The 134,497-nt window shown below is 46.0% G+C and overlaps 25 non-coding genes across 25 annotated transcripts; 21 read left to right on the forward strand and 4 right to left on the reverse strand.

The window, feature by feature from the left end:
* Positions 1-5,232: 5,232 nt before the first annotated feature.
* Positions 5,233-5,301, reverse strand: trnas-uga (transfer RNA serine (anticodon UGA)). The gene has a single exon. It is a non-coding gene; the product is annotated as a tRNA-Ser (tRNA).
* Positions 5,302-6,143: 842 nt separating this feature from the next.
* On the forward strand, positions 6,144-6,216 carry trnak-cuu (transfer RNA lysine (anticodon CUU)). Its single transcript has one exon. It is a non-coding gene; the product is annotated as a tRNA-Lys (tRNA).
* A 9,964-nt stretch (positions 6,217-16,180) lies between these two features.
* trnam-cau (transfer RNA methionine (anticodon CAU)) lies at positions 16,181-16,252 on the forward strand. The gene has a single exon. It is a non-coding gene; the product is annotated as a tRNA-Met (tRNA).
* An 8,434-nt stretch (positions 16,253-24,686) lies between these two features.
* trnal-aag (transfer RNA leucine (anticodon AAG)) lies at positions 24,687-24,769 on the forward strand. Its single transcript has one exon. It is a non-coding gene; the product is annotated as a tRNA-Leu (tRNA).
* An 11,052-nt stretch (positions 24,770-35,821) lies between these two features.
* Positions 35,822-35,893, forward strand: trnag-ucc (transfer RNA glycine (anticodon UCC)). Its single transcript has one exon. It is a non-coding gene; the product is annotated as a tRNA-Gly (tRNA).
* A 1,160-nt stretch (positions 35,894-37,053) lies between these two features.
* Positions 37,054-37,136, forward strand: trnal-aag (transfer RNA leucine (anticodon AAG)). The gene has a single exon. It is a non-coding gene; the product is annotated as a tRNA-Leu (tRNA).
* Positions 37,137-37,811: 675 nt separating this feature from the next.
* On the forward strand, positions 37,812-37,883 carry trnag-ucc (transfer RNA glycine (anticodon UCC)). The gene has a single exon. It is a non-coding gene; the product is annotated as a tRNA-Gly (tRNA).
* Positions 37,884-39,043: 1,160 nt separating this feature from the next.
* On the forward strand, positions 39,044-39,126 carry trnal-aag (transfer RNA leucine (anticodon AAG)). Its single transcript has one exon. It is a non-coding gene; the product is annotated as a tRNA-Leu (tRNA).
* Positions 39,127-39,801: 675 nt separating this feature from the next.
* Positions 39,802-39,873, forward strand: trnag-ucc (transfer RNA glycine (anticodon UCC)). The gene has a single exon. It is a non-coding gene; the product is annotated as a tRNA-Gly (tRNA).
* Positions 39,874-41,033: 1,160 nt separating this feature from the next.
* On the forward strand, positions 41,034-41,116 carry trnal-aag (transfer RNA leucine (anticodon AAG)). The gene has a single exon. It is a non-coding gene; the product is annotated as a tRNA-Leu (tRNA).
* A 675-nt stretch (positions 41,117-41,791) lies between these two features.
* trnag-ucc (transfer RNA glycine (anticodon UCC)) lies at positions 41,792-41,863 on the forward strand. Its single transcript has one exon. It is a non-coding gene; the product is annotated as a tRNA-Gly (tRNA).
* Positions 41,864-43,023: 1,160 nt separating this feature from the next.
* trnal-aag (transfer RNA leucine (anticodon AAG)) lies at positions 43,024-43,106 on the forward strand. The gene has a single exon. It is a non-coding gene; the product is annotated as a tRNA-Leu (tRNA).
* Positions 43,107-43,781: 675 nt separating this feature from the next.
* trnag-ucc (transfer RNA glycine (anticodon UCC)) lies at positions 43,782-43,853 on the forward strand. The gene has a single exon. It is a non-coding gene; the product is annotated as a tRNA-Gly (tRNA).
* Positions 43,854-45,013: 1,160 nt separating this feature from the next.
* Positions 45,014-45,096, forward strand: trnal-aag (transfer RNA leucine (anticodon AAG)). The gene has a single exon. It is a non-coding gene; the product is annotated as a tRNA-Leu (tRNA).
* Positions 45,097-47,002: 1,906 nt separating this feature from the next.
* trnal-aag (transfer RNA leucine (anticodon AAG)) lies at positions 47,003-47,085 on the forward strand. Its single transcript has one exon. It is a non-coding gene; the product is annotated as a tRNA-Leu (tRNA).
* A 3,130-nt stretch (positions 47,086-50,215) lies between these two features.
* trnal-aag (transfer RNA leucine (anticodon AAG)) lies at positions 50,216-50,298 on the forward strand. Its single transcript has one exon. It is a non-coding gene; the product is annotated as a tRNA-Leu (tRNA).
* Positions 50,299-61,532: 11,234 nt separating this feature from the next.
* On the reverse strand, positions 61,533-61,604 carry trnag-ucc (transfer RNA glycine (anticodon UCC)). The gene has a single exon. It is a non-coding gene; the product is annotated as a tRNA-Gly (tRNA).
* An 11,536-nt stretch (positions 61,605-73,140) lies between these two features.
* Positions 73,141-73,222, forward strand: trnas-cga (transfer RNA serine (anticodon CGA)). The gene has a single exon. It is a non-coding gene; the product is annotated as a tRNA-Ser (tRNA).
* Positions 73,223-90,140: 16,918 nt separating this feature from the next.
* On the forward strand, positions 90,141-90,222 carry trnas-gcu (transfer RNA serine (anticodon GCU)). Its single transcript has one exon. It is a non-coding gene; the product is annotated as a tRNA-Ser (tRNA).
* Positions 90,223-92,242: 2,020 nt separating this feature from the next.
* Positions 92,243-92,332, forward strand: trnas-gcu (transfer RNA serine (anticodon GCU)). The gene has a single exon. It is a non-coding gene; the product is annotated as a tRNA-Ser (tRNA).
* Positions 92,333-113,708: 21,376 nt separating this feature from the next.
* On the reverse strand, positions 113,709-113,780 carry trnak-cuu (transfer RNA lysine (anticodon CUU)). The gene has a single exon. It is a non-coding gene; the product is annotated as a tRNA-Lys (tRNA).
* Positions 113,781-114,632: 852 nt separating this feature from the next.
* On the forward strand, positions 114,633-114,714 carry trnas-uga (transfer RNA serine (anticodon UGA)). Its single transcript has one exon. It is a non-coding gene; the product is annotated as a tRNA-Ser (tRNA).
* A 7,437-nt stretch (positions 114,715-122,151) lies between these two features.
* trnas-uga (transfer RNA serine (anticodon UGA)) lies at positions 122,152-122,233 on the forward strand. Its single transcript has one exon. It is a non-coding gene; the product is annotated as a tRNA-Ser (tRNA).
* A 4,181-nt stretch (positions 122,234-126,414) lies between these two features.
* trnap-agg (transfer RNA proline (anticodon AGG)) lies at positions 126,415-126,505 on the reverse strand. Its single transcript is given in 2 exon segments — positions 126,415-126,450; positions 126,470-126,505. It is a non-coding gene; the product is annotated as a tRNA-Pro (tRNA).
* A 2,866-nt stretch (positions 126,506-129,371) lies between these two features.
* Positions 129,372-129,453, forward strand: trnas-uga (transfer RNA serine (anticodon UGA)). The gene has a single exon. It is a non-coding gene; the product is annotated as a tRNA-Ser (tRNA).
* Positions 129,454-134,497: the final 5,044 nt, after the last annotated feature.

Genomic DNA, 134,497 nt, shown 5'->3' on the forward strand with positions numbered 1-134,497 from the left:
CTGATATGCAGACGTTTTAACGGAAACTGGCAAACAACATAATGATTTTATCCACTCAATAACAATATTAGAGATTGATCATTACAGATTTAGTTCCACCTTCACACAGATTTTCAGAGTATGAAAGATATTAAATGAATGACAGACTCTCATACAGTCCCAGAGACTCTCGCAAAGCGATTTCACTGAATCCCAAAGACAGATTGTTGCAGAAGATCTGTAACAAGCCGAAGAATGATTGGTATATTACAAATATGGAATGAATCTGACTCTGCCATATAGTGTCAGGGACTGAAATATGCAGCAATTGTATTTCAAAATTGATCGCACGTAGCAGGGTGGTAGTGTCAAATAACGGGATGGTGCGAATCCTCAATGTGCAAATGGGACCTTGTCGCCACAAGGACTGTGTAATGGTCACTCTGAACGTCAAGACTATGGGAGACAGAGCTCCACAGACTGACTCCTACTTTCCACAGACCACCACTGACTGAATCATGGTGAATACCAAGAGCTGAATTATGTTGTCAACACTCACATAGAAATGGCACACAGAATAAAATGGCGAGATCGTGGAAAATGTGGACCGTTTTCCATGACCGGAAGCCACCACTGGAAAAAAGCAGTTCCAGCAGATAGGATTCGCCCTCACCTCCAATGTGTCAGCTCAGCCTTCAGCAGATTGAGAAAGAGAATACTTGAAGAGCAGCTTCATGACAGAATCGTTCGGAGTGACCATTGCACAGTGCTTACTCAGCAACGGCAAAGACTGGTCCCGTATGTGTTTTATTCTGTTCGCAGTGGAGGCCAACAAACCAAAAATAACCCAATTTACCCAATGATCCCAGTACGAAAAGCAAGGGACAAAAATTGTTTCTTTTGATTTTATTTCAACAACGAAACAAAATTGAACAGGAATTAAAAAGCGCATTGAGCTGATACGATAGGCTTCGGGACGCAATGATAAGTTGGTTTGAGTGACGTTTGCCTGTCGGTTGGCTCGTTGGTCTTGGGGTATGATTCTCGCTTAGGGATTTCCGTTAACGGTAAAATGCGAGAGGTCCCGGGTTCAAATCCCGGACGAGTCCTGTTTATGTTTAATCAGTGCGATCCATGTGTTGTCATTGACTGAAATCGGGAGCAAGTTTGAGCTCCAGAGAATGTGTCAATACAGAACACGCGAAGAAACGAACGCGACATTTAAAGACCGTTTCACCATGGTGGAGGACTCTGAATTTATCCTCAGATATCAAGAAAAACAAACGAACGCTTGCGCATCCAGGTAGTTGGCTGAATGCAATGTTTGTATGTATCCCCAATAAACCTTTGATTTATTTGCTGAATCTCCGCCTTAAAAATAATCAATGTCCCGCTTCCGCCGCCTTCTGAGGCAGAGTTCCAAAGTCGCACAACTCTGGGAGTGAGAAATTTCCACATCTCCATCCGAAAAGGGCGACATCCTTGTTTTTAACTGCCCAGTAGTTAACCTCAAGCAGTGACATCCTTTCCACGTCCACCTTGCCAAGACCATTCAAGATCTGATGTACTTCAATCAAATCAACTGTCACTCTTCACATCTCCATTGGAAACAAGTGCAGTCTGTCTAACCTTTCCTCATTAGAAAACCCGCTCATTCCCGGACCAATCGAGGAAACCTCCTCTGAACCGTATTTACCTAAATAAGGAAACCAAAACTGCACAGAATTAGCGAAATGTGTAGCTCCTGGAATAAAAGGGACAGTAGCAATATGGATATAAATGTGGTTGAATAATCACAAACAGAATATAATGGCCATTAGAGAGTTTTCGGACTGGAAGAAGTTTTGTAGTGTTCGACATGGGTTCCTACTGGAATATTTGCTTTCCCTGGTATATAATAATGTGCTAGATCATGGTGTAGAGGGAACAGTTTCAAAGTTTGATGATGGTACAAACTTGGAAATGTTCTGAACTGATACGTGGACAGTCTAGAACTTCAAACGACGAAAGATGATTTTCAGTCTGGAGACGTGTGAGATGACTGGTTTAGACTAGAAACCAGACAAGGGCTGGTTTAGCACACTGGGGTAAATCGCTGGCTTTTAAAGCAGACCAAGGCAGCACGGTTCAATTCCCGTACCAGCCTCCCCGAACAGGCGCAGGAATGTAGCGACTAGGGGCTTTTCACAGTAACTTAATTTGAAGCCTACTTGTGACAATAAGCGATTTTCATTCATTCATTCATGATGCATTTTTTAAGGGAATATAGAATCATAGAATTTACAGTGCAGAGGTGGCCATTCGTACCATGGAATCTGCACAGGCTCTTCAAATAGCACCCCACTGAAGCCCACGCGTCCACCCTTTCCCCGTATCCCAGCAACCCCATCTAACCTAAGGGTAATTTAGCATGGCCAATCCACCTAAACTGCACATCTTTGGAGTGTGGTAGGAAACCGGAGACCCGGAGGGAACACACGCAGACACAGGGAGAACACAGACAGTGATCCAAGTGGGAATCGAACATGAGACCCGGCGCTGTGAAGCCACAGTGCTAACCACTATTCTACCGTGCTGTCCCTGAATCATGGTGAATACCAAGAGCTGAATTATGTTGTCAACACTCACATAGAAATGGCACACAGAATAAAATGGCGAGATCGTGGAAAATGTGGACCGTTTTCCATGACCGGAAGCCACCACTGGAAAAAGGCAGATCCAGCAGATAGGATTCGCCCTAACCTCCAATGTGTCAGCTCAGCCTTCAGCAGATTGAGAAAGAGAATACTTGAGGAGCAGCTTCATGACAGAATCGTTCATAGTGACCATTGCACAGTGCTTACTCAGCAACGGCAAAGACTGGTCCCGTATGTGTTTTATTCTGTTCGCAGTGGAGGCCAACAAACCAAAAATAACCCAATTTACCCAATGATCCCAGTACGAAAAGCAAGGGACAAAAATTGTTTCTTTTGATTTTATTTCAACAACGAAACTGCGAGGGCAGCATGGCGGCACAGTGGTCAGCACTACTGCCTCACGGCGCCGAGGTACCAGATTCGATCCCGGCTCTGGGTCACTGTCCGTGTGAAGTTTGCACATTCTCCCGTGTTTGCGTGGGTTTATCCCCCAGAATCCAAAGATGTGCAAGCTAGGTGGATTGGCCACGCTAAATTGCCCCTTAATTGGGAAAAATTAATTGGGTACTCTAAATTATTTTAAAACAAGGTGAAGACTGCGGATCCCGCTCCTGCTGTTTAATACAGATCACTATAACTGGCACAGTGAGCAGAAAGAAATTCGTGTTGTTTGTGTGCATTTCACTCCAATTTAAAACGCTCCTGAATGAAAGTGTCTGTGTCACACGGCTCCCGCTCAGCCAGGAGATGGCACCAGTCCACAATAAATGTATTTATGCAATATATTTATGATGTTCTGTGTGTCATTACATTGGACTCTTACTCTGGTCTGAGACATTACCTTGTCCTTGTGCCCTGATGCTGCCCTTTTCTTCCTGTTTCAGTAATAACTTTTTACTGGTATTAATTATGTAACTTACTTAGTGGTTAATTTATTCAGCCACTAGGAGTGTTTTAAGCTTATTTTGTAAACGGAACTTTGCGTGGCTCGTATTTTTGACCCGTTTAACCCACCTATTTACTATTGTTGCAGACTGAGAACTTAGTTATTAATGTTGAAGATTGTTCGTTTATTTAAACTAAGTTTCCACTCAAAACAAATTGATGCTGGTTATTACATAAGGAACCCATGGATGATGAAAACAATTGGTGAATTTTATTTGAGGAGTGTCCACTCCTTTTCTGTCCTGACCTGCGGTATCTAATTAAATAATTCACCACTGTGATGGGCAGGAACTGAATCTGGGTCAAATGCTGGGACAGTCACCACGATACCACCACCTGTCCCTGGGCAATGTTGCCCCCTCTGTATTTATAGAACGAATACACAAACAATGAAGCGGGTGAATGTATTAATTCAGGGATTCTATATTCTTGTAACCAATATGGCTGTAATGGGAATCTTTCATATTCCCATAGGTCGGGTAGAGCTGGGCAGCTCAGTCAGAAATCAGATATCTGGGGATTTCAAGATGATTACTACAATGATAATATTTAACCATGTTAATGTTCTTTTGCACCAATTGAAATGTGTTACGAATACAGCGTTACCGTGTTCTACAACTCGCGTTCAACCAGGAGATGGCAGCAGTGCGCAATAGTTTGGATATCCTGTTTGTGTCCACAGATCTCGACAGGAATGGAGCTGCTGTTGCACGGGCAGCTGGACAAGCAAGCGGCACAGATATTAACCAACTGCATCCGCTCCAAATAGATTCCCCAAATTATTGAACAAAACAAAAACAAGCACAAATCATATTTTAAGAAAGTATGACAGTGTCTCTGAAAACAATATACCAACACCTCATAAATAATCGGTTTGCCTAAACTAATTCAAGATCAACCGTTTCAATAACAGCCTTACTTCCTTGCCAGTTCTCAGACAGGCGCTGACTGGTTAGAAGATTGCATCACTTTTCAAGGTCCTGCTCAATAAAATCAATCACAGACCCATGATCTGCTTTCCTCCTGTTCTCAGACACATCCACTTTGTACAAGGGCGCACTAACTGGTTTTCAGAGTAAGAGTCAGACTGCAGTCACCTCTTTCTCTCTCGATCCCTTTATCTCAGAGCCACCTCACAACCAGGAATGGAACTTCTCACAGAGCCAAGAATGGAATAGTTTGTCGATTCTTCCACTGATTCAGGACCGTCCATCACCAGGACGTGTTGGTCCAAAAGAGTTGGAATGAGATGGGGCTGAGTTTCGCTGTATCCAATCAGTCCCCGGAGAAGCACAAAAACAATGAGTGAGGGAGAGAGAAAGAAACAAAGAAACAGATGGAGACAAAGGAAAGAGAACAAGAAAATATTTTTAAAAAATGTTCCATTTCTGCCACGATCTTTTTACCCAGAAATACATTCAGCTGAATGAAACCAAACCACGTTTCCATTCGCTGCCGTTGCTGCTTCTCCTTCCGAACGTTGAAGGACATATTATTATTTACTGATTGCTGTTTTGGGTGTGAGTTCCTTATTCATCTGAATATTCATCTGTTAATAACTGACTGAACTTGATTAACGTTCAAACAGCTTATTTACAAACCATCGGAAAACGTATGAATTTTCGAGTCAGCGGCTTGTGCGGCGAGTTGAACAAACATTTCGAAACACAGTCGCTGCGAGCAGGATTCGAAACCCCATTGGATTTCAAGTCCAACGCCTTAACCACTCGGCCATCGCAGCTGCGTTCAATGTGTCATTCATTAGTTATTTGGTCGATGGAATACATTCTAAAACCAGCCTGGAATCACTCCAGGAAGTTATTCCATTCAAGCGACCAATAGTCGGCCGGTGCAGACACGGTGGGCCGAATGGCCTCCTTCTGCACTGTATAATCTATGATTAATCTAGGAAAAAGGTTCGGCACAACATCGTGGGCCGAAGGGCCTGTTCTGTGCTGTATTTTCTATGTTCTAATAGTGTTTATGTGAGGAGGGGTTGATACTTCGTGGAAAATGGCCATTGGATTTGGAGAGAAGCCTTGAGAGACTCGAAAATCTCAACTCCCTAAACGCACAATTCCACTGATTTAATAGTTTGTGTAACAACATCAGTTACATTGGAAATATATTAGAAATTCAAATGGAACAGGACCACACTTCCCAGTCTGGAAGAAAATAAAAATGATGGAATCTAGAAATTACGGCACAGAAGGAGACCTGTACAGGCCGAATGGTCACGTGATGACCTGATGAGGCAACTAACATGATCACGTGTCTGGATTCGAGCAGTTCTCCCCGGATCGCGGTCAGAGCACAAGCCAGGAGGGGCTGCTCAATTATTAATTTAATTATTTTTTATTACAAGACCTTGGTCGCCAGTCATTGAGAGACCAGCATTTCTACATGGTGTCAGGAGTGGGCAGTATGGCAGAAGGACTCCACCGCATCAACCTCCTTGTATCATCGAATCGTAAAATGTCCAGCGCAGAAGGAGGCCATTCGACCCAACGAGTCAACACTGACCCTCCGAATGAGCACCTCCGCTACTCTGCAAGAAGAGGTTTAATAGATAATGCAGCACCATCCCGGCTAGCTCAGTCGGTAGAGCATGGTACTCTTAATTTCAGGGTCGTGGGTTCGAGCCCCATGTTGGGCGTTTCCATATTCGTATCTTAAAATATTCATGCTGAATTAACTGTCTTCATAACAAAAACACAAGGTTATGTCGCTTGACTGGGAATCCAGGGGTGTGAACTAACCTTTGGTGACAAGATTAAATAAATCTGGAATTGAAATTTCGTCTCCGTAATGGCGCAGAAAGGTTCTGCTTCAGACGGATCGATTTCCACAACCGGGAACACATTGACACAACAGGGAATGATTTGACACAACCAAAGAACAAAGAAATGTACAGCACAGGAACAGGCCCTTCGGCCCTCTGAACCCGTGCCGACCATGCTGCCCGATTAAACAACAGTCTTCTACACTTCTTGGGTCCGTATCCCTCTATTCCCATCCTATTCATGTATTTGTCAAGATGCCCCTTAAATGTCACTATCGTCCCTGCTTCCACCACCTCCTCCGGGAGCGAGTACCAGGCACCCACTACCCTCTGCGTAAAAAACTTGCCTCGTACATCTACTCTAAACCTTGCCCCTCTCACCTTAAACCCAGTAATTGACCCCTCGACACTGGGGAAAAGCCTCTGACTATCCACTCTGTCTGTGCCCCTCATAATTTTATAGACCTCTATCAGGTCTCCCCTCAACCTCCTTCGTTCCAGTGAGAACAAACCGAGTTTATTCAACCGCTCCTCATAGCTAATGCCCTCCACACCAGGCAACATTCTGGTAAATCTTTTCTGCACCATCACTAAAGCCTCCACATCCTTCTGGTAGTGTGGCGACCAGAATTGAACACTATACTCCAAGTGTGGCCTAACTAACGTTCTATGCAGCTGCAACATGACTTGCCAATTCTTATACTCAATGCCCCGGCCAATGAAGGCAAGCATGCCGTATGCCTTCTTGACTACCTTCTCCACCTGTGTTGCCCCTTTCAATGACCTGTAGACCTGTACTCCTAGATCTCTTTGACTTTCAATACTCTTGAGGGTTCTACCATTCACTGTATATTCCCTACCTGCATTAGACCTTCCAAAATGCATTACCTCACATTTGTCCGGATTAAACTCCATCTGCCATCTCTCCGTCCAAGTCTCCAAACAATCTAAATCCTGCTGTATCCTCTGACATTCTTCATCGCTATCCACAATTCCACCAACCATTGTGTCGTCTGCAAACTTACTAAACAGATCAGTTACATTTTCCTCCAAATCATTTATATATACTACAAAGAGCAAAGGTCCCAGCACTGATCCCTGTGGAACACCACTGGTCACAGCCCTCCAATTAGTGCAGTGCAGTGCAGATCTGTCACCGGCAGAGTCATTGTTCCACGACAGAGAGAACAGTCACATAGCAGAGAGCTCAGTTACACAGCTGAGAGCTCAGTTACACATCAGAGAGCACGGTTACACAGCAGGATATACATTTACAAACAGGGCCTCTCTGTGTGCAGCAGAAAACACATTTTCCTAAATACCCAATTTCTCCATCTCAGTATCTTGCTGGTTTGCACTGCACCTTTTCTGTGTGTCACTGTGTGTATCCTGATAGTCTCTTTCTGTGTGACTTTCTCTATCTGTTACAGCCATGCTGATGTTACGTATTCATCTCACGTTTCCCAAACAAGAATTGTGATTGATAAATACAGAAAGATTTCCACACTGACATTCAGTACCAATGTCTGATAGAGACTGAATCCCACCCTCAAATACAGTACCAGACATTGACTGAGAGGGAAACCGAGAATGGGAGGCAGTGTCATACTGGACTCGGAACTGTAACTTTCTCTCTCCACAGATTTTGCCAGACCAGCCGAGTTATCCAACATTTTATATTTCTCTTTCAGGATTTTATGAAGAATCTCCATAGCGGCATTGCCCTTGTGCTCGACGCTTCTATTTATAAAGATTGGTCCCGGATGTCTATTGTTCTGTTCGCAGCGGAGGCCAACAAACCAGAAAGAACCAAATTGACCCAATGACCCCGATAAGAAAAGCAAGGGACAAAAAAGAGTTTCTTTCGATTTTACTTTAACAACCAAACCAAATTGAACAGGAATTAAGAAGCCCATTGAGTTGATACAATGAATTTTGCTTGGGAGGTAATGGTAAAATGGTGTCAACGGCACGCTGACCACCGGCTGGCTCGTTGGTCTAGTGGTATGATTCTCGCTTAGGATCTTCTGCTGCCATAAAATGAGAGAGATCCCGGGTTCAGATTGCGGACTGTGCAAATAACTTTTTAAAATCTGTACGATCGATATGGTGCCATTGAATGAACTCGGGAGTAGTTTGGAGGAAAGGGAGGGAGGGAGCGAGGGTCATGTTTAGAGCTTAACCACTTCTTCACGCCAGTTCTTCGGCTGCCAACAGTCCAGTCGAGGTGACCCAGTTGACCTCGTCCAGAATCCTCCTCTGCCGCTTCCACTGGATGAATTTCCTCATGTTTGTCCACTGGAGGGATTCTTCGGTTACTTGTCTGTGAAAACAGCACCGGAACCAGCTGTGGAGACAGATTCCAATCTCCAGGATGCAACTCTCCAATTGGATACTTCAGTTTGATCAGATCTTACACTCTCGTTTAGAGAATCATTGAATAGTTACAGATCAGGCGAAATCCATTTTGCCCACCGTGTCCACGTTGGTCGCCGAGAGCTGGCGGTAGTCCCGTGATAAAAACAGAAAGTGCTGGAAAATCCCAGCAGGCCTGGCAGCATCTGTAGAGAGGGAAACAGAGTATGAGAAGCAGGGTCATACTTGACTCGGAACTGTAACTCTCTTTCTCTCTCCACAGATGTTGCCAGACCAGCCGAGTAATCCAACATTTTCCAATTCTCTTTCAGGATTTTATGAAGAATCTGCATTATGAAGAATGTGCTCGACGCTCCTATTTATAAAGATTGGTCCCGTGTGTCTATTGTTCTGTTCGCAGTGGAGGCCAACAAACCAGAAAGAACCAAATTGTCCCAACGATCCCAATTAGATAAGCAAGGGACAAAAAATAGTTTATTTGGATTTTACTTTAACAACCAAACCAAATTCAACAGGAATTAAGAAGCCCATTGACTTAATAAAATAAGCTTCGGTTGGGAAGTAATGGTAAGATTGTTTCAGCGGGACGTTGATCACCAGGTGGCTCGTTTGTCTAAGGGTATGATTCTCGCTTTGGCGATTCTCACGTAGGCAATTCTGCTGCGATAAAATGCCAGAGGTCCCGGGTTCCAATCCCGGACGAACCCTGCAAAGCACTTTTTAACATCTGTGCGATCGATATGGTGCCATTGACTGAACGCGGGAGCAGTTTTGAGGAAAAGTAGGGAGGGACGTGTTTGGCGCTTAACCGCTCCTTGACACCTGTTCTTCGGCTGCCCACAGTACAGTCGAGGTGACTCAGTTGACCTCTTCCAGAATCCTCCTCTGCTGCCTCCACTGAATGAAGTTCCTCCTGTTTGTCCACTGGAGGCGTTCTTCACTGAGTTCTGAATTTGGTGCATTTGCGTGCTATAGTGAGAGTTTCGTGACTGAGGGTGTATAAGGGTTAATTTTGATCTAAAGTCTAGTCTTTCTTTTATTTAGTTAATTAACTTAAAAGTTCCTGTTTGGTTGAGAAGGTGAATTTTCATCAAGCTTTAAACAAAGGTTCTACTTGTCGGTACTTGCAGCTGGAGCTTATTAATTAGCTAATTGGATTAGGCCAGTCTCCAGAGGCTAGATTCACAGTATAAAAGTGATCCAGCTACAGTGCACACTTTGTTTCCTCTGAGTGATGAATTTGGTGCATTTGACTGCTACAGTGAGTGTTTGGTGACTGAGGGAGTTAGGTGAGAAGTTAGTAAGGTGCTCCTTTAATTTCATTTCAGCAAAGAGCGAGAACGGAACCAGGAGTTTATAGAGTGTGCAGCTGACTGGGAGCAGAGTCAGAGGCCGGAAGTCCAGTTGATCCACAGGGCAGCTATATTCTGTAAGGTAAGAAGGGTTGGAGGCTAGGGCAGTTACATGCTCATCCTGTAGGATGTGGGTGGTGAGGGATACGGTGTCCACGCTGACTGTACCTGAGGGAAGTGCACCCAACTCTAGCTCCTCAGAGACCGTGTTAGGGAACTGGAGCTGGAGCTGGATGAACTTCGGATCATCCACGAGGCAGAGGGGGTTATAGAGAATAGTTACAGGGAGGTAAGCACACCCAAGGTACAGGACAAGAGTAGCTGGATTACAGTCAGGGGAACGAAAACAAACAGGCAGACAGTGCAGGGATCCCTCGTGGCCGTTCCTCTTCAAAACAAGTATACCGTTTTGGATGCTGTTGAGGGGGGGGGGGGGGGTGACCTACCGGGGGAAGGCCTTAGCGGCCAGCTCTCTGGCACTGAGTCTGGGTCTGGGGCTCAGAAGGGAAGGGGGAGAAGAGAAAAGTAATCGTAATAGGAGATTCAATGGTTAAGGGAATAGATAGGAGATTCTGTGGTCGCGAGCGAGACTCCCAGAAGGTATGCTGCCTTCCGGGTGCCTGTGCCAGGGATGTCTCGTATCGTGTCTTCAGGATCCTTAAGGGGGAGAGTGAGCAGCCAGAAGTCGTGGTGCACATTGCTATCAACGAGGTAGGTAGGAAAAAAGGTGTGGAGGTAATAAACGGAGTTAGGCTGGAAGTTAAAAGCCAGAACAGACAGAGTTGTCATCTCTGGTTTGTTGCCGGTGCCACGTGATAGCGAGGCTAGGAATAGGGAGAGAGTGCAGTTAAACACGTGGCTGCAGGGATGGTGTAGGAGGGAGGGCTTCAGGTATTTGGATAATTGGAGTGCATTCTGGGGGAGGTGGGACCTGTACAAGCAGGATGGGTTGCATCTGAACCAGAGGGGCACCAATATCCTGGGAGGGAGGTTTTCTAGTAATCTTCGGGAGGGTATAAACTAATTTGGCAGGGGAATGGGAACCGGATTTGTAGTCCAGCAACTGAGGTAGCCGATATTCAGAACGCCAAAGCGTGTAATGAGGCAGTGGGGAAGGTAACACTGACAAAGGAGAGTACTTGCAGGCACGGAGATGGGTTGAAGTGTGTATACCTCAACGCAAGAAGCATCAGGAATAAGGTGGGTGAACTTAAGGCATGGATCGGTACGTGGGACTACGATGTGGTGGCCATCACAGAAACTTCGATAGAAGAGGGGCAGAAATGGTTGTTGGAGGTCCCTGGTTATAGAAGTTTCAATACGATTAGGGAGGGTGGTAAAAGAGGTGGTGGGGGGGGGTGTCATTGCTAATTAGAGATAGTATAACAGCTGCAGACAGACATTTCGAGGAGGATCTGCCTACTGAGGTAGTATGGGTTGAAGTCAGAAATACGAAAGGAGCGGTCACCTTGTTGGGAGTTTTCTGTGGGCCCAAATATTAGCAGAGATGTGGAGGAACAGATTGGGAAACAGATTTTGGAAAGGTGCAGAAATCACAGGGTAGTAGTCATGGGTGACTTCAACTTCCCAAACATTGAGTGGAAACTCTTTACAAAGAACAAAGAGCAAAGAAAATTACAGCACAGGAACAGGCCCTTCGGCCCTCCCAGCCTGCGCCGATCCAGATCCTTCACCAAAACCTGTCGCCTATTTTCCAAGGATCTACTTCCCTCTGTTCCCCGCCCATTCATATATCTGTCTAGATGCATCTTAAATGACGCTATCGTGCCCGCCTCTACCAGCTCCGCTGGCAAAGCGTTCCAGGCACCCACCACCCTCTGCGTAAAATACTTTCCACGCACACCTCCCTTAAACTTTCCACCTCTCACCTTGAAATCGTGACCCCTTGTAATTGACACCCCCATTCTTGGAAAAAGCTTGTTGCTATCCACCCTGTATATACCTCTCATAATTTTGTAGACCTCAATCAGGTCCCCCTTCAACCTCCGTCTTTCCAATGAAAACAATCCTAATCTACTCAACCTTCCTTCATAGCTAGCACCCTCCATACCAGGCAACATCCTGGTGAACCTCCTCTGCACCATCTCTAAATCATCCACATCCTTCTGGTAATGTGGCGACCAGAACTGCACGCAGTATTCCAACTGTGGCCTGACCAAAGTTCTAGACAACTGTAACATGACCTGCCGACTCTTGTACTCAATACCCCGTCCGATGAAGGCAAGCATGCTGTATGCTTTTTTGACCACTCTATCGACCTGCGTTGCCACCTTCAGGGTACAATGGACCTGAACTCCCAGATCTCTCTGTACATCAATTTTCCCCAGGACTCTTCCATTGACCGTAAAGTCCGCTCTTGAATTAGATCTTCCAAAATGCATCACCTCGCATTTGCCTGGATTGAACTCCACCTGCCATTTCTCTGCCCAACTCTCCAATCTATTTATATTTCCCGGTATTCTCTGACAGTCCTCCACGGTATCTGCAACTCCACCAATCTTAATATCATCTGCAAACTTGCTAATCAAACCACCTATTCCTTCGTCCAGATCATTTCTGTATATCACAAACAACAGTGCTCCGAGCACGGATCCCTGTGGAACACCACTAGTCACCTTTCTCCGTTTTGAGACACTCCCTTCCACCACTACTCTCTGTCTGCTGTTGCCCAGCCAGTTCTTTATCCATCTAGCTAGTACAGCCTGAACCCCATACGACTTCACTTTTTCCAGCAACCTGCCATGGGAAACTTTATCAAACGCCTTACTGAAGTCCATGTATATGACATCTACAGCCCTTCCCTCATCAATTAACGTTGTCACTTCCTCAAAGAATTCTATTAGGTTTCTAAGTTATGACCTTCCCTGCACAAAACCATGCTGCCTATCACTGATAAGTCTATTTTCTTCCAAATGTGAATAGATCCTATCACGCAGTATCTTCTCCACAGTTTGTGCAGTGTGTCCAGGAAGCTTTTCCAACACAGTATGTAGATTGTCCGACCAGTGGGGAGGCCATATTGGATTTGGTACTTGGTAATGAACCAAGGCAAGCGATAGATTTGTTAGTGGGGGAGCATTTTGGAGATAGTGACCACAATTCTGTGACTTTCACTTTAGTAATGGAGAGGGTTAGGTGCGTGCAACAGGGCAAGGTTTACAATTGGGGGAAGGGTAAATACGATGTTGTCAGGCAAGCATTGAAGTGCATAAGTTGGGAACATAGGCTGGCAGGGAAGGACACAAGTGAAATGTGAAACTTGTTCAAGGAATAGGTACTACGTGTCCTTGATATGTATGTCCCTGTCAGGCAGGGAAGAGATGGTCGAGTGAGGGAACCATGGTTGACAAGAGAGGTTGAATGTCTTGTTAAGAGGAAGAAGGAGACATCTGTAAGGCTGAGGAAACAAGTTTCAATCAGGGCGCTGGAGGGATACAAGATAACCAGGAGGGAACTGAAGAAAGGGATTCGGAGAGCTAAGAGAGGGCAAGGAAAATCTTTGGCGGGTAGGATCCAGGTAAATCCCAAGGCCTTTTACACATATGTGAGAAATATGAGAATGACTAGAGCGAGGGTAGGTCCGATGAAGGACAGTAGCGGGAGATTGTGTATTGTGTCTGAAGAGATAGGAGAGGTCTTGAACGAGTTCTTTTCTTCAGTATTTACAAATGAGAGGGGCCACATTGTTGGAGAGGATAGTGTGAAACAGTAAGCTCGAGGAAATACTTGTTAGGAAGGAAGATGCGTTGGGCATTTTGTAAAAGTTGGGGATAGACAAGTCCTCCGGGCCTGACGGAATATATACAAGAATTCTATGGGAAGCAAGAGATGAAATTGCAGAGCCGTCGGCAATGATCTTTTCGTCCTTACTGTCAGCAGGGGTTGTACCAGGGGATTGGGGAGTGGCGAATGTCGTTCTCCTGTTCAAAAAAGGGAATAGGGATAACCCTGGAAATTACAGTCCAGTCAGTCTTACTTCGGTGGTAGGCAAAGTAATGGAAAGGGCACTGAGCGATAGGATTTCTGAGTATCTAGAAAGACACTGCTTGATTAGGGATAGTCAGCATGGATTTGTGAGAGGTAGGTCTTGCCTAACAAGTCTTATTGAATTCTTTGAGGAGGTGATGAAGCATGTGGATGAAGGTAAAGAAGTGGATGTAGTGTACATGGATTTTACTAAGGCATTTGATAATGATCCCCATGGTAGGCTTATGCAGAAAGTAAGGAGGCATGGGATAGTGGGACATTTGGCCTGTTAGGTAACGAACTGGCTAACCGATAGAAGTCAGAGAGTGGTGATGGATAGCAAATATTCAGCCTGGATCCCAGTTACCAGTGGCGTACCGCAGGGATCAGTTCTGGGTCCTCTGCTGTTTGTGATTTTCAATAATGACTTGGATGAGGGAATTGAAGGGTGGGTCAGTAAATTTGCAGACGATACGAAGATTGGTGGAGCTGTGGATAGTGAGGAGGGCTATTGTCGGTTGCAAAGAGACATAGATAGGATGCAGAGCTGGGCTGAGAAGTGGCAGATGGAGTTTAATCCTGAAAAGTGTGAGGTTGTCCATTTTGGAAGGACAAATATGAATGCGTAATAATGGGTTAACGGTAGGGTTCTTGGCAATTTGGAGGAGCAGAGAGATATTGGGGGCTATGTTCATAGATGTTTGAAAGTTGCCACTCAAGTGGATAGAGCTGTGGAGAAGGCCAATGGTGTGCTAGCGTTCATTAACAGAGGGGTTGCATTTAAGAGCCGTGTGGTGATGATGCAGCTGTACAAAACTTTGGTAAGGCCATATTTGGAGCACTCGGATACAGGACTCTGGCTGGGGTTCAAAAGGAGGAAACGCATGTCTTGTTTGAAATGAAACGACGATGAAGATTGAATTTAAGTCAATTTGTGCACGGAGCTTAGTTTTGACGACGACGCATCAGGATGGCCAGGCGGTCTAAGATGCTGCGTTCAGCTCGCTGTCTCTTTTGGAGACGTGGGTTAGAATCTCTCTCCTGATATTCACTTTTCCTGCACGAGATTTAATTTCTCCAGACAGATTTTCAACCTCAGGAAGATCATTGGACAAGCGTTGGCCTGAGGTCATGGGATTCCTGCTTAAATACGCACAGCAAGACCCCACAGGCAAAAGCCCAGTTAATGACTCGATAATCTGCTTCAGTGACTCTGGTTGAGGAATTCATATTGATCCCAGGACCCCGTGTAAAATTCGTCTTCTCAACTTATAAATAGTGTGGCTGGTTGGATTGTTCACATGCGTCCGAGAGGGGAAGTTGGGAACTCGGTTTCTATTGTGATTTATTGCTCGATAAACCTTATTTCCTTATTGCCTCACTGTGAGGTATTACTGGATATCGTTATATATCTATATTGCCCCTCTGTGGAGTACTACTGGATAACGTTTCCCGTGCAGCTTTGACAAATTGTCACGTGGACTAGAAACGTTAGCTCTTTTCTCTCCCTGCAGATGCTGCCAGGCCTGCTGAGACTTTAAAGCATTTTCTCCGTGGTTCCCTATGTGTGAGCTTTACAATGTTGCACTGTGTCATGCTGTCTCCTTCATTCTTGGGACTAATGTCGGGATGAGACTGCAAGAAATTTCTGATAGGTATTTGCTGCAAAGCAAACAGGAACGTGAGTTCTGTTTACTTTTGGTGCGAGGGAGAATGTAAATAGAAGAGAACAGCCTCGATTCCTCGTCCTCAGGGTAATGGCCCAGCACGGTTTCCCTACCGCACTCTGCTCCTTAAACCAGGAGGTACGTCATTACTGCCCTGCGGCAGCCACACAACTATTCACTTCCTCATTTTTTCTTTCAACAAGAATACACGTTTGAGCACACTGATTCTGGTCAGCATGGTTCAGATAATTCAGTTTCGTGCTGAATGGTTGTTCTGTGAAGGTGACGTGATTTCTTCTGTGACGTTGTTCTGATGGGAAAGTGGGGAATGACTGCAATCACCTTCATAGAATGAAGTTCGGCGCGACAGATTCACCGCTCTGGGAACATTGATCACGTTGTTACTGATTTCTTCAAACTTTACCTCAAGTCTGACCCCGCAAAGAGTCAACCACGAGCAGAGTGGCGCAGCGGCAGCGTGCTGGGCCCATAACCCAGAGGTCAATGGATCGAAACCATTCTCTGCTATTTATTTTCTAATTCACACCAAAAGCAAACAAGTCGCTATTTGTCAGCAACACATCTGCCTTTTTCTTTATTCGTATCAAAGTTTTGCTTTCAGTCTGATCCGCTCCTTGATACCTGTTCTTCAGCGACCCACAGTGCAGCGAGGTGACTAAGCTGACTTCTCCCAGAACACTCTTCTCCCTCTACTGGATGAACGTTCACCTGTTTGGACACTGGAGGATTTCTCTCGGCGACTTGTCTGTGCAAGCAGCACCGGAAGCAGCTGTGGAGAGAAATTCCCGTCGTCAGGATTCAACTCTCCAGTTGGATACTTCACGTCGCTCCGATCATAGACTCTCAGTGCCTTCGTGTGAGGAACGGATAGAGCTGGAATTCGGTCCTTGTTGATCGGAGCAACTGATCAATGCAGCAATGAGAAGCTGCTTAACCCCTAGCGGCTTGGGGAAGGATGGCACTCAGATACAGGACTCTGGCTGGGGTTCAAAAGGAGGAAACGTATGTCTTGTTTGAAATGAAACGACGATGAAGATTGAATTTAAGTCGATTTGTGCACGGAGCTTAGTTTTGACGACGACGCATCAGGATGGCCAGGCGGTCTAGAATGCTGCGTTCAGCTCGCAGTCGCTTTTGGAGACGTGGGTTAGAATCCCACTCCTGATATTGACTTTTCCTCCACGAGATTTAATTTCTCCAGCAAGATTTTCAACCTCAGGAATTTCATTGGAAAAGCGTTGGCCTGAGGTCATGAGATTCCTGCTTAAATATGCACAGCAAGACCCCACAGGCAAAAGCCCAGTTAATGACTCGATAACCTGCTTCAGTGACTCTGGTTGAGGAATTCATATTGATCTCAGGACCCCGGGTAAAATTCGTCTTCTCAACTTATAAATAGTGTGGCTGGTTGGATTGTTCACATGCGTCCGAGAGGGGAAGTTGGGAACTCGGTTTCTATTGTGATTTATTGCTCGATAAGCTTTATTTTCTTATTGCCCCACTGTGAGGTATGACTGGATATCGTTATATATCAATATTGCCCCTCTATGGGGTACTACTGGATAACGTTTCCCGTGCAGCTTTGACAAATTGTCACGTGGACTCGAAACGTTAGCTCTTTTCTCTCCCTGCAGATGCTTTCAGACCTGCTGAGACTTTAAAACATTTTCTCCGTGGTTCCCTCTGTGTGAGCTTTACAATGTTGCAATGTTTCATGCTGGACGCTTTGTTTCAGGAGGCAGTCACACCCGGTAGAATAAGTACTGTTAATTCGGACAGTGGTCAGGGACAGAGTGGTGTGACTGCAAGGGAGGCATGTAGGAGGATCCTGAGTTTAGGAGTTGAGGAGCCTCTGCCCTTGACCTTGTCCAACGGGCAGGAGGTACTTACTCCCTGTGTGGATGAGGAAGAGGGCTGTAGGGAGGATGCGTTGACTGACCACTGCACCGTGGTACAGGAAGCCATTCAAGAGTGGCGAGCAAAAAGACAAGTGGTAGTTGTAGGGGATTCTATAATTAGCGGGATTGATGTCATCCTTTGTAAGCCAGATCGAGAGTCCCACATGGTATGTTGCCTGCCCGATGCCAGGGTGAGGGACATCTCTGATCGGCTTGAAATGATTTTGGAGAGGGAGGGGGAGGATCCAGTTGTTGTGGTCCACGTGGGGACTAACAACATAGGTAAGACTAGGAAAGAGCACCTGTTTGGGGATTATCAAACACTAGGGACTAAATTAAAGAACAGGTCTTCCAGGGTTATAATCTCTGGATTACTACCCGAGCCACGTGCCAATTGGCATAGGGTTGAGAAAATTAGAGAAGTTTCCCGCACTAAAGGAGTGGTGCGGTAAAGAGGGATTCCATTTCATGGGGCATTGGCATCAGTAATAGGGCAGGAGGGACCTGTACCGTTGGGACGGACTTCACCTGAACCATTCTGGGACCAGTGTTCTAGCGAATAGGATAAATAGGTTGGTCACAAGGACTTTCAACTAGCAAGTTGGGGGGAAGGGAAATGTAAAGCTATGGACAGTATGATGGTTAATGGAGATTAAGGCAGCAGGTTACGTGACAGGTTATTATGTAGAGATATGGGTTCAAAGACAAGGAAAAATGGGAGAAATGGTAAGAGGAAAAATAAATTGCGAAAAGTTACTGATCAAGGTGTTAGGATTCATAACAAAGACGTAAGAAACAGCATAAGTGTACTTTACCTGAATGCTCGGAGTATACGAAATAAGGTAAATGAGTTGATGGCGCCAATCATCGTGAATGACTATGATTTAGTGGCCATTCCTGAAACATGGTTAAAAGATGGTGACGACTGGGAGTTAAATATTCAAGGGATTCAGACTATACGAAAGGATAGAATGGACGGTAAGGGCGGTGGTGTAGCGTTGTTGTTTAAGGATGGCGTCCGGGCAATCGTAAGAGATGATATTTGTGCTATGGCGGACAAGGTTGAATCAATTTGGGTGGAAATCAGGAATAGTAAGGCGAAAAGGGCTCTGATAGGAGTAGTCTATAGGCCACCAAATAGTAACAGGATGGTAGGGAAGGCAATAAGCAAAGAAATAACAGATGCATGTAGAAATGGTACAGCGGTTATCATGGGAGATTTTAATCTGCATATCGATTGGTTTAACCAGGTTGGTAAAGGCAGCCTTGAGGAGGAGTTTATAGAATGTGCCCGGGATAATTTCCTGGAACAGTATGTAATAGAACCTACAAGGGAACAAGCGGTCCTAGATCTGGTCCTGTGTAATGAGGCAGGATTGATTAATGATCTCATAGTTCGGGATCCTCTTGGAAGGAGCGACCAGAATATGGTGGAAATTAAAATACAGTTGGAGGATGACAAGGTAAAATCAAACACTAGTGTTTTGTGCTTAAACAAAGGCGATTACAATGGGATGAGAGAAGAACTAGCTAAGGTAGACTGGGAGCAAAGACTTCATGGTGAAGCAGTTGAGGAACAGTGGAGAACCTTCCGAGCGATCTTTCACAGTGTTTCGAAAAGGTTCATACCGACAAAAAAGAAAGACGGTAGAAAGGGGAAAAATCGACCGTGGGTATCTAAGGAGGTGAGGGAGAGTATCAAATTGAAGGAAAAACATACAAAGTGTCAAAAATTAGTGGGAGACTAGAGGACTGGGAAGTCTTTAGGGGACAACAGAAAACTACTAAAAAAAGGCATAAAGAAGAGTAAGGTAGACTATGAAAGTAAACTGGCTGAGAACATAAAAGCAGATAGTAACAGCTTCTACAAATATATAAGACAAAAAAGAGTGGCTAAGGTAAATATTGGTCCTTTGGAAGACAAGAAGGGACATTTAATAATAGGAGATGGGGAAATGGCTGAGGAGCTGAACAGGTTTTTTGGGTCAATCTTCACAGTGGAGGATACAAATAACATGCCAGTGACTGATGGAAATAAAGATATGATTGGTGAGGACCTTTGAGATGATTGTAATCACTAAGGAGGCAGTATTGGGCAAGCTAATGGGGCTAAAGGTAGACAAGTCTCCTGGCCCTGATGGGCTGCATCCCAGAGTGTTAAAAGAGATGGCTAGGGAAATTGTAAACGCACTAGTGCTAATTTACCAAAATTCACTAGACTCTGGGGTGGTCCCAGAGGATTGGAAAGTAGCAAACGTGACACCACTGGTTAAAAAAGGAGGTCGGCAGGAAGCGGGTAATTATAGGCCGGTAAGCTTAACTTCGGTTGTAGGGAAAATGGTGGAATCTATCATTAAGGATGAAATAGCGGGGCACCTGGAGGGAAATTGTCCCATTGGGCAGACGCAGCATGGGTTCGCAAAGGATAGTTCGTGTCTGACTAATTTGGAAGAATTTTTTGAGGACGTTACCAGTGCAGTAGATAACGGGGAGCCAATGGATGTGGTATATCTGGATTTCCAGAAAGCTTTTGACAAGGTGCCGCACAAAAGGTTGCTGCATAAACTAAAGATACATGGCATTGAGGGTAAAGTGGTAGCATGGGTAGAGGATTGGTTAACTAACAGAAAGCAGAGAGTGGGGATCAAAGGGGTGTTTCTCTGGTTGGCAACCTGTAACTAGTGGGGTCCCTCAAGGATCAGCGTTGGGCCCGCAGTTATTCACAATTTACATAGACTATTTGGAGTTGGGGACCAAGTGCAATGTGTCAAAATCTGCAGACGACACTAAGATGAGTGGTAAAGCAAAAAGTGCAGAGAATACCGGAAGTCTGTAGAAGGATTTGGATACGTTAGGTGAATGGGATAGGGTCTGGCAGATGGAGTTCAATGTTGCCAAGTCTGAGGCTATCCATTTTGGGAGGAATAACAGCAGAATGGATTATTATTTAAACGGTAAGATGTTAAAACATGCTGCTGTGGAGAGGGACCTGGGTGTGCTGGTGCACGAGTCGCAAAAAGTTGGTGTGCAGGTGCAACAGGTGATTAAGAAGGCTAATCGAGTTTTGTCTTTCATTGCTAGAGAGATGGAGTTCAAGACTAGTGAGTTTATGCTGCAATTGTATAGGGTGTTGGTGAGGCCGCATCTGGAGTATTGTGTTCAGTTTTGGTCTCCTTACCTGAGAAAGGACATATTGGCACTGGAGGGACTGCAGAGGAGATTCACTAGGTTGATCCCAGAGTTGAGGCGATTAGATTATGACGCGAGGTTGAGCAGACTGGGACTGTACTCATTGGAGTTTAGAAGGATGCGGGGGGGGATCTTATTGAGACATATAAAATTATGAAGGGAATAGATAGGATAGATGCGGGCAGGTTGTTTCCACTGGTCGGGGAAAGCAGAATCAGGGGGCATAGCCTCAAAATAAGGGGAGGTAGATTTGGGACGGAGTGTAGGAGGAACTTCGTCACCCAAAGGGTTGTGAATCTCTGGAATTCCTTGCCCAGTGAAGCAGTTGAGGCTCCTTCTTTAAACGTTTTTAAGAAAAAGATTAATGCCTTTCTAAAGAATAAAGGGATTCGGGGATATGGTGAACGGGCCGGAGAGTGGAGCTGAGTCCACAAAGATCAGCCATGATCTCATTAAATGGCGGAGCCGGCTCGAGGGGCCAGATGGCCTACTCCTGTTCCTAGTTCTTATGTTCTTATGTCTTCTTCATTCATGGGACTAATGTCGGGATGAGACTGCAAGAAACATTCTGATAGGTATTTGCTTCAAAGCAAACAGGAACGTGTGTTATGTTTACTTTTGGTGTGAGGGAGAATGTAAATAGCAGAGAACAGCCTCGAATCCTCGACCTCAGGCTAATAACCCAGCACGCTTCCGCTGCGGCACTCTGCTCCTTAAACCAGGAGACACAACATTACTGCCCTGCGGTAGCCACACAACTATTCACTTCCTCATTTATTCTTTCAACAAGAACACACTTTTTAGCACACTGATTCTGGTCAGCATATTTCAGTTAATTTACCTTCGTGCTCAGTGGTTGTTCTGTGAAGGTGATGTGATTTCTTCTGTGACGTTGTTCTGATGGGAAAGTGGGAGTGACTGGAATCACCTTCATAGAATGACGTTCGGGAACAAAGTTTCACCTCTTTGGGAACGTTGTTCACGTTGTTATTGATTTCTTCAAACTTTGCCTCAAGACCGACGCCGAAGAGCGTTAACCACGAGCAGAGTGGCGCAGCGGAAGCGTGCTGGGCCCATAACCCAGAGGTCGATGGATCGGAACCATCCTCTGCTATTTATATTCTCACTCACACCAAACGGAAACAAGTTGCTATTGGTCAGCAGCACATCTGCGATTTTCTTTATTGGTATCAAAGTTTTGCTTTCAGTCTGATCCGGTCTTGGACACCTGTTCTTCAGCTACCCACACTGCAGTCGATGTGACTAAGTTGACTTCTCCCAGAACACTCTTCTGGCGCCTCTACTGGGTGACCGTTCACCTGTTTGGACACTGGAGGGGTTGTTCGGCTCCATGTCTCTGAAACCAGCACAGGGAGCAGCTTAGGAGAGATATTGCAGTCGCCAGAATGCAACTCTCCAATTGGATACTTCACGTCTCTCAGATCTTAGACATTCAATACCGTCGTGCGAGGAACAGGTTGAGCGGGAATTTGGTCCTTGTTGATTGGAGCAAACTGATGAATGCAGCAATGAGAAGCTCCTTAACCCCCAGCAGTTTGGACAACGATGGCACTCAGATACAGGACTGCCTGGGGTTCAAAATTAGGAAAAGCATATCTTGTTTGAAAGGAAATGACGATGAAGATAGAATTTAAGTCGATTTGTGCACGGATCTTAAATTTGACGCGAGCGCATCAGGATGGCCGAGCGGCTAAGGAGCTACGTTCAGGTCGCAGTCTCTTCTGGAGGCGTGGGTTCCACTCACACCCCTGATTTTGACTTTTCCTCCACGAGGTTAAATTTTTCCAGGAAGATCCAATAGCTCCCTTTCAGTGGAAAAACATTGGCCTCAGGGCATCAGATTCCGCTTAAATACGCACAGCAAGACTCCACAGGCAAAAGCGCAGTTAATGACTCTATAACTTGCTTCAGTAAACTGGTTGAGGAATGAATATTGATCCCAGGACTCCGGGACAAATTCGTCTTCATTTCTTGTAAGTAGTCTGGCTGGTTGGATTGTTCACATCCGTCCGAGAGGGAAAATGGGAAATCTGTTTCTATTGTGATTCATTGCTCGATAAAGCTTTATTTCCTTGTTGGCCCCCTGTGAGTTATTACTGGATATCGTTCTATATCTATATTGCCCCTCTGTGGGGTACTGCTCGATAACGTTTCCGTCCAGCTTTGACAAAGGGTCACCTGGACTCGAAACGTTTGCTCTTTTCTCTCCCTTCAGATGCTGTCAGACCGTCTGAGACTTTAAAGAATTTTCTCTGTGGTTCCCTATGTGTGAGCTTTACAATGTTGTAATGTGCCATGCTGCCTCCTTCATTCCTGGGACTAATGTCAGGATGAGACTGCAAAAAGTTTCTGATAGGTATTTGCTGCAAAGCAAACATGAATCTGCGTTATGTTAACTTTTGGTGTGAGGGAGAATGTAAATAGCAGAGAATAGCCTCGATTCCTCTACCTCTGGCTAATGGCCCAGCACGCTTCCACTGCGCACTCTGCTCCTTAAACCAGGAGCTACAACATTACTGCCTTGCGGTAGCCACACAACTATTCACTTCCTTATTTTTTCTTTCAACAGGAACACACTTTTGAACACACTAATACTGGTCAGCATAGTTCAGATAATTTATTTTCGTGCTGAATGGTTGTTCTGTGAAGGTGATGTGATTGATTCTGTGACGTTATTCTGATGGGAAAGTGGGGAGTGACTGGAATCACCTTCATAGAATGAAGTTCGTGACGGAAGTTTCACTCTCTGGGAACATTAATCACGCTGTTACTGATTTCTTCAAATCTTGCCTCAAGTCCGACCCCGAAGAGAGTCAACCACGAGCAGAGTGGCGCAGCGGAAGCGTGCTGGGCCCATAACCCAGAAGTCGATGGATTGAAACCATCCTCTGCTATTCGTGTTCTCACTCACACCAAACGGAAACAAGTTGCTATTGGTCAGCAGCACATCTGCGATTTTCTTTATTGGTATCAAAGTTTTGCTTTCAGTCTGATCCGGTCTTGGACACCTGTTCTTCAGCTACCCACACTGCAGTCGATGTGACTAAGTTGACTTCTCCCAGAACACTCACCTGGCGCCTCGACTGGATGACCGTTCACCTGTTTGGACACTGGAGGGGTTGTTCGGCTCCATGTCTCTGAAACCAGCACAGGGAGCAGCTGTGGAGAGAGATTGCAGTCGCCAGAATGCAACTCTCCAATTGGATACTTCACGTCTCTCAGATCTTAGACATTCAATACCGTCGTGCGAGGAACAGGTTGAGCGGGACTTTGGTCCTTGTTGATTGGAGCAAACTGATGAATGCGGCAATGAGAAGCTCCTTAACCCCCAGCAGTTTGGACAAGGATGGCACTCAGATACAGGACATTGGGTGGGGTTCAAAAGTAGCGAAAGCATATCTTGTTTGAAATGAAATGACGATGAAGATAGAATTTAAGTCGATTTGTACACGGAACGTAGTTTTGACGCCAGCGCGTCAGGATGGCCGAGTGGCTGTGGCGCTGCGTTAAGGTCGCAGTCTTCTCTAGAAGCGTGGGTTCGAATCGCACTTTTGACATTAACTTTTCCTCCACGAAATGTTCAACCCCAGGAAGATCGAATACCTCACATTCAATGGGCAAGTGGTGGTACGGACTTTGTAGATTGGAGCAAACTGATCAATGCAGAAATGAGAGCTCCTTAACACACAGCGTCTTGGAGAAGGATGGCACTCAGATACAAGAGTCTGGCTGGCGTTCAAAAATAGTAAAACCTCATCTAGTTTGAAATGAAATGAAGATGAAAATTGAATTAAAATCGATTTGCCCATGGAGCATATCTTTGATCGCAGCGCGTCGGGATGGCCGAGCGGTCGAAGGCGCTGCGTTAAGGTTGCAGTCTCCTCTGGAGGCGTGTGTTCGAATCCCACTTCTGACATTAACTTTTCCTCCACGAGGTTACGTGTTTCCAGCTAAGCGTTCAACACCAGGAAGATCCAATACCTCCGATTCAATTGGGAAGCGGTGGCGTAAAGACATGAGATTGCTGCTCACATTCTCAAAGCAAGGCCCAACAGACAGAAGCCCAGTCCATGACTGGATGATCTGCTCTGTGAGCCTGGTTGAGGAAATAATATTGATCGCAGGACGCCGGGTAACATTTCTCTTCTCTTGTTGTAAATAGTCTGGCTGGTTCGAATGTCGAGGTGTCTCAGTTGACCTCTCCTAGAAACCTATTCTGCCGCCTTTACTGGATGAACTTCCTGCTGTTTGGACACTTAAGGGTTCTTCGGCTACTTGTCTGTGAAAGCAGCAGCAATGGAGAGTGATTCGAGTCGCCAGAATGCAACTCTCCAATTGGATCCTTCACTCCACTCATATCTTACACTCTCAATACTTCGTGTGAGGAACAGTAAGGCGGCAGTTCGGACTTTCTTGATTAGAGAAAACTGTTCAATGCAGCAATGAGAATTTTCTTAAACACCACCGGCTTGGAGAAGGATGGCACTCAGACACAAGACTCTGCTGTGGTTCAAAAATATTAAAATCACATCAAGCTTGGAATGTAAAGACAATGAAGATAGAATTTAAATAGATTTGTGCACGGAGCACACATTTTGTCGCAACGTGGCAGGGTGGCCGAGCGGTCGCAGGCGCTGCGCTAAGGTCTCAGTCTTTTCTGGAGGCGTGGGTTCGAATCCCACTTCAGACGTTAACTTTTCCTCCACGCAATATTCAACCCCAGGAAGATCCAATACCTCACATTCAATGGGCAAGCGGTGAGCTCAGGACATGGGATTCCTGCTTGAATTCGTACAGCATGACCCGAAAGGCAGAAGCCCAGTTCATGACAGGAGTAGTTTAAATCCTGCCGGTGGCCAGGGACAGCACGGTGCGACTGCAAGTCAGGCAGGTAACGGGAAGCAGCAGTCAGGAACTCAGGAGCCTCAGCACTTGACCCTGTCCAACAGGTATGAGGCACTTGCTCCCTGTGTGAATGGCGAACAGGGCTGCAGGAAGGATGAGTCAGCTGACCAAGGCACCATGGTTCAGCAGGCTATTCAAGGGGAGGGAGTAAATAGGCAAGTTGTAGTTGTAGGGGATTCTATTATCAGGGGGATAGATAGTATCCTTTGTGAGCAGGATAAAGGGTCCCACATTATAAGTTGCCTGCCCGGTGCTAGGGTGCGGGGCATCTCTGACCGGCTTCAAAGGATACGGGTGAGGGAGGGGGCGGACCCAGTTGTTGTGGTCCATGTCGATACCAACAACATAGGAAAGTCTAGAAAAGAGGACCTGTTTAGAGATTATAAAGAGCTAGGATTCAAATTAAAAAACAGGTTCTCAAGGGTCATAATCTCCGGATTACTGCCCGAGCCACGTGCAAATTGGCATAGGGAGGCAAGAATAAGGGAAGATAATACGTGACTGAAAGAGTGGTGTGGGAAAGAGGGGTTCCTTTTCATGGGGCACTGGCATCAGTTTTAGGACAGGGGGACCTATACCGTTGGGATGGTCTCCACCTGAACCGAGCTGGGACCAGTGTTCTGGCGAAAAAAGTAAATAGGGTGGTCAGTCGGACTTTAAACTAGAGAATGGGGGGGGGGGGGGCGAGGGGAGTCAGGGAACCATGAGGTGAAGTAATCAGTGGGAAGCGTAGCTGCTTAGGAATACAAAAACGCACGAAAAGACCGAACTCAGGAGAGGTTACGATAGTCCCCGTCCCACAAAATATGACACAGTGTATGGAAAGCCTCAGTAAACCAAGGTCCACCACACTAAGAAAACAAAAAGGGACGGTCAATAGAGAATTAAAGGTGCTATATTTAAATGCGCGCAGTGTACGGAACAAGGTAGATGAGCTTGTGGCCCAGATTGTGACTGGCAGGTATGATGTGGTAGGCATCACAGAGACGTGGTTGCAGGGGGTTCAGGACTGGCATTTAAACCTCCAGGGATTCACAACCTATCGAAGAGACAGAGAGGTGGGCAGAGGGGGCGGGGCTGACTTGTTAATTAGGAATGAAATTAAATCGATAGCACTAAACGACATAGGGTCAGATGATGTGGAGTCTGCGTGGGTAGAGTTGAGGAACCACAAAGGCAAAAAAAACCCATAATGGGTGTTATGTACTGGCCTCCTAACAGTGGTCAGGACCAGGGTCACAAAATGCACCACGAAATAGAAAGTGCGTGTCAGAAAGGCAAGGTCACAGTGATCATGGGGGACTTTAATATGCAGGTGGACAGGGTAGATAATGCTGCCAGTGGACCCAAGGAAAGGGAATTCATTGAATGTTTACAGGAGGGGTCTTTTTGGAACAGCTTGTGATGGAGCCCACGAGGGGACAGACCATTCTGGACTTAGTTATATGTAATGAGCCAGAATTGATTAAAGATCTTAAAGTAAGGGAACACTTAGGAGGCAGTGATCATAACATGGTAGAATTCAATCTCCAATTTGAAAGAAAGAAGATAGAATCAGATGTAAAGGTGTTACAGTTAAATAAAGGTAACTACAGGGGCATGAGGGAGGAACTGACGAAAATCGACTGGGAGCAGAGCCTAGTGGGAAAGACAGTAGAACAGCAATGGCTGGAGTTTCTGGGAGTAATTGAGGGCACAGTACAGATGTCCGTCCCAAAGAAAAGAAAGGTTATCAGAGGGGAGATTAGGCAGCCATGGCTGACAAAGGAAGTTAGGGAATGCATCAAAACAACAGAGAAAGCCTATAATCTGGCAAAGAGTAGTGGGAAGTCAGAAGATTGGGAAGGCTACAAAAACAAACAGGATAACAAAGAGAGAAATAAAGAAAGAGAGGATCAATTATGAAGGTAGGCCAGAAAGTAACATTAGGATTGATAATAAAAGTTTCTTTAAATACATTAAAAACAAACGGGAGGTAAAAGTAGACATTGGGCCGCTCCAAAATGTCCCTGGTAATCTAGTGATGGGAGAGAAGGAAACAGCTGAGGAACTAAATAAGTACTTTGCGTCAGTCTTCACAGTACAAAGAACAAAGAACAAAGAAATGTACAGCACAGGAACAGGCCCTTCGGCCCTCCAAGCCCGTGCCGACCATACTGCCCGACTAAACTACAATCTTCTACACTTCCTGGGTCCGTATCCTTCTATTCCCATCCTATTCATATATTTGTCAAGATGCCCCTTAAATGTCCCTATCGTCCCTGCTTCCACTACCTCCTCCGGTAGCGAGTTCCAGGCACCCACTACCCTCTGCGTAAAAAACTTGCCTCGTACATCTACTCTAAACCTTGCCCCTCTCACCTTAAACCTATGCCCCCTAGTAATTGACCCCTCTACCCTGGGGAAAAGCCTCTGACTATCCACTCTGTCTATGCCCCTCAATATTTTGTATACCTCTATCAGGTCGCCCCTCAACCTCCTTCGTTCCAGTGAGAACAAACCGAGTTTATTCAATCGCTCCTCATAGCTTATGCCCTCCATACCAGGCAACATTCTGGTAAATCTCTTCTGCACCCTCTCTAAAGCCTCCACATCCTTCTGGTAGTGTGGCGACCAGAATTGAACACTATACTCCAAGTGTGGCCTAAGTAGAAGACATGAGTAATATCCCAACAATTCAGGAGAGTCAGGGGGCAGAGTTGAATATGGTATCCATCACAAAGGAGAAAGTGCTAGAGAAACAAAGAGGTCTAAAAATTGATAAATCTCCGGGCCCAGATGGGATACATCCTAGAGTTCTAAAGGAGATATCTGAAGAAATAGTGGAAGCGTTAGTTATGATCTTTCAAAAGTCACTGGAGTCAGGGAAAGTCCCAGAGGATTGGAAAATCGCTGTTGTAACCCCCCTGTTCAAGAAGGGAACAAGGAAAAAGATGGAAAATTATAGGCCAATTAGTCTATCCTCGGTTGTTGGCAAGATTCTAGAATCCATTGTTAAGGATGAGATTTCTAAATTCTTGTCAGTACGGGGTCGGATCAGGACAAGTCAGCATGGATTTAGTAAGGGGAGGTCGTGCCTGACAAACCTGTTAGAGTTCTTTGAAGAGATAACACATAGGTTAGACCAAGGAGAGCCAATGGATGTTATCTATCTTGACTTCCAAAAGGCCTTTGATAAGGTGCCTCACGGGAGACTGCTGAGTAAAATAAGGGCCCATGGTATTCGAGGCAAGGTACTAACATGGATTGACGATTGGCTGTCAGGCAGAAGGCAGAGAGTTGGGATAAAATGTTCTTTTTCGGAATGGCAACCGATGACGAGTGGTGTCCCGCAGGGTTCAGTGTTGGGGCCGCAGCTGTTCTCTTTATATATTAACGATCTAGATGACGGGACTGGGGAAATTCTGGCTAAGTTTGCCGATGATACAAAGATAGGTGGAGGGGCAGGTAGTATGGAGGAGGTGGGGAGGCTGCAGAAAGTTTTAGACAGTTTAGTAAAGTGGTCCAAGAAATGGCTGATGAAATTCAACGTGGGCAAGTGCGAGGTCTTGCACTTTGGAAAAAAGAATAGAGGCATGGACTATTTTCTAAACGGTGACAAAATTCATAATGCTGAAGAGCAAAGGGACTTGGGAGTCCTAGTCCAGGATTCTCTCAAGGTAAACTTGCAGGTTGAGTCCGTAATTAAGAAAGCAAATGCAATGTTGTCATTTATCTCAAGAGGCTTGGAATATAAAAGCAGGGATGTACTTCTGAAGCTTTATAAAGCGTTAGTTAGGCCCCATTTAGAATACTGTGAGAAATGTTGGGCCCCACACCTCAGGAAGGACATACTGGCACTGGAGCGGGTCCAGCGGAGATTAACAGGGATAATCCCAGGAATGGTAGGCCTAACATACGATGAACGTCTGAGGATCCTGGGATTATATTCATTGAAGTTTAGGAGGTTGAGGGGATATCTAATAGAAACTTACAAGATAATGAATGGCTTAGATAGGGTGGACGTAGGGAAGTTGTTTCCATGAGCAGGGGAGACTAGGACCCGGGGGCACAGCCTTAGAATAAAAGGGAATCACTTTAGAACAGAGATGAGGAGAAATTTCTTCAGCCAAAGAGTAGTGGGTCTGTGGAATTCATTGCCACAGAGGGCGGTGGAGGCCGGGACGTTGAGTGTCTTTAAGACAGAAGTTGATAAATTCTTGATTTCTCGAGGAATTAAGGGCTATGGAGAGAGAGCGTGTAAATGGAGTTGAAATCAGCCATGATTGAATGGTGGAGTGGACTCGATGGGCCGAATGGCCTTACTTCCGCTCCTATGTCTTATGGTCTTATGGTCCCTCTGTAACTTGTAACATCCTTCCGCACTATCCACAACTCCACCGACTTTAGTGTCATCTGCAAATTTACTCACCCATCCTTTTTTACAGCATTTTCTCTGTGGTTCCCCATTTTTTACCTTTACCTTAGACTCTCAATACCTTCGTGTGAGGAACAGGTCGGCGGGAGTTCGGTCTTTGTTGATTGCAGCAAACTGATCAATGCAGCAATGAGAAGCTCGTTAAACACCAGCGGCTTGGAGATGGACGGCACTCAGATAGAGGACTCTGGCTGGAGTGCAAAAATAGGAAAAGCACATGAAGTGTGAAAAGAAATTACGATGAATATAGAATTTAAATCGATTTGTGCACGGAGCATATGTTTTGTCACAAAGCGTTAGGATGGCCGAGCGGTCGAAGGCGCTGCGTTAAGTTTGCAGTCTCCTTTGGAAGCGTGCGTTCGAATTCCCTTCTGACATTAACATTTCTTCCACGAAGTTATGTTCCTCAAACAAAATGTTCAACCCCAGGAAGATCCAATACCTCCGGTTCAATTGGGAAGTGGTGGCCTCAGGACATGAGATGAACTTCCTCCTGTGTGGACACAGAAGGGGTTCTTTGGCGACTTGTCTGTGAAAGCGGCACCAGAAGCAGCTGTGGAGAGAGATTCCAGTCGCCAGGATGCAACTGTCTAATTGGAGCTTTCACGCCGCTCAGATCTTAGACTCTCAATACCTTCGCGTGAGGAACAGGTAGGCGGCAGCTCGGTCTTTGTTGATTGCAGCAAACTGATCAATGCAGCAATGAAAAGCTCCTTAACCCCCCAGCGGCTTGGAGAAAGATCGCACTCAGATGCAGGTCTCTGGCTGGGGTTCAAAAATAGGAAAAGCACATCTTGTTTGAAAGGAAATTACGAAGAAGATAGAATTTAAATCGATTTGTGCACGGAGCATATCTGTTGCCACAGCGCGGCAGGGTGGCCGAACGTTCGAAGGCGCTGCTTTAAGGTCCCAGTCGCAGCATTAAGATCGCAGTCTTCTCTGAGGCCTGTGTTCGACTCCCACTTCTGACATTAACTTTTCTTCCACGAGGTTACATTTCTCCAGCAAAATGTTCAACTACCAAACATCCAATACCTCCAATTCAATGGGGAACCGTTGGCCTCAGGACGTGAGATTCCTGCTTAAATTGGCACAGCAATACCCCACTGGCAAAATCCCAGCTAGTGACCGGATAATCTGCTCAGTGACTCTGGTTGAGGAATTAATATGGATCCCAGGACTCCGGGCAAAATTCCTCTTCACTTGTTGTAAATAGTCTTGCTGGTTGGATTGTCGAGGTGACTCATTTAACCTCTCACATAATCCTCTTCTGCCGCTTTTACTGCATGAAACTCCTCCTGTTTGGACACTGAAGGTGTTTTTTGGCTACTTGTCTGTGAATGCAGAAGCAGCTGTGGAGAGAGATTCCAGTCGCGAGAATGCAACTCTATAATTGCATGCTTCACGCCGCTCAGATCTTAGACTCTCAATAGCTTCGTGTGAGGAACAGGTCGGCGGCAGTTCGGGTTTTTTGATTGGATCAAACTGATCAATGCATCAATGAGAAGCTTCTTAACCGCCAGAGGCTTGGAGAAGAATGGCACCCAGATACGTGACTCTGGCTGGCGTTCAAAAATAGGAAAAGCACATCTCGTTCGAAATGAAATAACGGTGAAGATCGAACTTAAATCTATTGATGCACGGAGCATACCCTTTGCCACAAAGCGTCAGGATAGCAGAGCGGTTGATGGCGCTGCGTTAAGGTCGCAGTTTCCTCTGGAGGCGTAGGTTTGAATTCAACATCTGACATTAACATTACCTCCACGAGGTTACATTTCTCAAGAAAAATATTCAACCCCAGGATGATCCAATATCTCCCATGCAATGGGAGAGGTGGCCTCGTATCGTGCGATTCGTGCTTAAATTCCCACAGGAAAAAGCCCACTTGATGAATGGATAATCTGCTCAGTGACTCTGGTTGAAGCAGTAATATGAATCCCAGGACTCCGGGTATAATTCCTCTTATCGTGTAAATAATCTGTCTGGTTGGATTGTCGCGGTTACTCAGTTGACTTCTCCCAGAGTCCTCTTCTGCCGCCTTTACTGGATGAACGTCCTCCTGTTTGGACACTGCAGGGGTTCTTTGGCTACTTGTCTGTGAAAGCAGCAAGAGAAGCAGCTGTGGAGAAAGATTCCAGTCGCAAGAATGCAACAGTCTAATTGCATCCTTCACGCCGCTCAGATCTACGACTCTCAATAATGAGGAACAGGTCGGCGGCAGTTTGGTCTTTGTTGATTGGAGCAAACAGGTCAATGCAGCGTTGAGAAGCTCCATAACCCCCAGCGGCTTGGAGAAGGATGCCAGTCGGATGCAAGACTCTGGCTGTGGTTCAAAAATAGGAAAATCACATCGAGTTTAGAATGAAATGATGATTAAGAAAGATCTCAAATCGATTTGTGCACGGAGCAGGGCTTCTGCCAGAGCGCCTCAGGATGGCCGAGCGATCGTAGACACTGCATTCAGGTAGCAGTTTCCTCTGGAGGCGTGTGTTCGAATCCCACTGCTGACATTAACTTTTCGTCCACGAGGTTACATTTCTGCAGCAAAATGTTCAACCTCAGGAAGGTCAAATAACTCAGATACAATGGGGAAGCGGTGGCCTCAGGACATGAGATTCCTGCTTCGATTCGCACAAGAAGACCGTACAGATAGAAACCCAATTCATGGCTGGATGATCTGCTCAGTGACTCTGGTTGAGGAATTAACATTGATCCCAGGACTCCGGGTAAAATTCCTCTTCTCTTGTTGTGAGTAGTTTGGTTGGTTGGATTGTCAAGGTAAACTCAGTTTTTCGAAGAGGTCACAAAGATGATTGATGCAGGTAGGGCAGTGGATGTTATCTATATGGACTTCAGTAAGGCCTTTGACAAGGTCCCTCATGGTAGACCGGCACAAAAATTGAAGTCACACGGGATCAGGGGTGAGCTGGCAAGTTAGATCGAGAACTGGTTAGGTCATAGAAGGCAGAGTGCAGCAATGGAAGGGTGATTTCCTAATTGGAGGGCTGTGACTAGTGGTGTTCCGCAGGGATCAGTGCTGGGACCTTTGCTGTTCGTAGAAAACATAAATGATTTGGAGGAAAATGTAACTGGTCTGCTAAGTAAGTTTGCAGACGACACACAGGTTGGTGGAATTGCGGATAGAGATGAGGACAGTCAGCGGATGCCGCAGGATTTAGATCGTTTGGAGACGTGGGTGGAGAGATGGCAGATGGCGTTTAATCCGGACAAATGTGAGGTAATGCATTTTGGAAGGTCTAATGGAGGTAGGGAATATACAGTGAATGGTAGAACACTCGAGAGTATTGAAAGTCAGAGAGATCAAGGTGAACAGGTCCACAGGTCATTGAAAGGGACAACACAGGTGGATAAGGTAGTCAGAAAGGCATACGGCATGCTTGCCTTCATTGGCCGGGGCACTAAGTACAAGAATTGGCACGTCACGTTGCAGCTGTATAGAACCTTAGTTTGGCCACACTTTGAGTAGAGTGTTCAATTCTGGTCGCCACACTACCAGAAGTGTGTGGAGGCTTTATGAAGGTGCAGAAGAGATTTAACAGGATGATGCCCGGTATGGAGGGCATTAGTTATGAGGAGCGGTTGAATAAACTCGGTTTGTTCTCACTGGAACGACGGAGGTTGACGGGCGAGCTGATAGTGGTCTACAAAATTATGAGGGGCATCGACACAGTGGATAGTCAGAGACATTTGCCCAGGCTAGGGGTGTTAATTACTGGGCGGCATCGGTTTAAGGTGCGCGGGGTAATGTTTAGAGGAGATGTACGAGGCACGTTTTTTACACAGAGGTTAGTGGGTGCCTGGAACTCGCTGCCGGAGGAGGCGGTGGGACCATGGACGATAGTAACATGGAAGGGGCATTTTGACAAATACAGGAATAGGATGGGAATAGAGGGATACGGAACAAGGAAGTGTAGAAGATTTTAGTTTAGACGGGCAGCATGGTCGGCACGGGCTTGGAGGGCCGAAGGGCCTGTTCCTGTGCTGTACTTTTCGTTGTTCTTTGTTTTTGTTTGAAATGAAATGACAATGACGATAGAATTTAAATCGATTCGTGCACGGAACACACCGTATGTCACAGCGCGGACCGATGGCCGAGCGGATGAAGGTGCTGCGTTTCGGTTATAGTCTCCTCTGGAGACGTGTGTTCGAATCTCACTTCAGATATTCAACTTTCATCCGCGCGGATCCATTTCTCCAGCGAAGTGTTGAACCCGAGGATAATCCAATACCTCCGATTCAATGGGGAAGCGGTGGCCTCAGGACGTGAGATTCTTGCTTAAATACGCACAGCAAGACCCCGCAGGCAGAAGCCAAGTTCATGACGGGATGTTCTGCTCAGTGACTCTGGTTGAGGAATTAATAATGATCACAGGACTCCTGGTAAATTTTCACTTCCCTTGTTGGAAATAGTCTGGCTGCTTGGATTGACGCAGGTGAATCCGTTGGCTTCTCCCAGAATGTTCTTCTGCTGCCTTTACAGCATGAACTTCCTCGTGTTTGGACACTGGTGGCGTTATTCGGCTGCTTGTCTGTGAAAGCAGCACCAGATGCAGCTGTGGAGAGAGATTACAGTCGCCAGAATGCAACTGTCTAATTGGATCCTTTACGCCGCTCAGATCTTAGACTCTTAATACCTTCGTGTGAGGAACAGGTAGGCGGCAGTATGGAGTTTGTTGATTGGAGCAAACTGATCAATGCAGAAATGAGAGCTCCTTAACACACAGCGCGTTGGAGAACGATCGCACTGAGACACAAGAGTCTGGCTGGCGTTCAGAAATAGTAAAACCACATCTAGTTTGAAATGAAATGAAGACGAAAATTAAATTTAACTCGATTTGCGCATGGAGCATATCTTTGGCTACAGCGCGTCAGGATGGCCGCGCGGTCGAAGGCGCTGCGTTAAGGTCGCACTCTCCTCTGAAGGCGTGAGTTCGAATCCCACTTCTGACATTAAGTTTTCCTCCACGTGGTTACATTTCTCCAGCAAAATGATCAACGCCAGGAAGATCCAATACCTCCCATTAAATGGGGAAGCGTTGTCCTCCGGGAATGAGATTCCTGCGTATATTCGCACAGCGAGACCCCACAGGCAGATGCCCAGTTCATCACTGGATAATTTGCTCATGACTCTATTTGAGGAATTAATAATGATCCGAGGATTCCTGGTAAATGTCTCGTCTCTTGTTGTAAATAGTCTGGCTGGTTGGATTGTCGAGGTGTCTCAGTCGTCATCTCCCAGAAAACTCTTCTGCCGCCTTTACTGGATGAACGTCCTCCTGTTTGGACACTGAAGGGTTTTCTGGCTACTTGTTTGTGAAAGCAGCACCAGAAGCAGCTGTGGAGAGAGATTCCAGTCGCAAGGATGCAACTGTATAATTGGATCCTTCACGCCGCTCAGATCTTAGACTCTCAATGTCTTCATGTGAGGAACAGGTCGGCGGGAGTTCGGTCTTTGTTGATTGCAGCAAACTGATCAATGCAACGACGCGAAGCTCCTTAACCCCCAGCGGCTTGGAGAAGGACGGCACTCAGATACAGGACTCTGGCTGGTGTTCAAAAATAGGAAAAGCACAACTGATTAGAAATGACATGACAATGAAGATAGAATTTAAAGTTCTTCAGTGAGCGATGGTGGTATAATGGTGAGCATAGCTGCCTTCCAAGCAGTTGACCTGGGTTCGATTCCCAGCCATCGCAGAAAAAACTTATTTCGAAATTTTGGGCAGCAAGGTAGCACAGTTGTTTCACAGCTCCAGGGTTCCAGGTTCGATTCCCGGCTTGGGTCACTGTCTGTGCGGAGTCTGCACGTTCTCCCCATGTCTGCGTGAATTTCACCCCGGGTGCTCCGGTTTCCTCCCACGGCATAAAGACGAGCAGGCTAGGGGAATTGGTCATGCGTAATTGCCCTTAGTGTCCTAAAAGGTAGGAAGGATCATTGGGTTGCGGGATGAGGGTGATAGGATGGAATTGAGGTCTTAAGTGGATCGGTGCAGACTCGATGGGCCGAATGGACTCCTTCTGCACTGTATGTTCTATGTCTATTTGTGCACCGAGCATAACAGTTTCTGCAGCTCGTCAGGGTGGCCGAGCGGTCGAAGGCGCGGGTTAAGGACGCAGTCTCCTCTGGAGGCGTGGGTTAGAATCCTACTTCTGACATTGCTTTTTTTTCCACGAGGTTACATTTCTCCAAAAATTGTTCATCCCCAGGAAGATCTCATACCTCCCATTCAATGGGGAAGCGGTGGCCTCGGGACGCGAGATTCGTACTTAAATTCGCACAGCAAGACCCCACAGTCAGAAGCCCAGTTCATGACTGGATGATCTGCTCAGTGACTCTGGTTGAGGAATTAATACTGATCCCAGGACTCCGGGTAAATTTCCACTTCCATTGTTGTAAATAGTCTGGCTGGTTGGATTGTCGGACGTGAATCAGCTGGCTTCTTCCAGAAAGTTCTTCTGCCGCCTTTACAGCATGAACATCCTCGTGTTTGGCACTGGAGGCGTTATTCGGCTACTTGTCTGTGAAAGCAGCACCAGATGCAGCTGTGCAGAGAGATTCCAGTCGCCAGGATGCAACTGTCTCATTGGATCCTTCCCGCCACTCAGATCTTAGACTCTTAATACCTTCGTGGAAGGAACAGTTAGACGGCAGTACGGACTTTGTTGATTGGAGCAAACTGATCAATGCAGAAATGAGAGCTCCTTAACACACAGCGCGTTGGAGAACGATCGCATTCAGACGCAAGAGTCTGGCTGGCGTTCAAAAATAGTAAAACCACATCTAGTTTGAAATGAAATGAAGATGAAAATTAAATTTAAATCGATTTGCGCATGGAGCATATCTTTGGCCACAGTGCGTCAGGATGGCCGAGCGATCGAAGGCGCTGCGTTAAGGTCGCAGTCTCCTCTGGAGGCGTGGGTTCGAATCCCACTTCTGACATTCCCTTTTCCTCCACGTGGTTACGTTTCTCCAGCAATATTTGCAACACCAGGACGATCCAATACCTCCCATTCAATGGGGAAGCGGTGGCCTCCTGGAATGAGATTCCTGCTGATATTCGCACAGCAAGACCCCACAGGCATAAGCCCAGTTCATCACTGGATAATCTGCTCATGACTCTATTTGAGGAATTAATAATGATCCCAGGATTCCTGGTAAATGTCTCGTCTCTTGTTGTAAATAGTCTGGCTGGTTGGATTGTCGAGGTGTCTCAGTCGACATCTCCCAGAAAACTCTTCTGCCGCCTTTACTGGATGAACGTCCTCCTGTTTGGACACTGAAGGGTTTTCTGGCTACTTGTTTGTGAAAGCAGCACCAGAAGCAGCTGTGGAGAGAGATTCCAGTCGCAAGGATGCAACTGTATAATTGGATCCTTCACGCCGCTCAGATCTTAGACTCTCAATATCTTCATGTGAGGAACAGGTCGGCGGGAGTTCGGTCTTTGTTGATTGCAGCAAACTGATCAATGCAACGACGCGAAGCTCCTTAACCACCAGCGGCTTGGAGAAGGACGGCACTCAGATGCAGGACTCTGGCTGGTGTTCAAAAATAGGAAAAGCACAACTGATTAGAAATGAAATGACAATGAAGATAGAATTTAAAATTCTTCAGTGAGCGATGGTGGTATAATGGTGAGCATAGCTGCCTTCCAAGCAGTTGACCTGGGTTCGATTCCCAGCCATCGCAGAAAAAACTTTATTCGAAATTTTGGGCAGCAAGGTAGCACAGTTGTTTCACAGCTCCAGGGTTCCAGGTTCGATTCCCGGCTTGGGTCACTGTCTGTGCGGAGTCTGCACGTTCTCCCCATGTCTGCGTGAATTTCACCCCGGGCGCTCCGGTTTCCTCCCACGGCATAAAGACGAGCTGGCTCGGGGAATTGGTCATGCGTAATTGCCCTTAGTGTCCAAAAAGGTAGGAAGAATTATTGGGTTGCGGGGTGAGGGTGATAGGATGGAATTGAGGTCTTAAGTGGATCGGTGCAGACTCGATGGGCCGAATGGACTCCTTCTGCACTGTATGTTCTATGTCTATTTGTGCACCGAGCATAACAGTTTCTGCAGCCCGTCAGGGTGGCCGAGCGGTCGAAGATGCGGGTTAAGGACGCAGTCTCCTCTGGAGGCGTGCGTTAGAATCCTACTTCTGACATTGCCTTTTTTTCCACGAGGTTACATTTCTCCAAAAATTGTTGAACCCCAGGAAGATCTCATACCTCCCATTCAATGGGGAAGCGGTGGCCTCGGGACGCGAGATTCGTACTTAAATTCGTACAGCAAGACCCCACAGTCAGAAGCCCAGTTCATGACTGGATGATATGCTCAGTGACTCTGGTTGACGAATTAATACTGATACCAGGACTCCGGGTATATTTCCACTTCCATTGTTGTATATAGTCTGGCTGGTTGGATTGTCGAACGTGAATCAGCTGGCTTCTTCCAGAAAGTTCTTCTGCCGCCTTTACAGCATGAACATCCTCGTGTTTGGCACTGGAGGCGTTATTCGGCTACTTGTCTGTGAAAGCAGCACCAGATGCAGCTGTGCAGAGAGATTCCAGTCGCCAGGATGCAACTGTCTCATTGGATCCTTCCCGCCACTCAGATCTTAGACTCTTAATACCGTCGTGGAAGGAACAGTTAGACGGCAGTACGGACTTTGTTGATTGGAGCAAACTGATCAATGCAGAAATGAGAGCTACTTAACACACAGCGCGTTGGAGAACGATCGCATTCAGACGCAAGAGTCTGGCTGGCGTTCAAAAATAGTAAAACCACATCTAGTTTGAAATGAAATGAAGATGAAAATTAAATTTAAATCGATTTGCGCATGGAGCATATCTTTGGCCACAGTGCGTCAGGATGGCCGAGCGATCGAAGGCGCTGCGATAAGGTCGCAGTCTCCTCTGGAGGCGTGGGTTCGAATCCCACTTCTGACATTCCCTTTTCCTCCACGTGGTTACGTTTCTCCAGCAATATTTGCAACACCAGGACGATCCAATACCTCCCATTCAATGGGGAAGCGGTGGCCTCCTGGAATGAGATTCCTGCTGATATTCGCACAGCAAGACCCCACAGGCATAAGCCCAGTTCATCACTGGATAATCTGCTCATGACTCTATTTGAGGAATTAATAATGATCCCAGGATTCCTGGTAAATGTCTCGTCTCTTGTTGTAAATAGTCTGGCTGGTTGGATTGTCGAGGTGTCTCAGTCGACATCTCCCAGAAAACTCTTCTGCCGCCTTTACTGGATGAACGTCCTCCTGTTTGGACACTGAAGGGTTTTCTGGCTACTTGTTTGTGAAAGCAGCACCAGAAGCAGCTGTGGAGAGAGATTCCAGTCGCAAGGATGCAACTGTATAATTGGATCCTTCACGCCGCTCAGATCTTAGACTCTCAATATCTTCATGTGAGGAACAGGTCGGCGGGAGTTCGGTCTTTGTTGATTGCAGCAAACTGATCAATGCAACGACGCGAAGCTCCTTAACCCCCAGCGGCTTGGAGAAGGACGGCACTCAGATGCAGGACTCTGGCTGGTGTTCAAAAATAGGAAAAGCACAACTGATTAGAAATGAAATGACAATGAAGATAGAATTTAAAATTCTTCAGTGAGCGATGGTGGTATAATGGTGAGCATAGCTGCCTTCCAAGCAGTTGATCTGGGTTCGATTCCCAGCCATCGCAGAAAAAACTTTATTCGAAATTTTGGGCAGCAAGGTAGCACAGTTGTTTCACAGCTCCAGGGTTCCAGGTTCGATTCCAGGCTTGGGTCACTGTCTGTGCGGAGTCTGCACGTTCTCCCCATGTCTGCGTGAATTTCACCCCGGGCGCTCCGGTTTCCTCCCACGGCATAAAGACGAGCTGGCTCGGGGAATTGGTCATGCGTAATTGCCCTTAGTGTCCAAAAAGGTAGGAAGGATTATTGGGTTGCGGGGTGAGGGTGATAGGATGGAATTGAGGTCTTAAGTGGATCGGTGCAGACTCGATGGGCCGAATGGACTCCTTCTGCACTGTATGTTCTATGTCTATTTGTGCACCGAGCATAACAGTTTCTGCAGCTCGTCAGGGTGGCCGAGCGGTCGAAGGCGCGGGTGAAGGACGCAGTCTCCTCTGGAGGCGTGCGTTAGAATCCTACTTCTGACATTGCCTTTTTTTCCACGAGGTTACATTTCTCCAAAAATTGTTGAACCCCAGGAAGATCTCATACCTCCCATTCAATGGGGAAGCGGTGGCCTCGGGACGCGAGATTCGTACTTAAATTCGTACAGCAAGACCCCACAGTCAGAAGCCCAGTTCATGACTGGATGATATGCTCAGTGACTCTGGTTGACGAAATAATACTGATACCAGGACTCCGGGTAAATTTCCACTTCCATTGTTGTAAATAGTCTGGCTGGTTGGATTGTCGGACGTGAATCAGCTGGCTTCTTCCAGAAAGTTCTTCTGCCGCCTTTACAGCATGAACATCCTCGTGTTTGGCACTGGAGGCGTTATTCGGCTACTTGTCTGTGCAAGCAGCACCAGAAGCAGCTGTGCAGAGAGATTCCAGTCGCCAGGATGCAACTGTCTCATTGGATCCTTCCCGCCACTCAGATCTTAGACTCTTAATACCTTCGTGGAAGGAACAGTTAGACGGCAGTACGGACTTTGTTGATTGGAGCAAACTGATCAATGCAGAAATGAGAGCTCCTTAACACACAGCGCGTTGGAGAACGATCGCATTCAGACGCAAGAGCCTGGCTGGCGTTCAAAAATAGTAAAACCACATCTAGTTTGAAATGAAATGAAGATGAAAATTAAATTTTAATCGATTTGCGCATGGAGCATATCTTCGGCCACAGTGCGTCAGGATGGCCGAGCGGTCGAAGGCGCTGCGTTAAGGTCGCAGTCTCCTCTGGAGGCGTGGGTTCGAATCCCACTTCTGACATTCCCTTTTCCTCCACGTGGTTACGTTTCTCCAGCAATATTTGCAACACCAGGACGATCCAATACCTCCCATTCAATGGGGAAGCGGTGGCCTCCTGGAATGAGATTCCTGCTGATATTCGCACAGCAAGACCCCACAGGCAAAAGCCCAGTTCATCACTGGATAATCTGCTCATGACTCTATTTGAGGAATTAATAATGATCCCAGGATTCCTGGTAAATGTCTCGTCTCTTGTTGTAAATAGTCTGGCTGGTTGGATTGTCGAGGTGTCTCAGTCGACATCTCCCAGAAAACTCTTCTGCCGCCTTTACTGGATGAACGTCCTCCTGTTTGGACACTGAAGGGTTTTCTGGCTACTTGTTTGTGAAAGCAGCACCAGAAGCAGCTGTGGAGAGAGATTCCAGTCGCAAGGATGCAACTGTATAATTGGATCCTTCACGCCGCTCAGATCTTAGACTCTCAATATCTTCATGTGAGGAACAGGTCGGCGGGAGTTCGGTCTTTGTTGATTGCAGCAAACTGATCAATGCAACGACGCGAAGCTCCTTAACCCCCAGCGGCTTGGAGAAGGACGGCACTCAGATGCAGGACTCTGGCTGGTGTTCAAAAATAGGAAAAGCACAACTGATTAGAAATGAAATGACAATGAAGATGTAATTTAAAATTCTTCAGTGAGCGATGGTGGTATAATGGTGAGCATAGCGGCCTTCCAAGCAGTTGACCTGGGTTCGATTCCCAGCCATCGCAGAAAAAACTTATTTCGAAATTTTGGGCAGCAAGGTAGCACAGTTGTTTCACAGCTCCAGGGTTCCAGGTTCGATTCCCGGCTTGGGTCACTGTCTGTGCGGAGTCTGCACGTTCTCCCCATGTCTGCGTGAATTTCACCCCGGGTGCTCCGGTTTCCTCCCACGGCATAAAGACGAGCTGGCTCGGGGAATTGGTCATGCGTAATTGCCCTTAGTGTCCAAAAAGGTAGGAAGGATTATTGGGTTGCGGGGTGAGGGTGATAGGATGGAATTGAGGTCTTAAGTGGATCGGTGCAGACTCGATGGGCCGAATGGACTCCTTCTGCACTGTATGTTCCATGTCTATTTGTGCACCGAGCATAACAGTTTCTGCAGCTCGTCAGGGTGGCCGAGCGGTCGAAGGCGCGGGTTAAGGACGCAGTCTCATCTGGAGGCGTGCGTTAGAATCCTACTTCTGACATTGCCTTTTTTTCCACGAGGTTACATTTCTCCAAAAATTGTTGAACCCCAGGAAGATCTCATACCTCCCATTCAATGGGGAAGCGGTGGCCTCGGGACGCGAGATTCGTACTTAAATTATTACAGCAAGACCCCACAGTCAGAAGCCCAGTTCATGACTGGATGATATGCTCAGTGACTCTGGTTGACGAATTAATACTGATACCAGGACTCCGGGTATATTTCCACTTCCATTGTTGTATAGAGTCTGGCTGGTTGGATTGTCGGACGTGAATCAGCTGGCTTCTTCCAGAAAGTTCTTCTGCCGCCTTAACAGCATGAACATCCTCGTGTTTGGCACTGGAGGCGTTATTCGGCTACTTGTCTGTGAAAGCAGCACCAGATGCAGCTGTGCAGAGAGATTCCAGTCGCCAGGATGCAACTGTCTCATTGGATCCTTCCCGCCACTCAGATCTTAGACTCTTAATACCTTCGTGGAAGGAACAGTTAGACGGCAGTACGGACTTTGTTGATTGGAGCAAACTGATCAATGCAGAAATGAGAGCTCCTGAACACACAGCGCGTTGGAGAACGATCGCACTCAGACGCAAGAGTCTGGCTGGCGTTCAAAAGTAGTAAAACCACATCTAGTTTGAAATGAAATGAAGATGAAAATTAAATTTAAATCGATTTGCGCATGGAGCATATCTTTGGCCACAGTGCGTCAGGATGGCCGAGCGGTCGAAGGCGCTGCGTTAAGGTCGCAGTCTCCTTTGGAGGCGTGGGTTCGAATCCCACTTCTGACATTCCCTTTTCCTCCACGTGGTTACGTTTCTCCAGCAATATTTGCAACACCAGGACGATCCAATACCTCCCATTCAATGGGGAAGCGGTGGCCTCCTGGAATGAGATTCCTGCTGATATTCGCACAGCAAGACCCCACAGGCAAAAGCCCAGTTCATCACTGGATAATCTGCTCATGACTCTATTTGAGGAATTAATAATGATCCCAGGATTCCTGGTAAATGTCTCGTCTCTTGTTGTAAATAGTCTGGCTGGTTGGGTTGTCGAGGTGTCTCAGTCAACATCTCCCAGAAAACTCTTCTGCCGCCTTTACTGGATGAACGTCCTCCTGTTTGGACACTGAAGGGTTTTCTGGCTACTTGTTTGTGAAAGCAGCACCAGAAGCAGCTGTGGAGAGAGATTCCAGTCGCAAGGATGCAACTGTATAATTGGATCCTTCACGCCGCTCAGATCTTAGACTCTCAATATCTTCATGTGAGGAACAGGTCGGCGGGAGTTCGGTCTTTGTTGATTGCAGCAAACTGATCAATGCAACGACGCGAAGCTCCTTAACCCCCAGCGGCTTGGAGAAGGACGGCACTCAGATGCAGGACTCTGGCTGGTGTTCAAAAATAGGAAAAGCACAACTGATTAGAAATGAAATGACAATGAAGGTACAATTTAAAATTCTTCAGTGAGCGGTGGTGGTATAATGGTGAGCATAGCTGCCTTCCAAGCAATTGACCTGGGTTCGATTCCCAGCCATCGCAGAAAAAACTTAATTCGAAATTTTGGGCAGCAAGGTAGCACAGTTGTTTCACAGCTCCAGGGTTCCAGGTTCGATTCCCGGCTTGGGTCACTGTTTGTGCGGAGTCTGCGCGTACTCCCCATGTCTGCGTGAATTTCACCCCGGGTGCTCCGGTTTCCTCCCACGGCATAAAGACGAGCTGGCTCGGGGAATTGGTCATGCGTAATTGCCCTTAGTGTCCAAAAAGGTAGGAAGGATTATTGGGTTGCGGGGTGAGGGTGATAGGATGGAATTGAGGTCTGAAGTGGATCGGTGCAGACTCGATGGGCCGAATGGACTCCTTCTGCACTGTATGTTCTATGTCTATTTGTGCACCGAGCATAACAGTTTCTGCAGCTCGTCAGGGTGGCCGAGCGGTCGAAGGCGCGGGTGAAGGACGCAGTCTCCTCTGGAGGCGTGCGTTAGAATCCTACTTCTGACATTGCCTTTTTTTCCACGAGGTTACATTTCTCCAAAAATTGTTGAACCCCAGGAAGATCTCATACCTCCCATTCAATGGGGAAGCGGTGGCCTCGGGACGCGAGATTCGTACTTAAATTCGTACAGCAAGACCCCACAGTCAGAAGCCCAGTTCATGACTGGATGATATGCTCAGTGACTCTGGTTGACGAATTAATACTGATACCAGGACTCCGGGTATATTTCCACTTCCATTGTTGTATAGAGTCTGGCTGGTTGGATTGTCGGACGTGAATCAGCTGGCTTCTTCCAGAAAGTTCTTCTGCCGCCTTTACAGCATGAACATCCTCGTGTTTGGCACTGGAGGCGTTATTCGGCTACTTGTCTGTGAAAGCAGCACCAGATGCAGCTGTGCAGAGAGATTCCAGTCGCCAGGATGCAACTGTCTCATTGGATCCTTCCAGCCACTCAGATCTTAGACTCTTAATACCTTCGTGGAAGGAACAGTTAGACGGCAGTACGGACTTTGTTGATTGGAGCAAACTGATCAATGCAGAAATGAGAGCTCCTGAACACACAGCGCGTTGGAGAACGATCGCACTCAGACGCAAGAGTCTGGCTGGCGTTCAAAAATAGTAAAACCACATCTAGTTTGAAATGAAATGAAGATGAAAATTAAATTTAAATCGATTTGCGCATGGAGCATATCTTTGGCCACAGTGCGTCAGGATGGCCGAGCGGTCGAAGGCGCTGCGTTAAGGTCGCAGTCTCCTCTGGAGGCGTGGGTTCGAATCCCACTTCTGACATTCCCTTTTCCTCCACGTGGTTACGTTTCTCCAGCAATATTTGCAACACCAGGACGATCCAATACCTCCCATTCAATGGGGAAGCGGTGGCCTCCTGGAATGAGATTCCTGCTGATATTCGCACAGCAAGACCCCACAGGCAAAAGCCCAGTTCATCACTGGATAATCTGCTCATGACTCTATTTGAGGAATTAATAATGATCCCAGGATTCCTGGTAAATGTCTCGTCTCTTGTTGTAAATAGTCTGGCTGGTTGGATTGTCGAGGTGTCTCAGTCGACATCTCCCAGAAAACTCTTCTGCCGCCTTTACTGGATGAACGTCCTCCTGTTTGGACACTGAAGGGTTCTCTGGCTACTTGTTTGTGAAAGCAGCACCAGAAGCAGCTGTGGAGAGAGATTCCAGTCGCAAGGATGCAACTGGAGAATTGGATCCTTCACGCCGCTCAGATCTTAGACTCTCAATATCTTCATGTGAGAAACAGGTCGGCGGGAGTTCGGTCTTTGTTGATTGCAGCAAACTGATCAATGCAACAATGCGAAGCTCCTTAACCCCCAGCGGCTTGGAGAAGGACGGCACTCAGATGCAGGACTCTGGCTGGTGTTCAAAAATAGGAAAACCACAACTGATTAGAAATGAAATGACAATGAAGATAGAATTTAAAGTTCTTCAGTGAGCGATGGTGGTATAGTGGTGAGCATAGCTGCCTTCCAAGCATTTCATCTAGGTTCGATGCCCGGCCATCGCAGAAAAAACTTATTTCGAAATTTTGGGCAGCAAGGTAGCACATTGTTTCACAGCTCCAGGGTTCCAGGTTCGATTCCCGGCTTGGGTCACTGTCTGTGCGGAGTCTGCACGTTCTCCCCATGTCTGCGTGAATTTCACCCCGGGTGCTCCGGTTTCCTCCCACGGCATAAAGACGAGCAGGCTAGGGGAATTGGTCATGCGTAATTGCCCTTCGTGTCCAAAAAGCTAGGAAGGATTATTGGGTTGCGGGGTGAGGGTGATAGGATGGAATTGAGGTCTTTAGGGGATCGGTGCAGACTCGATGAGCCGAATGGACTCCTTCTGCACTGTATGTTCTATGTCGACTTGTGCACCGAGCATAACAGTTTCTGCAGCTCGTCAGGGTGGCCGAGCGGTCGAAGGCGCGGGTTAAGGACGCAGTCTCCTCTGGAGGCGTGCGTTAGAATCCTACTTCTGACATTGCCTTTTTTTCCACGAGGTTTCATTTCTCCAAAAATTGTTGAACCCCAGGAAGATCTCATACCCCCCATTCAATGGGGAAGCGGTGGCCTCGGGATGCGAGATTCGTACTTAAATTCGTACAGCAAGACCCCACAGTCAGAAGCCCAGTTCATGACTGGATGATATGCTCAGTGACTCTGGTTGACGAATTAATACTGATCCCAGGACTCCGGGTAAATTTCCACTTCCATTGTTGTAAATAGTCTGGCTGGTTGGATTGTCGGACGTGAATCAGCTGGCTTCTTCCAGAAAGTTCTTCTGCCGCCTTTACAGCATGAACATCCTCGTGTTTGGCACTGGAGGCGTTATTCGGCTACTTGTCTGTGCAAGCAGCACCAGAAGCAGCTGTGCAGAGAGATTCCAGTCGCCAGGATGCAACTGTCTCATTGGATCCTTCCCGCCACTCAGATCTTAGACTCTTAATACCTTCGTGGAAGGAACAGTTAGACGGCAGTACGGACTTTGTTGATTGGAGCAAACTGATCAATGCAGAAATGAGAGCTCCTTAACACACAGCGCGTTGGAGAACGATCGCATTCAGACGCAAGAGTCTGGCTGGCGTTCAAAAATAGTAAAACCACATCTAGTTTGAAATGAAATGAAGATGAAAATTAAATTTAAATCGATTTGCGCATGGAGCATATCTTTGGCCACAGTGCGTCAGGATGGCCGAGCGGTCGAAGGCGCTGCGTTAAGGTCGCAGTCTCCTCTGGAGGCGTGGGTTCGAATCCCACTTCTGACATTCCCTTTTCCTCCACGTGGTTACGTTTCTCCAGCAATATTTGCAACACCAGGACGATCCAATACCTCCCATTCAATGGGGAAGCGGTGGCCTCCTGGAATGAGATTCCTGCTGATATTCGCACAGCAAGACCCCACAGGCAAAAGCCCAGTTCATCACTGGATAATCTGCTCATGACTCTATTTGAGGAATTAATAATGATCCCAGGATTCCGGGTAAATGTCTCGTCTCTTGTTGTAAATAGTCTGGCTGGTTGGATTATTGAGGTGTCTCAGTCGACATCTCCCAGAAAACTCTACTGCAGCCTTTCCTGGATGAACGTCCTCCTGTTTGGACACTGAAGGGTTCTCTGGCTACTTGTTTGTGAAAGCAGCACCAGAAGCAGCTGTGGAGAGAGATTCCAGTCGCAAGGATGCAACTGGAGAATTGGATCCTTCACGCCGCTCAGATCTTAGACTCTCAATACCTTCGTGTGAGGAACAGGCCGGCGGGAGTTCGGTCTTTGTTGATTGCAGCAAACTGATCAATGCAACAATGCGAAGCTCCTTAACCCCCAGCGGCTTGGAGAAGGACGGCACTCAGATACAGGACTCTGGCTGGTGTTCAAAAATAGGAAAAGCACAACTGATTAGAAATGAAAAGTCAATGAAGATAGAATTTAAAGTTCTTCAGTGAGTGATGGTGGTATAGTGGTGAGCATAGCTGCCTTCCAAGCATTTCATCTAGGTTCGATGCCCGGCCATCGCAGAAAAAACTTATTTCGAAATTTTCGGCAGCAAGCTAGCGCTGTGGTTAGCACAGTTGTTTCACAGCTCCAGGGTTCCAGGTTCGATTCCCGGCTTGGGTCACTGTCTGTGCGGAGTCTGCACGTTCTCCCCATGTCTGCGTGAATTTCACCCCGGGTGCTCCGGATTCCTCCCACAGCATGAAGACGCGCTGGCTCGGGGAATTGGTCATGCGTAATTGCCCTTAGTGTCCAAAAAAGTAGGAAGGTTTATTGGGTTGCGGGGTGAGTGTGATAGGATGGAATTGACGTCTTAAGTGGGTCGGTGCAGACTCGATGGGCCGACTGGACTCCTTCTGCTCTGTATGTTCTCTGTCTATGTCTATTTGTGCACGTAGCATAACGTTGTCGCCAGCTCGTCAGGCTGGCCGAGCGGTCGAAGGCGCTGCGTTAAGATCGCAGTGTCCTCTGGAAGGCGTGGGTTCGAATCCTACTTCGGACATTGCCTTTTTTTCCACGAGGTTACATTTCTCCAATAAATGTTCAACCCCAGGAAGATCTAATACCTCCCATTCAATGGGGAAGCGGTGGCCTCGGCACGTGAGATTCGCACTTAAATTCGCACAGCAAGACCCCACTGTCAGAAGCCCAGTTCATGACGGGATGATCTGCTCAGTGACTCTGGTTGACGAATTAATACTGACCTCAGGACTCCGGGTAAATTTCCACTTCCCTTGTTGTAAATTGTCTGGCTGGTTGGATTGTCGGACGTGAATCAGTTGGCTTCTTCCAGAAAGTTCTTCTGCCGCCTTTACAGCATGAGGGACCTCCTGTTTTGACACTGAAGGGTTCTTTGGCTACTTGTTTGTGAAAGCAGCACCAGAATCAGCTGTGGAGAGAGTTTCCAGTCGCAAGGATGCAACTGTATAATTGGATCCTTCACGCCGCTCAGATCTTAGACTCTCAATACCGTCGTGTGAGGAACAGGTCGGCGGGAGTTCGGTCTTTGTTGATTGCAGCAAACTGATCAATGCATCAATGCGAAGCTCCTTAGCCCCCAGCGGCTTGGAGAAGGACGGTACTCAGATTCAGGATTATGGCTGGTGTTCAAAAAATAGGAAAAGCACAACTGATTAGAAAGAAAATGCGAATGAAGATATAATTCAAAGCGGGTCTGTGAGCGATGGTGGTACAGTGGTGAGCACAGTTTCCTTCCAAGCAGTTGACCCGTGTTCGATTCTCGGCCATCGCAGAAGAAATTTATTTCGAAATTTTGGACAGCAAGGTAGCATCGTGGTTAGCACAGTTGCTTCACAGCACCAGGGTTCCAGTTTCGATTCCCGGCTTCGGTCACTGTCTGTGCGGAGTCTGCATGTTCTCCCTGTGTCTGCGTGAATTTCACCCCGGGTGCTCCGGTTTCCTCCTCCAGCCCATAGACGTGCAGGCTAGGTGAATTGGCCATGCAAAATTGCCCTTCGTGTCCACAAAGGTAGGAAAGATTATCCGGTTGCGGGATGAGGGTGATAGGGTGGAATTGAGGGCTTAGGTGGGTCGGTGCAGACTCGATGGGCCGAATGGCCTCCTACAGCACTGTATGTTCTATGTCTATGTCGATTTGTGCACGGAGCATAACATTTCACCCAGCTCGTCAGGATGGCCGAACTGTCTTGCTGGAGGCGAGGGTTCGAATGCCACCTCTGACATTAACTTTTCTTCCACGTGCTTACATTTCTCCAGCAAAATGTTCAGGCCCAGGAAGATCCAATACCTCCCATTCAAAGGGGAAGCGGTGGCCTCGGGACGTGAGATTCGTGCTTAAATTCGCACAGCAAGTTCCCACAGGCAGAAGCCAAGTTCATGACGGCATGATCTGCTCAGTAACTCTGGATCAGGAATTAATAATGATCCCAGGACTCCGCGTAAATTTCCACTTCCCTTGTTGTAAATAGTCTGGCATGTTGTATTGGCGGATGTGAATAAGTTGGCTTCTCCCAGAATGTTCTTCTGCCGCCTTTACAGCATGAACATCCTCGTGTTTGGACACTGGAGGGGCTATTAGGCTACTAGCCTGTGAAAGCAGCACCAGAAGCAGCTGTGCAGAGAGATTCCAGTCGCCAAGATGCAACTGTATAATTGGATCCATCACGCCGCTCAGATCTTAGACTCGTAATACCTTCGTGTGAGGAACAGGTAGGCGGCAGTACGGACTTTGTTGAAAAGAGCAAACTGATCAATGCAGAAATGAGAGCTCCTTAACACACAGCGTGTTGGAGAACGATCGCACTCAGATACAAGAGTCTGGCTGGCGTTCAAAAATAGTAAAACCACATCTAGTTTGAAATGAAATGAAGATGAAAATTGAATTTAAATCGATTCGCCGATGGAGCATATCTTTGGTTACAGCGCGTCAGGATGGCCTAGCGGTCGAAGGCGCTGCGTTAAGGTTGCAGTCTCCTCTGGAGGGGTGGGTTCGAATCCTACTTCTGACATTAACGTTTCCTCCACGTGGTTACGTTTCTCCAGCAAAATGTGCAACCCCAGGAAGATTCAATGGGCCAGGGAATGAGATTCCTGCTTACATTCGCACAGCAAGACCTCACAGGGAGAAGCCCAGTTCATAACTGGATAATATAAGAACTAGGAGCAGGAGTAGGCCATCTGGCCCCTCGAGCCTGCTCCACCATTCAATGAGATCATGGCTGATCTTTTGTGGACTCAGCTCCACTTTCCGGCCCGAACACCATAACCCTTAATCCCTTTATTCTTCAAAAAACTATCTATCCTTATCTTAAAAACATTTAATGAAGGAGCCTCTACTGCTTCACTGGGCAAGGAATTCCATAGATTCACAACGCTTTGGGTGAAGACGTTCCTTCTAAACTCAGACCTAAATCTACTTCCCCTTATTTTGAGGCTATGCCCCCTAGTTCTGTTTTCACCCGCCAGTGGAAACAACCTGCCCGCATCTATCCTTTCTATTCCCTTCATAATCTCATATGTTTCTATAAGATCCCCCCCCCCCCCCTCATCCTTCTAAATTCCAATGAGTACAGTCCCAGTCTACTCAACCTCTCCTCGTAATCCAACCCCTTCAGCTCTGGGATTAACCTAGTGAATCTCCTCTGCACACCCTCCAGTGCCAGTACGTCCTTTCTCAAGCAACGAGACCAAAACTGAACACAATACTCTAGGTGTGGCCTCACTAACACCTTATACAATTGCAGCAGAACCTCCCCAGTCTTAAACTCCATCCCTCTAGCAATGAAGGACAAAATTCCATTTGCCTTCTTTATCACCTGTTGCACCTGAAAACCAACTTTTTGAGACTCATGCACTAGAACACCCAGGTCTCTCTGCACAGCAGCATGTTTTAATATTTTATCATTTAAATAATAATCTCTTTTGCTGTTATTCCTACCAAAATGGATAACCTCACATTTGTCAACATTGTATTCCATCTGCCAGACCCTAGCCCATTCACTTAGCCTATCCAAATCCCTCTGCAGACTTCCAATATCCTCTGCACTTTTTGCTTTACCACTTATCTTAGTGTCGTATGCAAACTTGGACACATTGCCCTTGGTCCCCAACTCCAAATCATCGATGTAAATTGTGAACAGTTGTGGGCCCAACACTGATCACTGAGGGACACCACTAGCTACTGATTGCCAACCAGAGAAACACCCATTAATCCCCACTCTTTGCTTTCTATTAATTAACCAATCCTCTATCCATGCTACTACTTTCCCCTTAATGCCATGCATCTTTATCTGATGCAACAACCTTTTGTGTGGCACCTTGTCAAAGGCTTTCTGGAAATCCAGATATACCAGATATACCACATCCATTGGCTCCCCGTTATCTACCGCACTGTTAATGTCCTCAAAATATTCCACTAAATTAGTTAGGTGCGACCTGCCCTTTATGAACCCATGCTGCGTCTGTCCAGTGGGACAATTTCCATCCAGATGCCTCGCTATGTCTTCCTTGATGATAGATACCAGCATCTTCCCTACTACCGAAGTTAAGCTCACTGGCCTATAATTACCCGCTTTCTGCCTACCTCCTTTTTTAAACAGTGGTGTCACGTTTGCTAATTTCCAATCCGCCGGGACGGCCCCAGATAATTTTGGTAAATTATCACTAGTGCATTTGCAATTTCCCTAGCCATCCCTTTTAGCACTCTGGGATGCATTCCATCAGGTCCAGGAGACTTGTCTACCTTTAGCCCCATGAGCTTGCCCATCACTACCTCCTTGGTGATAACAATCCTCTCAAGGTCCTCACCTGTCATAGCCTCATTTCCATCAGTCACTGGCATGTTATTTGTGTCTTCCACTGTGAAGACCGACCCAAAAAACCTGTTCAGTTCCTCAGCCATTTCCTCATCTCCCATTACTAAATCTCCCTTCTCATCCTCTAAAGGACAAATATTTACCTTAGCCACTCTTTTTTGTTTTATGTATTTGTCGAAACCTTTACTATCTGTTTTTATATTCTGAGCAAGTTTACTCTCATAATCTATCTTACTCTTCTTTATAGCTTTTTTTAGTAGCTTTCAGTTGCCCCCTAAAGATTTCCCAGTCCTCTAGTCTCCCACTGATCTTTGCTACTTTGTATGTTTTATCCTTCAATTTGATACTCTCCCTTATTCCCTTAGATATCGACGGTCGATTTTCCCTCTTTTTACCGCCCTTCCTTTTTGTTGGTATCTACCTTTGCTGAGCACTGTGAAAAATCACTTGGAAGGTTCTCCACTGTTTCTCAACTGTTTCACAATAAAATATTTGCTCCCAGTCTATCTTAGCTAGTTCTTCTCTCATCCCATTGTAATCTCCTTTGTTTAAGCGCAAAACACTAGTGCTTGATTGTACCTTCTCACCCTCCATCTGTGTTTTAAATTCCATCATATTGTGATCGCTCCTTCCGAAAGGTTCCCTAACTATGAGATCCTGAATCAATCCTGTCTCATTACACAGGACCAGATCTAGGACCGCTTGTTCCCTCGTAGGTTCCACCTAGGAAACTATCGCGGATACATTCTATAAACTCCTCCTCAAGGCTGCCTTGACTGACCTGGTTAAACCAATCAACATGTAGATTAAAATCCCCCATGATAACTGCTGTACCATTTCTACATGCATCTGCTATTTCATTGTTTATTGCCTGCCCCACCATAATGTTACTATTTGGTGGCCTATAGATTACTCCTATCAGTGTCTTTTTCGCCTTACTATTCCTGATTTCCACCCAAATGGATTCAACCTTATCCTCCATAGCACCGGTGTCACCCCTTACTGTTGCCCGGATGTCATCCTTAAATAACAGAGCTACACCACCTCCCTTACCATCCACTCTGTCCTTCCGAAAGGTTTGATACCCTCGGATATTTAACTCCCAGTCGTGACCATCCTTTAACCATGTTTCAGTAATGGCCACTAAATCATAGTCATTCACGACGATTTGCGCCATCAACTCATTTACCTTATTCTGAATAATACGAGCATTCAGGTAAAGTACACTTATGTTGGCTTTTTTACCTCTGTTCTGAATCTTAACACCTCGATCAGTAACCTCTCCTAAGTTATATTTCCTCTTAACCTTTCTCCTAATTTTCCTTGTCATCGAACCCATATCTTCCTGTAACAACCTGCCGCGTCGCTTAACATTAATGTTTTCACTTCCCGTTTTATTTCTTTTATTATTCGTGGTCCTATTCACTGAGCTCCCCCTCAGTCACTGTACCTTGTACTGTCGCCCTTTTTGATTTTTGACTATGGCTTCTCTGCCTTACACTTTCCCCATTACTGCCTTTTATTTATGTCCCTGTTTTACAACCTTCCAACTTCCTGCATCGGTTCCCATCCCCCTGCCACATAAGTTTAAACTCTCCCCAACAGCTCTAGCAAACACCCCCCCCCCCTAGGGCATCAGTTCCAGTCCTGCCCAGGTGCAGACCGTCCGGTTTGTACTGGTCCCACCTCCCCCAGAACCGGTTCCAATGTCCCAGGAATTTGAATCCCTCCCTCTTGCACCATCTCTCGAGCCACGTATTCATCCTCTCTATCCTGACACTCCTACTCTGACTAGCTCGTGGCACTGGTAGCAATCCTGAGATTACTACCTTTGAGGTCCTACTTTTTAGTTTTCCTCCTAGCTCCCTAAATTCAGCTTGTAGGACCTCGTCCCGTTTTTTACCTATATCGTTGGTGCATATGTGCACCACGACAGCTGGCTGTTCACCCTCACCCCCCCCCCCTCCAGAATGTCCTGCAGCCGCTCCGAGACATCCTTGACCCTTGCACCAGGGAGGCAACATACCATCCTGGAGTCTCGATTGCGTCCGCAGAACCGCCTGTCTATTCCCCTTACAATTGAGTCCCCTATCACTATAGCCCTGCCATTCTTCTTCCTGCACAGCTGCGCAGCAGAGCCAGCCACGGTGCCATGAACCTGGCTGCTGCTGCCTTCCCCTGGTGAGCCATCTCCCTCAACAGTATCCAATGCGGTATATCTGTTTTGCAGGGAGATGACCGCAGAGGACCCCTGCACTGCCTTCCTACTCTTGCTCTGTCTTTTGGTCACCCATTTACTATCTCCCTCAGTACCTTCCACCTGCTACTTGTTTCTAGCTTGAAATTAAATGACGACGAAGATAGAATTGTAATCGATTTTTGCACGCAGCATATCTTTTGCGACAGCGCGTCAGGATGGTCGAGCGTTCGAAGTCACTGCGTTAAGGTCACAGTCTCCTCTGGAGGCATGGGTCCGAATCCCACTGCTGATATTAACTTTTCCTCCACGAGGTTACATTTATCCAGCAAAATGTTCACCCCAGGAAGATCCAATGCATCCCATTCACCGGGGAAGAGGCGGCCTCAGGACGTGAGAATCCTGCTTAAATTGGCACAGCAAAACCCAACAGGAAAAGATCAGTTACTGACTGGATAATCAGATCTGTGACTCTGGCACTCAGATACAGGGTTCAAAAATAGTAAAAGCACATCAAGTTTGAAATGAAATGACGATGAATATAGAATTTAAATCGCTTTGTGCATTCCACTGAAACAATTTACCATTTCCTCCGAAGCAAAGCTTATTTTATCAAGTCAATGTGCTTCTTAATTCCTGTTAAATTTTGTTTCCTTGCTGATGTAAAATCAAAAAAAAGACTTTTTGTCCCCTGGTTTTATATCGGGATCACTGGGTCAATTTGGTTCTTTCTGGTTTGGTGGCGTCCACTGCGAACAGAACAATAGACATAAGTGAGCAGTCTTTACAACTAGAAGAGTCGAGCACAAGGGCAATGCCGCTATGCAGATTCTTCATAAAATCCTTAAAGAGAAATAGAAAATGTTGGATATCTTGACTGGTATGGCAACATCTGTGGAGAGAGAAAGACAGTTACAGTTCCGAATCCAGTACGACACTCCCTCCCATTCTCTGTTTCCATCTCCATAGCTGCTGCCAGGCCTGTTAAGGATTTCCAGCATTTTCTGTTTTTATCACGGGATTACACGCCAGCTCTAGGCGGCTGTCATGGGCACGGTGGGCGGAATGGACTCATCCTGATCTGTAACCATTTTTTGATTCTCTAAACAAGAGTTAGCAACGGGAAGTATCCAATTGGAGAGTTACACCCTGGCGTATGTAATCTCCCTCCACAGCTGCTACCGGTGCTACTTTCACAGACATGTAGCCGAAGAACACCTCCAGTGGACAAAACAGAAGGGAATTCATCCAGTGGAGGCGACAGAGAAGGATTGTGGAAGAGGTCAACTGAGTCACCTCGACTGTACTGTGGACAGCCGAAGAACTGATGTCAAGGAGCGGTTAAGCTCCAAACATGACCTTCGCCCCTCCCTCCTTTTCCTCCAAACTGCTCCCGAGTTTAGTCAATGGGACCATATCGATCGAACAGATGTTATAAAGTCCTAGCAGGGCTCGGCGGGGGTTTGAACCCGGGACCAATCGCATTTTGCCGATCAGAAGACGCTAAGCGAGAATCATACTCCTAGATCAACGAACAAGCCGGAGATCAGTATTCCGCTGAAACCATCTTACCATTACCTCCCAAGCAAAGCTTATTTTATCAACTCAACGGACTTAATTCTGTTGAATTTGGTTTGGTTGTTAAAGTAAAATCAAAAGGAACTCCCTTTTGCCCCTTGCTTTCCTTATTTAGATTATTGGGTAAATTTGTTTTTTTCTGGTTTGTTGGCCTCCACGGGGAACAGAACAATAGACAGAAGGGACAAGTCTTTGTAAATAGAAGCGCCGGGCATAAGGGCAATGCCGCTATGGAGATTCTCCATAAAATCCTGAAAGACAAATAGAAATTGCTGGACAAATCGTCTGGTATGGTAACATCTGTGGAGAGAGGAAGAGAGTTACCATTCTGAATTCAGAATGACCCTGCTTCCCATTCTCTGTTTCGCTCAACACAGCTGCTGCCAGGCATGTTGGGATTTTCCAGCATTTTTTGTTTGTATCACGGTACTATACGCCAGCTCTAGGCGATTGTCAGGAACACGTTGGGCGGAATGGACTCACCCTGATCTGTTACCATTTAATGATTCTCTAAACGAGTGTGAGCAACGTGAAGTATCCAATTGGAGGGTTGCATCCTGGCGATTGGAATCTCTCTCCCCCGCTGTTTACGGTGCAGCCTTCACAGATACTTCGCAGAAGAATCCCTCCAGTGGACAAACAGGAGGAAATTCATCCAGTGGAGGCGGTAGAGGAGGGTTCTGGGAGTGGTCAACTGTGTCACCTCGACTGCACTGTGGGCAGCCAAAGAACTGGTGTCAAAGAGCGGTTAAGCCCCAAACATGACCCTCGCTCCCACACTCCTTTTTCTCCAAACTGCTCCCTCGTTCAGTCAATGACACCATATCGATCGCATAGATATTAAAAAGTGCTTTGCAAGGATCGTCCAGGATTTGAACACGTGACCTCTAGCATTTTATTGCAGCAGAAGACCCCAAGCGAGAATCATACCCCTAGACCAACGAACCAGGTGCGCTCAACGTACCGCTGAAACCACCTTACCATTACGTCCCAAGCAAAGTTTATTTGAGCAACTCAATGGACTTCTTCATTCCCGCTGAATTTGGTTTGGTTGTGAAAGTAAAATCAAAAGAAAGTCTTCTTTGTCCCTTGCTTTTCTTATCGGGATCATTGCGTCAATTTGGTTCTTTCTGGTTCGTTGTCCTCCACTGCGAACAGAACAATAGACATCCGGGACCAATCTTTATAAATAGAAGCGCCGAGCACAAGGGCAATGCCGCTATGGCGATTCTTCATAAAATCCTGAAACAGCAATAGAAAATTGTGGATAACTCGGATGGCCGGGCAACACCTGTGGAGGGAGACAGAGAGTTACAGTTCCGAATCCAGTCTGACCCTCCTTCCCATTCTCTGTTTCCCTCCCCACATCTGCTGCCAGGCCTGTTGAGATTTTACAGCATTTTCTGTCTTCATCACAGGACTACACGCCAGCTCCAGGCGACTGACATGGACACGGTGGGCGGAATGGACTCACGCTGATCTTTAACCATTCTATGATTCTCTAAACGAGCGTGTAAGTTCTGAGCAACGTGAAGTATCCAATTGGAGAATTGCATCCTGGCGACTGGAATCTCTCTCCCCCGCTGCTTCCGGGGCTGCTTTCACAGGCACGTAGCCGAGAAACACCTCCAGTGGACAAACAGGAGGAATTTCACCCAGTGGAGGCGGCAGAGGAGGGTTCTGGGCGAGTGTATCAGTGCCTGTCACTGTCTGTAAGTGTGCGATTGTATCAGTCAGTGTCTGTGACTGTGAGTGTATGAAAATGAAATGAAATGAAAATCGCGTATTGTCACAAGTAAGCTTCAAATGAAGTTACTGTGAAAAGCCCCTAGTCGCCACATTCCGGCGCCTGTTCGGGGAGGCTGTCACGTGAATTGAACTGTGCTGCTGGCCTGCCTTGGTCTGCTTTCAAAGTCAGCGATTTAGCCCTGTGCTAAACAGACACACGCTGATTAGATGTATCAGCGTGTGTAAATGTCTGTGAGTTGTGATTGTAACTGTCAGTATCTGTTAATGCCTGTTTGTGTGTGATTGTAGCTATCAGTGTATTTCAGTGTATGTGAGTTGTGATTGTATCTTTCAGTGTTTGATACTGTGTGTGAATGTACAATTGTATCTGTCAGTGTGGGTTACTGTCTGTAAGTGTCTGACTGTATCTGTCAGTCTCAGTTCTTATCTGTGAGTGTGATTTACCTGTCAGATTGTTACTTTCTGTCAGTCTCTGTTGCTGTCAGTATCTGTCAGTGTCTGAAAATACTGCAAATTGTTATTCGTCCTCTCCATAATGCTCATAATTGAAAACAGACACTTCTCTAATTGTTACAGTGCTCCAGGAGATCCTACACCCAGACTATAGAATTGGTGGATTCTATGGACTACTTCATGCAACATTATTTGTTTGTCTCTGAAATCCATTCTCACTCCTGTACTCGTCCAGATTTCACTTAAAAACATTTCTGCTATTCGTCTTAATTGATCCTCAAGATAAACACTTCCAAATTCTACCACCTCCATTGGGAAATACATGAATATAGATTGTTTAACTTTTACTTACTTCTAACACCTCTCAGTCCTGACGATCACATTCTATCACCGGTTCTTCATGTTGACCTGTTTCTGCAACACCGACAGTTCATGTGAATCTGCCCCGCTCTGTTGCGGTTCTGTGTCGTGGCCAATAGATGTCAGCACACTCTGGTGGAACGAAGTTCGCAGGTCAGAGTGACACACAACTGATAACAATTGTTTATATTATATTGAACTTGGGACGGCGGGATTTATGAGAACATAATATTTGGTGATGATCTTTTCTTATATTTTGGTTGTGTTGAATCCGGCAACATGTTGTATGTGGGAGTGAGGTGCATTCGCTCTGCCCTTCTCTGGTCCCGTTTGTAAATGGGGGATTCCTGTCACTCTCAGGTAATGAGTGAGAGTGAAAGAGACAATCTCAACCTGTCAGTCTTCGTCACTATATGTGCCGGTGGATACGTTGTCAGTGGAACCGCTCCTTGACACCAGTTCTTCGGCTACCCACAGTACAGTTGAGGTTACCGGGATGACTTCTCCACTAATTCTCTTCAGCCAGCTCTCCAGGATGAACCTCCTCCTGTTTGTAGACGGGAGGGGTTCTTTAGCTACTTGCCTGTAAGAAGATCGCGTATTAAAATTCAATAAAGTAAAGGAGTTGTATCATGTGGTTAATGAGATGCACAATAATCCATTGTACTCTACACACGTGGAATGAAATCCCATCCTCGTCTGTAATGTGTCTGTTGTGTCTCTGTTTGGTCCACTTCATGAGCAAAAAGTAAAAATGCTGTGATTTTTAGCATTTGTTCAAGGGCTTGGAGGGTGGTGAATTCGTCCAACACTGTCCATGTTGATACCACGTTATAAAAAGGTGAGAAAGTTACTTATTTCACTCCCTGCCCTAATTGCGCATAAATCCTGAGTTCGAAATTGCTTCTTCCTCTCAATTTGAAACTCACAAAGTCGCTCAAAAGATAAGTTCATAAGGTATAGGAGCAGAATTAAGCCATTAGACCGATCGAGTCTGCACGCCATTCTATCATGGCTGAGTTGTTCCTCATCTGCTACCTACAAAGTTACAGATGAAGTGGTCGATTGCAATATCAGCCAGAGCACCTCCTCCCGAGAACACACGTCTTCGGAGCGGGAGTAGGCAATTTAGCCTACTGAGCCTAACACCTTCCATGTGATCCTGGCTTATGCCATCCTGGCCTCAACTCCACCATCCTGCCCGTTGTCCATAACCCATCAACTCATTACCAATAAACATCTCTCTAACCCCTCCTTAACTTTACTCACTCTCCCTGTATGCAACGCACCCTGGGGTAGCGAATTCCACAGAATCACAACCCTTTGGGAGAAGTAGTTTTTCCTCAAATCTTTTTTAAATTTGCAATCTCTTATTCTAAAACTATGACCTCTCGTTTTAGAATGCCCCATAAGAGGAAGCATCAGCCCCCCGTCTACTTTATCCATACCTTTTGGCATCTTATACCCCTCAATTAGATAATTGCGCATAGATTCTGAGTGAGACTATGGCCAGTCTTCCTCAGTTTGAAACTCATGGTGTCGCGCAAAATCATCCGATACAACTATTACTGCGATGGCCGGGATCCGAACCCGGTACAACTGCTTGGAAGAAAGCTGTGCTGACCACTGCACCACCATCGCTGCATTTCCAAATTTGAACACCAGGTGGAATAGATGGAGGCCGATACTTTCCATCTGTTCATGGATGCAAAACGAGTGAAGACACATTAACTTGCGCGCTTGTGGGCCGCGGTAAAGGTGATCGACTGATAATCTATTGTGCTCTGCACACGTGGGTTCGAATCCCATACTCCTCGAAATTGTATCCACTGTTTCCGCGAAATGTGACTCATTTTTCCAAGGTGGATCCACAATCACTGATGTGACAGTCTATTACAAGTTGTCAGGCCAGAATGCATCCAGTTGGGTTAGAGGAGGGAGGAACGGAGGCAGACGTGTTTGGGGCTGAACAGCTCATTGACACCAGTTCTCCTTCGGCTACCCAGTCTCGTCGAGGTGACCGGGTTGACTTCTCCCACAATTACATTCTGCTACCTCTCCTGGATTAATTTCATTCTGTTTGTCCACTGGAGGAGTGCGTCGGCTGCTTGTCTGTGAGAAAATCGGACATTAATGTTTCATGAAGTAAAGTAGTTGTACCACGTGGTTAAGGGGTTGCACAATAATCCTTTGCGCTCTGCGCACGTGGGTTCGAATCCCATCCTCGGCTGAAACGTGTCTGCTGTGTCTCTGTTTGGTCCATGTCACGAGCATAAAGTAAAAATGCTGTGATGTTTAGCTTTTGTTTAAGGGCTTGGGGGTGGTTAATAGTCGAACACTATTCATGTTGAAATCACATTACAAATAGGTGAGAAAGTTACTTATTTAACTCACTGCTCTAATTGCGCATAAATTCTGAGTTGGAAACTGTTTCTGCCCCTCAGTTTGAAACTCACGAAGTCGCGCAAAAGTTACGTTCATAAAATATCAGGAGCAGAATTAAGCCATTAGACACATCGAGTCTGCCCCGCCATTCTATCGTGCTGATATGTTCCTCATCTGCTACCGACAATGTTTCAGATGAAGAGGTCGATTGCGCTTTAGCCAGAACACATCCTCTCTGGAAAACAAGACTTCGGAGCTGGAGTCGGCAATTTAGCTTCGTGAGCCGAACACATTTCATGTGATCTTGGCTGATCCCATCCTGGCCTCAACTCCACCGTCTGGCCCGTTCTCCACAACCCTTCAACTCCTCACCAATAAAAATCTCTCTAACACCTCATGAAATTTACTCAGTCTCCCTGCATCCAACACACTCTGGGGTACCGAATTCCACAGACTCACACCCTTTGCGAGAAGTAGTTTCACCTCCACTCTTTTTTAATTTGCGATCTTTTGATTCTAAGGTCATGACCTCTCGTTTTAGAATGCGCCACAAGAGGAGGCATCAGCTCCATGTCTACCTTTCCGGACCTTTTGGCATCTGATACACCTCAGTTAGATAATTACACATACATTCAAGTGAGAAACTGTTGACCAGTTTTTCTCAGTTTGAAACTCACGATGTCAAGACATCCGCGCTAGCAATTACTGCGATGGCCGGGAATCGAACCCGAATCAACTGCTTGGAAGGCAACTGTGCTCACCACTATACCACCATCGCTTCATTTCCATCGTTGAACACCAGTTTGAAACGAACGAGGCAGATAATTTCCATCAGTACATGGATGCAAAACAAATTGAGACGTATTGGCGTCTGAACCTGTGGGACGAAGTGGCTGAGTGATTAAAGCGATGGACTGTTTATCTTTTGTGCTGTGTACACGTGGGTTCGAATCCCGTCCTCTTCGATTTTTCATCCACACATTTTTCGGAAGTGGAATTCAGTTTTCCACGATCGATCTGCAATCACTGATGTGACAATCCTTTCCAGTTTGTCAGGCCAGATTGCATCGAGTTGGATTCAAGGGAGGAATGGAGGCAGACGTGTTTGGGGCTTAACCGCTCATTGCCACCAGTTCTTCGGCTACCCACAGTGCAGTCGAGGTGATCGGATTGACTTCTCCCATAATTCTCTTCTGACGATTCTACTGGATGAACTCCCTCCTGTTTGGACACTGGAGGGGTTCTTCGGCTACTAGTATGTGAAAGTAGCACCGGAAGCAGCTGTGGAGAGAGATTTCAGTCGCCAGGTTGCAACGCTCCATTTGGATGCGTCACGTCGCTCAGATCTTAGACTCTCAATACCTTGGTGTGAGGAACAGGTAGAGTGGGAATTCGCTCCTTGCTGATTGGTGAAAACTGACCAATGCAGCTTTGAGCAGCTCCTTTATGCCCTGCGGCTTGGAGAAGGGTGGCACTCAGATACAGGACTCTGGCGGGGGTTGAGAAATAGGAAAAGCGTCACTGCGCCGAGGTCCCAAGTTCGATCCTGTTCTGGGTAGTTGTCCGCGTAGATTTTACACATTCGCCCCGTGTTGGTGTGTTGGCATTTGGAGTATTGCGTACAGTTCTGGTCACCGCATTATAGGAAGGACGTGGAGGCTTTGGAGCGGGTGCAGAGGAGATTTACCAGGATGTTGCCTGGTATGGAGGGAAAATCTTATGAGGAAAGCCTGATGGACTTGAGGTTGTTTTCGTTGGAGAGAAGAAGGTTAAGAGGAGACTTAATAGAGGCATACAAAATGATTAGGGGGTTGGATAGGGTGGACAGTGAGAGCCTTCTCCCGCGGATGGAAATGGCTGGCACGAGGGGACATAACTTTAAACTGAAGGGTAATAGATATAGGACAGAGGTAGGTTCTTTACGCAAAGAGTAGTGAGGCCGTGGAATGCCCTACCAGCTACAGTGGTGAACTCGCCAACATTGAGGGCATTAAATTAGGTGCTCTAAATTTATTTTAAAAATAAATAAATGGGAAAAGCAGATCTAACTTGAAATGAAATGGCGTTGAAGATATAATTTTAATCGATTTGTATCTTCTATCGCAACGTGTTCTGATGGTTGGGCGGCCAAAGGCGCTGTGTTAAAGTCGAAGCCTACTCTGGTGCTCTGGGTTCGAATTCCACTCCTGATATGGACTTGTGTTCCACGAGGTTACATTTCTCGAGCAAGATTTTCAAACCTGGGAAGATCTAATACCTCCCATTGAAGGGAAATCCTAGGTCTCAGGATATGCCTAACCTGTTGAGATTTTACAGCATTTTCTCCGTGGTTCCCTATGTTGTAATGCTGTCTCCTTCATTCCTGGGACAAATGTCGGGATGATAGGTATTTGCTGCAAAGCCAACAGGAACGTGCGTTATGTTTACTTTTGGTGTGAGTGAGAATGTATACAGCAGAGAACAACCTCGAACTAGGGCTAATGGCCCAGCACGGTTCCGCTGCGGTCCTCTGCTCCTTAAACCAGGAGCTACGGCATTACTGCCCTGCGGTAGCCAGACAACTATTCACTTTCTCATTTTTTCTTTCACCAAGAACACGCGTTTGAGCATACTGACTCTGGTCAGCATCGTTCAGATATTTTACTTTCGTGCTGAATGGTTGTTCTGTGAAGGGGATGTGATTTCTTCTGTGACGTAGTTCTGATGCGGAAGTGGGGAGTGACTGGAAACACCTTCATGGAAGGAAGTTCGTGGCGGCAGTTTCACCTCTCTGGGAATATTGATCAACCTGTTACTAATTTCTTTAAACTTTGCCTCAAGTCCAAGCCCAGAGGCATTCAACGAGGTGCAGAGTGGCGCAGCGGAAGCGTGCTGGGCCCATATCCCAGAGGTCGATGGATTGAAACCATTCTCTGCTATTTATACGTTCACTCATACGAAAAGCCAACAGTTTGGTGTCACCCAGCTGTACTTCTGACTATACCTTTATTAGTATCAAAGTTTTGCTTTCAGTCTGATCCGCTCCTTGACACCTGTTTTTCAGCTACCCACAGTACAGTCGTGGTGACTCAGTTGACTTCTCCCAGAATCGTCTGCTGCCGCATCGACTGAATGGAATTTCTCCTGTTTGGACAATGGAGGGCGCCTTCGGCTACTTGTCTGTGAAATCAGCTGTGGAGAGAGATTCCAGTCGCCAGGATGCAACTTTCCTATTGGATCCTTCACGTCGCTTAGATCTTAGACTCTCAATACCTTCGTGTGAGGAACAGGTAGAGCGGGAATTTCATAGAATAGAATTTACAGTGCAGAAGGAGGCCATTCGGCCCATCGAGTCTGCACCGGCTCTTGGAAAGAGCACCCTACCCAAGGTCAACACCGCCACCCTATCCCCATAACCCAGCAACCCCACCCAACACTAAGGGAAATTTTGGACACTAAGGGCAATTTATCATGGCCAATCCACCTAACAATTCGGACCTTGTTGATTGGGGCAAACTGATGAATGCAGCAATGAGAAGCTCCTTAACCACCAGCGGCTCGGAATAGGATGGCACTCAGATACAGGCCTCTGGCTGGGGTTCAAAAATCGTAAAAGTACATCCAGTGTGAAATGAAATGACGATGAAGGTGGAATTTAAATCGATTTCTGCACGGAGCATATCTTTTGCCACAACGCGTCAGGATGGCCGAGCGGTCGAAGGTCACAGTCTTCTCTGGTGGCGTGGATCCGAATCCGCCTCCTGATATTGACTTTTCCTCCACGAGGTTACATTTCTCCAGCAAAATGTTCAACCCACGAAGATCAAATGCCTCCCATTCAATGGGGAAGCGGCGATCTCAGCACAAGACATTCCTTCTTAAATTTGCACAGAATTATCCCACAGGTAAAAGCCCAGTGAATGACTGGATAGCCTTTTCAGTGACTCTGGTTGAGGAATTAATAATGATCCCAGGACTCCGGGTAAAATCCTTCTTCCCTTGTTGTATATAGTCTGGCTGGTTGGATTGTCCGCATCCGTCCGAGAGGGGAAGCTGGACACTCAGTTTCTATTGTGACTTATTCCTCGATAATGTTTTATTTCTTTATTGCTCCCTTGTGACGTATTACTGGTTATCGTTATATATCTATATTGCCCCTCTGTGTGGTACTACTGGATAATGTTTCGTGTCCAGCTTTGACAAAGTGTCACCTGGACTCCAAACGTTAGCTCTTTTCTCTCCCCATAGATGCTGCCAAAGCAGCTGAGATTTAGAACATAGAACATAGAACATTATAGCGCAGTACAGCCCTTCAGCCCTCGATGTTGCGCCGACCTGTGAAACCACTCTAAAGCCCATTTACACTATTCCCTTATCGTCCATATGTCTATCCAATGACCATTTGAATACCCTTAGTGTTGGCGAGTCCAATGCTGTTGCAGGCAGGGCATTCCACACGCTTACTACTCTCTGAGTAAAGAACCTACCTCTGACGTCTGTCTTATATCAATCTCCCCTGAATTTAAAGCTATGTCCCCTCGTGCTAGATATCACCATCCGAGGAAAAAAGGCTCTCACTGTCCACCCTATCCAATCCTCTGATCATCTTGTATGCCTCAATTAAGTCACCTCTTAACCTTCTTCTCTCGAACGAAAACAGCCTCAAGTCCCTCAGCCTTTCCTCATAAGATCCTCCCTCCATACCAGTCAACATTCTGGTAAATCTCCTCTGTACCCTTTCCAATGCTTCCACATCCTTCCTATAAAGCGGTGACCAGAATTGCACGCAGTACTCTAAATGCAGCCGCACCAGAGTTTTGTTCAGCTGCAACATGACCTCATGGCTCCGAAACTCAATCCCTCTACCAATAAAAACTAACACACCGTACGCCTTCTTAACAACCCTCTCAACCTGAGTGGCAACTTTCAGTGATCTATGTACATGGACACCGAGATCTCTCTGCTCATCCACACTGCCAAGAATCTTACCATTAGCCCAGTACTCTGTCTTCCTGTTATTCCTTCCAAAATGAATCACCTTACACTTTTCTGCATTAAACTCCATTTGCAACCTCTCCGCCCAGAGCTGCAGTTATCTATGTACATGTAAAGGTGTTACAGTTAAAAAAAGCTAAAAACAGTGGCATGAGGGAGGAACTGACGAAAATCGACTGGGAGCAGAGCCTAGTGGGAAAGACAGTAGAACAGCAATGACAGGAGTTTCTGGGAGTAATTGAGGACACAGCACAGAGGTTCATCGTAAAGAAAAGAAAGGTTATCAGAGGGCGGGGGGGGTGATTAGGCAGCCATGACTGACAAAGGAAGTTAGGGAATGCATCAAAGCAAAAGAGAAAGCCTATAATGTGGCAAAGTGTAGTGGGAAGTCAGAAGATTGGGAAGGCTACAAAAACAAACAAAGGATAACAAAGAGAAAAATAAAGAAAGAGAGGATCAAATATGAAGGTAGGCTAGCCAGTAACATTAGGAATGATAGTAAACGTTTCTTTAAATACATTAAAACAAACGGGTGGCAAAAGTAGACATTGGGCCGCTCCAAAATGACGCTGGTAATCTGGTGATGGGAGACAAGGAAATAGCTGAGGAACTAAATAAGTACTTTGCGTCAGTCTTCACAGTAGAAGACATGAGCAATATCCCAACAATTCAGGAGAGTCAGGGGGCAGAGTTGAATATGGTAACCATCACAAAGGAGAAATTGCGAGAGAAACTAAGAGGTCTAAAAATTGATAAATCTCCGGGCCCAGATGGGCTACATCCTAGAGTTCTAAAGGAGATAGCTGAAGAAATAGTGGAGGCATTAGTTATGATCTTTCAAAAGTCACTGGAGTCAGGGAAAGTCCCAGAGGATTGGAAAATCGCTGTTGTAACCCCCGTGTTCAAGAAGGGAACAAGGAAAAAGATGGAAAATTATAGGCCAATTAGCCGAACCTCGGTTGTTGGCAAGATTCTAGAATCCATTGTTAAGGATGAGATTTCTAAATTCTTGGAAGTGCAGGGTCGGATTAGGACAAGTCAGCATGGATTTAGTAAGGGGAGGTCGTGCCTGACAAACGTGTTAGAGTTCTTTGAAGAGATAACAAATAGGTTAGACCAAGGAGAACCAATGGATGTTCTCTATCTTGACTTCCAAAAGGCCTTTGATAAGGTGCCTCACGGGAGACTGCTGAGTAAAATAAGGGCCCATGGTATTCGAGGCAAGGTACTAACATGGATTGACGATTGGCTGTCAGGCACAAGGCAGAGAGTTGGGATAAAAGGTTCTTTTTCGGAATGGCAACCGGTGACGAGTGGTGTCCCGCAGGATTCAGTGTTGGGGCCACAGCTGTTCTCTTTATATATTAACGATCTAGAGGATGGGACTGGGGGCATTCTGGCTAAGTTTGCCGATGATACAAAGATAGGTGGAGGGGCAGGTAGTATGGAGGAGGTGGGGAGGCTGCAGAAAGATTTAGACAGTTTAGGAGAGTGGTCCAAGAAATGGCTGATCAAATTCAACGTGGGCAAGTGCGAGGTCTTGCACTTTGGAAAACAGAATAGAGGCATGGACTATTTTCTAAACGGTGACAAAATTCATAATGCTGAAGTGCAAAGGCACTTGGGAGTCCTAGTCCACGATACTCTAAAGGTAAACTTGCAGGTTGAGTCCGTAATTAAGAAAGCAAATGCAATGTTGTCATTTATCTCAAGAGGCTTGGAATATAAAAGCAGGGATGTACTTCTGAAGCTTTATAAAGCATTAGTTAGGCCCCATTTAGAATACTGTGAGCAATTTTGGGCCCCACACCTCAGGAAGGACATACTGGCACTGGAGCGGGTCCAGCGGAGATTCACACGGATGATCCCAAGAATGGTAGGCCTAACATACGATGAACGTCTGAGGATCCTGGGATTATATTAATTGGAGTTTAGGAGGTTGAGGGGAGATCTAATAGAAACTTACAAGATAATGAATGGCTTAGATAGGGTGGACGTAGGGAAGTAGTTTCCATTAGCAGGGGAGACTAGGACCCGGGGGCACAGCCTTAGAATAAAAGGGAGTCACTTAAGAACAGAGATTAGGAGAAATTTCTTCAGCCAGAGAGTGGTGGGTCTGTGGAATTCATTGCCACAGAGGGCGGTGGAGGCCGGGACGTTGAGTGCCTTTAAGACAGAAGTTGATAAATTCTTGATTTCTCGAGGAATTAAGGGCTATGGAGAGAGAGCGGGTAAATGGAGTTGAAATCAGCCATGATTGAATGGTGGAGTGGACTCGATGGGCCCAATGGCCTTACTTCCGCTCCTCTGTCTTATGGTCTTATGGTCCCTCTGTAACTTGTAACATCCTTCCGCACTATCCACAACTCCACCGACTTTAGTGTCATCTGCAAATTTACTCACCCATCCTTTTTTACAGCATTTTCTCTGTGGTTCCCCATTTTTTACCTTTACAATATTGTAATACTGTCTGCTTCATTCCTGGGACAACTGTCGGGATGCGACTGCAAGCAGGATTCTGATAGGTATTTGCTGTAAAGCAAACAGGAACGTTGTTTCTGTTTGCTTCTTGTGAGGGCGATTGTAAATAGCAGGGAATACCCTCGATTCTTCGTACTCGGGGTAATGGCCCATCATTCCGCTGCAGCACTGTGCTCCTTAAACCAGGAGCTACGTCATTACTGCCCTGCGGTTGCCAGTCAACTATTCACTTCCTCAATTTTTCTTTCAACAAGAACTCACGTTTGAGCAGACTGATTCGGGTCAGCATAGTTCACATATTTTACTTTCCTGCTGAATGGTCGTTCTGTGAAGGTGGTGTGTTTTCTTCTGTGACGTTGTTCTGATGAGAAAGTGGGGGAGTGACTGGAGGAACCTTTCTGGAAGGAAGTTCCGGGCGGCAGCAGTCCTCTGGGAACATTGATCAACCCGTGACTGATTTCGTAAAACATTATTTAAAACGTGACTCTCATGGGAGTCGAACCCACAACCATTGAACGTCGCACCACGACAGCAACCAGAAGTCCAACGCGCTATCCGTTGCGCCATAGAGCCACACTTGCAGTAATCGCCCATCCCCACATGGGAATTTCCGATGTTGTCCAACAGGCAGTTCAAAAGTTCAGCAATTTGCACAGTTCAAAGAGTACATTTCAAGAGAACATTATTGTCTGAAATGTTTTGGGCCGGCCTATGGTTGTGAAAAGAGTTCCAGGAATTCTGAACACCGTCGAACACTGAAAGGACATCGACTTGTTGGTGCAACAGGAGAACATGTGGCAGACAAGAAATGAAGTGATTAATTTCTGTACGAAGAACACAAGTAGGCAATATAAAATAAAGGATATAATTCCAAAAGTGCGTGCAGGAACAGCGGGAAATGGATGGACAAGTGTATAAATCATTGAAGCAGGTAGAAAAGGTTGCAAGAGCCGTTAATAAAGCAGACGGTATCCTCGGCTTTATGAATCGGGACACAGAGGACAAGATGACCTCTCTCCCTTTTCAGATTCTGATTGCAGTGTTTGTTGTGAAATATTTTTTTGTGAAAACATGTTTTTCCGCTGCCTGAAAGGGTGGTAGAGCAAAGACCCTCATAATATTGAAGTATTTAGATGTGTACTTGCCATCCCAGGGCACACAATGCTTTGGGCCAAGTTCTGGAAAATGGGATGAGAATGGTTAGGTGGTTGTTTTTGAGCAGCACAGACGTGACGGGCCGAAGGACCTTTTCTGTGCTGTATGGTTCTATGACTCTATGAATGAAATGCAATGTGTGTTTTCAACTGTTTCTCTTGATATTCTGTTGTATTCCCAGGAACAAACAAACTGTGCTGGCCATTCAGCCCCTCGAGACTGTTCCACTCTTTATTTAAATTGAATTAGGGCTCGGCTGCATCTTCACTCCAGCTCCCTTACAGGATTTCAGAAACAATCAGACCAGAGCTGGTTAAAAATAAGTGAAATATTCAAAACTATATTATTGACTCTGAGTTTCACTGGCTTGTTCGGCGCGAGTTCCTAATTTCCGTTACCTTTTGTGTGAAGAAACGTCTCTTTACCACATTCAACTCTCATGTTCTGCTTTTCTCATTGTTCTGGAGTGAAGTCCACACTGCAGAAAAACAACCTTCCCTCTGATCCTGTCTCTCGGGCTTTGTATTGAGGGACTGGGTTAGCACAGTAGTCGAAACAGCTGGCATGTTCTGCAAAACAAAGTCAGCAGCGCGGATTCAATTCCCATTCTGGCCTCCCCGAACAGGTGCCGGAATGTGTCGACTTCACAGTAACTTCAATGAATCCAACTTGTGATAATAAGCGATTATTATTTTTGTTATTTGTCCCATGATGATAATCTAAGTCTGTCTCTGCAATTGCTTTTGTTGCTGGTCACAGGCAGCAGGCGGCTGCAACGAGTGTGACCTGCTCACTGATAGGGAATGCTGCTCCTGAATGCAGTAAATGGGACTAGCTCACGATAAATCGTTCAATGATTCATAAAGATCCCAGAGATGGATAATCAGCGATAATCACAGCCAGAGAGACCTGCAATAACCCTCAGAGCAGGAAGGACAACTCATTGTCCTTAGGCCCAAAAGCAAAATACTGTGGATGCTGCAAACCCGAAACGAAGACAGAAAATGCTGCAAATATTCAGCTGATCCGGCAGCTTCTGTGGAGAGAGGAACAGGTCGTTCCAATGAAAGGTCAGGATCTGAAATGGTAACTATTTCTCTTTTCACAGAAACTACAGATCCGTAAATTATTTCCAGCATTCCCTTGTGATTAGCTCAACATACTCACACACTGTAGTTTAGTACGTTAAAGTGTCTGTTCCCTAAAGAAAAATCTAAATTCAAATCTCAGCCGAGCCTTATTCCCTTTGACCATGTGTAAGAATGAGAACTTCCTCCATAACAGCGGGATATCTGTCTTTTGCAAATTCTCCTTCCCTTTCCTGTGGAATATCAACAGGGATTTTAACACAATTGCTTATGTCAGCTGACGTTATCCAGTTGTTAAATCTTTCGACCAGAAATTCATCGGATATTCCCCATTTGATTTGAGTCCAGCTCCCAGAGGATCTATTCAGTGTTTTGTTTCAATATAAATTTAGAGTACCCAATTCATTTTTCCAATTAAGGGGCAATCCACCTACCCTGCACATCTTTGGGTTGTGGGGATGAAACGCACACAAATACGGGGCGAATATGCAAACTCCACACGGACAGTGACCCAGGGCCGGGATCGAAAGTGGGACCTCTGTGCCGTTAGGTATTCTGCAGGTTGTGACTGCGCCGTCTAATGGAGACATGCTCACAGGACTGTGAGAGAGGCTTTCTTTCAGGGTTTAGGCCTCTTTTGATCCATCAACAGCAACCGGCTGTCTGCAGGGGATCTCGGAATGTCAAGCCCCTCTTCCCAAGGTGGACTTAATCAGGGACAAGATGTTGGTTGAAGAGAGAATCAAATGTCTGAAGATTTGGTCTGAGATTCCTGATGTTTTGTGAAGAGAACAAAGTGGAGCAAGGTGACAATAGCAGGATACAAGTTTGGGATATTATCCAGTCCTCAGGGAACTAAGGAAATTCGGCATGTCCACATTATCTCTTACCCACTTTTACAGATGCACCATTGAAAGCAATCTATCTGGCGGCATCACAGCCTGTTATGGCAACTGCTCGGTCATGACCGCAAGAAAATTCAGAGAGTCGTAAACACCGCCCAGTCCATCACACGAACCTGCCTCCCCTCCATTGACTCCATCTACACCTTCTGCTACCTGGGGAAAGCGGGCAGCACAATCAAAGACGCCTCCCACCCGGCTTACTCACTGTTCCAACTTCTTCCAATGGGCAGGAGATACCGAAGTTTGAGATAACGCATGAACAGCTTCTTCCCCGCTGTTAGCGGACTCCTAAACGATCCTCTTATGGACTGACCACATGAACACTACACCCCTGTATGCTTCACCCGATGCCGGTGTTATGGAGTTACATTGTGTAACATGTGTTGCCCTATTATGTATTTTCTTTTATTTCCTTTCCTTTTCATGTACTTAATGATCTGTTGAGCTGCTCGCAGAAGAATACATATCACTGTACCTTGGAGAACGTGACAATGTACAAAATAAAATCCAAGGAGACCGTCCGAATATATTAGCCAGAAAACCATGGTTTCTTATCTCATTAAGTTAACTTATGTGTGGCATCTTGTCGAACGCGTTATTGGATATCCAAGTATATTACACCTTTTGGGTCTCCTTTATTTATCCTGGTGATTAACGCCGCAAAGAATTCCAATTAATCTGTCGTCCATGACGTTCCCTTCATAAAGCCGTGCTGAATCTGCTTGATTCTGAGATTCTGATTGAACACCCACACAAACTTTGCCTCCAGCCTGGAGCTCAATGTCTGAAGATATTGTTTGACTTTCTAATGAAAACGATTGTAGTTTGAACAATTTCCTGTCGTTCCTTTGATTATCTCCAGGCCTGTCGGGAAGTTGCTGGGTGACATGCACAATATTGTAGTGAGGAAAATGGAAAAGAAAATTGGTGCTATGACGCACCCTTTGTTTGTCTGCAGTTCTTATTGAGCCGGGTTTGTGTTGATTCACTTGGTGAGGATCACTGACTCTATGTGATTGCCGAACAGGCAGAGGATGTGACACATGCCCGTGAGCAGCTAAATTTGAGGATGATGCTCCATGAATCTTCACGGCTAGCAATGTGAAGTACTTTTGCGACATCGAAAATGACCATGTCCGGCAGCTGGAGCTTTCCGTGTATTTTCTGTGATCTGGGAAAAAAGGGTATCATCAAAAACAGAACTGAAATGGAAATATTGACAGTGATTATTGACAGGGTGAAAACATCAGCTTCCTCTTTGCAGCGGATGGAAACGGCGTCTGACGTCGAGGAATTTAACGTTGAGTCCATGTGGTAGACCTGCTGCGGTCACTTCACACAGAAATCTGGTGGAACTTCCTGATAACCCAGTCATCACGTGACCACTCGGTCTGCGCAGGTCTCTTTCTGTGTTGTAAGATTCTTCGATTCCATTACTTTAATTTTGACCGAGACTGGGAAGTTATGTACTGGTCCATTCAAACAACATGAATTTATCGCATATTTCCTTTGCAACTGATATTGTGACACAAAAGTAGAACAGTGCGTTATGGAAGGTGAGATTTTCGTGCAGCTCAAGGCGTTGCCCCAAATCTCATGGTCTTTTTCCATGTTAATTCTACCCTTCCCAGATAAAGACTGGGACACCGTTCATTGCATTACTGGAATACCTGGAGTGCATTTTACAATGCTTTCTACAAGCGAGCGGTCAGCTGCAATGGCCGAGTGGTTAAGGCGTTGGACTCGAAATCCAATGGGGTTTCCCCGCGTAGGTTCGCACCCTCCTCGCAGCGGCTATGATCCGAAATCTTTACTCCGTTTGGAGCAATCTGTTTGCAGAACACGATGTCAGTCTAAGTATCAATTTGAAGTTCTTGTTCATTCAATGTATTCGGATTAAATGTCTGTGTCATGACAGAAGAACCTTCCTTTTTCTCATTCTGCTTTCGCTCTGAATTTTCTTATTTGTCAGGATAGTTTCACAACCTCAGTAACGTTCATATTAACTTCACCGGGCACCAGAATTGTGAAAATCGATGATAATAAAGCTTCAAATTTATTTTTGCCTGTCATTTGTTAGATCATTTTGTTCTCTTATTTTGAAATTGACCAGCTCGCATAAATTTCTAAATAAATCGGCGCAACAATGGCCGGTAATCGAACGCTGGTTAACCACCGGGAACACCGCGGTGCTCCCCACTATGCCGGTTCAGGCGATGGACTAGAAATCCATTGGGCTTTCCCCGCGGAGGTTCGAATCCTGATGACAACGTGTCTTCCTTTACTCATGCAATTTACAAATTCGCGCAAGTTTCGTTGTCATAAGTTATGCCTTACATGGAAAGCTGTGAGGTGGTGTAAAACACAAAAATGTCAAAGGAACTTTCGTGAAAATGTGTCGAACGGCAAGACTTCTCTGCCGTTCTTAATGGCCGCTGGTCTCGCCGACAATTGAGCAAAATGTCTGGATATCATTTTATTGTTCAAATCAAAGGCTAATGGATGAATAGAACGAGGTGCGAGCAGGCAGTGGGACCTTGGTACTGCACCGGCTACCTTCCACACTTCAACCATCTGCAGCTTAGTTGGAATGGGCCATGTTTACTAGGCCTTTACTTTCCAGACATTAGGTGGAGTTATGGGCAGGGCATGGACAGGGTATGAAATGAATTATGAAATATGAAAATCGCTGATTGTCACAAGTAGGCTTCAAATGGAGTTACTGTGAAAAACCCCTAGTCGCCACATTCCGGCGCCTGTTCGGGGAGGCTGGTACGGGAACGGTATGATGCTCGTTCGGAGGGTCGGTGCAGACTTAATGGACCGAATAGCCCCACTCTGCCCGCTAGGGAATCGATGTTTCAATTAATTACAGCAGCTCATTGGAGAGATTTGCCCAGACAATGGACTGGAGGAATGAATGTCGCCTCTGATATGACAGCCTGGAAGTTGAGAACGAGAAACTAGTAATCGGATATTTCCACTGACGGTGAATGACTCCGAAACAAGGGTCTCCAATCCCTTTGCTCCTCCAAGGTCTATCGTTTCTCACCATCTGCAAAGTACACCAATTTCCCACTGGTCCTGCAATGTAAGGCTGTTGTGTAACCCCGCACATCTTTACTGACTGCCTCTGCGTCTACTATTCATTGCATTTCCAGCCTGTATTCTACTGGCACATATCAGTTAATTTCGTTCTAGCCGAGGAATTCACATATTCCTTTTTCATATCTCCGCAAATCTAAGTTGCAGAATGGATGCGACAAATGACAGAAGAATATAAAATCTTCGAGTTCCTCCCGCTGAAGAACGCACTCCGATGACATCTTCAACGTAGCTGTTGCAGGTATTGGATAATATCAAGCTCTAAATAAAACAATATTTATGATTACTATTGCGACGTTTGCATTTGAATTTTATGTGTAGGAGCATGATAGTGCGTTGAATAATAGAATAATTGTGTATTTATTTCTGTTATCTCTCAATCTGTTTGTGTTGAGCTGCTTTGTGTATCAATGTGTTTTGACCTGATTGAAAACTGAAGGAAAGATGTTGCCTTTTCTTTTCCTGTCTTTTCTGTGACTCTGTTCCAATTATGGCAATCAATAAGTTTGCCCACCTTTCTTTTGATATCTATGTTCTAATGCTCAGAGTCGCCAGGTATCAAATGATACCACCACAAGGTTCAACCGGCTATTGATCAAAGAGCCAAACACCAGTTAGTTAGTTCAAGGTCAAGGGTACTTTCTTTACACACAGTTAGTCATGCAACATAAACACTGCTAGTTAACTACACCTATCGACTAAGACAACCTGTACTGAACTTCAGGCACCCGGCTTAGGTCAGAGGGACAGTGGCTGCTGTCCGATTCTGGAACACTCGAGTCTGGAGAAATAAGTGCTGCTCAGCTCGGCTCATCCGTCTGGTAGCGAGCGTTGAACTTGCACTTACTTCTGGCGTTGCTGCACTTGGAAATGGTCGTGGCCGGGGCGCCAGGTCCAAGAGAGGACGAATATCTGACAAACTCTTATACTTATACTTGGGGGGCTTCGTGTTCTTTTGGCGGTCCTTTAGTTTGGACCCCACTAATTGGGTGATCCCTGATCACTCTGTTCGATTACTAACCAATAAGTTGGCGGGGACCTGGATGGCTGGCCATGTTCCAAACGGTCACTGACCCAGTTGCTTACGCTTCCCCTGAACAGGGAGTGGCGCTGAAATGTCTGGGACTGTACCGGTTGCTCGAGTACCAGTCCTTTGTTTTGGAGAAGATGGGCCATCAAATGCTAATCGGCCGCATCAAAATGCTAATTGGTCGGAGTTTCGATAACGTCTGGATTTCTTGCTTGCAAATATACATCTCAGGCTCTGAGCCTGCCTGAGCCTTGCCTTGTCCGTTTTACCCGCTAGGCTTTGCGAGTTTCTCTGTCCCTAGTTGTAAGTGGCCATCCCAGATGGCTACACTCCGTCCTCTTGATCCTCATCGCGAAGCGTGAAGGATCACAATACTGGGTCTTCTCCTGTTCTCTGAAATGCCGGGTACCCTCAATCAAGGACAGATTCTACCCTACTCTGTGCCACGGGTCGAAAGCATTTACCTAAATCTCCCTGATACAACACGTACCTAAATATTCCTAAGGGGCCTTTTAACATTCAATCCTATATTCCATTCTCCTTATAAATAATATAAAAGGAGAACCTCTAACTGTGTCTCAGTAAACTACCCTCATGCTGCTACTTAACAATCAAAGAACTTATCTTGCAGCACAAAAATCCAATAGCAGTATCACATTTCTTCATATCACTAACATTCATATACAGAAAATTAACTTTATTAACGGAGCAACAACTGCGGAATTTATGAAATAAAAAAGTTCAGAAAGAGTGTGGGGTTTGCTGGAGTCCGAGGATAGGGACTCTAACTGTGTATACTGGAGGGCGGGAGGCTCTCCTTCTCCATTTCCGCAATCTGATTGTCTGGGTGACTCTGCAGAATATGGCCATCACTAGTAAGGCTTCTGCTGTTTTTGACAGGGAGTACCATTTAATCAGATTCTCACACCATGTGGGGTATCGGTGGCTGGGTCTATGTGTGATGTCGTGTCCAGGCTGGGGTTGTTGCGTTGGGTAGTCGTGTTCGGGGCCTCTGTGGTGAGGGAGGTAGAGGTAGGTAACTCGCGCAACTGTATTGTTCCAGCTACGGCCATGATGCAGATCATCAGGGTCGTCTTCATCTTGTTCAGGCTTTTCTCCGACTGTAGGTATCTTCGTATCTTCTTCGGGGAGCAAGCAAAATGTCTGTTATTATCTTGTTGCTTAACATCTCGTTTGTCTGTCTGTTTCTCCTTAACGTCAATTTCCCGTTAGAATCGTCACCATATGTGACTCCCTCATTTTATTTGTATACCAACCATTTGCGGAGACAAGACATCCGAAAAACAAATTCTGTCACAGTGCGAGCAGTCTCGCAGCTGGTGTTTGATGGGCTGAGTGGACGGACAATTTCTCCGTCCTCTGCAAACTCGTTTTTCCAATGAAGTGATTCTGACATGTAAATAGTAGGTGGGGGATAACAACCGAAGGATTGCCTGAAAGGGGCAAAGTTGCGGCAAAATGCATTCTTTAAACCACAGGAATGAAAAAGAACAGCGAAGAGATTCGAAAATAATTCTCCGAATGGAGTGCGTATGATCCGCGGCAGGGCAAGAATGGGTGGAATCCCCGGGTAGGGTGGTGACCAGTGCCTTTACACCACTCCCCGAGCTTGGCTGACCAAATGTATAAGGGGTCCTCAGGCAGGGCGGCGATAAATGCCGTTACTCTACTGCCTGAGTGACCTTCCAAGAGCGGTACGAATTTGGAAATGTGTTTTCTTAACTGCCATGTGGCGTCAGAAGAGTAGTTATTACTGTATCAGGAAAGTATTCGTGAGGCTGACACAAAATCGGACAAGAGAGAATATACAACATTTAAAAACAAAGTAAAGAACAAAAGCGGGCGGGTTCCATCAGAGTATAGGACACCGTAAATCTCAATCGGTTCCTGTCTCTCATCATCTGGACACCTCAAGGTTCCATTCTGAAAAGGGTTTCAAAGGGGTTACCATGGTGGGAGTCAGACATGGAGTCATCAGCATCTCCCAGGTGCCAAACTCGCGTGTAGAGTTTCCGTGCTAACACCGCGTTTGCTGATGTGGGGTCCATTTCATCATTCCGTGTCAGACGACAGGAATGATCGCTTTGCCAGTGTTTCATGTTCCATATGGCGGTCTGGGTAAGGGGGTTGTCCCTATCGGCGGGTGGTGGGTCAGTTTCCGGTGTGGGCAAATAAATCGTCATGAAGGGGCTGAATGTATCCTGATCGGTGTCTCTGGGGCTGCAAAGACTGGGGTCTGGCCTGTGTGTCCATTGTTCGGTTTTCTCATGGGCTTCAGTTGTGCTGTCGCTGTCAGCAGAATCAAGCGTCAGGGTGAAATTTGATTCTAGGCGCCGGGTCAAGGTTGTGTGTGTGGACGTGCTGCTGCTGCTGGGGGAGGGGGGATTGGGTTGTCAGTGGGCGGGTCTTCATTGTCTGCCATCGCCGACGAGAGGTGGTGCGAGTGGCTGCACTGGGTTCCATAAACCTTAAGCTGATTTGCATGGAACCATCCTGATTTTCCGTTCGGATACGTGATTTCATAAACTGGGGGGCTTACTTTGTCCGAGGTTGAATAGGGACTTGCAAATTTAGGGGAGAGGAATGAGCTGTGGTTGTATAAGGTGACCATTACTTGCTGTCCGACTGTATACTCTGTCGGGTTTACCGTCTTATCAAAGCAGGCTTTACTCTGCTTTCATTTTGCACCTAGTCGAACAGCTGCAGTGACTTGTGCTGCTTTAATATTTTCTACCATGTGCTGGACTGCTTTCTCATGGGTCAGGGTGGGGACTGCGGGGCTGGCCAAATCAAGTCCAAATAAATACTCGGTACACTTCATGGGTCGTCCGGTTATGAGAGTATATGTGGACGTGCGATTTTCTCAGGGTATATCCTGTTGAACTCGACACTGTGTTCCGAACAAACATCAGTGCGAATGGGAGAACTGTGTGCCATGTCGTGTTGTGCTGCTGCACCGTTTTCTTAAGTGTTGCCTTTAGTGTTCGATTCATGTGTTCCACAATGCCGCTGGACTGCGGGTGATAGGCAATGTGGAACTTTTGCTTTATACCAAAAATGGGCATAACGTTTTTCATAACCCTGCCTGTAAAGTACGAACCTTGGTCCGACACAGTACTACAGGGGAGTCCCCATCTGGTGCCAATTTGCTTGGTTAGGATATTTGCCATGGGCTTGGCTGTATTTGTTCTCGAGGGGAAATTTTCGACACATTTCGTAAATGTATCGCTTACAACCAACACATATTTGTATCCATTTCTGCAGGGTGGGGGGTGGAGGGAACCAATATAATCTAGCTGAAGGTTTGTCCACGGGCCATTCACAGGGCGGGTGTGTCGTAGCTGGGCTTTTTTCGCATATCTATCCGGGCTGTTCTGTGCATAAATCAAGCAATTTTCAACGTAATGGGATACGTCGGTTTTAAAATCAGGCCACCAGCAGAGAGGTCTGAGGTGGGCAAGGGTGGATTCAATTCCTTGGTGTCCATATCCGTCATGGAAATAACAAAATATTTGGTTCCTGTCCTGGGTGGGGACTACATAAATGCCATCTTTTAAAACGATTCCATCATGGATCGTTAAAGAATTCCTAACATTTTCGCAGGGAGCTGAGAAGTTTCCTTTTAAAATTCCCTTCAATGTCTCGTCTTCCTTCTGGGCCTGTGTTAAGTCTTGGATGTTGGTCTGTGAGACCTGAACTGCGTGTACTGGGGCACTCTCGGGGGGTTGCCAAAAGTGGCCATGTCGTGAGCCTGCCTTCGCTTGGGCATCAGCTTTCATGTTGCCGGGTGGGGAGGAACGATGGTGACGTCTTACTTTTACCGCACCATATTTTCTGCCTCTCGCATTCTGAAGGATATATTTGATCAATGGGGCTGAGGGTAGAGGTTTTCCGTTGGCGGAAATTAATCCTTTAGACTCCCACAGGGATAGGAATTCTGTTAGGCTGTTGCAGACATGCAAACTGTCTGAATATATGTCTGCTGGGGTCGGGAACGAATCGGGGTGCTGGACAATGTAAGCGATGGCTGCTAACTCGGCTGCCTGCGAACCTAAGTGTCCAGGCAACTTTAAAGCAATTTCTTCTGAAGCGCGTCCCTGCGCATCCTCGACATAAATACCACATCCTGTGATCCTTTTTCCACCAAGGACTGTGGAGGAGCCATCTACATAGATTCTCAATGCTTTGCCTGTGTTCGTCTATCGTCGGATGCCTGTCTTTTTTGGTACCGACTTGGGAACAAAGGGGCCTGTACTGTGCTTGGGGGCTATGATCTCGCACTCATGTGGGGTTCCTGCATCGTGCAAATGGTCGGCCAGAAACATGTGCGTTTTTGTCCGTTTTACCGTAATGTCGCTTCCTTGTACGAGTAGGATCCATCGTGCTGTTTGAATGTCGCTTACTGTGCCGTCTTTTAGTCTGCGTCCAGTAAAAGCTGTGTCGGGGTATGCTCGGTCAAAATGGTTACTGGGTTGAGTCCGGTTATGTACGAGAAGCACTGTACTGCCCAGAAAACTGCTAACAGTTTTCGCAGGCTGAAAATCCCTGCTCGACTGCATCTAAAACACGCGAGGCATAGGATATGGGTCCGAAACGATCGTGCCTTTCCTGCAGGAGTACGACCGAAAGGGTTCGGTCGGTGGTCGCTACCTCTATCGCATATGGGGAGTGTGGATCTGGGGCTTGCAAGGCGGGGATTGTGCTCAGGGCGCGATTTAAAACATTCATGGCATCCGTGTGCTGTGGAAGCCATTTCCATGGGGCCTGTTTCTTTCTGAGCTCGGAAAGTGGGGCTGCTTTTGCGGCGAATCCGTCTATGGGGTTTCTACAAGATCCAACCACTCCTAAAAATGACCGGAGTGCTGTAACATTCTGGGGCAAAGGCAAATTTAGAATGGAATCTATGCGTTTGTATTCTATTTTACTCTTCCAATGCTTGATGACCGTACCTACATTTGTGAAATTTCCATGGAGGATTTGGGCTTTCTTGGGGTTAATTTTGCATTCAATTGTTGTGAGTAGTCCTAATAATTCTGAAAGAAGCAAGATGTGCGTTTCCTTGGTGTCCGTCTGTCGGAGCAAGTCATCCACATACTGAACAAGGCATTCAGGGCGGGAAAATTTAGATAAGCCATTCGCCAATTGTCTGTGAAAAATGGAGGAGAAGTTGTGGAAGGCACGTCCACGTGCACTGCTGTCCCTGGAACGTGAACGCAAATTTATACTGGCAACCTTTGTCCACTGGTATGGACCAAAAACCATTGCTAATGTCCAATACCGTGAAAACTTTCGACTGGAGTCCATGTTTTAACATGGTCTCGGAGCTCGTGGCAACAGTTGGGGCTGCTAGGGGAGTCACTTTGTTCAATTCCCTGTAGTCGATGGTCAGTCGCCATGAACCGTCTGGTTTTTTTAATGGCCAAATCGGGGCATTGTTCGTCGATGCTACTGGTCGAATCACTCCTTGATTTAATAAGCTTTAATAAGCAATTACCTTGACTATCTCTCCCTCGGCTTGCTGGGGGAAGCCATACTGTTTCTGGGGCTTAGGATTGGGACCTGTAATGTTAACCACTCTTGGGAATTTGCCGCAGTCGTGCTTGTGCTGGGCAAACGCTGCTTTATGTCTCTTCAAGACCTCTCTAACCGCTTTGCCTGTGGTAATGGTTTGTGCATCAAACCAGTACTCTCCTAATGAGCTGAGTCAATGGGCATAATCTACTACTGTGAGCCTGGCGGGGCACGCGCTGCTCTAGCCATTTCCCATATACATCTGTTGACTGGGTCCAATGAAAGGTTGGTGCACTCATGAAATCTATGCCTAGGATGTGTTCTGCTGTCTGGGGTAAATCTACAAAAATGACCAAGTGTTTTGTTTTAATATTGCCAATCTTTACATCCACAGGGGCTGTGATGTGTCCGTGCTGGAGTTGACCTGTAAAGCGATGAAGGGTAATGGTGTCCGTAGTGGGCCATATCTCTCTTTGGTACATGGTGGAGGAGTTTACCGTGGTTCAGGACCCTCCTGTATCCCAAAGGAACTCTACGGGGCGTCCCCGGACGGTGCATGCAACTACCGGTCTTCCGGAGTTATCCTAAAGTGTATCATGGACCCAGGTTGCGGAGCGCGAAGACCATCAGTCGGTGCCATTCATGGCCGAATTATCTGGTCGGGTGCTAACACTGTGGATGGGTCTGGCATTGTTTCTGGGGGGGGAGGGGGGGTGCTTATTCCTTTGCTGCTTCGGGCGGTATTGCATTCTCGGGCATAATGTCCTTCGTGTCCACAATTATAACATTCCTATGCTTTAGCATGCTGCGCGCTTCTTCTACCTTAATTTACCCATGCGGGGTCTTGGTGTGCCCTTACTGGGTTCATTGTGGCGCCCACTCTCTCCTGCTCTGTCGTTCTCTGTACAGATTGTTCCCAAGCTCTCGATCAGCGTTTCCGACCCCACACTTCATTGTGTGCCGGGTCTGAGGAGTCGTAACTGGCACATCTTCTGTCCTGCTTCTGTGGCATGGGATACTAGTGTATGGGTCCATTTGACCGTATCGTCTGCTGATAAACGGGCGCGGGCTAACTCACCAAATACAGCAGTAAAGTGAATCCAAAGGTGTTCAGCAAAAGCTGTGTATGCTCTCCCTTTTTCTGTCTGCACCGGTTGAGTCCTTCTACGCATCTCCTCTATTATAGTCAATGGCGTCTAAAATGGCTCTTTTCATGCCTTGGAGGCAACCACCTCCTACCGTTTGTGAGTTGGGAAGGGCTGAACTCGCTGACGGGTCGAGGCACATAACTATGAGCGTTACCTCCTCCTTCTCATCTAAACTGTACATTAGTGTCTGTTGCTTCACTAGCTCGAAAAGGTGGCGTATGTCTGATGTGCGGTGGAAAGTCTCAATCTTATCGTCGGCATCTCTTAACTGGGTGATGGTTAATGGGGTTGTATAAAGAAAATCGGGTTGGTCTTCCGTGCTGACCCTGCGCTGCATGGTGATGTGGTTCATTGTGTTGGGTGCTGCCTGTGCAGTCGGTGGTGCGGGTGCTTTTCTTTCCGGAGCCCGGCGGGAGGGGGGCTCTATTTTGATTTTCGATCTCACTCATGTACTGTTGGGCCGTTTCACTGAGTTCCTGCCAATCAGGGCCGTCTTCCTCATCTAGCTGTGGGCCAAAGGTGTCTCTGAACCCATTTTGAACAGATAGCAGGGATTGCAATTTTGCAATTTGCTGCCTGCACTTGGCATGACCCACCAAACTCTGCCTCTGTCCCGTGGTGGAACTATGGAGTGCTCGGAGGGCTGCCTACAAATCATAGCACTGTTTCCTCAATTGTTCTAACTGGTTCGCTGTTTCTTCTCTTGCCATCACATCACGTTGCGTGTCCTGGTAGGCCTTATCATAGTGAATTTGGAAGCTGCTACGGTGGGCGAGACAGGATTGGTGTGTCTTCTTGACATCATCCATCTCCTTGTCCTTCGCCGCTAGCTGGTACCGCAGCTGCACATTTAATCTCTCGCTTGCACTAATATCTCCCTATCAACATCTCTCCTTCTCCTCAAGCTGCTTACGGAGTGCCCTCATGACCTCCTCCGTGACACGCAATTGCCAGACAGGACACGATTGCCATCGGCTTACGAACCTTACTTAAACTTTTCTTGTGGATCTCTGTCAGGCTGTCCCACCAAGTCTGTCCTATGCTGCCAGGAACACTTGCCTCATTTGCGCAAATTTCCGACCATTGGGGCCATTCTTTCCCCTTTAGGTATCTCCTAAGCTCTTCTTCCCATACGGGACACTGTTCTGATCTGTTGCTCGCTGCACCCTCGGGTGCCTGTGGATGCATAGCGCATTCCATTGCCTTCATGGCAATCCCAACAATTACTTCTGTCTCTACCGGAAATTTGGAACAAGGGGGAATAAAGCGGTGATGCCAATATGGGTAAGGCTCAAGCTATTTTCCGGTTTACGCAACTCCCGAGAGTTTCACGCAAGAAAACCTATCGAGTTTACCTTATATCACTTAGTTAGTACGCATGCAGATTACACACTCCTGAATTTTGGAGGTTTGATCGATATTGGTTTCGCTTGTGGTTTCTTTTACTTTGAAAATTTGGATTTCTAATTCTAACACTTTTGTGGGTTCTCTCGGAGTGACACGGTCACGTTTGGGTCAATTCCCGTCAGGTGTCGCCAATGACTGTTGCCTTTTATTCCCCTGTCTTTTTCTGTGGCTCTGTTCCAATTATGGCAATCAGTTAGTTTGCCCTCCTTTCTTTTGATATCTATGTTCTAATGCTCAGAGTCGCCAGGTATCAAATGATACCACCACAAGGTTCAACCGACTATTGATCAAAGAGCCAAACACGAGTCAGTTCATTCAAAGTCAAGGATACTTTATTTACACACAATTAGTCATGCAATATAAACACTACTAGTTAACTACACCTGTAATTAACTTCAGGCACCCGGCTTTGGTCAGTGGCCGCTGTCCGACTCTGGATCTATCGAGTCTGGAGAAGTAGGTGCTGCTCAGCTAGGCTCATCCGTCTGGTAGCGAGCGTTGAACTTGGACTTGCTTCTGGTGTTGCTGCGATTGGAGATGGTCGTTGCCAGGTCCAAAAGAGGTCGAACACATGGCAAACTCTTCTTCTTATACTTGGGGGTATTCGCGCTCTTTTGGGCGGTCCTTCAGTTTGGACCCCACTAATTGGGTGATCCCTGATCACGCTGTTCGATTCCTAACCAATAGGTGGGCGGGGACCTGGATGGCTGAACGTGTGCCAAGCGGAATTGCTTTAGGTTCCCCTGAACAGGGAGTGGCGCCGAAATGTCTGGGACTGTACGGTCTCTGGAGTAGCAGTCCTTTGTTTACGTGAAAATGGGCCATCAAATGCTAATCGGCCCCATCAAAACACTAATTGGTCGGAGTTTCGATACCGTCTGGACTTCTTGCTTGCAAATATACATCTCAAGCTCCGTGACTGGCTGAGTCTTGCCTTGTCCGTTTAAGGCTTTGCGAATTTCTCTTTCCCTCGTGGTAAGTGACCATCCCAGATGGCTACAAAGTCTGATTAAAACCCACCCCGATTAAATACGATTCACTCTAAATGCAGAGTACAGATCTACATAATCATCAGAATGCCGAAATACATTAAGATGCAGCACCGGAATTCAAAATGCGGCATTACATTTTTGACATGTGGTTTCACCAGCAGTGTGTGTGGTTTGCATACGTCAGGGGACGCAACCCTGGCCTAGTGGTTAAAGCGATGGATTCATAATCCATCGGGATTTCTCTCCGCAGTTTCGAATCCTGATGACTTCAGGACTTTGAATGCCATCTGTCAGAGCAAATTTCACAAAATTAGATAATGATCAATTATAGATAAGGACATGCTTCGTTCAATGTTAATCTCCTTAATCGCGTCAAATATCAATTGTTCTGAGATCTCTGACAATAAATATTCGTCAAATTCTGCAATCTGTCCATGAACAACCCGCCCTTCAATCCATTTATTGTGACTTTAATTTCACTAAACCTACTTCTTTATCACAAATAAATAATAGGATTCGTGTACAGACTGTGATTCACACAGTTTGCTGCTCTGAATTCAAATGTGATCCTTCTGTATCACGTGGTGATGGTTCTTCCGACATCCGAGGAACATCACTCCAGAACAATGGAGTGAAGCAGAAAATGAGAGTTGAGACACTGAAAGATGCCTTCGTACGAACGGAATATGGCGTTCGACTCATCGATCAACAGTTCCAACGCACCACAGCAAAAGACCGCACGGACCTCCTCAGATGACAAAAACTGGACACAACCGACAGAGTACCGTTCGTCGTCCAGTACTTCCCTGGAGCGGAGAAACTACGAAATCTTCTTTCCAGCCTACAACACGTCATCGATGAAGACGAACATCTTGCCAAGGACATCCCCACACCTTCACAACTTGCCTTCAAACAACCGCGCAACCTCAAACAAACCATTGTTTGCAGCAAACTACCCAGACTTCAGAACAACGACCACGCCACCACACTACTCTGCCATGCCAATCTCGTCAAGATGTGCCAGATCATCGACATGGGTACCACCATTAAACATGAGAACACCACCCACCAGGTACGCGGTACATACTCGTTCGAGTTGACCAATGTTGTCTACCTCATACGCTGCAGGAAAGTTTGTCCCAAAGCGTGGTATATTGGCGAGACCATGTAGAAGTTTGGTCAACGGATGATCGGACATGGCGCGACAATCGTCAGGCAGGAATGTTTCCTTCCAGTCGGGGAACACTTCAGCTGTCAAGGGCATTCAGGCTCTGATCTTTGGCTAAGCGTTCTCCAAGGCAGCATTCAGGTCGCGTGACAACGCAGAATGGCCGAGCAGAAACTTGTAGCCAAGTTCCACACTCATTGCTACGGCCTCAACCGGGACCTTTGATCCTTGTCGCATTACATTCACCCCCACCCACCATCTGGCCTGGGCTTGCAAAATCATCCTACCAACTATCCTGGCTTGGGCAATTCACACCCCTCTTAAATCTGGAATCACCCCTGCAAGTGCATGCATTCTAAGTATCGTTTTGCATCTTTGACTTTGTCGATATATCTGTTCCTGGAACCTACTTCTTCATTCACCTGAGGAAGGAGCAATGCTTTGAAAGCTAGTGATTTGATACAAACCTGTTGGAATTTAACCTGGTCTTGTAAGATATCTTGCTGTGCTCACCGCAGTCCAACGCAGGCATCTCCACATCTTATATAATTGTAACAAGACATCCTTGCTCCTGCACTGAAATGCTCTCGCGATGAAAGCCAACGTACCACTTGCCTTCTTTACCGCCTGCTGCACCTGCACGTTTATCTTCAGCGACTGGTGCACAGGGACACCCAGGTCTCGTGGCACATTCACATTTCCTAATTTATTGCCATCCACATAATAATCTACCTTCTTGTTTTTGCTACCAAAGTTGCGAACCTAACATTCATCCAAATTGTACTGCATCTGCCGTTCATTTGCCCACTCACTCAACTTGTCCGAATCATGTGGAGTTACAGCAATTCTGCCTGTCAGTTGGCGTTTCGTAATAGTTGGATTCCGGCCTTGCGTGGCTATCCGTGTGGAGTTTCCACATTCTCCCCGTCTCTGCGGAAGGAGGATCTTCCGGGTGCTTCGGATTCGTACCTCATTTTAAAGCTATGCAGGCTAGGTGGATAGGCCATGGGCAATGTGTGGTGTTAGGGGAATAGGGCGGGCGGGGGATTGGGGGGTTCTGGACAGAGGGCTGTTTCGGAGGGTCGGTGCAGACTTAATGGGCCGAATGACCTTCTTCGGAATTTGAGGGATTTAATGGATAACAAATTAGATTTGTCATGAGTTCCACATGACCTGATCCTTAAGGCGCCTGAGCGATGTTCATCATGATGTGATCAAATGTTTGTACCACGTGGTTAAAACGATACTCAATAATCCATTCTGCTCTGTGCACGTAGTTTCAGCTCCCATCGTCGTCTGTAAAATATCTGTTGTGTCTCTGTTTGGTCCAGTTCATGAGGGTGAACTGAAAATGCTGTGATTTTTACTTTTTAATTCATGGAGTTTAATATATTCACAGAAACAAGATGGCAGATGATGTTTGAGTGCCTGGAATAATCGAACTCCTTCCATATTGAATCCAAAGTTTACGCTCTTCAAACAAAATGCTGAGTAAGTTAAGTATTTCACTACCTGACTTAATTTCTCATACCTCCCGAATTAGAAACTGTGTCTGTTCCTCTCATTCTCTGAGCCTCGATTTCCTCGCGGTCTTCGTTGCCAGGGTGGGCCTCACACGCTGCTTCCTACCGGCTCTGCTGAATGGAGTCTTCGCTGTTCGGGGGACCGGGATTTGATTGTTATACCCCTCCCCCCTGCCTTTCCAGAACTTTATCCGGCCCCCAGCCAATGAGGTCACAGTGTGTGAGTGGACCATTGAGTGGTGCCAATTTACTTGATACTACCCCAATGCAACTAACTTGGGTATTTGGTTCAGGAAGGGCCACCTTCTCAAACACACCCCTCTCCCGAGGTGCAGCGGTTCTCAGGTTAAATCAACACCAGTCAGCTCTCCCCCTTAGAGGAGGAAACAGGCGCCGCAGTGCAGCGACTCGTGATTTTTCATTGTAACTTCATGGCTGTGTTAATGGAAACCTATGTGGTACTAAAAAGGTGGATTATTATTCGATTATTATATCTGTCCGTCTCTATTGCTGTCTGTGTGTGATTATGTATGTCAGTCTCTGTTGCTGCCAATCTGTTTCTCTCTGTGCGTGTGTGATTGTATCTGTCAGTGTCTGTTACTGTGTCTGATTGTGTGATTGTGCATGCCAGCCTCTGTTACTCTCTGTGAGTGCCTGATTCTATCCGTGAGCCTGTCATTTACCGTGTGATAGGCCTGCAATTCTTTGTTTCGGTATATGAGTATGTGGATGAATCTGTCAGCCTCGTTCTATCTGTAAGTGTGAGACAGTATCAATAAGTGTCTGCTACTGTCTGTGCCGGCGCGATTGCAGCTATCCGTGACGTTCCTGTCTGTGAGTTTGTGTTGTATCTATAAGTGTCTATTACAGTTTGTGAGTGTCTGATTGTGTCTGTCAGTGTATGTTACTGTCTGAGTGTGTGATTGCATCTATCAGTGTGCACTGTTGCCGACGAATGTGTAATTTCATCTGTCGGTTTACGTTGCTGTCTGTGAGTGTGTGAGTGCATCGATCACTGTATCTTACTGTCTGTGAGTTGTGATTATATCTGCCAGTGTGTGTCACTGACTGTGTGTGCGCGACTGTATCTGTCAGTGTCTCTTACTGTCTGTGATTTTATCTATCAGTGCCTGTTACAATCAGTCAGTGTACTATTGGATCTGCTAGTGTCTGTTACTGTCTGTGAGTGTGTAATTGCCTCTATTAGCGTCTGGTACAGTCTGTGGGTGATCTATTGCATCTATCAGTGTCTTTTACAGTATGTAAGTGTGCCATTCCATCTAGAAGTGTCTGTGGCTGTCTGTAAGTGTGCAATTGCATCTTTCCGTGTCTGTGACTGTCCGTAAGAGTGCGATTGCATCTTTCAGTGTCTGTGAGTGTGTGATTGTATCTTTCAGTGCCTGTCGCTGTCTCTAAGTGTGTGGTTGTATCTGTCAGTGTCTGTGACTGTGAGTGTGTGATTGGATCGATCAGCGTGTGTCACTGTCTGTGCGTTGTCATTGTATCTATCAATGTTTGATACTATTTGTGAGTGTCTGATTGTATCTGTCAGCGTTGCTTACAGTCTATGAGTGTGTGCTTGTATCTGTCAGTATCTGTTACTGTCTGAGTGTGTGATTGCATCTATCTGTTTCTGAGACTGTCTCTGAGTGTGTGATTATGCGTATCACTATATTTCACTAACTGTGAGTGTGTCATAGTACCTGTCAGTGTATGTCACTTTTTGTGACTGTGTGATTGTATCTGCCAGTGTTTGGGGTTTAACCGCTCAATGCCACCAGTTCTTCTTCGGTTACCCACTGCGCAGTCCAGGTTTCCGTATTCACTTCTCCCATAATTCTCTTCAGCCACCTCTCCTGGATGAACCTTCTTCTGTTAGTACACTGGAGGGGTCCTTCGGCTACTTATCTGTGAGAAGATCGCATATTAAATTTCCATGAAGTAAAGGAGTTGGAACACGTGGTTAAGATGATGCACAATAATCCATTGCACGTGGATTCCAATCGCACCCTCGTCTGTAACGTGGTCAACTTTATGAGGATAAAATAAAAATGCTGTGATATGTAGCAATTGTTGAAGGGCTTGGCGGGTGGTGAATAGTAGAACACCTTGCATATTGAAACCACATTCAAAAACGATGAGGAAGTTACTTAATTCACTCTCTGCCCTAATTGCGCATACATGCTGAGTCGGAACCCGTTTCTTTCCCTCAGTTCGAAACTCACGAATTCGCGCAAAAGGTAAGTTCATTAAATATAGGAGCTGAATTAAGCCATTAGACCTTTCGAGTCTGCCCTGCCATTCTATCATCGCTGATATGTTCCTTATCTGCTATCTACAATGTTACAGATGAAGAGGTCGATTGCGATATCAGCCAGAGCACCTCCTCCCGAGAACACATGACCTCGGAGCGTGAGTAGGCAATTTAGACTCCTGAGCCTAACATCTTCCATGTGATCTTGGCTGAAACCATCCTGGCCTCAACTCCACCGTCCTACCCGATCTCAATAACCCTTAAGCTCCTTACCACTAAAAATCTCTCTAACTCCTCCTTACATTTACTCACTCTCCCTGCATCCAACCAGCTCTGGGGTCGCGAGTTCCACAGAATCACAAGCCTTTGGGAGAAGTCGTTTTTCCTCAAGTCTTTATTAAATTTGCAATCTCTTATTCTAAGGTTATGACCTCGCGTTTTAGAATGCCCCACTAGAGGAAGCATCAACTCCACGTCTACCTTATCCATACCTTTTGGCAGCTTATACCCCTCAATTAGATAATTGCGCATAGATTCTGAGTGAGCTTGCGCGACGGGGTGGCCGAGTGGTTAAGGCGATGGACTGCTAATCCATTGTGCTCTGCACGCGTGGGTTCGAATCCCATCCTCGTCGATTTTTCATCCACCGTTTCTCGAAAGTGGGACTCCTTTTTCAAAGATGGATCTGCAATCACTGATGTGACAGTCTATTCAAAGTTGTCATCCCGGATTGCATCGAGTTGGGTGAGAGGAGGGACGAATGGAGGCAAGCGTGTTTGTGGTTTAACCGCTCAATGCCACCAGTTCTTCTTCGGTTACCCACAGTACAGTCGAGGTTACCGGGTTCACTTCTCCCAGAATTCTCTTCAGCCACCTCTCCTGGATGAACCTTCTCCTGTTTGTACACTGGAGGGGTTCTTCGGCTACTTGTCTGTGAGAAGATCGCATATTAAATTTCCATGAAGTAAAGGAGGTATACCACGTGGTTAAGGTGATGCACAATAATCCATTGTGTTCTGCGCACGTGGATTCCAATCCCATTCTCGTCTGTAACGTGGTCAACTTCATGAGGATAAAATAAAAATGCTGTGATATTTAGCTTTTGTTTAAGGGCTTGGCGGGTGGTGAATAGTAGAACGCTTTCCATATTGAAACAACATTAAAAAACGATGAGGAAGTTACTTAAATCACTCTCTACCATAATTGCCCATAAATTCTGAGTTGGAAACCGTTTCTTTCCCTCAGTGTGAAACTCACGAATTCGCGCAAAAGATAAGTTCATAAAATATAGGAGCAGAATTAAGCCATTCGACCTTTCGAGTCTGCCCTGCCATTCTATCATCGCTGATATGTTCCTCATCTGCTATCTACAATGTTACAGGTGAAGAGGTCGATTGCGATATCAGCCAGAGCACCTCCTCCCGAGAACACATGACCTCGGAGCGGAAGTAGGCAATTTAGCCTCCTGAGCCTAACACCTTCCATGTGATCTTGGCTGATCCCATCGTGGCCGCAACTCCACCGTCCTGCCCGCTCTCCTTGTTGGTAAGGAGTTGAAACGCCTTACCAATAAAAATCTCTCTAACTTCTCCTTAAATTTACTCACTCTCACTTCATCCAACGCACTGTGGGGTTGCGAATTCCACAAGTATCACAAGCCTTTGGGAGAAGTAGTTTTTCCTCAAATCTTTGTTAAATTTGCGATCTCTTATTTTAAGATTATGACCTCGCGTTTTAGAATGCCCCACTAGAGGAAGCATCAACTCCACGTCGACCTTATCCTGACCTTTTGGCATCTTATACCCCTCAATTAGATAATTGCGCATAGATTCTGAGTGAAAAACTGTTGGCCAGTCTTCCTCGGTTTGAAACTCACGGTGTCACGCAAAAACATCCGATACAACTATTACTGCGATGGCGGTAAATCGATCACTGTTCAACTGCTGAGAAGGAAGCTATGCTCACCACTATGCCACTATCGCTGCATTTTCAATATTGAACACCAGGATGAATAGAACGAGGCAGATATAATCCATCAGTTCATGGGTGCAAAATGAACGAAGACGGATAGACGTGCGAGCTTGCGGGACGGGGTGGCCGAGTGGTTAAGGCGGTGAACTGCTCATCCATTGTGGTCCGCACTTTATCCATACCTTCTGACATCTTTTCCTTCTCAATTAGATAATGGCGCATAAATTCTGAGTGAAAAACTGTTGGCCAGTGTTCCTCAGTTGGAAACTCACGATAAATTGCCCTTCGATTCCAAAATTGCCCTTAGTGTTGGGTGGAGGTGTTCTTTCCAAGAGCCGGTGCAGACTCAATGGGCCGAATGGCCTCCTTCTGCACTGTAAATGCTATGATAATCTATGATGAATCTAGGACAAAGGTTCGGCACAACATCGTCGTCCGAAGGGCCTGTTCTGTGCTGTATTTTTCTATGTTCTATGTGGCGCAAAAACATCCAATACAACTATTACTGCGATGGCCGGGAACAGATCCCCGGTCAACTGTTTGGTAAGCAGCTATGCTCAACACTGTACCGCCATCGCTCCATTTTAAGTTTTGGACACCAGGTTGAATAGAATGAGGCAGATAATTTCCAACAGTTCATGGATGCGAACCGCATTTAGACGTATTTGCGGCTGAGTGTGTGGGACGTGGTGGCCCAGTGGTCACGGCGATGGACTGCTGATCCATTGTGCTTTGCGCGCGTGGGTTCGAATCTCATCCTCGTGGAATTTTCATCCACTGGTTCTCTGAAGTGTCGCTCATTTTTCCAAGATGGATCTGCAATCACTGATGTGACAATCTATTCCAGGTTTTCAGGCCAGATTGCATCGAGTTGGGTTAGTGGAGGGAGGAACGGAGGCAGACGTGTTGGGGCTTCACCGCCGATTGACACCAGTTCTTCTTCGGCCGAACACAGTATAGTCGATGTTTCCGTGTTGACCTCTCCTATAATTAAGTTCTCCCACCTCTCCCAGGTGGAATTGTGCATTGGAGGGGTGCCTCGGTTCCTTGTATGTGAGAAGATCAAATATTAAAGTTCCATGAAGTGAAGGTACCACGAGGTTAAGGGATACACAATAACCCTTGGTCCGCATCCCATCATCTTCTGTAACGTGTCTGTTGCGTCTCTGTTTGGTCTATTTCATGAGGGTGAAGTAAAAATGCTGTGATTTTTAACTTTTCTTTAAGGGCTGGAGGTGGTGAATACTCGAACACTTGCCATATTCAAACTACATTAAAAAATGACGAGGAATTGACTTTATTCACTCCCCGCCCTAATAGCGCATAAATTCTGTGTTGGAAACTATTTCTTTCCCTCAGTTTGAAAGGCATGAAGTCGCGCCAAAAAGATAAGTTCATCAGGTATAGAAGCAAAATTAAGCCAGTCGACCCATCGAATCTGCCCGCCATTCCATCATGGCTGAAAAGTTCCTCAGCTGCTACTTAGAATATTACAGACCAAGAGATCGATTATGATACCAGCCAGAACACCCAGTCCCAAGGATCCATGACCTCGGAGCGGGAGTAGGCAATTTAGCCTCCTGAGTCTAACACCTTCCATGTGATCTTAGCTGATCCCATCGTGGCCTCAACTCTACCGTCCTGCACGCTCTCCATAAACCTTCAACTCCTTACCAATAAAAATCTCTCTAACTCCTCCTTACATTTACTCACTCTCCCTGCATCCAACGCACTGTGGGGTTGCGAATTCCACAGAATCACAAGCATTTAGGACACGTAGTTTTTCCTCAAATCGGTTTTAAATTTGCGATCTCTTATTCTAAGATCATGACCTCTGGCTTTAGAATGCCCCACAAGAGGAAGCATCAACTCCACGTCTACTTTATCCGTACCTTCTGACATCTTATGCATCTCAATTAGATAATGGCGCATAAATTCCGAATGAAAAACTGTCTGCCAGTACTCCTCAGTTTGAAACTCACGATGTCGTGAAAAACATCCAATACAACTATTACTGCCATAGCTGGGAATCGACCCCAGATAAACTGCTTAGAAGGCAGCTGCGCTCATCACTGTACCACCATCGCCCCATTTCAAATTTTGGATACCAGGTTGAATAGAAAGAGGCAGATAATTTCCATCAGTTCATGGATGCGAACCGAATTTAAACGTATTAGCGGATGCGTGCCTGTAATGTGGTGGCCGAATGGTGAAGGCGATGGACTGCTGGTCCATTGTGCTTTGAAAACATGGGTTCGAATCCCATCCTCGTCGAATTTTCATCTAGTGTTTCTCGGAAGTGGGGCTAATTTTTCCATGATGGATCTGCAATAACTGATGTGTCAATCTATTCCAATTTTTCAGGCCTTTTGCATCGAGTTGGGTTAGTGGAGGGAGGAACGAAGACAGACGTGTTGGTGCTTAACCGCCCGTTGACACCTGTTCGTCTTCGGCCGAACACAGGAAAGTCGATGTTTCCGTGTTGACCTCTCCTATAATTAAGTTCTGCCACCTCTCCCAGATGAAATTCCTTCTATTTGTACATTGGAGGGGTTCCATGTCTGTGCGAAGATCAAATATTAAAGATCCATGAAGTGAAGGAGTTGTACCACGTGGTTAAGGGGATGCACCGTAACCCTTGGTGCTCTGCGCTCGTGGGTCCGTATCCCATCATCGTCTGCAACGTGTCTGTAGCGTCTCTGTCTGGTCCACTTCATGAGGGTGAAGTAAAAATGCTGTGATTTTTAGCTTTTGTTTAAGGGCCTGGAGGTGGTGAATACTCGAACACTTTCCATATTCAAACTACATTACAAAATGACGAGGAATTGACTTTATTCACTGCCCGCCCTAATAGCGCATAAATTCTGTGTTGGAAACGATTTCTTTCCCTCAGTTTGAAAGGCATGAAGTCGCGCCAAAAAGATAAGTTCATCAGGTATAGAATCAAAATTAAGCCAGTCGACCCAACGAATCTGCCCGTCATTCCATCATGGCTGAAAGGTTCCTCAGCTGCTACTTAGAATGTTACAGACCAAGAGATCGTTTATGATATCAGCCAGAACACCTTCTCCCAAGAATACATGACCTCGGAGCGGGAGTAGGCAATTTAGCCTCCTGAGTCTAACACCTTCCATGTGATCTTAGCAAATCCCATAGAGGCCTCAACTCCACCGTCCTGCACGCTCTCCCTAAACCTTCAACTCCTTACCAATAAAAATCTCTCTAACTCCTCCTTACAATTACTCACTCTCCCTGCATCCAACGCACTGTGGGGTTGCGAATTCCACAGAATCACAAGCATTTGGGACACGCAGTTTTTCCTCAAATCGGTTTTAAATTTGCGATCTCTTATACTCAGATCATGACCTCTGGTTTTAGAATGACCCACAAGAGGAAGCATCAACGCCACGTCTCCTTTATCCATACCTTCCGACATCTTATACATCTCAATTAAATAATGGCGCATAAATTCTGAGTGAAAAGCTGTTGGCCAGTCTTCCTCAGTTTGAAACTAACGATGTGGCGCAAGAACATCCAATACAACTATTACTGTGAAGGCCAGGAATCGAACCCGACTCAACTGCTTTTGGTCAGCACAGTTCAGATATTTTACTTTCGTGATGAAAGGTTGTTCTGTGAAGGTGATGTGATTTCTTCTGTGATGTTGTTCTGATGGGAAAGTGGGGAGTGACTGGAATCACCTTCATAGAAGGAAGTTCGGGGCGGCAGTTTCACCTCTCTGGGAACATTGATCAACCTGTTACTGATTTCATCAAACTTTGCCTCAAGTCCGACCCCGAAGCGAGTCAATCACGAGCAGAGTGGCGCCGTGGGAGCGTGCTAGGCCCATAGCCCGGAGGTCGATGGATCAATACCATCTTCTGCTATTTATATTCTCACTCACACCAAACGGAAACAAGTGGCAATTCGTCAGCAGCACATCTGCCTTTTTTCTTTATTAGTATTAAAGTTTTGCTTTCAGTCTGATCCGTTCTTTGACAGCTGTTCTTCAGCTACCTTCAGTACAGTCGAGGTGACTCAGTTGACTTTTCCCGGAACACTCTTCTGCCGCCTCTACTTGCTGAAAGTTCTCCTGTTTGGACACTGGAGGGGTTCTTCGGCTCCTTGTCTATGAAAGCAGCACCGGAAGTAGCTGCGGGGAGAGATTCCAGTCGCCAGAATGCAACTCTCCAATTGGATACTTCACGTCGCTCAGATCTCAGACTCTCAATAACTTCGTGTGAGGAACAGGTAGAGCGGGAATTCAGTCCTTGTGATTCGAGCAAACTGATGAATGCAGCAATGAGAAGCTGCTTAACCCCAGTGGCTTGGACAAGGATGGCACTCAGATACAGGACTCAGGCTGGGGTTCAAAAGTAGGAAAAGCGTATCTTGTTTGAAATGAAATGACGATGAAGACAGAATTTAAGTCTATTCATGCACGGATCTTCATTTCGACGGCAACGCGCCAGGAAGTGTTTGATAAGGTTCCCCACGGTAGGCTATGGCAGAAAATACGGAGGCTGGGGATTGAGGGTGATTTAGAGATGTGGATCAGAAATTAGCTAGCTGAAAAAAGCCAGATGGTGGTGGTTGATGGGAAATGTTCAGAATGGAGTTCAGTTAGAAGTGGCATACCACAAGGATCTGTTCTGGGGCCGTTGCTGTTTGTCATTATTATAAATGACCTAGAGGAGGGCGCAGAAGGGTGGGTGAGTAAATTTGCAGACGACACTAAAGTCGGTGGTGTTGTCGACAGTGCGGAAGGATGTTGCAGGTTACAGCGTGACATAGATAAGCTGCAGAGCTGGGCTGAGAGGTGGCAAATGGAGTTTAATGTAGAGAAGTGTGTGGTGATTCACTTTGGAAGGAATAACAGGAATGTGGAATATTTGGCTAATGGTAAAATTCTTGGAAGTGTGGATGAGCAGAGGGATCTCGGTGTCCATGTACATAGATCCCTGAAAGTGGCCACCCAGGTTGATAGGGTTGTGAAGAAGGCCTATGGAGTGTTGGCCTTTATTGGTAGAGGGATTGAGTTCCGGAGTCATGAGGTCATGTTGCAGCTGTACAAAACTCTGGTACGGCCGCATTTGGAGTATTGCGTACAGTTCTGGTCACCTCATTATAGGAAGGACGTGGAAGCTTTGGAACGGATGCAGAGGAGATTTACCAGGATGTTGCCTGGTATGGAGGGAAAATCTTATGAGGACAGGCTGATGGACTTGAGGTTGTTTTCGTTAGAGAGAAGAAGGTTAAGAGGAGACTTAATAGAGGCATACAAAATGATCAGGGGGTTAGATAGGGTGGACAGTGAGAGCCTTCTCCCGTGGATGGGAATGGCTAGCACGAGGGGACATAGCCTTAAACTGAGGGGTAATAGATATAGGACAGAGGTCAGAGGTAGGTTCTTTACGCAAAGAGTGGTGAGGCCGTGGAATGCCCTACCTGCAACAGTAGTAAACTCACCAACATTGAGGGCATTTAAAAGTTTATTGGATAAGCATATGGATAATAATGGCATAGTGTAGGTTAGATGGCTTTTGTTTTTTGACTTCCCATGTCGGTGCAATATCGTGGGCCGAAGGGCCTGTACTGCACTGGATCGTTCTATGTTCTATGAAGGCCGAGCGTTCTAAGGCTCTGCATTCAGGTCGCAGTCTCTTCTGGAGGCTTGGGTCCGGATCCTACTCCTGATATTGACTTTCCCCCCCGCATGTAAAATTTCTCCAGCTAGATTTTCAACCTGAGGAAGATCCAATATCTCCCATTCAATGGATAAGCGTCGGTCGCAGGACAGGAGATTCCTGCTTAAATACGCACAGCAAGACGCCACTGGCAAAAGCCCAGTTAATTACTCGATAATCTGCTTCAGTGACTCTAGTTGAGGAAATAACATTGATTCCAGGGCTCCGAGTAAAATTGGTTTTCAAAAGTCGTGCTGGTTGGATTGTTCACATACGTCCGAGAGAGGAAGATGGGAACTCGGTTTATTTCCTTATTGCCCCCTGTGAGGGATTACTGGATATCGTTATATATCTATGTTGCCCCTCTGTGGCGTTCTCCTGGATAACGTTTCCAGTCCAGCTTTGACAAAGCGTCACCTGGACTCGAAGCGTTAGCTCATTTGTCACCCTACAGATGCTGTCAGACCGGCAGAGATTTTAAAACGTTTTCTCCGTGGTTCCATATTTGTGAGCATTACAATGTTGTAATGTGTCATTTTGTCTCATTCATTCCTGGGACAAATGACGGGATGAGACTGCAAGAAACATTCTGACGGGTATTTGGTGCACAGCAAACAGGAGCGTGCGTTATGTTTACTTTTGGTGTTAGGGAGAATGTAAATTGCAGAAAATTGCCTCGATTCCTCGACCTCGGGGTAATGACCCAGCACGCTTCCGCTGCGGCACTCTGCTCCTTAAACCAGGAGCTACAACATTACTGCCCTGCGGTAGCCACTCAACTATTCACTTCCTCATTTAGTCTTTCAACAGGAACACACGTTTGAGCAAACTGATTCTGGTCAGCATAGGTCAGATAATTAACTTTCGTGCGCAATGGTTGTTCTGTGAAGGTGATGTGATTTCTTCTGTGACGTTGTTCTGATGGGAAAGTGGGGAGTGTCTGGAATCACCGTCATAGAATGAATTTCGGGCGGCAGTTTCACCTCTCCGGGAACATGGATCACGCTGTAACTGATTTCTTCAAACTTTGCCTCAAGTCCGACCCCGAAAGAACACAACCACGAGCAGAGTGGCGCAGCGGAAGCGTGCTGTGCCCATAACCCCATGGATCGAAACCATCATCTGCCATTTATATTCTCTCTCACATCAAACGGAAACAAGTCATTGTTTGCCAGCAGCATATCTGCCTTTTTCTTTATTAGCATGAAAGTTTTGCTTTCAGTCTGATCCGCTCTTTGACACCTGTTCTTCAGCTACCCACAGTACAGTCGAGGTGACGAAGTTGATTTCTCCCAGAACACTCTTCTGGCGCCTCGACTGGATGAGCGTCCTCCTGTTTGGACACTGGAGGGGTTCTTCGGCAACTTCTCTGTGATAGCAGCACCGGAAGCAGCTGTGGAGAGAGATTCCAGTCGCCGGGTTGCAACTCTCCAACCGAAGTGGATACTTCACGTCGCTCAGATCTTAGTCTCTCAATATCTTCGTGTGAGGAACAGGTCGAGCGGGAGTTCGGTCCTTGTTGATTCGAGCAAACTGATCAATGCAGCAATGAGAATCTGCTTAACCCCCAGCGGTTTGGAGAAGGATGGGACTCAGATACAGGACTCTGGCTGGGGTTCAAAATGAGGAAAATCACATCAAGTTTGAAAAGAAATGACGATGAAAATAGAATTTAAATCGATTTGTGCACGGAGCATATCTTTGCCGCAACGCGTCAGGATGTTGGAGCCGTCGAAGTCGCTGCGTTAAAATCGCAGTCTCGTCTGTTGGCGTGGGTTCGAATCCAACTTCTGGCATTAACATTTCCTCCACGTCGTTACGTTTCTCCAGCAAAATGTTCAGCCCAAAGAAGATCCAATACCTCCCATTCAATGGGGAAGCGGTGGTCTCAGGACATGAGATTTCTACTTAAATTCGCACAGCAAGACCCCACAGGCAGAAGCCGAGTTCATGACTGGATGACCTGCTCAGTGAGTCTGCTTGAGGAATTAATATTGATACCACGACTCCGTGTAAAATTCTTCTTCTCATTATTTAAATAGCCTGTCTGGTTGGATTGCCGAGGTGACTCAGTTGACGTCTCCCAGAATCCTCTTCTGCCGCCTTTCCTGGATGTACCTCATCCTGTGTGGACACTGAAGGGCTTCTTCGGCTACTTGTCTGTGAAAGCAGCACCAGAGGAAGCTGTGGAGAGAGATCCCAGTCGCCAGGATGCAACTGTCTGATTGGATCCTTCACGCCGCTCAGATTTTAGACTCTCAATACCTTCGTGTGAGGAACAGGTAGGGGGCAGTTCGGACTTTGTTGTTTGCAGCAAACGGATCAATGTATCAATGAGAAGCTCCTTAACCTCCAGCGGCTTGGAGAAGGATGGCACTCAGATACCGGACTCTGGCTGGAGTTGATAAATAGGAAAAGCACATCTGATTTTGCCCAGTTCAAGGAGACACATCCTGAGTGAGTGAGACACATCCAGAATGAGAATTGAAACTTGGTAATTTGGTGAGTGAGGAAATCAGGAAAGGGAAGTGGGAAGTCAAATTCTGGTGCTTCTCAGTTAAAGGTGCAGTGTTTAGCTTAGTGTATGACTTGCTGAAGCTGCCCCCACCCTACTTGCTGAGAGGCAGTCATCTGTCAGTTCTGTGAAAGCTGCACCTGAAGCAGCTGTGGAGAGAGATTATAGTCGCCAGGATGCAACTATCTCATTGGATCCTTCATGCCGCTCAGATATTAGACTCTCAATACCTTCGTGTGGGAACAGGTAGAGCGGCAGTTCGGTCATTGTTGATTGGAGCAAACGGATCAATGCAGCAATTGGAAGCTCCTTAACCCCCAGCGGCTTGGAGAAGTATGGCACTCAGATACAGGACTCTGGCTGGGTTTCAAAAAGAGGAAAAGCACATCGAGTTTGCAGAGAAATGACGATGAAGATATAATTTAAATCGTTTTGTGCAAGAAGCGTGTCGTTTGCCACTACGCGGCTGGATGGCTGATCAGTCGAAGGCGCTGCGTTAAGGTCGCAGTTTTCTCTGGAGGCGTGGGTTTGAATCCCACTTCTGACATTAAGTTTCCCTCCACGAGGTTACAGTTTTCCAGCAAAATGTTCAACTCCAGGAAGTTCCAATTACGCCAATTCAATGGGGAAGCGGTCGTCTCCGGACAAGAGATTTCTACTTAAATTCGCACATCAAGACCCCACAGGCCGAAGCCCAGTTCATGACTGGATGACCTGCTCAGTGACACTGGCTGAGGAATTAATATTGAACCCAGGACCCCGGATAAAATTCCCCCTCTCTTGTTGCAAAAAGCATGTCTGGTTGGATTGTCGAGGTGACTCAGTTGACCTCTCGCAGAATCCTTCTCTGACGCTTTTCCTGGATGTACCTCCTCCTGTGTGGACACTGAAGGGTTCTTCGGCTACTTGTCTGTGAAAGCAGCACCAGAAGCAACTGTGGAGAGAGATCCCAGTCATCAGGATACAACTGACTAATTGGATCCTTCACGCCGCTCAGATCTTACACTCTCAATATCCTCGTGTGATGAACAGGTCGGCGGCAGTTCGGTCCTTGTTGATTGGAGCAAACTGATCTATGCAGCAATGAGAAACTCCTTAACCCCCGGCGGCCTGGAGAAGGATGGCACTCAGATACACGACTCTGGCTGGGCTTCAAAAATAGGAAAAGCAAATCTAGTTTGAAATGAAAGGACATAGAACATAGAACCGTACAGCACAGAACAGGCCCTTCGGCCCTCGATGTTTTGCCGAGCATTTTCCGAAACCAAGATCAGGCTATCCCACTCCCTGTCATCCTGGTGTGCTCCATGTGCCTATCCAATAACCGCTTGAAATTTCCTAAATTGTCCGACTCCACTATCACAGCACGCAGTCCATTCGACACCCTAACCACTCTCTGAGTAAAGAACCTACCTCGGACATCCCTCCTATATCTCCCACCCTGAATCTTATATTTATGCCCCCTTGTAACAGCTACATTTACCCGAGGAAATAGTCTCTGAACGTCCACTCTATCCCCCTCATTATCTTATAAATTTCTATGAAGTCACCTCTCATGATTTGAAGTTGGGGACCAAGGGCAATGTGTCCAAGTTTGCAGACTACACTAAGATAAGTGGTAAAGCAAAAAGTGCAGAGGATACTGGAAGTCTGCAGAGGGATTTGGATAGGATAAGTGAATGGGCTAGTGTCTGGCAGATGGAATACAATGTTGACAAATGTCAGGTTATCCATTTTGGTAGGAATAACAGAAAAAGGCATTATTATTTAAATGAGAAAATATTAAAACATGCTGCTGTGCAGAGAGACCTGGGTGTGCTAGTGCACGAGTCGCAAAAAGTTGGTTTACAGGTGCAACAGGTGATTAAGAAGGCAAATGGAATTTTGTTCTTCATTGCTAGAGGGATGGAGTTTAAGACTAGGGAGGTTCTGCTGCAATTGTATAAGGTGTTAGTGAGGCCACACCTGGAGTATTGTGTTCAGTTTTGGTCTCCTTACTTGAGAACGGACGTACTGGCACTGGAGGGTGTGCAGAGGAGATTCGCTAGGTTAATCCCAGAGCTGAAGGGGTTGGATTACGAGGAGAGGTTGAGTAGACTGGGACTGTACTTGTTGGAATTTAGAAGGATGAGGGGGGGATCTGATAGAAACATATAAGATTATGAAGGGAATAGATAGGACAGATGCGGGCAGGTTGTTTCCACTGGCGGGTGAAAGCAGAACTAGGGTGCATAGCCTCAAAATAAGGGTGAGTAGAATTAGGACTGAGTTTAGGAGGAACTTCTTCACCCAAAGGGTTGTGAATCTATGGAATTCCTTGCCCAGTGAAGCAGTAGAGGCTCATTCATTAAATGATTTTAAGATAAAGATTGATAATTTTTTGAAGAATAAAGGGATTAAGGGTTATGGTGTTAGGGCCGGAAAGTGGAGCTGAGTCCACAAAAGATCAGCCATGATCTCATTGAATGGTGGAGCAGGCTCGAGGAGCCAGATGGCCTACTCCTGCTCCTAGTTTGTATGTTCTTATGTTCTTATGTTCATCCTCCTGCGCTCCAAAGAGAAAAGCCCTAACTCCCTCAACCTTTCCTCATAAGACCTATCCTGCAAACCAGGCAGCATCCTGGTAAATCTCCTTTACCCCCTTTCCAATGCTTCCACATCCTTCCTATAATGAGGTGACCAGAACTGCACACAATACTCCAAATGTGGTCTCACCAGGGTCATGTATAGTTGCAGCATAATCCCGCGGCTCTTAAACTCAAGTCCCCTGATCATAAATGCTAACACACTATCAGCCTTCTTCACGGCCCTATCCACTTGAGTGGCAACCTTCAGAGATCTGTGGACATGAACCCCAAGATCTCTCTGTTCCTCCAGATTCCTCAGAACCCTGCCGTTGACCCTGTAATCCGCATTCAATTTTTTTCTACCAAAATGAATCACCTCGCACTTATCAAGGTTAAACTCCATCTGCCATTTTCTGGCCCAGCTCTGCATCCTATCAATGTCTCTTCGCAGCGTACAACAGCCCTCCTCCTCATCCACTACTCCACCAATCTTGGTGTCATCAGCAAATTTACTGACCCACCCTTCAGCTCCCTCCTCCAAGTCATTGATAAAAATCGCAAATAGCAGACGATTAAGGTAGAATTTAAATCGAGTTGTGCACGGAGCATATGGTTTGCCGTAGCGCGTCAGGATGGCCGAGCGGTCGAACGCGTTGCCTTAAAGTTGTCGGCTCCTCTGGAGGCGTGGGTTCGAATCACACTTCTGACATTAGCTTTTCCTCACGAGGTTACATTTCTCCAGCAAAATGTTCAACCCCAGGAATATCCATTATCTCCCATTCCATGGTGAAGTGGTGGCCTCAGGACGTCAGATTCCTGCTTAAGTTGGCACAGCAAAACACCACAGGCAAAAACCCAGTTAATGGCTGGATAATCTGCTCTGTGAGTCTGGTTGAGGAATTAATATTGATCCCGGGACGCCAGGTAAAATTCCTCTTCTCGTGTTGTAAATAGTCTGTCTGGCTGGATTGTCGAGGTGACTCAGTTGACCTCTCCCAGAATCCTCATCTGCCGCCTTTACTGGATGAATGTCCTCCTGCTTGGACGCTGAAGGGGTTCTTTGGCTACTTGTCTGTGAAAGCAGCACCAGAAGCATCTGTGGAGAGAGATTCCAGTCGCCAGGATGCAACTGTCGAATTGGATACTTCACCCCGCTCAGATCTTTTAGACTCTCAATACCTTCGCGTGAGGAACAGATAGGCGGCAGTTCGGTCAATGTTGATTGGAGCAAACTGATCAATGCAGCAATGAGAAGCTCGTTAAACCCCAGCGGCTTGGAGAACAATGGCACTCAGATACAGGACTCTGGTTGGGGCACAAAAATAGGAAAAGCACATCAAGTTTGAAAATAAATTACGATGAAGATAGAATTTAAATCGATTTGTGCACGGAGCATGTGTTTTGCCACAAAGCGTTAGAATGACCGAGCGGTCGAAGGCGCTGCCATACGGTCGCAGCCTTCTCTGGAGGCGTGGGTTCGAATCTCACTTCTGGCATTCACTCTTCTTCCACCAGGTTACGTTTCTTCAAATAAACGTTCAACCCCAGGAAGATCCAATACTTCCGGGTCAATGGGGAAGTGGTGGCCTGTTGAGATTTTCCAGCATTTTCTGTTTTTAACACGGGACTACACGCCAGTTCGAGGCGACCGACGTGGACACGGTGGGCGGAATGGACGCACCCTGACCTGTAAGCATTCTACGAATCTCGAAACGAGTGTGTAAGATCAGAGCAACGTGAAGTGCTCAATTGGAGAGTTGCATCCCGGCGACTGGAATCTCTCTCTCCTGCTGCGTCCGGTGCTGCTTTCACAGCCAAGTAGCCCAACCTGTATCCTAGATTGATCATGGATTATCATAGAATTTTGCAGAACAGTGCAGAACGAGGCCAGCCGGCCCACCGGCTCCCGGAAAGAGCACCCTGCCCAAGGTCAACACCTCCACCCTATCCCCATAACCCATTAACCGCTAAAGGCAATTTTGGACACTAAGGGCAATTTATCATGGCCAATCCACCTAACTTCAGCCAGAGAGTGGTGGGTCTGTGGAATTCATTGCCACAGAGGGCGGTGGAGGCCGGGACGTTGAGTGTCTTTAAGACAGAAGTTGATAAATTCTTGATTTCTCGAGGAATTAAGGGCTATGGAGAGAGAGCGGGTAAATGGAGTTGAAATCAGACGTGATTGAATGGTGGAGTGGACTCGATGGGCCGAATGGCCTTACTTCCGCTCCTATGTCTTATGGTCTTAACCTGCACATCTTTGGACTGTGGGAGGAAACCGGAGCACCCAGAGGAAACCCACGCAGACACGGGGAGAACGTGCAGACTCCTCACAGACAGTGACCCAAGCCGGAATCGAACCTGAGACCCTGGAGCTGTGAAGCAATTGTGCTGCCCACAATACTACCATGCTGCCCTTAGAATCAAATTAATCTACACTATATAATTATACCGTAATCCATGTACCTATCCAATAGCCACTTGAAGGTCCCTCATGTTTCCGACTCAACTACTTCCACAGGTAATGCTTTCCATGCCCCCATTACTCTCTGGGTAAAGAACCTACCTCTGACATCCCCCCTTTATCTTCCACCGTTCACCTTAAATTTATGTCCACTTGTAATGGTTTGTTCCATTCGGGGGAAAAGTCTCTGACTGTCTACTCTATCTATTCCCCTGATCATCTTATAAACGTCTATCAAGTCGCGCCTCATCCTTCTCCGTTCTGATGAGAAAAGGCCGAGCCCCCTTTACTTTTCCTCGAAAGACCTACTCTCCATTCCAGGCAACATCCTGTTAAATCTCCTTTGCACCTTTTCCAAAGCACCCACATCCTTCCTAAAATCAGGCGGCCAGAACTGTACACAGTACTCCAATTGTGGCCTTACCAAAGTTTTGTACAGCTGCATCATCACCACACGGCTCTTAAATTCAATCCCTCTGTTAATGAACGCTAGCACACCATAGGCCTTCTTCACAGCTCTATCCACTTGAGTGGCAACTTTCAAAGATCTATGACAATAGTCCCCAAGATCTTTCTGCTCCTCCACATAGCCAAGAACCATAACGTTAACCCTATATCCCACATTCATATTTGTCCTCCCAAAATGGACATCCTCACACTTTGCAGGGTTAAACTCCATCTGCCACTCCCCAGCCCAGCTCTGCATCCTATCTATGTCTCTTTGCAGCCGACAATAGCCCTCCTCACTATCCACAACTCCGCCAATCTTCGTATCGTCTGCAAATGTACTGACCCACCCTTCAATTTCCTCATCCAAGTCATTAATGAAAATCACAAACAGCAGAGGACCCAGAACTGATCCCTGCGGTACGCCACTGGTAACTGGGGTCCAGGCTGAATATTTGCCATCCACCACCACTCTCTGACTTATATCGGTTATCCAGTGCGTTATCCAACTGGCCAAATTTCCCACTATCCCATGTCTCCTTACTTTCTGCAGAAGCCTACCATGGGGAACCTCATCAAATGCCTTAGTCAAAGCCATGTACACTACGTCCACTGCTTCACCTTCATCCACATGCTTGGTCACCTCCTCAAATAATTAAATGAGACTTGTAAGGCAAGAGCTACCGCTCACAAATCCGTGCTGACTATCCCTAATCAAGCAGTGTCTTTCCAGATACTCAGAAATCCTATCCGTCAGTACCCTTTCCATTCGTTTGCCGACCACCGAAGTAAGACTAACTGGCCTGTAATTTCCAGGGTTATCCCTATTCCCTTTTTTGAACAGGGGCACGGCATTCGCCACTCCCCAATCCCCTGGTACTACCCCTGTTGACAGTGAGGACGAAAAGATCATTGCAGACGGCTCTGCAATTTCATCTCTTGCTTCCCATAGAATTCTTGGATATATTCTGTCAGGCCCGGGGGACTTGTCTATCCTCAACGTTTTCAAAATGCCCAACACATCTTCCTTCCTAACAAGTATTTCCTCGAGCTTACTGTTTCACACTGTCCTCTCCAACAATATGGCCCCTCTCATTTGTAAATACTGAAGAAAAGTACTCGTTCAAGACATCTGCTATCTCTTCAGACGCAATACACAATCTCCTGCTCTTGTCCTTGATCGGACCTACCCTCGCTCTAGTCATTCTCATATTTCTCATATCTGTGTAAAAGGCCTTGGGGCTTTCCTTGATCTTACCCGCCAAAGATTTTCCATGCCCTCTCTTAGCTCTCCTAATCCCTTTCTTCAGTTCCCTCCTGGTTATCTTGTATCCCTCCAGCTCCCTGTCTGAAACCTGTTTCCTCAGCCTTACATAAGTCTCGTTCTTCCTCTTAACAAGACATTCAACCTCTCTTGTCAACCATGGTATCCTCACTCGACCATCTCTTGCCTGCCTGACAGGGACATACATATCAAGGACACGTAGTACCTGTTCCTTGAACAAGTTCCACATTTCACTGTCCTTTCCTGACAGCCTATGTTCCCAACTTACGCACTTCAACGCTTGCCTGACAACATCGTATTTACCCTTCCCCCAATTGTAAACCTTGCCCTGTTGCACGCACCTGTTCCTTTATATTACTGAAGTGAAAGTCACAGAATTGTGGTCACTATCTCCAAAATGCTCCCCCACTGACAAATCTATCACTTGCCCTGGTTCATTACCAAGTACCAAATCCAATATGGCCTCCCCACTGGTCGGACGATCTACATACTGTGTTAGAAAAGCTTCCTGGACACACTGCATAAACACCACCCCATCCAAACTATTTGTTTACTCATGGACAAAGACGAGAGTGGTCCTAAAGAAAGAGTGCTAAATTGGGGAAAGGCCAAGTATAACAAAATTCGGAAGGAGCTAGGGAATGTGGATTGGGAGCAGCTCTTTAAGTGTAAATCCACATTTGAAATGTGGGAGTCTTTTAAGGAAAGGTTGATTCGAGTGCAGACAGACATGTCCCTGTGAAATTGAGGGATAGAAATGGCAAGATTAGGGAACCATGGATGACGGGTGGAATTGTGAGACTTGCTAAGATGAAAAAGGAAGCATACCTTTTTCATCTAGGCGACTTAAATCTGATGAAGCTTTGGAGGAATATCGGGAAAGTAGGACACATCTCAAACGCGCAATAAAGAGTTCTAAAAGTGGTCATGACATATCTTTGGCTAGCAGGGTTAAGGAAAATCCCAAAGCCTTTTATTCGTAGAAAGGAGCAACAGGGTAACTAGAGAAAGGATTGGCCCACTCAAAAACAAAATAAGGAATTTATGCGTGGAGTCAGAGGAAATGGGTGAGATTCCTAATGAGTACTTTGCATCGGTATTCACCAAGGAGAGGGACATGACGGATGTTGAGGCTAAGGATGGATGTTTAAATACTCTAGTTCAAGTCGGCATAAGGAAGGGGGAAGTTTGGGTATTCTAAAAGGCATTAAGGTGGACAAGTCCCCAGGTCCGGATGGGATCTATCCCAGGTTACTGAGGGAAGCGAGGGAAGAAATAGCTGGGGCCTTAACAGATATCTTTGCAGCATCCTTGAGCACTGGTGAGGTCCCGGAGGACTGGAGAATTGCTAATGTTGTCCTTTTGGTTAAGCAGGGTAGCAGAGATAATCGAGGGAATTATAGACTTGTGAGCTTGACGTCAATGGTAGGCAAACTGTTGGAGAAGATACTGCGTGATAGGATCTATTCACATTTGGAAGAAAATAGTCTGATCTGTGAAAGGCAGCATGGTTTTGTGCAGGGAAGGTCATAACTTACAAACCTAATAGAATTCTTTGAGGAAGTGACAACGTTAATTGATGAGGGAAGGGCTGTAGATGTCATATACATGGACTTCAGTAAGGCGTTTGATAAAGTTTCCCATGGCAGGTTGATGGAAAAAGTCGTATGGGGTTCAGGGTGTACTAGCTAGATGGATAAAGAACTGGCTGGGCAACAGGAGACAGAGAGTAGTGGTGGAAGGGAGTGTCTCAAAACGGAGAAAGGTGACTAGTGGTGTTCCACAGGGATCCGTGCTCGGAACACTGTTGTTTGTGGTATACATAAATGATCTGGACGAAGTAATAGGTGGTTTGATTAGCAAGTTTGCAGATGATATTAAGATTGGTGGAGTTGCAGATAGCGTGGAGGACTGTCAGAGAATACAGGAAAATATAAATAGATTGGAGAGTTGGGCAGAGAAATGGCAGATGGAGTTCAATCCAGGCAAATGCGAGGTGATGCATTTTGGAAGATCTAATTCAAGAGCGGACTATACGGTTAATGGAAGAGTCCTGGGGAAAATTGATGTACAGACAGATCTGGGAGTTCAGGTCCACTGTACCCTGAAGGTGGCAACGCAGGTCGATAGAGTGGTCAAAAAAGCATACAGCATGCTTGCCTTCATCGGACGGGGTATTGAGTACAAGAGTCGGCAGGTCATGTTACAGTTGTCTAGAACATTGGTTAGGCCACAGTTGGAATACTGCGTGCAGTTCTGGTCGCCACATTACCAGAAGGATGTGGATGATTTAGAGAGGGTGCAGAGGTGGTTCACCAGGATGTTGCCTGGTATGGAGGGTGCTAGCTATGAAGAAAGGTTGAGTAGTTTAGGATTGTTTTCGTTGGAAAGACGGAGGTTGAAGGGGGACTTGATTGAGGTCTACAAAATTATGAGAGGTATATACAGGGTGGATAGCAACAAGCTTTTTCCAAGAGTGGGGGTGTCAATTACAAGGGGACACGATTTCAAGGTGAGAGGAGGAAAGTTTAAGGGAGGTGTGCGTGGAAAGTATTTTACGCAGAGGGTGGTGGGTGCCTGGAACTCTTTGCCAGCGGAGCTGGTAGAGGCGGGCACGATAGCGTCATTTAAGATGCATCTAGACAGATATATGAACGGGCGGGGAACAGAGGGAAGTAGATCCTTGGAAAATAGGCGACAGGTTTTGATGAAAGATCTGGATTGGCGCAGGCTGGGAGGGCCGAATGCTTGTTCCTGTGCTGTAATTTTCTTTGTTCTTTGTTCTTTGTAAAGAGTTTCCACTCAATGTTTGGGAAGTTGAAGTCACCCATGACTACTACCCTGTGATTTCTGCACCTTTCCAAAATCTGTTTCCCAATCTGTTCCTCCACATCTCTGCTACTATTTGGGGCCTACAGAAAACTCCCAACAAGGTGACCGCTCCTTTCCTATTTCTGACTTCAACCCATACTACCTCAGTAGGCAGATCCTCCTCGAACTGCCTTTCTGCAGCTGTTATACTATCTCTAATTAGCAATGCCACCCCCCACCTCTTTTACCACCCTCCTTAATCGTATGGAAACATCTATAACCAGGGACCTCCAACAACAATTTCTGCCCCTCTTCTATCCAAGTTTCTGTGATGGCCACCACATCGTAGTCCCAAGTACCGATCCATGCCTTAAGTTCACCCACCTTATTCCTGATGCTTCTTGCGTTGAGGTATACACACTTCAACCCATCTCCGTGCCTGCAAGTACTCTCCTTTGTCAGTGTTCCCTTCCCCACTGCCACACTACACGCTTTGGCGTCCTGAATATCGGCTACCTTAGTTGCTGGACTACAAATCCGGTTCCCATTCCCCTGCCAAATTAGTTTATACCCTCCCGAAGATTACTAGAAAACCTCCCTCCCAGGATATTGGTGCCCCTTTGGTTCAGATGCAACCCATCCTGCTTGTACAGGTCCCACCTCCCCCAGAATGCACTCGAATTATCCAAATACCTGAAGCCCTCCCTCCTACACCATTCCTGCAGCCAACTGTTTAACTGCACTCTCTCCCTATTCCTAGCTTCGCGATCACGTGGCACCGGCAACAAACCAGAGATGACAACTCTGTCTGTTCTGGCTTTTAACTTCCAGCCTTACTCCGTTTATTACCTCCACACCCTTTTTCCTACCTACGTCGTTGATAGCAATGTGCACCACGACTTCTGGCTGTTCCCTCTCCCCCTTAAGGATCCTGAAGACACGATACGAGACATCCCTGGCACAGGCACCCGGAAGGCAACATACCTTCTGGGAGTCTCGCTCGCGACCACAGAATCTCCTATATATTCCCTTAACCATTGAATCTCCTATTACAATTGCTTTTCTCTTCTCCCCCTTCCCTTCTGAGCCTCAGACCCAGACTCAGTCCCAGAGAGCTGGCCGATAAGGCCTTCCCCCGGTAGGTAATTCCCCCCCCCCCACCCCCCCCTCCCCCCACCCCCCACCCCCCCCCCGCAACAGCATCCAAAACGGTATACTTGTTTTGAAGAGGAACGGCCACGAGGGATCCCTGCACTGTCTGCCTGTTTGTTTTCTTTCTTCTGACTGTAATCCAGCTACTCTTTTCCTGTACCTTGGGTGTGCTTACCTCCCTGTAACTATTCTCTATAGTCCCCTCTGCCTCGCGGATGATCCGAAGTTCATCCAGCTCCAGCTCCAGTTCCCTGACACGGTCTCTGAGTAGCTGGAGTTGGGTGCACTTCCCTCAAGTACAGTCAACGTGGACACCGGTGGTATCCCTCACCACCCACATCCTACAGGATGAGCATGTAACTGCCCTAGCCTCCAACCCTTCTTACCTTACAGAATATAGCTGCCCTGTGGATCAACTGGACTTCCGGCCTCTGACTCTGCTCCCAGCCAGCTGCAGACTCTATAAACTCCTGGTTCCGTTCTCGCTCTTTGCTGAAATGAAATTAAAGGAGCACCTTACTCCCTCCTCACCTAACTCTCTCAGTCACCAAACACTCACTGTAGCAGTCAAATGCACCAAATTCATCACTCAGAGCAAACAAAGTGTGCACTGTAGCTGGATCACTTTTATACTGTGAATCTCGCCTTTGGAGACTGGCCTAATCCAATTAGCTAATTAATAAGCTCCAGCTGCAAGTACCTACAAGTCGAACCTTTGTTTAAAGCTTGTTGAAAATTCACCTTCTCAACCAAACAGGAACTTTTAAGTTAATTAACTAAATTAAAGAAAGACTAGACTTTAGATCAAAATTAACCCTTATACACCCTCAGTCACGAAACTCTCACTATAGCACGCAAATGCACCAAATTCAGAACTCAATGAAGAACGCCTCCAGTGGACAAACAGGAGGAACTTCATTCAGTGGAGGCGGCAGAGTCGCATTCTGGAAGAGGTCAACTGAGTCACCTCGACTGTACTGTGGGCAGCCGAAGAACAGGTGTCAAGGAGCGGTTAAGCGCCAGACACGTCCCTCCCTACTTTTCCTCCAAACTGCTCCAGCGTTCAGTCAATGGCACCATATCGATCGCACAGGTGTTAAAAAGTGCTTTGCATGGCTCGTCCGGGATTGGAACCCGGGACCTCCGGCATATTATCGCAGCAGAATTGCCTACGTGAGAATCGCCAAAGCGAGAATCATGCCCTTAGACAAACACCTGGTGATCAACGTCCCGCTGAAACAATCTTACCATTACTTCCCAACCGAAGCTTAGTTTATTAACTCATGGGCTTCTTAATTCCTGATGAATTTGGTTTGGTTGTTAAAGTAAAATCCAAATAAACGATTTTTTGTCCCTTGCATATCGGGATCATTGGGTCAATTTGGTTCTTTCTGGTTTGTTGGCCTCCACTGCGAACAGAACAATAGACACACGGGACCAGTCTTTATAAATAGGAGCGTCGAGCACATTCTTCATAATGCAGATTCTTCATAAAATCCTGAAAGAGAATTGGAAAATGTTGGATTACTCGGCTGGTCTGGCAACATCTGTGGAGAGAGAAAGAGAGTTACAGTTCCGAGTCAAGTATGACCCTGCTTCTCATACTCTGTTTCCCTCTCTACAGATGCTGCCAGGCCTGCTGGAATTTTCCAGCATTTTCTGTTTTTATCACGGACTACCGCCAGCTCTCGGCGACCAACGTGGATACGGTGGGCGGAATGGATTTCGCCTGATCTGTAACTATTCAATGATTCTCTAAACGAGAGTGTAAGATCTGATCAAAGTGAAGTATCCAATTGGAGAGTTGCATCCTGGAGATTGGAATCTGTCTCCACAGCTGCTTCCGGTGCTGCTTTCACAGACAAGTAGCCGAAGAACCCCTCCAGTGGACAAACATGAGGAAATTCATCCAGTGGAAGCGGCAGAGGAGGATTCTGGAAGAGGTCAACTGGATCACCTCGACTGTACTGTTGGCAGCCGAAGAACTGGCGTGAAGAAGTGGTTAAGCTCTAAACATGACCCTCGCTCCCTCCCTCCCTTTCCTCCAAACTACTCCCGCGTTCAATCAATGGCACAATATCGATCGTACAGATTTTAAAAAGCTATTTACACAGTCCGCAATCTGAACCCGGGATCTCTCTCATTTTATGGCAGCAGAAGATCCTAAGCGAGAATCAGACCAACGAGCCAGCCGGTGGTCAGCGTGCCGCTGACACCATTTTACCATTACCTCCCAAGCAAAATTTATTTTATCAACTCAATGGGCTTCCTAATTCCTGTTCAATTTGGTTTGGTTGTTAAAGTAAAACGAAAGAAACTCTTTTCTGTCCCTTGCTTTTCTTATCGGGGTCATTGGGTCAATTTGGTTCTTTCTGGTTTGTTGACCTCCGCTGCGAACAGAACAATAGACATCCGGGACCAATCTTTATAAATAGAAGCGTCGAGCACAAGGGCAATGCCGCTATGGCGATTCTTCATGAAATCCTGAAAGAGAAATATAAAATGTTGAATAACTCGACTGGTCTGGCAACGCCTGTGGAGAGAGAAAGTTACAGTTCCGAGTCCAGTATGACACTGCCTCCCATTTTCGGTTTCCCTCTCAGTCAATGTCTGGTACTGTATGTGAGGGTGGGATTCAGTCTCTATCAGACATTGGTACTGAATGTCAGTGTGGAAATCTTTCTGTATTTATCAATGACAATTCTTGTTTGGGAAACGTGAGGTTAATACGTAACATCAGCACTGCTGTAACAGATAGAGAAAGACACACAGAAAGAGACTATCAGGATACACACAGTGACACACAGAAAAGGTGCAGTGCAAACCAGCAAGATACTGAGATGGAGAAATTGGGTATTTAGGAAAATGTGTTTTCTGCTGCACACAGAGAGGCCCTGTTTGTAAATGTATATCCTGCTGTGTAACCGTGGTCTCTGCTGTGTGACTGTTCTGTCTGTCGTGGAACAGTGACTCTGCCGGTGACAGATCTGCTCTGAGGTTGTGTCAAATCATTCCCTGTTGTGTAAATGTGTTCCCGGTTGTGGAAATCGATCCTTTCTGCGCCATGACGGAGACGAAATCTCAAATCCAGATTTATTCAATCTTGTCACCAAGGGTTAGTTCACACACCTGGATTCCCAGGTGTCAAGCGACATAACCTTGAGTTTTTGTTATGAAGACAGTTAATTCAGCATGAATATTTTAAGATACTAATATGGAAGCGCCCAACGTGGGCTCGAACCCACGACCCTGAGATTAAGAGTCCCATGCTCTACCGACTGAGCTATCCGGGACGGTGCTGCACTATCTATTAAACCTATTCTTGCAGAGTAGCGTCGGTGCTCATTCGGAGGGTCAGTGTTGACTCGTTGGGTCGAATGGCCTCCTTCTGCGCTGGAGATTTTACGATTCGATGATACAAAGAGGTTGATGCGGTGGACTCCTTCTGCCATACCGCCCACTCCTGACACCATGTAGAAATGCTGCTCTCTCAATGACTGGCGACCAAGGTCTTGTAATAAAAAATAATTAAATTAATAATTGAGCAGCCCCTCCTGGCTTGTGCTCTGACCGCGATCCGGGGAGAACTGCTCGAATCCAGACACCTGATCATGTTAGTTCCGTCATCAGGTCATCACGTGACCTTTCGGCCTGCACAGGTCTCCTTCTGTGCCGTAATTTCTAGATTCCATCATTTTAATTTTCTTCCAGACTGGAACTGTGGTCTTGTTCCATTTGAATTTCTAATATATTTCCAATGTAACTGATGTTGTTACACAAACAATTCAATCAGTGGAATTGTGCGTTTAGGGAGTTGAGATTTTCGAGTCTCTCAAGGCTTCTCTCCAAATCCAATGGCCATTTTCCACGAAGATTCAACCCCTCCTCACATAAACACTATTACAACATAGAAAAATACGGCACAGAACAGGCCCTTCGGCCCACAATGTTGTGCCGAACCTTTGTCCTAGATTAATCATAGATTATCATTGAATTTACAGTGCAGAAGGAGGCCATTCGGCCCACCGTGTCTGCACCGGCCGACTATTGGTCGCTTGAATGGAATAACTTCCTGGAGTGATTCCAGGCTGGTTTTAGAATGTATTCCATCGACCAAATTACTAATGAATGACACATTGAACGTAGCTGCGATGGCCGAGTGGTTAAGGCGTTGGACTTGAAATCCAATGGGGTTTCCCCGCGCAGGTTCGAATCCTGCTCGCAGCGACTGTGATTCGAATTGTTTCTTCAACTCCCCGCACAAGCCGCTGACTCGAAAATTAAAGCTTTTTCCGATTGTTTGTAAAGAAGCGGTTTGAACGTTAATCAAGTTCTGTCAGATACTTAACATTTTTGGGGGGGACTGAACGAAATATTCAGATGAATCAGGAACTCACACCCAAAGCAGCAATCAGTAAATAATAACATTTCCTGCAACGTTCGGAAGGAGAAGCAGCAACGGCAGCGAATGGAAACGTGGTTTGGTTTCATTCAGCTTAATGGATTTCTGGGTAAAAAGATCGTGGTAGAAATGGAACATATTTTATCTCTCTATCTGTTTCTTTGTTTCTTTCTCTCTCCCTCACTCATTGATTTTGTGCTTCTCCGGGGACTGATTGGATACACAGCGAAACTCAGCCCCATCTCATTCCAACTCTTTTGGACCAACACGTCCTGGTGATGGACGGTCTTGAATCAGTGGAAGAATCGACAACTATTCCATTCTTGGCTCTGTGAGAAGTTCCATTCCTGGTTGTGAGGTGGCTCTGAGATAAAGGGATCGAGAGAGAACGAGGTGACTGCAGTCTGACTCTCACTCTGAAAACCAGTTCGTGCGCCCTTGTAGAAAGTGGATGTGTATGAGAACAGGAGAAAAGCAGATCATGGGCCTGTGATTAGTTTTATTGAGCACCTTGAAAGGTGAAGCAAACTTCTAACCAGTCAGCGCCTGTCTGAGAGCTGGCAAGGGATTAAGGCTGATATTGAAACGGTTGACCTTGAATTAGTTTAGGCAAATCGATTCTTTATGAGGTGTTGGTATATTGTTTTCAGAGACACTGTCATACTTTCTTAAAATATGATTTGTCCTTGTTTTTGTTTTGTTCAATAATTTGGGGAATCTATTTGGAGCGGGTGCAGTTGGTTAATATCTGTGCCTCTTGCTTGGCAGCTCCCCGGGAAGCAGCAGCTCCATTCCGGTCGAGATCTGCGGACACAAACAGGATATCCAAACTATTGCGCACTGCTGCCATCTCCTGGTTGAACGCGAGTTGTACAACACGGTAACTCTGTATTCGTAACACATTTCAATTGGAGCAAAAGAACATTAGAACATAGAACATAGAACATGGAACAATACAGCGCAGTACAGGCCCTTCGGCCCACGATGTTGCACCGAAACAAAAGCCATCTAACCTACATTATGCCATTATCATCCATATGTTTATCCAATAAACTTTTAAATGCCCTCAATGTTGGCGAGTTCACTACTGTAGCAGGTTGGGCATTCCACGGCCTCACTACTCTTTGCGTAAAGAACCTACCTCTGACCTCTGTCCTATATCTATTACCCCTCAGTTTAAAGTTATGTCCCCTCGTGCCAGCCATATCCACCCGCGGGAGAAGGCTCTCACTGTCCACCCTATCCAACCCCCTGATCATTTTGTATGCCTCTATTAAGTCTCCTCTTAACCTTCTTCTCTACAACGAAAACAACCTCAAGTCCATCAGCCTTTCCTCATAAGATTTTCCCTCCATACCAGGCAACATCCTGGTAAATCTCCTCTGCACCCGCTCCAAAGCCTCCACGTCCTTCCTATAATGCGGTGACCAGAACTGTACGCAATACTCCAAATGCGCCCGTACCAGAGTTCTGTACAGCTGCAACATGACCTCCCGACTCCGGAACTCAATCCCTCTACCAATAAAGGCCAACACTCCATAGGCCTTCTTCACAACCCTATCAACCTGGGTGGCAACTTTCAGGGATCTATGTACATGGACACCTAGATCCCTCTGCTCATCCACACTTTCAAGAACTTTACCATTAGCCAAATATTCCGCATTCCTGTTATTCCTTCCAAAGTGAATCACCTCACACTTCTCTACATTAAACTCCATTTGCCACCTCTCAGCCCAGCTCTGCAGCTTATCTATATCCCACTGTAACCTGCTACATCCTTCCACACTATCGACAACACCACCGACTTTAGTATCGTCTGCAAATTTACTCACCCACCCTTCTGCGACTTCCTCTAGGTCATTGATAAAAATGACAAACAGCAACGGCCCCAGAACAGATCCTTGTGGTACTCCACTTGTGACTGTACTCCATTCTGAACATTTCCCATCAACCACCACCCTCTGTCTTCTTTCAGCTAGCCAATTTCTGATCCACATCTCTAAATCACCCTCAATCCACAGCCTCCGTATTTTTTGCAATAGCCTACCGTGGGGAACCTTATCAAACGCTTTGCTGAAATCCATATACACCACATCAACTGCTCTACCCTCGTCTACCTGTTCAGTCACCTTCTCAAAGAACTCAATAAGGTTTGTGAGGCAAGACCTACCCTTCACAAAGCCATGCTGACTATCCCTGATCATATTATTCCTATCTAGATGATTATAAATCTTGTCTCTTATAATCCCCTCCAAGACTTTACCCACTACAGAAGTGAGGCTCACCGGTCTATAGTTGCTGGGGTTGTCTCTGCTCCCCTTTTTGAACAAAGGGACCACATTTGCTGTCCTCCAGTCCTCTGGCACTATTCCTGTAGCCAATGATGACATAAAAATCAAAGCCAAAGCTCCAGCAATCTCTTCCCTGGCCTCCCAGAGAATCCGAGGATAAATCCCATCAGGTCCCGGGGACTTATCTATTGTCAGCCTGTCCAGAATTGCCAACACCTCTTCCCTACGTACCTCAATGCCATCTATTCTATTAGCCTGGGGCTCAGCATTCTCCTCCACAACATTATCTTTTTCCTGAGTGAATACTGACGAAAAATATTCATTTAGTATCTCGCCTATCTCTTCAGACTCCACACACAATTTCCCATCCCTGTCCTTGACTGGTCCTACTCTTTCCCTAGTCATTCGCTTATTCCTAACATACCTATAGAAAGCTTTTGGGTTTTCCTTGATCCTTCCTGCCAAATACTTCTCATGTCCCCCTCCTTGCTCGTCTTAGCTCTCTCTTTAGATCCTTCCTCGCTACCTTGTAACTATCCATCGCCCCAACCGAAACTTCACACTTCATCTTCACATAGGCCTCCTTCTTCCTCTTAACAAGGGATTCCACTTCCTTGGTAAACCACGGTTCCCTCGCTCGACGCCCTCCTCCCTGTCTGACCGGTACATACTTTTCAAGAACACGCAGTAGCTGATCCTTGAACAAGCCCCACTTATCCAGTGTGCCCAACACTTGCAGCCTACTTCTCGACCTTATCCCCCCCAAGTCACGTCTAATGGCATCATAATTGCCCTTCCCCCAGCAATAACTCTTGCCCTGCGGTGTATACTTATCCCTTTCCATCATTAACGTAAACGTCACCGAATTGTGGTCACTGTCCCCAAAGTGCTCTCCTACCTCCAAATCCAACACCTGGCCTGGTTCATTACCCAAAACCAAATCGAACGTGGCCTCGCCTCTTGTTGGCCTGTCAACATATTGTTTCAGGAAACCCTCCTGCACACACTGTACAAAAAACGACCCATCTATTGTACCCGAACTATATCTTAACATGGTTAAATATTATCATTGTAGTAATCATCTTGAAATCCCCAGGTATCTGATTTCTGACTGAGCTACCCAGCTCTACCCGATCTATCGGAATATGAAAGATTCCCATTGCAGCCATATTGGTTACAAGAATATCGAATCCCTGATTTAATACATTCACCCGCTTCATTGTTTGTGTATTCGTTCTATAAATACAGAGGGGGCAACGTTGCCCAGGGACAGGTGGTGGTATAGTGGTGACTGTCCCAGCATTTGACCCAGATTCAGTTCCTGCCCATCACAGTGGTGAATTATTTAATTAGATACCGCAGGTCAGGGCAGAAAAGGAGTGGACACTCCTCAAATAAAATTCACCAATTGTTTTCATCACCCATGGGTTCCTTATGTAATAACCAGCATCAATATGTTTTGAGTGGAAACTTAGTTTAAATAAACGACAATCTTCAACATTAATAACTACGTTCTCAGTCTGCAACAATAGTAAATAGGTGGGTTAAACGGGACAAAAATACGAGCCACGCAAATTTCCGTTTACAAAATGAGCTTAAAACAATCCTAGTGGCTGAATAACTTAATCACTAAGTAAGTTACATAATTGTTACCAGTAAAAAGTTATTACTGAAACAGGATGAAAAGGGCAGCATCAGGGCACAAGGACAAGGTAATGTCTCAGACCAGTGTTAGAGTCCAATGTAATGACACACAGAACATCAGAAACATATTGCATAAATACATTTATTGTGGACTGGTGCCATCTCCTGGCTGATCGGGAGCCGTGTGACACAGACACTTTCATTCAGGAGCGTTTTAAATTGGAGTGAAATGCACACAAACAACACGAATTTATTTCTGCTCACTGTGCCAGTTATAGTGATCTGTATTAAACAGCAGGAGCGGGATCCGCAGTCTTCGCCTTGTTTTAAAATAATTTAGAGTACCCAATTAATTTTTCCCAATTAAGGGGCAATTTAGCGTGGCCAATCCACCAAGCTTGCACATCTTTGGATTCTGGGGGCGAAACCCACGCAAACACGGGAGAATGTGCAAACTTCACACGGACAGTGACCCAGAGCCGGGATCGAATCTGGTACCTCGGCGCCGTGAGGCAGTCGAGCTGACCACTGTGCCGCTACGCTGCCCTCGCAGTTTCGTTGTTGAAATGAAATCAAAATAAACAATTTTTGTCCCTTGCTTTTCGTACTGGGACCATGGGTAACTTGGGTTATTTTTGGTTTGTTGGCCTCCACTGCGAAGAGAATAAAACACATACGGGACCAGTCTTTGCCGTTGCTGAGTAAGCACTGTGCAATAGTCACTCCGAACGATTCTGTCATGAAGCTACTCTTCAAGTATTCTCCTTCTCAATCTGCTGAAGGCTGAGCTGACACATTGGAGGTGAGGGCAAATCCTATCTGATGGATCTGCCTTTTTCCAGTGGTGGCTTCCGGTCATGGAAAACGGTCCACATTTTCCACGATCTCGCCATTTTATTCTGTGTGCCATTTCTATGTGAGTGTTGACAACATAATTCAGCTCTTGGTATTCACCATGATTCAGTCAGTGGTGGTCTGTGGAAAGTAGGAGTCAGTCTGTGGAGCTCTGTCTCCCATAGTCTTGACGTTCAGAGTGACCGTTACACAGTCCTTGTGGCGACAAGGTCCCATTTGCACATTGAGGATTCGCACCATTCGGTTATTTGACACTACCACCCTGCTAAGTGCGATCAATTTTGAAATACAATTGCTGCACATTTCAGTCCCTGACACTATATGGCAGAGTCAGATTCATTCCATATTTGTAATATACCAATCATTCTTCGGATTGTTACATATCTTCTGCAACAATCTGTCTTTGGGATTCAGTTAAGTCGCTTTGCGAGAGTCTCTGGGACTGTATGAGAGTCTGTCATTCAGTATCTTTCATACTCTGAAAATCTGTGTGAAGGTTGAACTAAATCTGTAATGATCAATCTCTAATATCGTTATTGAGTGGATAAAATCATTATGTTGTTTGCTAGTTTCCGTTAAAACGTCTGCATATCAGAATCATGACAAGACTTTCAGTGGCAGTGGGCATGCGCGTGTGTTGGGGGAGGTGCATATAGACATTTGGGTGGTGAATGAATCTTTATCTGTCAGTCCCTGCTGTGCCCAGTAACAAGTCTTACAACACCAGGTTAAAGTCCAACAGGTGTGTTTCAAACGCTAGCTTTCGGTGCACTGCTCGTTCCTCAGGTGAATGAAGAGGTATGTTCCGGAAACATATATATAGGCAAAGTCAAAAATGCAAGACAATGCTTTGAATACCAGCATTTGCAGGTAATTAAGTCTTTACAGGTCCAGAGATGAAATGAAAATCGCTTATTGTCACAAGTCGGTTTCAAATTAAGTTACCGTGAAAAGCCACATTCCGTCGCCTGTTAGGGGAGGCTGGTACGAGAATTGAACCGTGCTTCTGATCTGACTTGGTCAGCTTTTAAAGCCAGCGATTTAGCCCTGTGCTAAACCAGATAGGGGTAACCCCACGTTAAAGGGGTGTGAATTGGCTCACACCAGGACAGTTGGTCGGATTTCGCAAGCCCAGGCCAGATGGTGGGGGATAAATCAAATGCGACATGAATCCAAGGTCCCGGTTGAGGCCGTACACATGTATGCGGAACTTGGCTAGAAGTTTCTGTTCGGCGATTTTCATTGTCGCGCGTCCTGAAGGACGCCTTGCAGAACGCTTACCCGGAGATCAGAGGCTCAATGCCCTTGACTGCTGAAGTGTTCTCCTATGTGTTCTCTGGTGTGTCATGTAAATATTCGATTCATTCTCTATCTGCAGACTCTGTTGCTTTGTGTGGCACAGGTCTCCCCAGACCAACGAGCCAGCCGCTGATTTGATCTCACTTGAAGCAACTTTTAATTGCGTCCAAAGCCCATCAGTTTCCCCACACAATTATAAATCAGAAATATGAATGGACAATGTGACATTTATCTCTCTGTCCTGGAGCTGATCAGAAGCAGTGATGTCAGTTTGCACCACTCGCCAAGTCGGTCTGTGGATGCGCCTCGCCAATCACGTGGGTAATGTAACTCTGCCAGTCAGTGGGTTCAGTTGGCATTTTAGGAGAAATTCGAAATCATCATGACTTCATCAGTGTCCTCATGGTTAAGGTGTGAGTGATATTAATCATGATGTGATCAAATGAGTGTCTGTTTCAGTCTTTCCGCAGGGAGTTTTCATACTGAGGAGAAACATGTTGGACATGGTCTGGGAATGTTTCACTCCGGTCCATTCCCAACATATCCTGCCCTGATGGGATGGGTTTTTACTTCCAATCGTTGCAGAACACTTTTAAATATTGATTAATATTCGTTAATTATCATTTATTAAGTATTGTTTCATATGTTTAGTGTAGTTTATATAAAAATACTAATTACCAGACGCGATAAATTTTTACTTTCATTCCCGAAACAGCCAAATTGGGTGAAAACCATCAATGAGATGCAAAGGGAGCCCCGATCATTTGTGTGGTCAGTGGTTTGTTTATGGAGCTGAGTAAATATTGTTACACAAACTATTTAATCAGTGGAATTGTGCGTTTCGGGAGTTGAGATTTTCGAGTCTCTCAAGGCTTCTCTCCAAATGCAATGGCCATTTTCCACGAAGATTCAACCCCTCCTCACATAAACACGATTAGAACATAGAAAATTCAGAACAGGCCCTTCGGCCCACGATGTTGTGCCGAACCTTTGTCCTAGATTAATCATAGATTATCATTGAATTTACAGTGCAGAAGGAGGCCATTCGGCCCACCGTGTCTGCACCGGCCGACTATTGGTCGCTTGAATGGAATAACTTCCTGGAGTGATTCCAGGCTGGTTTTAGAATGTATTCCATCGACCAAATTACTAATGAATGACGCATTGAACGCAGCTGCGATGGCCGAGTGGTTAAGGCGTTGGACTTGAAATCCAATGGGGTTTCCCCGCGCAGGTTCGAATCCTGCTCGCAGCGACTGTGATTCGAGTTGTTTCTTCAACTCCCCGCCCAAGCCGCTGACTCGAAAATTAATGCTTTTTCCGATTGTTTGTAAATAAGCGATTTGAACGTTAATCAAGTTCTGTCAGATACTTAACATTTTTGGGGGGGACTGAAGGAAATATTCAGATGAATAAGGAACTCACACCCAAAACAGCAATCATGAAATAATAACATTTCCTGCAACGTTCGGAAGGAGAAGCAGCAACGGCAGCGAATGGAAACGTGGTTTGGTTTCATTCAGGTGAACGGATTTCGGGGTAAAAAGATCGTGCCAGAAATGGAACATATTTTAAAAATATTTTCTTGTTTCTCCTTTGTCTCTCTATCTGTTTCTTTGTTTCTTTCTCTCTCCCTCACTCATTGTTTTTGTGCTTCTCCGGGGACTGATTGGATACACAGCGAAACTCAGCCCCATCTCATTCCAACTCTTTTGGACCAACACGTCCTGGTGATGGACGGTCCTGAATCAGTGGAAGAATCGACAACTATTCTATTCTTGGCTCTGTGAGAAGTTCCATTCCTGGTTGTGAGGTGGCTCTGAGGTAAAGGGATCGAGAGAGAACGAGGTGACTGCAGTCTGACTCTTACTCTGAAAACCAGTTAGTGCGCCCTTGTAGAAAGTGGATGTGTCTGAGAACAGGAGGAAAGCAGATCATGGGCCTGTGATTGATTTTATTGAGCCGGACCTTGAAAAGTTAAGGAGACTTTTAACCAGTCGGTGCCTGTCTGGGATCTGGTAAGGAATTAAGGCTGATATTGAAACGGTTGATATGGAATTAGTTGAGGCAAACCGATTCTTTATGAGGTGTTGGTATTTTGTTTTCAGAGACACTGTCATACTTTCTTAAAATATGATTTGTGCTTGTTTTTGTTTTGTTCAATATTTTGGGGAATCTATTTGGAGCGGGTGCAGTTGGTTAATATCTGTGCCTCTTGCTTGGCAGCTCCCCGGGAAGCAGCAGCTCCATTCCTATCGAGATCTGTGGACACAAACATGATATCCAAACTATTGCGCACTGCTGCCATCCCCTGGTTGAACGCGAGTTGTACAACACGGTAACTCTGTATTCGTAACACATTTCAATTGGAGCAAAAGAACATTAACATGGTTAAATATTATCATTGTAGTAATCATCTTGAAATCCCCAGATATCTGATTTCTGACTGAGCTACCCAGCTTTAGCCGATCTATCGGAATATGAAAGATTCCCATTGCAGCCATATTGGTTACAAGAATATCGAATCCCTGATTTAATACATTCACCCGCTTCATTGTTTGTGTATTCGTTCTATAAATACAGAGGGGGCAACATTGCCCAGGGACAGGTGGTGGTATAGTGGTGACTGTCCCAGCATTTGACCCAGATTCAGTTCCTGCCCATCACAGTGGTGAATTATTTAATTAGATACCGCAGGTCAGGGCAGAAAAGGAGTGGACACTCCTCAAATAAAATTCACCAATTGTTTTCATCACCCATGGGTTCCTTATGTAATAACCAGCATCAATATGTTTTGAGTGGAAACTTAGTTTAAATAAACGACAATCTTCAACATTAATAACTAAGTTCTCAGTCTGAAACAATAGTAAGTAGGTGGGTTAAACGGGACAAAAATACGAGCCACGCAAAGTTCCGTTTACAAAATGAGCTTAAAACACTCCTAGTGGCTGAATAACTTAATCACTAAGTAAGTTACATAATTGTTACCAGTAAAAAGTTATTAATGAAACAGGATGAAAAGGGCAGCATCCAGGGCACAAGGACAAGGTAATGTCTCAGACCAGAGTAAGAGTCCAATGTGATGACACACAGAACATCAGAAACATATTGCATAAATACATTTATTGTGGACTGGTGCAATCTCCTGGCTGAACGGGAGCCGTGTGACACGGACACTTTCATTCAGGAGCGTTTTAAATTGGAGTGAAATGCACACAAACAACACGAATTTCTTTCTGCTCACTGTGCCAGTTAGAGTGATCTGTATTAAACAGCAGGAGCGGGATCCGCAGTCTTCACCTTGTTTTAAAATAATTTAGAGTACCCAATTAATTTTTCCCAATTAAGGGGCAATTTAGCGTGGCCAATCCACCTAGCATGCACATCTTTGGATTCTGGGGGCGAAACCCACGCAAACACGGGAGAATGTGCAAACTTCACACGGACAGTGACCCAGAGCCGGGATCGAATCTGGGACCTCGGCGCCGTGAGGCAGTCGTGCTGACCACTGTGCCGCCATGCTGCCCTCGCAGTTTCGTTGTTGAAATGAAATCAAAATAAACAATTTTTGTCCCTTGCTTTTCGTCCTGGGACCATGGGTAACTTGGGTTATTTTTGGTTTGTTGGCCTCCACTGCGAACAGAATAAAACACATACGGGACCAGTCTTTGCCGTTGCTGAGTGCTGAGTAAGCACTGTGCAATGGTCACTCCGAACGATTCTGTCATGAAGCTGCTTTTCAAGTATTCTCTTTCTCAATCTGCTGAAGGCTGAGCTGACACATTGGAGGTGAGGGCGAATCCTATCTGATGGATCTGCCTTTTTCCAGTGGTGGCTTCCGGTCATGGAAAACGGTCCACATTTTCCACGACCTCGCCATTTTATTCTGTGTGCCATTTCTATGTGAGTGTTGACAACATAATTCAGCTCTTGGTATTCAGCATGATTCAGGGACAGCACGGTAGAATAGTGGTTAGCACTATGGCTTCACAGCGCCGGGTCTCAGGTTCGATTCCCACTTGGATCACTGCCTGTGTTCTCCCTGTGTCTGCGTGGGTTTCCTCCGGGTCTCCGGTTTCCTACCACACTCCAAAGATGTGCAGTATAGGTGGATTGGCCATGCTAAATTACCCTTAGGTTAGATGGGGTTGCTGGGATACGGGGAAAGGGTGGACGCGTGGGCTTCAGTGGGGTGCTATTTGAAGAGCCGGTGCAGATTCCATGGTACGAATGGCCACCTCTGCACTGTAAATTCTATGATTCTATATTCCCTTAAAAAATGCATAATGAATGAAAATCGCTTATTGTCACAAGTAGGCTTCAAATGAAGTTACTGTGAAAAGCCCATAGTCGCCACATTCCGGCGCCTGTTCGTGGAGGCTGGTACGGGAATTGAACCGTGCTGCTGGCCTGCTTTTGTCTGCTTTAAAAGCCAGCGATTTACCCCAGGGTGCTAAACCAGCCCCTGTCTGGTTTTTAGTCTAAACCATTCATCTCACACGTCTCCAGACTGAAAATCATCTTTCGTCGTTTGAAGTTCTAGACTGTCCACGTATCAGTTCAGAAAATGTCCAAGTTTGTACCATCATCAAACTTTGAAACTGTTCCCTCTACACCATGTTCTAGCACATTGTTATATACCAGGGAAAGCAAATATTCCAGTAGGAACCCATGTCGAACACTACAAACCTTATTCCAGTCCGAAAAGTCTCTAATGGCCATTATATTCTGTTTCTGATTATTCAACCACATTTATATCCATATTGCTACTGTCCCTTTTATTCCAGGAGCTACACATTTCGCTAATTCTGTGCAGTTTTGGTTTCCTTATTTAGGTAAATACGGTTCAGAGGAAGTTTCCTCGATTGGTCCAGGAATGAGCGGGTTTTCTAATGAGGAAAGTTTAGACAGACTGCACTTGTTTCCAATGGAGATGTGAAGAGTGACAGTTGATTTGATTGAAGTACATCAGATCTTGCTTGAATGGTCTTGGCAAGGTGGACGTGGAAAGGATGTCTCTGCTTGAGGGTGAGACCAGAACTACTGGGCAGTTAAAAACAAGGATGTCGCCCTTTTCGGATGGAGATGTGGAAATTTCTCACTCCCAGAGAGTTGTGCGACTTTGGAACTCTGCCTCAGAAGGCGGCGGAAGCGGGACATTGATTATTTTAAAGGCAGAGATTCAGCAAATAAATCAAAGGTTTATCGGGGTTACATACAAACATTGCATTCAGCAAACTACCTGGATGCACAAGCGTTCGTTTGTTTTACTTGATATCTGAGGATAAATTCAGAGTCCTGCACCATGGTGAAACGGTCTTTAAATGTCGCGTTCGTTTCTTCACGTGTTTTGTACTGACACATTCTCTGGAGCTCAAATCTGCTCCCGAATTCAGTCAATGACACCACATGGATCGTGCTGATTAAACATGAACAGGGCTCGTCCGGGATTTGAACCCGGGACCTCTCGCATTTTACCGTTAACGGAAGTCCCTAAGCGAGAATCATACCCCTAGACCAACGAGCCAACCGACAGGCGACCGTCACTCTAACCATTGCTTCTCGAAGCCTATTGTATCAGCTCAATGCGCTTTTTAATTCCTTTTCAATTTGGTTTCGTTGTTGAAATAAAATCAAAAGAAACATTTTTTGTCCCTTGCTTTTCGTACTGGGATCATTGAGTAAATTGGAGTATTTTTGGTTTGTTGGCCTCCACTGAAAACAGAATAAAACACATACGGGACCAGTCTTTGCCGTTGCTTAGTAAGCACTGTGCAATGGTCACTCCGAACGATTCTGTCATGAAGCTGCTTTTCAAGTATTCTCTTTCTCAATCTGCTGAAGGCTGAGCTGACACATTGGAGGTGAGGGCGAATCCTATCTGATGGATCTGCCTTTTTCCAGTGGTGGCTTCCGGTCATGGAAAACGGTCCACATTTTCCACGATCCCGCCATTTTATTCTGTGTGCCATTTCTATGTGAGTGTTGACAACATAACTCAGCTCTTGGTATTCACCATGATTCAGTCAGTGGTGGTCTGTGGAAAGTAGGAGTCAGTCTGTGGAGCTCTGTCTCCCATAGTCTTGACGTTCAGAGTGACCGTTACACAGTCATTGTGGCGACAAGGTCCCATTTGCACATTGAGGATTCGCACCATTCGGTTATTTGACACTACCACCCTGCTAAGTGCGATCAATTTTGAAATACAATTGCTGCATCTTTCAGTCTCTGACACTATATGGCAGAGTCAGATTCATTGCATATTTGTAATATACTAATCATTCTTTGGCTTGTTACATATCTTCTGCAACTATCTGTATTTGGGATTCAGTTAAATCGCTTTGCGAGAGTCTCTGGGACTGTATGAGAGTCTGTCATTCATTCAATATCTTTCATACTCTGAAAATCTGTGTGAAGGTTGAACTAAATCTGTAATGATCAATCTCTGATATTGTTATTGAGTGGACAAAATCATTATGTTGTTTGCTAGTTTCCGTTAAAACGTCTGCATATCAGAATCATGACAAAACTTTCAGTGGCAGTGGGCATGCGCGTGTGTTGGGGGAGGTGCATATAGACATTTGGGTGGTGAATGAATCTTTATCTGTCAGTCCCTGCTGTGCCCAGTAACAAGTCTTACAACACCAGGTTAAAGTCCAACAGGTGTGTTTCAAACGCTAGCTTTCGGAGCACTGCTCGTTCCTCAGGTGAATGAAGAGGTATGTTCCGGAAACATATATATAGGCAAAGTCAAAAATGCAAGACAATGCTTTGAATGCCAGCATTTGCAGGTAATTAAGTCTTTACAGGTCCAGAGATGAAATGAAAATCGCTTATTGTCACAAGTCGGTTTCAAATTAAGTTACCGTGAAAAGCCACATTCCGTCGCCTGTTAGGGGAGGCTGGTACGAGAATTGAACCGTGCTTCTGATCTGACTTGGTCGGCTTTTAAAGCCAGCGATTTAGCCCTGTGCTAAACCAGATAGGGGTAACCCCACGTTAAAGGGGTGTGAATTGGCTCACACCAGGACAGTTGGTAGGATTTCGCAAGCCCAGGCCAGATGGTGGGGGATAAATGAAATGCGACATGAATCCAAGGTCCCGGTTGAGGCCGTACACATGTATGCGGAACTTGGCTAGAAGTTTCTGTTCGGCGATTTTCATTGTCGCGCGTCCTGAAGGACGCCTTGCAGAACGCTTACCCGGAGATCAGAGGCTCAATGCCCTTGACTGCTGAAGTGTTCTCCTATGTGTTCTCTGGTGTGTCATTTAAATATTCGATTCATTCTCTATCTGCAGACTCTGTTGCTTTGTGTGGCACAGGTCTCCCCAGACCAACGAGCCAGCCGCTGATTTGATCTCACTTGAAGCAACTTTTAATTGCGTCCAAAGCCCATCAGTTTCCCCACACAATTATAAATCAGAAATATGAATGGACAATGTGACATTTATCTCTCTGTCCTGGAGCTGATCAGAAGCAGTGATGTCAGTTTGCACCACTCGCCAAGTCGGTCTGTGGATGCGCCTCGCCAATCACGTGGGTAATGTAACTCTGCCAGTCAGTGGGTTCAGTTGGCATTTTAGGAGAAATTCGAAATCATCATGACTTCATCAGTGTCCTCATGGTTAAGGTGTGAGTGATATTAATCATGATGTGATCAAATGAGTGTCTGTTTCAGTCTTTCCGCAGGGAGTTTTCATACTGAGGAGAAACATGTTGGACATGGTCTGGGAATGTTTCACTCCGGTCCATTCCCAACATATCCTGCCCTGATGGGATGGGTTTTTACTTCCAATCGTTGCAGAACACTTTTAAATATTGATTAATATTCGTTAATTATCATTTATTAAGTATTGTTTCATATGTTTAGTGTAGTTTATATAAAAATACTAATTACCAGACGCGATAAATTTTTACTTTCATTCCCGAAACAGCCAAATTGGGTGAAAACCATCAATGAGATGCAAAGGGAGCCCCGATCATTTGTGTGGTCAGTGGTTTGTTTATGGAGCTGAGTAAATATTGTTACACAAATTATTTAATCAGTGGAATTGTGCGTTTCGGGAGTTGAGATTTTCGAGTCTCTCAAGGCTTCTCTCCAAATGCAATGGCCATTTTCCACGAAGATTCAACCCCTCCTCACATAAACACGATTAGAACATAGAAAATTCAGAACAGGCCCTTCGGCCCACGATGTTGTGCCGAACCTTTGTCCTAGATTAATCATAGATTATCATTGAATTTACAGTGCAGAAGGAGGCCATTCGGCCCACCGTGTCTGCACCGGCCGACTATTGGTCGCTTGAATGGAATAACTTCCTGGAGTGATTCCAGGCTGGTTTTAGAATGTATTCCATCGACCAAATTACTAATGAATGACGCATTGAACGCAGCTGCGATGGCCGAGTGGTTAAGGCGTTGGACTTGAAATCCAATGGGGTTTCCCCGCGCAGGTTCGAATCCTGCTCGCAGCGACTGTGATTCGAATTGTTTCTTCAACTCCCCGCCCAAGCCGCTGACTCGAAAATTAATGCTTTTTCCGATTGTTTGTAAATAAGCGGTTTGAACGTTAATCAAGTTCTGTCAGATACTTAACATTTTTGGGGGGGACTGAAGGAAATATTCAGCAATCATGAAATAATAACATTTCCTGCAACGTTCGGAAGGAGAAGCAGCAACGGCAGCGAATGGAAACGTGGTTTGGTTTCATTCAGGTGAACGGATTTCGGGGTAAAAAGATCGTGGCAGAAATGGAACATATTTTAAAAATATTTTCTTGTTTCTCCTTTGTCTCTCTATCTGTTTCTTTGTTTCTTTCTCTCTCCCTCACTCATTGTTTTTGTGCTTCTCCGGGGACTGATTGGATACACAGCGAAACTCAGCCCCATCTCATTCCAACTCTTTTGGACCAACACGTCCTGGTGATGGACGGTCCTGAATCAGTGGAAGAATCGACAACTATTCCATTCTTGGCTCTGTGAGAAGTTCCATTCCTGGTTGTGAGGTGGCTCTGAGGTAAAGGGATCGAGAGAGAACGAGGTGACTGCAGTCTGACTCTTACTCTGAAAACCAGTTAGTGCGCCCTTGTAGAAAGTGGATGTGTCTGAGAACAGGAGGAAAGCAGATCATGGGCCTGTGATTGATTTTATTGAGCCGGACCTTGAAAAGTTAAGGAGACTTTTAACCAGTCGGTGCCTGTCTGAGAACTGGTAAGGAATTAAGGCTGATATTGAAACGGTTGATATTGAATTAGTTGAGGCAAACCGATTCTTTATGAGGTGTTGGTATTTTGTTTTCAGAGACACTGTCATACTTTCTTAAAATATGATTTGTGCTTGTTTTTGTTTTGTTCAATATTTTGGGGAATCTATTTGGAGCGGGTGCAGTTGGTTAATATCTGTGCCTCTTGCTTGGCAGCTCCCCGGGAAGCAGCAGCTCCATTCCTATCGAGATCTGTGGACACAAACATGATATCCAAACTATTGCGCACTGCTGCCATCCCCTGGTTGAACGCGAGTTGTACAACACGGTAACTCTGTATTCGTAACACATTTCAATTGGAGCAAAAGAACATTAACATGGTTAAATATTATCATTGTAGTAATCATCTTGAAATCCCCAGATATCTGATTTCTGACTGAGCTACCCAGCTTTAGCCGATCTATCGGAATATGAAAGATTCCCATTGCAGCCATATTGGTTACAAGAATATCGAATCCCTGATTTAATACATTCACCCGCTTCATTGTTTGTGTATTCGTTCTATAAATACAGAGGGGGCAACATTGCCCAGGGACAGGTGGTGGTATAGTGGTGACTGTCCCAGCATTTGACCCAGATTCAGTTCCTGCCCATCACAGTGGTGAATTATTTAATTAGATACCGCAGGTCAGGGCAGAAAAGGAGTGGACACTCCTCAAATAAAATTCACCAATTGTTTTCATCACCCATGGGTTCCTTATGTAATAACCAGCATCAATATGTTTTGAGTGGAAACTTAGTTTAAATAAACGACAATCTTCAACATTAATAACTAAGTTCTCAGTCTGAAACAATTGTAAGTAGGTGGGTTAAACGGGACAAAAATACGAGCCACGCAAAGTTCCGTTTACAAAATGAGCTTAAAACACTCCTAGTGGCTGAATAACTTAATCACTAAGTAAGTTACATAATTGTTACCAGTAAAAAGTTATTAATGAAACAGGATGAAAAGGGCAGCATCCAGGGCACAAGGACAAGGTAATGTCTCAGACCAGAGTAAGAGTCCAATGTGATGACACACAGAACATCAGAAACATATTGCATAAATACATTTATTGTGGACTGGTGCAATCTCCTGGCTGAACGGGAGCCGTGTGACACGGACACTTTCATTCAGGAGCGTTTTAAATTGGAGTGAAATGCACACAAACAACACGAATTTCTTTCTGCTCACTGTGCCAGTTAGAGTGATCTGTATTAAACAGCAGGAGCGGGATCCGCAGTCTTCACCTTGTTTTAAAATAATTTAGAGTACCCAATTAATTTTTCCCAATTAAGGGGCAATTTAGCGTGGCCAATCCACCTAGCATGCACATCTTTGGATTCTGGGGGCGAAACCCACGCAAACACGGGAGAATGTGCAAACTTCACACGGACAGTGACCCAGAACCGGGATCGAATCTGGGACCTCGGCGCCGTGAGGCAGTCGTGCTGACCACTGTGCCGCCATGCTGCCCTCGCAGTTTCGTTGTTGAAATGAAATCAAAATAAACAATTTTTGTCCCTTGCTTTTCGTCCTGGGACCATGGGTAACTTGGGTTATTTTTGGTTTGTTGGCCTCCACTGCGAACAGAATAAAACACATACGGAACCAGTCTTTGCCGTTGCTGAGTGCTGAGTGCTGTGCTAAACCAGATAGGATAGCCCCCCCCCCCAGTTAAAGGGGTGTGAATTGGCTCACACCAGGACAGTTGGTAGGATTTCGCAAGCCCAGGCCAGATGGTGGGGGATAAATGAAATGCGACATGAATCCAAGGTCCCGGTTGAGGCCGTACACATGAATGCGGAACTTGGCTAGAAGTTTCTGTTCGGCGATTTTCATTGTCCCGTGTCCTGAAGGACGCCTTGCAGAACGCTTACCCGGAGATCAGAGGCTCAATGCCCTTGACTGCTGAAGTGTTCTCCGACGTGTTCTCTGGTGTGACATGTAAATATTCGATTCATTCTCTATCTGCAGACTCTGTTGCTTTGTGTGGCACAGGTCTCCCCAGACCAACGAGCCAGCCGCTGATTTGATCTCACTTGAAGCAACTTTTAATTGCGTCCAAAGCCCATCAGTTTCCCCACACAATTATAAATCAGAAATATGAATGGACAATGTGACATTTATCTCTCTGTTCTGGCGCTGATCAGAAGCAGTGATGTCAGTTTGCACCACTCGCCAAGTCGGTCTGTGGATGCGCCTCGCCAATCACGTCGGTAATGTATTTCTGTCAGTCAGTGGGTTCAGTTGGCATTTTAGGAGAAATTCGAAGTCATCATGACTTCATCAGTGGCCTCATGGTTAAGGTGTGAGTGATGTTAATCATGATGTGATCAAATGTGTGTCTGTTTCAGTCTTTCCGCAGGGAGTTTTCATGCTGAGGAGAAACATGTTGGACATGGTCTGGGAATGTTTCACTCCGGTCCATTCCCAACATATCCTGCCCTGATGGGATGGGCTTTTCCTTTCAATCGTTGCAGAACACTTTTTAAATATTGATTAATATTCGTTAATTATCATTTATTAAGTATTGTTTCATACGTTTAGTGCAGTTTATTTAAAAATACTAATTACCAGACGCGATAAATTTTTACTTTCATTCCCGAAACAGCCAAATTGGGTGAAAACCATCAATGAGATGCAAAGGGAGCCCCGATCATTTGTGTGGTCAGTGGTTTGTTTATGGAGCTGAGTAAATATTCCAGAGCAGAGCCGCTGCGAGCGGGGTTCGAACTTCCACGGGGATACAATAATGTGGGTTTGCCGTTTGTGTCCACACATTTGGCGAGGAATGGAGCTGCTGCTGCCCGGTGAGCCGGGCAAGCAAGAGACACAGATATTGACCAACTGCACCCGCTCCAAATAGATTCCCCAAACTACTGGACAAAACAAAAACAAACACAACTGATCTTTTCAGAAACGATGTCAGTCTCTTCGAAAACAATATGCCAACTCCGCTTCAAGATTCGATCTGCTGTAAGAATTCACTATGAACTGCCTCAATGTCAGCCGTAATTCCTTACCATCTCTCAGTCAGAAGCTGACTGTTTCGAAGTTTCCGTCACTTTTCTAGGTCCGGTTCAGTAAAATCAATCACACCCCCATGATCTGCTTTTCTCCTGTTCTCAGACACATCCACTTTCTACAAGTGCGCACGAAATGATTTGAAGAGTAAGAGTCAGACTCGTCAGCTCTCGATCCCTTTATCCCAGAGCCACCTCACAGCCAGGAATGGAACTTCTTACAGAGCAAGAATGGAATAGTTTGTCGATTCTTCTACTGATTCACGACCGTCCATCACCAGGACGTATTCGTCCAAAAGAGTTGGGATGAGATGGGGCTGAGTTTCACTGTGTATCCAATCAGCCCCCGGAGAAGCACAAAAACAGTGAGGGAGGGAGAGAGAAAGATACATATAGAGAGACAACAGAAAGAGAACAAGAAAATATTTTTTTGAAATGTTCCATTTCTGCCACGATCTTTTTACACAGAAATACATTCACCTGAATGAAACCGAACCACGTTTCCATTCGCTGCCGTTGCTGCTTCTCCTTCCGAACGTTGCAGGAAACTTTATTATTTATTGATTGTTGCTTTGAGTGTGAACTCCTTATTTATCTTTATGTTTCGTTTAGTTTCCAAAAAGAACGTTTTTCTAAAAAACTGAATTCGATAAATGTTAGTACTGTTGACAGACAACCAACCGAAATTCCGATTCATTGTCGAGCCGGCAGCTTTCCCGGGGAGTTGAACAAACATTTCGAATCACACTCGAATCTGCGGGGGGGAAACGCTATTGGATTTGAGGTCCAACGACTTGACCACTCGGCCATCACAGCTGCATCAATCAACAGTAATTTGGTCGATAGAATACATTCTAAATCCGGCCTGGAATCACCCCAGGAAGTCATTGCATTCAAGCGATCAAAGCGTCCCCGGGGTTTATGTGAGGAGGGGTTGAATCTTGTGGGAAATAACCATTCGATTTGGAGAGAAGCCTTCAGATATTCGAAAATCTGAGTTCCCTAAACGCACAATTCCACTGATTAAATAGTTTGTGTAACAACATCAGTTACATTGGAAAAATATTAGAAATGCATGTTCCTTTTCAAATGCAGCAGCACTAAACTTCCCAGTCTGGATGAAAATTAAAATGATGAATCTAGAAAATAGAGCACAGAGGGAGACCAGTGGAGACCGAATGGTCACGTGATGACGCAACTAAAATGATCACGTGTCTGGATTCCTGCAATTCTCCCCGGATCGCGGTCAGA

This window comes from Scyliorhinus torazame, chromosome 24 (assembly GCF_047496885.1).
Source record: "Scyliorhinus torazame isolate Kashiwa2021f chromosome 24, sScyTor2.1, whole genome shotgun sequence".
Taxonomy (NCBI): domain Eukaryota; kingdom Metazoa; phylum Chordata; class Chondrichthyes; order Carcharhiniformes; family Scyliorhinidae; genus Scyliorhinus; species Scyliorhinus torazame.